Source organism: Electrophorus electricus, unplaced genomic scaffold, assembly GCF_041902795.1.
Source record: "Electrophorus electricus isolate QZ-2024a unplaced genomic scaffold, ASM4190279v1 Scaffold71, whole genome shotgun sequence".
In the NCBI taxonomy this organism is placed as follows: domain Eukaryota; kingdom Metazoa; phylum Chordata; class Actinopteri; order Gymnotiformes; family Gymnotidae; genus Electrophorus; species Electrophorus electricus.
The window spans coordinates 225,846-370,024 of record NW_027658788.1 but is presented as its reverse complement, the minus strand read 5'-3'; the positions used below and the strand labels follow the sequence as shown (position 1 = coordinate 370,024).

The following is a 144,179-nucleotide window of genomic DNA, read 5'->3' as shown; positions in this document are numbered from 1 at the left end:
AAGGAGTGTGATTGGTGATCTCTTTGTAGAGATCAAAAGGGGGAATTGTGGGGTTTCAGAAATTAAATGAATGCTAAGCTTACACTAATAGAGAATAATGCGCAGAATGGAATAGGACTAATCCTTGAATAAATAAAATAATTACTGTATGTCCAGACATAACAGGAAATGCCCTAGACGTGCATATGTGTGATTATGCAAGAAGACACGTGTACGAGACGGTCAAACAGAGGTGACGGCTGAGATGGAAAAACACAAAAGCAGAAGTGTCACAAGGCGAGAGAAATATAAGTCTGTCTGTTGCAAAGTTATGCTTTAGGTCTCACTCGCACTGTGTTGTGAAGTGACATCTCCAGAGCTCTGCATTAATAAAAGGTCACAGGGTAACGCACTGGTTCCTGTCTCTTCTTTCCTGCGTCAACGGACACGACATTAACTAATGATATAACAGAATCTGGCCCTTAGCTATTTTATTAGCTTTTTATCAGGGCACGCTTAGTAGAACGTCACATCACTACATCAACCTTTTAAAAAAATTAACAGGCAATCAAATTATTTTGGCTATACTAAAACCTGTCCTGGAGCAATGCCTAGCTAGCTGGATAGCTAACACTAACATGCAAGACTGAGTTTGTTTTGCAGAAGTAGCAGACGCTAAATAGCTGCCTTGTAAAAGAGGTTTGCATTGGGGACTGTTTGTATTTGATGTATGCACGTTAGGTATTATTGCATAACGCTATTTGTGATGTATTTTTGTTTTTCAATCAGTCACATTCTGAGCCAAACTTCTCTTAGCTATCTTGTATCAGTGGAGAACTACTTTTGATGGCATTGTTACTAGCTAACTGTTAGCTAGCAAGGTAACAAGGTAACTCTTTTCAAACAACAAAAAGAAAAAACACTTTACTGTGATTAACAACTATGAATTTACTAAGTTGTGATTGTTTCATAGAAGGTCTGAGTAGCTAGCCTAGCTAAAGCTATGTTTGATACGTTTTGATATGTCTAACGACACTGGCATTTTTGGACAAGAGTAGCTTTATAGTTGCTTAGCTAATGTCACAGAATTAAAAGTAGAATCAGAAGGAAATGTTGAATATTGTGTCATTGCACCAGCCATGAGCCATTAAAGTGTCTGGGCAAGAACATAGCTAGCTAGCTAACTGGCTTAGATCAGTACTGCAGCTCCCACACCTCGGTTTATTACATCATAATAGGTAATGTGGACTTTTTAAGGACCATTGTTGTGTGTGATAACCCGTTCAGAAAAGGTGTTCTTGATGAACCGATACTGAAACGAACACTAAAGAGATCATCCAACATTGAACATATTTCACTAGACACACTAGTGGAAGAGCTGCTGAGGTTCCTGAGCCATGAATGTCCGGCCTCCAGCATCTACTCTGGACAGGTATGTCACCGCCTTGCAGCAGGACGCAGAGATCCATGAGCATGACTGAGATGTAATTATAACTATATACACCTCATTAGTCTGATGCTAATGAGCACACATGCACACCTGCTGTCCAGTTCTTTAACATCCATATCCATCACCTTGATTTATCTTAGTTAGTTGCTGCTGAAGCTCTGTCTCTCTTTCTCTCTTTCCCCATGCCTCCTTCCCTTCCTGTAGGAGTGTGGATACACCACTGGCGTTGTTGGCTGATGCACCTCCTTTGGAAGAGGACACGGTCCACTGTCAGAACTGGCAGGAGACAGTGGAGCCGCACACACTCGCCTCTCTCGGCTCCCGGGAGATCGAACGGCAGGCTGTCATATATGGTAAAACAGCAAATGTGGTGCACAGCAACTGACTATAAAAGACAACTCCCAGTACACAGTTAATATGTAAAATGAAAAAAAATTATTTACTGATCTAACTTAAACTAAATAGCTACTAAATCTTTTGAACATGCAGTATTCTATTTATTATGCACATATGGTAATTCTATCCTGACTCATGAACATGTGGAATTCTGAATTGTGTAACGTTTGTAAGAAATTGTAGTGACTTTGCTATATCCTCTTCCTCAGAGCTGTTCACAACGGAAGCGTCTCACCTGCGGACTCTCAGGGTTCTCGATCAGGTGTTCTTCCAGAAGATGAGGAACCTTTTGACCGTCGAAGAACTTTCCTGTGTCTTCCCCAACCTGCCCCAGGTCTACAGTCTTCATGGTCAGTCTCTCTGTGTGCGCGCGTGTGTGCGTGCGTGCAAATCCCCTCCATTTGTCTTAGTGTGTTTTCAAACCTAAATTTCTGAAGCCTACTTGGTGTCTAAATCATAATCAAGATTAAAGAAGTGTAAAACCCACCCAACCTGGGAATTTAATGACAGAACAATATCAGCTATTGGCACCATGCCATTACTGTGAGCAGGTATGGACTGGAGGCTGTACATGTTGTTTCTGCGGTGGCCTTCATGACACAAGTAGAGTTTTGTTGCCCACTGACACAACTTTCTAACAAACCACATACACACTGGCTCGCTTAAACAGATTCTGTTTTGTGGTGTTGCATTTGTGTTTCAGCGAATCTGTGTGAGTCCATGAAGAGGCTGAGGGACTCTCCTATAGTTCAAGGCATAGGAGACATCATGGTGTCTAGAGTGAGAGCTGGCTAGTGTTACTCCCTTTCTAGTTCACATCATCTTTTGGTGCTGTCTAAAATGAAGTGGTTGTTCTGTGTAGTGTGGGATATACTTGTTGCTTTACTTGATATGTCAGTAGCTCATGTGTTTGTGTGTGTGCGTGTTAGTTTGAAGACGCTGCAGGAGAGGAGTTCCAGGAGCAGGTGTCTCACCTGTGCAGTCAGCAGAGTCAGGCACTGGAGCTCATTAAAAATAAACGCAAAGACCCGCGTTTCGCGCACCTTATACAGGTAACACTTTTTAGAGGTATAAAGCCTTTGGACAAACCTACAAACACTAGAGCTTCTGCCATATTTGTTAGTGGGCTGGGTTGTGAATTGGTTGACCCATATTTTGAATTGGAGACTATCCAGTCTTTTAGATTTGACTTTTATTGCAGCACATAACTTCTAGTGATGCTGTTTTAGGTATTAATTGGTGTTGCAGTCAACAGAATCCACATTTGGACTTAGATGTCCTTGGCTCATTCGTGTGTGTGTGTGTGTGTGTGTTAGGAATGTGAAGCCAGCCCTCACTGCCGCCGACTACAATTAAAGGACCTTCTAGTGTCTGAGATGCAGAGACTCACCAAATACCCCTTGCTGCTGGATAACATCATCAGACACACAGAAGGCATGTATAGAAACACTCACATACAATGTATTGAACCATGAAAACACTTCAGTATACACACACATACCAGCTTACCAAGGAGGCAAGCACACACACCCTTTCTCCTGGATTAACACTAGTATGTGCCCCCACAACAGCTGGTTCTCCAGACCTGCAGCCATTGCTGAGGGCACAGGCGTGCTGCCGTGGGATACTACGAGCTGTCAATGAGGTCGTCAGGGAGACGGAGCACCGGCGACAGCTCAGCCGTTATCAGCGCAGGCTAGACTTGTCCCCTCTGGAGAGGCAGGCCAGTCCTGTCGCTGCTCAGTTCAAGGTACGGCCTTACTATGTATCCACCATCTGCCTTCCAAACAGCTTCTCTGGTCTTGGAGCACCTGATCCAGAGTATGAATTATTAACTATATTCTTTTTCTATGTAGAATCTGGACCTGACCACTAAAAAACTGATCCACGAAGGACCGTTGACTTGGAAAGTTAACAAAGATAAAGCTATAGGTAAGAGATCATCACAGCTGAACAAATCACTGTTAACTCTGGGGAATGCAGCTATTGAGAGCATGGTGCTATGCTGACTTGGAGTTATTTGGTTCCCTGCTACCTCACACATGACATGGTCTGAATAACTGTGTGTGTGTGTGTGTGTGTGTGTGTGTGTGTGTGTGTACATCTGCATCTGCCTGTATGTTCATACGTGTGTATACACATGTTTCAAGGACTTTTAATGTGAATGGATGCTTTCAGTGATCTGTGTGCAAGCTTGCATACATTTTTGTTTTTCCTCTTGCAAATGATTACTTGACAGGTCCATTCTCACTCTGTGTGTGTGTGTGTGTTCCAGACATTCATGCTCTGCTTCTCTCAGACATGTTGGTGCTACTCCAAAGGGGTTCAGGTGACCGTTTGATCTTGCGATGTCCAGCGCGCTCACTGGGTGGGGTTTGGGGTAGGAACACGGACCTCAAAACCCCCTTTTGCCCCGTTGTTCGCTTGGATTCATCTCTTGTCAGATCTGTGGCTACAGGTATATTTGTAGTTATTCTTACAGCTATGAATAGCCAGAATAGATGAATGGGTCTGGAATAACTATGTCTTTATTTTATTTTTAAAAAATTAAGAAGCCAGTTAGAAATTGCATGTGGGTTAGTTTGAATACATTGTTTGACAACCTGCTCTTCTCTATCAGATAACAAGGCCTTGTATGTGATCAGTACATCAGAGAGACAGATATACGAGCTGGTGGCTGGGACTTCCTCTGAGAAAAACACGTGAGTTTGTTTTTTTGTCTCTCTCTGACCCACCATCTTCTCATCAAGGTCAACCAGTCAGCACTGCTGTGTCTGTTTTGTGATAACATTTATGGTGTCAGGCCATTTATGTTCAGATGATTTTAACAACATTGTGCTGTTGTAGAAATTGGGACCTGATGGCTTTAGCGATGTTTCCACAGATGGAAGAACCTGTTAGAAAAGACCATCTCCTCGGCCTCTGGAGGCAGTGAAGCCACCAAGCAAGGATCAACAGCTATCCCAACTGACCAATCAGAAGCCTACATGCATACTGGTGGGCAGGGTTATGTGGGAGGACGAGCTAAAATGGCTGATGCTGCTCTTCAAGATGGTAAGAATTTGTTACACTCCGTTACACAGTCATTGTTGCACTATGATAGTTAAACAGTATATTTCTGGTGGTGGTGGTGGTGTTTTTATAAATAGAATTTTAGCAGGCTCAGATATTTACCAACTTTTTTGCACCCTTTGTGTTCTGCCAGTCAGGACACTAAGACTGTTGATCCTTGGATCCTTGGATCCTTTAGAGGCTGCCAGTCAGAAGCAGAAAGTGACATCATTGTCCTCACAGCAAGAAGGGCAGGAGATGCCTTGCCAGTCACCAAAAGGCCGTTCACACCTGGAGATGCTGAGGCATGAAACGAGGCCCTGCCAATCACGAGCAAGCATACGGCAGCGCATGATAAAAAATGTGGATGGAATCTTTCAAAGAATGGAGGGACTGATGAAAAAGCTGCATCAGCTTAGGGTAAAGTGGATATATTACTCACTCTCTCTCAAACACACACACACACACACACACACATACACACACACACACACACACACTATCATTGCAGCTAACTAGCACTTTTATGTTATGTTTTAAAAGTATGGCTTTGTGCACTTGTGAGATCCTGGTTAACTCCTTGTTTTCATTTTCATAGGAGATTGAAGCACTGTAGACTGCTCACAATGGTGAGAAAAAAGTCACCTGTCAGTCAGTTCAGATGACACCATCCATGCGTCTTCCTCCATTATCAGGACACCATCTATTTATCTTGGGTCGAGCGATGGTAAGTGTGTCAAAGAAGCAATTTATAAATACTGGGGCTAAATCTGTTTAATGCTGTACCACAATTCTTTTTGATTGTACCAAAAAAAAAGCTCTAGTCTGGAATCACTGGGATTATTTTGGGTTGAGTTTAAATGGAGCCCACTGTTATCACTCATAATCCGGTTTCAGTTGTGAACTGTCTTTTGTGATGTTTCTTTAACCCAGTCCCCCACTGCGAGTAAGCCTGAAAGGCTGGGCCAGGCCAGCACTGAATGCGTAGACTGCTCATGCAGTCCTCCACCAACGAGCTGCTCACATGCCTGGGTGTGTTCTTGTGCCGGCGTTGCTGCCTGCTGAAGGACCTGACTGCTGACGAGCCTGTGCAGTGGCTGCGCATTGTGGACCGCTACGTGACACTGACAGAATGGCAGGAGCAAAGCTTCCTCATTCCAAGCACCGTGGTCTTTCTCTACATGCTGTGCCGCGACATCATTTCAGCTGAGGTGGCCACCAAGGAGGAGCTGCAGGCCGTCCTGCTCACATGCTTGTATGTGTCTTGCTCCTACATGTGTGAGGAGATCAGCTACCCAGCCAAAGCTTTCCTGGTGGAGGAAAACAAAGGGGCCTTCTGGGCCCGATCCCTGGACATTGCTAACCGCATGAGTGGCAAGATGCTGCAGATTAACAATGACCCGCAGTATTTTTGGCAGGTCTTCACTGACCTGAAGAACAAGATGGTTCATTAAAGGATTAAATAATAAAATATTTTATTAATTAAACATTTTGTTAAAAATTAATTTTAGTTAAAAAAAAAAAAAACCCACATAACTGCAAAGTCAGTTGTTATAATGTGTGATGTAATTTCTCCCCACCTAGTGTTATTACATCTCCTAATCTTACCAAAAATGTGCCACTTGATTATAGTTATGTTAACTTGATATCAAAGATGTCAAAAGCAGCTTTTAATGTCAGCTGATGCTTGTTGGCATAAGCATTTATAAATGTTCAAGTATGTTTATGTCAATTGTCATTAAGGGCTTATGTTGGAGTCATCTAGCACTCTGAACAGTGCCCTTCAGTAATGTTAGCCAAATTTCTTATCTGTACCATCAAATGAGCTCCACTAGACCTAATCTGCCATACGACAGCACTCAAACACTGCCAGTTTGAAGTGGTTCTGCTGTGCCCCACAACTTTAGATATGTCTCCCTATTCTGAGGGAAAACATTTATTTTCAGAAAATGAATTCTATACTCAGCTCAGCAGTGAGAATACTGTGAAGTAAGAACTGAAGCCTGAACCAGGCCTAAAAGCTATTTAACTTTGTGGCTCAAGGTGAAGATGCTCTGACATGCAAAACAGCTCTCTGATGTATTGTGGTTTGGTGGAATGAGTCTTTGATAACTAAGATTGTAACTAAGATTGAAACTGCTCACTGCACTACAACAAGTACACAAGGTGTAATGAACTTGCTATGAGAATGATCTCAGTAAGTAACTCAAAAAGGATAGGCTCATCATAATGCATTAGCTAACATTCGGCACTAACGTTAGAAACATTAGAAAACGTTAGAAAACGTTTTTTTTGTAACGTTAGAAAAAAGATGTACAGTTCTAACAATTTAGACATTTAAAGTTATTGTTATTTACAGTAAATTTATTATAATGCAAAATAATTTTAAATGTTATTACAATGACCTCATGAACTATTGCACAATTATTTTACAAGGGACAGACTGATTGAGTAAATTTAAAATTAAGAAAAGCTTAAACAAATTTTAAACAATACAGAAACTATACATATAGAATATAAAAAGTTAATAACAACAATCACAATAATAATAAGAATAAGAAGAATAATAGTAATAATACAAACAAGGATGACAATAACAATCACAATAATAATAATAAAGTCAGTGTCTTCGGCTTTTCTTCTTAGGCTGTTCAGGCATGGGTTCTCCACTCATGTCCACTTCAAAGTGCAGCACGAAGCTGTTGAAAATTGGAGTAGAGAAGGTCTCAGTCACGTTGAACTGTCCATCAGGCTTCACTTCCTCTCGCAGAGTCGGACAGAAGAGTGCTTCCCACAGGCGCTGCTTGATCCTGCAGCCCAGTTCTAGGCTGTAGGGCTTGGCCTGTCCGGAGGGACTTCAAGTTCAAGTTCAAGTTCAAGAGGTTTTATTGTCATTTCAGCTATATACAAGTACACAAAAAAAACACGACAATGTTCCTCCAGGACCATGGTGCAACATAAAAACAACAGTGCAACAGACAACATGCTACACAAGTGCAAACAGTCCAATATACTGCAAAATGTCATTAAATAAACATTAAATAAACAATAATAAATACAGGACAGGACAAATACAAAATACAAAATGAGTAGACAGTGCAATTTAGTACAGTACACAGTACTGGGCATATGTAAAGCGAGTTGTGCATAGCAATCAGTGATATGCTACCCTGAACATAGCAGTCACCGGTAGCAGCCAGAACAGTTCAGAGTACAGTGCTGGTTTAGTACAGTACTCTAGCAGCAAGTAGGATAATGTGCAAGACTGCAACAGGAGTGCATAGTTTATTTGTGTGACGTTTGACTTCAGCACTAGTCCGATGCAAAACAATGTGTGAGTGTCTGTATAGATATGTATGTATGTATGTAGGTACGTATGTGTGTGTGTGTGTGTGTGTGTGTGTGTGTGTGTGTGTGTGTGTGTGTGTGTGTGTGTGTGTGTGTGTGTGTGTGTGTGTGTGTGTGTGTGTGTGTGTGTGACTGTCTATAAGCATGTATAAAAGTGCCCATTTTGGAATCTGAATTGGAATTGGAGTTAGCCAGAGTTCAGGAGTCTAATGGCTTTAGGAACGACACTAGCGTTGATTTTGATTCTAGCCACAGTTCTAGTAATAAGCAGAATTACAACTCTGCATGCAAAGTCACTGAACGTTTGACTGTTAATTCTGTAGCAAGCATAATTGAAAAAATTACATGTCCTAAATGCATGTGTCGTAAATACATTGACATTAGTATTTTTAATTAATTTCTAACATTCGGAGACATTCAGAGGTGTTTCTATTAGGCCCAGAGTTAGCTAGGTCCCCACTGTCTAATTACTCAATGAACCTCAATGGTCTCCCAATCACATCTTATCTAACGGTTAAAGATCTTGGAGTTATGGATCCCACTCTCTCGTTCAAAGCTCATGTAAATAAATAATGTTTCTAGGACCGCCTTTCTCCATTTTTAAATTGACTTTATTAAGAAAATTCAATTCAATTCAATACAAACCCTCCATCACAAAAACCTCACAAACAATATCTACCAGAGGACACAGACTACCTTCACTCTATACATTAATAATTAACAATACAATTTACATCTGTAAATTAGGTATACATCCATTTATATGTCAAAGAGTCCAGGGAATTTTTCCTCTCATATCAAACGTCTTCAACCTTTTTAACTCACACACAATCTGTTTAAAAACTATTTCTGCAGGTATTATACATTGCTCAATAATCATCTTACATCGTGTTTTCCAAATCTTCGAATTTGGCACACAAACAATCATCCAACAAAGGTCCTTCACATTCTCAGTCAAATTCTCATTAAACACTCCATACATAATACTTTTCCTGTTATGATCCCATTTAAACCCAATACCTTTCATTTTCTCCCAAATTTCAATAGTCCTTGTGCACTGCAGTAATATATGTTCTATCATTTCATCGGCTATGCAATTTTACATCGTACAGGCAATCTTCCAACAGATATAAGCCATGCAGTATCTCAAACATTTTCCGAGATACTTTTAGACTGTACATTTTTAACACAGGTTTCACATTCTGTCACTGTCAGACCCTTATAATTGACATTCCCCCAAAATCACAGTCTTGTATTGTTTTATATATCATTTTATTTGGGGACTTATTCCAATCAATATTAAGCTGCCTATATTTAAACAAAAAATCTCCATATAGTAATTTAAAATAAGGAGCATGTTTCCTTGACTTGCCTCTTTTCTTTCCACTGATTTACATCTCCTACCCAAATTGCTTTCCGAAATATAGCTTTCGTTACATTTTTGCAAAAGGCATTTTCTAATTTCTGAGCTAACTCAACTCCCCCTAATCCGCCTTTATCTTTTGACTTGTACATAATTTCCCTTTTTGTCACTTCTGTTATTTCCCCAAATAAAACGAACACACATTTTATTCAACCTCTTAATACATTTCTCATCCGGAGGGAAAACCATAGCCAAAAACAACAATTTCGAAAAAATAAAGGTCTTAACCTCCTGTATTCTAGTCTTATAGTTTGACACCCTCCATTTTCCCAATTCTAGTTTAATTTCACACTCGTTTTTCTCCCAATTCCATTCGCTACATCTACCATTTACTACCATCAAACCTAATATTTTAATTTCATTTTTTATTTCTACATCTATTGGTACAGGTTGCCCATCTCCTATCCATACCCCTTCACTTTTACTTTCATTTAATTTTGCTCCAGCCACAACTTCATACATTTCAAAGTGCCTTTTAACTATATGAAACTCATTTTGATTCTTGACATAAGCCGTCACATCATCTGCGTACGCAGATATTTTCCATCTTTCCATACCTAACATGTGAACACCTTGTAATTGCTGATCATTTTTAATTTTATATAATAGTGGGCTAATAGCGATGACATATAATGCAGCACTCAATGGGCATCCTTGTTTAACCCCTCTATGTATTTCAAAATCTTCAGTTAACACACCATTAACATTCATTTGTACTTTTGATTTACTATACAATAATTTAATCATATTTACAAACCTCTCTGGAAATCCATAATGTTCCAATGTACACCATAAGTAGTCTCTAGAAATATAATCAAAGGCCTTTTTCTGATCCAGTCCTATTATATAAAAATCCCTCTCAGACCCTTCAATAACCAAACTCCTTATTACTCCTAAACTATCCCACATGTATCTTACTCTTATCGCACATATCTGTTCCAACTCTATGATATCATTCAATATTTCTGACATCCTATTAACAATTATTTTTGCACAAATTTTGTACTCCAAGTTTAATAGGCTGACCTGTCTCCAATTATCCAACTTACAAGGATCTCCTTTTTTTATATATTAATGATATCACACTATGATAAAATGAATCATGCAATTGCCCCCCATCTAATGCTTCATTAAAAACATCAGCTAGAAGATCAGCAATTTCACTAACGCACACCTTATGAAATTCAGCAGGTAAACCATCGGCTCTAGGATTCTTGCGTGGGTTTCATTCCTCTATTGCTCTGATAACTTCTTTTTTCCTAATTAATTCTTCCAACTCCTGCAGCTCCTCCCCTTGAATTCTAAAATAATCACCTGGAATGTAAACCTAGCCGAGGTGCAATTTGTAAAAGGACATTTTTTTTCTCTCAGAGTTAGAAATCTGGAGAAATAAATATATTAATTTATTACCCCCCATCAGAGGACCTTTAGAGCTTTATTATTAAAAAAAGACAGACAGATGAACAGAAAAACGCAAAATGTATATAGAATATTTTTAAGTATTCGCCATCTGCACCATTACAGGAATGATGTGTGTGTGTGTGTGTGTGTGTGTGTGTGTGTGTGTGTGTGTGTGTGTATGTATGTATGTATGTATGTATATATATATATATGGTTATGTGCGAGTACATGTATGTTGGATTGTATATGTACACGTATTAGAGTGTGATATTTATCGTTTATGGATTGGCTCTGTATGGATTTTATCAATGGTGTCCAGTCTAGATGATCGGTTCTGTTATTGATTAATAATTAATAGAATTATTCTATTGATACATAGTCTATCAATAGATTTTTCTATTGGGTGACACTAATATTATTTTTTGTTTTCCAGTTCATGAGTATGTTTTTTTTGTTTGTTGTTTTTTTGCAATAATATTTTTATTATATCAATATAATAATGTTATACATAGTATCCTGTCATATTGGTTGATGATATATCTCCTAGGAGAAATAAAGATGGTGTTGGATGGATATGGTTATTTAAAGCATGGGATATGTTGGTGATGATGACTTGCCAAAATTGCTTGATAGGTGTGCTCTGCCACGTGATGTGAATGTAATCGTCAGCTGTGTTTTGAGTAAAATATGTACAGATTGCTGAGCTTGTGAAACCAATTTTAAACATCCAATGTGTAGTATAATGTACTCTGTATTATTTTGTACTGAATACATTGTGGGTTAGTGTTGCTGTCATGTGGTAATTATTATTACACATTTTAATCCAAACTGTGGCATCGGGGGCTAGTAATAAATCTTCCTCCCATTGTCTCGATGGGAGAGTAACTGTGAGATTTGATTTCACTATTATTTTGTATATCTTAGATAATAGGTTTTTTGAATTAAGAATGTTTGTTTATAAAATCTGATATGGATGTAGGTATCGGAATTGATTTTTGAACACATAGGTGATCTTAGCTGATGGTATTGTAGGAACTGGGGCTTTCTATACCATATTTTGGGGCTAGTTGTGGGCGTGACATGAAAGAAGTCTTATGATAAATATGTTTAAGGTGTGTAATGCCTTTTTCTATCCAAGAGGTAAAGTTTAATATTTTTGTTCATGGTAAAGTCTGGATTGTTCCAAATGGGAGAATGACTAGTTTGTGTGAGTGTGGAGTTTGATATCTTGTGGAATTTCCACCAGACTGTTCGTGTCATGGCCTCCTTCAAACTGTTGAAACATGGATATTTTTGAATATGAGTCTGGGCACATTTGAAACACCTGCCGCAAACATTACTGACATTATTTCTTGTTTATGTGGTTGGCTGTGTTTCTCTAGTCACAAGTACTTCTGAATGCTCCTCCAGAGCACCCAGAAACCCTCATAGTGGGTTTCTCAACTTGCTCAGACTCAAATCTGAATATCGGCGTCTGAAACATCTTGGAGAGGAACAAAAAACACAACACATTTGATTAAATTGTTCTGGTCACCGGGACCGGAGCTCAACCCAGTGGAGCAGGTCTTGAGCTCAGCTCTGGTAAAGGCTACCAGTGCACTGAAGGGGTCCATGCTCTAAACTCTGGGGTCCCGTCGGACTGACGCGTTGGGAAAGCGGTTTCTCTGTATGCCCACTCATGATGAAAAGATTGTGAATCTTTTATGTGAATGTTTACGTAAATATGAGATTTTACACTCAGAATGTAAATAAAGGTAAGGAAATAAACACATTGTAGTTGATGGTGTTAACAATACCCAGCGTTAGCCTACTTGATCGAATAAACTAATATTATTAACCTATTAATAATACAAAAAAAAAATCTGTATTAACAATTTACTATTTGCCATACAGCTCTGCCTTGAGATCTGAAGTAAATGACTTTATGTAATATAGAATGTAATGTGAAAAAATAAATTCGGTAAATTCTGGCTTTAAAAAAGTTCTTTCAGTGTTACTACCACCTGTTGTAGATCGACAGTCACACACCCCCTCTGACAGCCGTGCTGGGCGGTTGAATGGGGTTTGTGTGTATAGGATATACTAATACTGGACGCTGCAAGCAAACGTGCGGCCACATGCTCTACGTCGGCACTGCAACGAGTTGGGGAGTATACGGCAGGAGGAGAGAGAAAGCTTCGACTAAGTGCATCCTCACCTGGGCACACTCCACATCATTTCCCCTTATGGAACATCCATACCTCCAGGGCACTACGCTCCATCACTCATGCCCAGCACAGCACATACTCACCTGGACACACTCCTCACCATGTCCCATGCTACATTCCGGAGCTCCAGACCTCCAGGAATGCAGCGCACCAGCCGACCCTTTAGGGACCACACTTAAGCCCCCCTCCTCGGGCTAAACCTCTTAGATTGGATCAAGGGCTAATTTTCAATGGATCGCAGCAACGTAGCTGCTCTGCCACTCACAAGAACCTGGCCCAGAATCAGGTCATTTAAGGTCAATTAGCACCAGGTTCTCCACAAACATGCTTTGCAACTGAATCCCTGGTCCGTTCACACGTGTCTTTGCTCACTGGGGTCCGGGAGGATTCTGATTTGGAGGCGTTCAGTCATAATCCCACACGCACCAAATGTCTGAACCTGCGGTTCCTCTCATACTGAGCAGGATTACTGTTGCAACATCACATCATCAGTAGGGTAAAACTAACCTGTCTCATGACGGTCTAAACCCACCTCACGTTCCCTGTTAGTGAGTGAACAACCCAACGCTTGGTGAATTCTGCTTCGCAATCATGGGAAGAGCCGACATCGAAGGATCAAAAAGCGACGTCGCTATGAACGCTTGGCCGCCACAAGTCAGTTATCCCTGTGGTAACTTTTCTGACACTTCCTGCTTAAAACCCAAAAAGCCAGAAGCCCCATTTTCACGGTCTGTATACCTACTGAAAATGAAAATTAAACGAGCTTTTGCTGTTCTGCTCCATGGGAGGTTTCTGTCCTGCCCAAGCTCACATTAGGACACTTGCATTACGCTTTGACAGGTGTAAACCCCCCCCCCCCAGTCAATGAAAACATTTTTAATATCTGTGGGAAAAGAGGGAGAAATGTATCCAACAACTTTCTTTTTTAATGTGCAACACAGTCAAAATTGTGAACTCATCTACATGCAAAAACCACAAAAAGCCTTTACAAACTGGAAACTCTTACTGCATAATTAAAACATTATACAACTTAAGAAAAAACATAACATAAAACATCGGTAAACATGAGAATTCAAACAACAAAATGAACCAAGCTTATTCAAACTGAGAAGTAACAGCAGTAACTCTAGGCATGACCCATGGCCTTGCGGTGTGGTGGGCCTCCTCCTCCATGTTGTTGTTGTTGGGGCAGGGGAGAACTTCGGCAGCACCGCAGAACGGTTCGGATAACCCTGGTACCAGCACGCTGTAGTTGACACAGAGTAAGCCATTGGTGTTGGTATGATAGCGCACGTTGTAGAGTGGCACGCCGAACCCATACATTTGACACAGGAAGTGCACAGCATTGCACGTCCGCGAGAAGTGCTGTGGGCGGGGGTCGTGGGAGGCCGCCCCCACTGACTGGAAGCGCGTGGGTGTGAGAAGAGCCTGGCGGACAGGTGTAGGACCCGGAGAGGCGAAGGCGCCCACTTCTTCACGCTCGTCATGTCTGCGCTTGGAGCTGCCAGAGAACCAGTGGGCAGTGATGAAGATTACTCATATAAACCTTACTCATATAAACACCACCTGGATTGGCTTTGACATATTCAGGTGGATTTGGGCATGTCATCCAAAGCACACAGAAGCAATAATCTGTTAATACACCATAATTCTATAATCCCAACCCATCAATAAGAACCCTTAACGGCAATTGAATAGAGAAGGCAGCATACCGTACTGAGTCTGCATTGTCTAGGGTGTTGGAAATTCAGGTTACTGGCCATCATAAATACATTCCAGGTTTACAGTTAATGAGAGGGAGTTTGGTACTCCATCACTACACCTACAAGACAGTCTATAAGGAGGCCACACTCTAAGTGATGTGAAGGCGTTTACTCCAGACCTTTTTGTGTATTAAATGGGTTTGTTCTAGACCTTTGCTAGCTCTCTAGTGCAGGATCTAATAACGTAATGACAAACAGCTGGCTGAGAAACAAGCAGCCATGGGGCCAGTTACTCATGGTCCCGTTAAATAAGAGGATTCAGAACAAACTGAGCAGTTATTATTGTATAGTTCATCCATTATTGATGTTAATTTCTCAAATTAAAGATGTGGTTTTGCAGCTTAATCTCAATGGAATTTTTTAAATTTAAAATGCTCTGAGTTAGACTACAGAGTCAGTACAGCATATGTGTGTGTGTGTACACATGTGCATGTGTGTGTGTGTGTGCGCGCGCGAGTGTGTGCGTGTGAGCACGAGTGTGTGTGCGTGTTTGTGCGTGCGTGCGTGCGTGCGTGTCTAATTGCGCACAAACGTTTCTTGTGCAATGTGAAAAAACAAAGAGCTAGATAGAAAAAGAGAGGGAGATTGATCAAACAAGGAGGGAGGACCTAGCTAAGCTAGGACTGAGGGGAATGACTTCAGGGCAGAGGTGGGTAGATGAATGGCTAAGATGATGGACTGTTGGATGGACTGATGGTGTTCAGTGTAGACCCAAAACAGGGCCTTAAAATCCAGCCTTAGGGGAAACCCACTTAAAGACAGACAGGTGAAGGTTGTAGGTCACATACCTACAATGGGCTTCCCTCACTGTCTATCCATCGGTACGTTACCGATACATACCTGTAGATGGATAAACAGATACATACATAACAATACATACCTATAGAGAGATAGATACATACAAACATACATGCACACAGAAAGACATAAAGAAGAATTTTAGGTCTACCTTTGATATCGAAGAAATCAAGAGTTGTCCTAACTATCACACACACAGGCACTAGGTTAGCTAGCTAACTATTCGACGAAACTGAGTACACAAACGCTATGGTAAAAACCTGTGTAAAAAGACCAAAACCTGAAGTAAATTGTTAACTGGAGATGGTAAATGTCATTAATGCATTATGAGCAAAAGATAAACTCGTATGTCAAATGCACCACGAAAGAGCTTAAACGTACCGCTTGTCTAAACAGACTTTTGGGGGATATGAATAAGCATAAAACAGGCAAGTAAGACACATGAAAATGACCATTGCCGGATTGAAGGAAAACTGATATTCAAGTAAATTATATTCAAAGGTATTTCAACTCGGACATCACCCCCGTGTGGTGATCTGTGTTAACTCTGAGTGAGCATGTTAATAGAGTTATGGTCAGTGCACAATATTTTCTTTTTTAACCTATCTTCCCTCCTTTTTTAAGCAAAGTAAAAGCCAATGTGTGGTGTGTGGTGTGTGTGTGTGTGTGTGTGTGTGTGTGTGTGTGTGTGTAGGCTCATAAAAAGAATAACTGGAGTAAAATATACTGGATGTGGAAGCATGTTCTGGTTCTCCGGCAGCACTAATTGCCAGGAAAGCCCTGCATGCCGCCAAGTCCAGGTCTCTACACCTCTGCACTGTTTCACTCACACATCAGCATGTGGGATGAGCAGGACTAAGACCTTTGAGGGATTTAACCTTTAAGAGATAATCTGTTCAGAACATCCTAAAAAATTTTAGGAAAGTTCTTAAGGGCTATGGTAGTGTTATTCAAAGGGCTATGGTAGTGTTATTCAAATGAGTTCATGAAAGTTTGTAAGGGTTACATTAGGGTTGATCGAAAGAGATCATTCCAAATGACCTCTATAAGGCTTCATATAATAAGCGCTTTTAGCCTCACAGATGTACTATATCTGTAGCCTTTAACAGCAGGCTAAGCTTCACACCACGTCTCTTCTGCCCTCAGGCGGTTGGCAGATGAGATGCCTAAACTGCAGGACTACCTGGAGAAAGAGGACATTGAAAAGAAGCTTCTGAGCCAAACCAATGAGGAGCTGCTCTGTAAGTAAAATATAAATATCTGTAAATATCTGTATAATATGTAAATAAAAGGAAGATGTGGTTGCATAGTGTAGTCATTTGATTATAAATAATCTCATAATAATCTTATCTACAAATTCTGCAGGAGTACCTGGAGAAAGAGGACATCAAAAAGAAGCTTCTGAGCTGAACCAATGAGGAGCTGCTCTGTAAATAAAATATCTGTATTATATGTAAATAAAAGGAAGATGTGGTTGTATAATGTAGTCGTTTGATTATAAATAATCTCATAATAATCTTATCCACAAATTCTTACACATTTACATAGTAACATTCACTCATATACTCAAATTCCATATCATACATAGAAAACGTCCACCTCATCTATTTCAGTTTTTTCCTGATCAATAATACAAAAAGAAAAAAGAAAAAAAGTGAACAGCACCCTCTAGCGATGAACCTCAATTATTTCAAGCGAACTAAAACATGGCTAGGTTAAGTCGGCGTTATCTTACAGCTAGAACAAAAAAAAAATGCTCAGATTAACTTGTGTCTCATGGCACGCAGCTGAGTTTAAAATTAAACACAATTAAATCAAATTAAATTGACCCAGCTGCAACAAGCTCAGCAGCCACATTTAATTTCACTGATTGGTCAGTTAGCCAGGCTATACAAAACAGGCTATTGTTAGAAATTCTGCACATGTGATTCGCTTAGCTTCACATCTCACACTGCTTATAATTATAAGATGACGTATCCACGTTCGTAATAACGTGGTGAAATCTGCCAAAAATGCTGAGACTGAGCATAATAAATAATAAGACAATCTGAGCACTTAGTGAACATATTTCTAAATGAGAAGAAAAAGTTCCTCCAAACAATATAAAGCACACAATTCTATATGAGAAAAGTTACATTTGTCATTAAGAGAAGCACTACTTATTACACAAATGTCAATAACTGTCGTAATATTAATAGTTCAACAGTCTTCCTCTGTCTATTATACGCACTGTACACATGTTAAATATCTGCCTTGAAGTTACAATGAAATGACTTCCGGGCGCACAGAAAATTGTTATATACACACAGACATCCCCATACCAACATAAGCATAGTGCAACTCTATGTTTACGCACCAGGGATTGAGTGGGCAAGTGCGTGTATATGCAAGTTTAAATTATTATACACAAATGTAAGTAGTAGGCTATTTATGTGAAAATGTTTCATATGTATGTACAAGTCGTGTTTCCCTGATTTCTCCCTAAAGGGCCCCTCATAGTTCAGCAGTAATGAGGCTAGTTAGATTTTGCTCAGAATGAAGTACACTTTGGGATGTTATATGTATCACAGTCTCCGGTGAGCCGTACATGGTTAATCAATCCAGGTTGAGGTAGAGTCACTGCATTAATGACACGTCTGTTTGCATTGCCAGTTGTTGCTATGGCAGCAATGAAATTAGGAAATTCAAAGAAAAACAACTCATCTACACTCTTGGAACTTTAGAACCCCATATGTCCTGTGGCCTGATGTCACATGTGAGGGGAATCCCATGAACACCTTTACAAATCAGTCTGTGGAAAGTCACTGAAGAGGACAGAGGAAAAATGAGGCGTTTCTGGAGATGGTGTACTGGACGCATCGAGGACGAATATACAGACACAAAGGATGTGGAGGGTAAATGTAAATATAATGCCACTCACACCTGCGATTGCTGGTGCTGCCACTCATAACTGCGGTTAAAATTGCTTTTTTGTCTTTAGCGCTGCATTGTCGCCTCTATCTCCCAATATTTCATAATCCAGGCTTTAGAAATCTATTTTTTAACAGTTAACAATTTACTTAAGGTTTTGGTCTTTTTACCACAGGTTTTTACCATTGCGTTTGTATACTCAGTTTCGTCGAATAGTTAGCTAGCTAGCTAACCTAGCTGATTTAGCTAACCTAGCTAGTCAAAGCAAAAGATCCGTAACAGTCCTGTGAGTAGCCTATTTTAATCACGCTAAAACGACACAGTGGTGTATATGACGTCACTGTGTGTGTGTGTGTGTGTGTGTGTGTGTGTGTGTGTGTGTGTGTGTGTGTGAGACAGAATAGAACAAGTTATTTTATAAAGGTCCGACTGCACGCGGTGTTGACATTACGGTCAGAGCGCAAACCGACACTGCAAAATAACGATTGCGTGCCTTTTCCTCATATTGGATAGTTAGGACAATTCTTGATTTCTTCGATATCAAAGGTAGACCTAAAATTCTTCTTTGTCTTCCTACGTGTATCTAATTACTTTTGTATGTTTGTATGTATCTATGTATGTATGTATGCATCTGTGTATCTGTAATTATGTATCTGTGTGTGTATGTATGTATGTATGTATCTATCTATCTATCTATCTGTAACTATGTATCTATTTATGTACGTATCTATCTGTATCTATGTATGTATGTATCTATCTGTGTATCTATGTATCTGTATCTGTATCTGTGTATGTATGTAAGTATCTGTACTGTATCTGTGTATGTATGTATCTATCTATCTATCTATCTATCTATCTATCTATCTATCTGCGTATGTATGTACGTACGTATCTGTATGTATGTATGTATCTATGTACGTATGTAACTATGTATCTGTGTATGTATGTATGTATCTATCTAACTATGTATTTGTATGTATGTATGTATGTATGTATCCATCTGTAACTATGTATCTATGTATGCTTGTTTGTATTTATGTATGTATCTATCTATCTATGTACGTATGTATGTTTGTATCTGTATGTATGTATCTATGTATCTGTAACTATGTATCTGTATCTATCTATCTATCTGTAAATATGTATCTGTGTATGATTGTATGTATGTATCCATCTGTAACTATGTATCTGTATGTATGTATGTATATATGTATGTATGTATCTATGTACGTATGTATGTTTGGATGTATCTATGTATGTATGTATGTATGTATCTGTATGTAAGTGTCTATCTATCTATCTGTGTATGTACGTATGTATGTATGCATCTATCTGTATCTATGTGTCTGTATGTATGTATGTATCTATCGCTCTATCTATCTATATCGGTAGGTATGTAACTATATCTATCTGCAGGTATGTATTGGTAGGTAAGCATCTGTCCATCTGTAGGTATGTATTGGTAGGTATCTATCTCTCTCACTGTAAGTATCTATCTATACATATGTATCAGTAGGTATATATGTATCTATCTGTAGGTATGTATTGGTAGGTATGTATCTGTCTATCCATCTACAGGTATGTATCAGTAAGTATGGATCTAGCTATTTGTCTGCAGGTATGTATCTATAGGTATGTATCTATCCATCTGCAGGTATGCATTGGTAAGTATGTATATGTTTTTATCTATCAGCATGTATGTATCGGTAGGTATGTATCTATCTATCTCTCTATTGATATGTATAGTTATGTATGTATCTGCCTATCCATCTATAGGTATGTATATATGTAATCTATCTGTAAGTATGTATCGGTAGGTATGTATCTATCTATCTCTCTATAGGTATGTGTTGTTTTGTATGTATCTGTCTATCCATCTGCAGGTATGTATTGATAAGTATGTAGCTATGTATTTATGTATCTGCAGGTATGTATCGATAGGTATCTCTAGATAGGTCTATCTCTCTTTAGGTATGTATAGTTGTTTATGTATCTGTCTATCCATCTATAGGTACGTATCGGTAGGTATGTATCTATCTACCTCTCTATTGATACATACATAACCATACATATCTGTCTATCCATCTATAGGTATGTATCGGTAAGTATGTATCTATGTATTTATCTATCTGCACGTATGTATCGGTAGGTGTGTATCTATCTATCTCTCTATAGGTATGTATTGTTATGTATGTATCTGTCTATCCTTCTGCAGGTATGTATTGGTAAGTAGGTGTCTATGTATTTTTCTATCTGCAGGTATGTATCAGTAGGTATGTATCTATCTATCTCTCTTTAGGTATGTATAGTTGTTTATGTATCTGTCTATCCATCTATAGGTACGTATCGGTAGGTATGTATCTATCTACCTCTCTATTGATACATACATAACCATACATATCTGTCTATCCATCTATAGGTATGTATCGGTAAGTATGTATCTATGTATTTATCTATCTGCACGTATGTATCGGTAGGTGTGTATCTATCTATCTCTCTATAGGTATGTATTGTTATGTATGTATCTGTCTATCCTTCTGCAGGTATGTATTGGTAAGTAGGTGTCTATGTATTTTTCTATCTGCAGGTATGTATCAGTAGGTATGTATCTATCTATCTCTCTTTAGGTATGTATAGTTGTTTATGTATCTGTCTATACATCTATAGGTACGTATCGGTAGGTATGTATCTATCTATCTATCTATCTATCTATCTATCTATCTATCTATCTATCTATCTATCTATCTATCTATAGGTATGTATAGTTCTGTCTATATCTGTCTGTCCATCTGCAGGTATGTATCTATGTATTTATATATCTGCATGTATGTATCGGTAGGTATGTATCTATCTATCTGTCTGTCGGTATGTATAGTTATGTATATATCTGTCTATCCACCTACAGGTATGTATCGGTAAGTATGTATCTATGCATTTATCTATCTGCACGTATGTATCGGTAAGTATGTATCTATCTATCTCTCTTTAGGTATGTATAGTTGTTTATGGATCTGTCTATCCATCTATGGGTATGTAACTAGGTATTTATCTATCTCTCTCTCTATACAGGTATGTATAGTTATGTATATATCTCTGTCCATCTGCAGGTATGTATCGGTAAGTGTATATCTATGTATTTATCTATCTGCAGGTATGTATCGATAGGTATGTATCTGTCTGTCTCTCTTTAGGTATGTATAGTTGTTTATGTATTTGTCTATCCATCTATAGGTACGTATCGGTAGGTATGTATCTATCTATCTGTCTATAGGTATGTATAGTTCTGTCTATATCTGTCTGTCCATCTGCAGGTATGTATCTATGTATTTATATATCTGCATGTATGTATCGGTAGGTATGTATCTATCTATCTGTCTGTCGGTATGTATAGTTATGTATATATCTGTCTATCCACCTACAGGTATGTATCGGTAAGTATGTATCTATGCATTTATCTATCTGCACGTATGTATCGGTAAGTATGTATCTATCTATCTCTCTTTAGGTATGTATAGTTGTTTATGGATCTGTCTATCCATCTATGGGTATGTAACTGTAGGTATTTATCTATCTCTCTCTCTATACAGGTATGTATAGTTATGTATATATCTCTGTCCATCTGCAGGTATGTATCGGTAAGTGTATATCTATGTATTTATCTATCTGCAGGTATGTATCGATAGGTATGTATCTGTCTGTCTCTCTTTAGGTATGTATAGTTGTTTATGTATTTGTCTGTCCATCTATAGGTACGTATCGGTAGGTATGTATCTATCTATCTGTCTATAGGTATGTATAGTTCTGTCTATATCTGTCTGTCCATCTGCAGGTATGTATCGGTAAGTGTATATATTTATCTGTCTGCAGTTATGTATCGCTAGGTATGTATCTATGTATTTATCTATCTGCATGTAGGTATCGGTAGGTATGTATCTATATATCTCTCTGTAGGTATGTATAGTTATGTATGTATCCGCAGGTACGTATCGGTAGGTATGTATCTATCTATCTGTCTATAGTTATGTATTGTTATGTATGTATCTGTCTGGCCACCTACAGGTATGTATCGGTAAGTATGTATCTATGTATTTATCTATCTGCACGTATGTATCGGTAGGTATGTATCTATCTATCTCTCTATTGATATGTAAAGTTATGTATGTACCTGTGTATCCACCTACAGGTATGTATCGGTAAGTATCTATCTATGTATTTATCTATCTGCACGTATGTATCAGTAGGTATGTATCTATCTATCTGTCTATAGGTATGTATAGTTATGTATGTATCTGTCTTTCCATCTGCAGGTATGTATCGGTAAGTGTATATCTATGTGTTTATCTATCTGCAGGTATGTATCGGTAAGTATGTATCTCTATCTCTCTTTAGGTATGTATAGTTGTTTATGTATCTGTCTTTCCATCTATGGGTATGTAATTGTAGGTATTTATCTATCTCTCTCTCTCTCTACAGGTATGTATAGTTATGTATGATTCTGTCTGTCCATCTGCACGCATGTATCGCTACGTATGTATCTATTTCTCTATCTGCATGTATGTATCGGTAGGTATGTATCTGTCTATCTCTCTATAGGTATGTATTGTTATGTATGTATCGGTAGATATGTATCTATCTATCTGTCTATAGGTATGTATAGTTATGTATATATCTGTCTGTCCATCTGCACGTATGTATCGGTAAGTGTATATCTATATATCTATCTGCAGGTATGTATCGATAGGTATATATCTGTCTGTCTCTTTAGGTATGTATAGTTGTTTATGTATCTGTCTGTCCATCTATACGTACGTACGTATCTGTAGGTATTTATCTATCTCTCTCTCTATAGGTATGTATAGTTATGTATGAATCTGTCTGTCCATCTGCAGGCATGTATCAGTAAGTATGTATCTATGTATTTATCTATCTGCAGGTATGTATCGGTAGGTATGTATCTGTCTATCTCTCTATAGGTATGTATTGTTATGTATGTATCCGCAGGTACGTATCGGTAGGTATATATCTATCTATCTGTCTGTAGGTATGTATAGTTTTGTATGTATCTGTCTATCCACCTACAGGTATGTATCGGTAAGTATGTATCTATGTATTTATCTAAAGGTATGTATTGTAATGCATGTATCTGTCTATCCATCTACAGGTATGTATCGGTAAGTATGTATCTATGTATTATCTGTCTGCATGTATGTATCTGTAGGTATTTATCTATCTCTCTCTCTATAGGTATGTATAGCTATGTATGAATCTGTCTATCCATCTGCAGGTCTGTATTGGTAAGTATGTATCTATGTATTTATCTATCTTCATGTATGTATCGGTAAGTATGTATCTATCTATCTCTCTTTAGGTATGTATAGTTATTTATGTATCTGTATAGACAAATAGATAGATAGATACATACCTACCGATACGTACCTATAGATAGATATCTATAGGTACGTATCGGTAGGTATGTATCTATCTATTTGTCTATAGGTATGTATAGTTATGTATGTATTTGTCTATCCATCTACAGGTATGTATCAGAAAGTATGTATCTATGTATTTATCTATCTGCACGTATGTATTGGTAGGTATGTACCTATCTATCTCTCTCTATAGTTATGTATTGTTATGTATGTATATGTCTATCCATCTGCAGGTATGTATCTATGTTTTTATCTATCTGCAGGTATGTATTGATAGGTATGTATCTATCTATCGCTCTTTAGGTATGTATAGTTGTTTATGTATCTGTCTATCCATCTATAGGTACGTATCGGTAGGTATGTGTCTATCTATCTATCTATAGGTATGTATATTTATGTATGTATCTGTCCATCCATCTGCAGGTATTTATCGGTAGGTTTGTGTCTATCTGTCTCTCTGTAGGTATATATATTTATGTATCTATCCATAGTCCATGCCACAGGGATCTAGAGCCACTCTGCTGGAACTGTGACTCTAGTTTCCTCCCATAGCGCTGATTCAGCTCTCTCACCGCCCTGTGCTTTCCGTATGCCACAGACTTGTACTTGTTCATGTTCCTGATGAGCCCCACGTTGTAGGCAGTAGTGTGAGAGTTCAGAGGCTTGCAGATGGTTTTTTTCTCACCCTGGTTGGGAAATGTCTTTATGGTGGCTCTTGGAATCATTTCGTCCACCAGTTTTCCAATAAACCCTCCTACTGCCTCCGTAAACTCGGTTAGGCACCATCAGCAGGTTTAGGGACCATCAGTAGGGTTAGGGACCCTCAACAGGGTTAGACACCATCAGTAGTGGGGTTTCTGTCCACAAAGTTTTTGCAGAATTGGAAAAAGCCCAAACACCCAAATATCACAAAAAGATTTTTACGCTAGGATGAGATGGAAAAGTCAGAATATTGCTAAAGTCAAAATGTGAAAAAGAGTTATGGAAAAAGGTTTTTTGAATAAACAATGATGTATCAAGCCAAAAAACTGAGCCATTTTGCTTGTTGAAATGCCAGCCCAAATCACGGTAGCCTATGTCATTTATACAGGGAGTGGGAGGTAAATCAGGAGTATGTAAAAATGATAGCTGAGTTGTAGAAGTATATTCATTTTTATCCCAGAGATGTTCTCAGTGAGCTCCACCTATATAAATCATCTCAATTTTTTGCAGCAAGGTGTGAAAATTGTCCATTGCCATCACTGATAAAGAAGAAAGAATCAAACCCCGGGTATTTAAATGAATCATTAACAGGAAATAAGGAGGGTAGTTGAATTGAACTGGCCATGTTGTTCAAAGATGTAAGAGCTGACCAGTTGGAAAAGTTGGACCAGTTAATCTCGTATCCTGAAAAGGACCTAAATGTGTCAAACAACTGCAGAAGGTGCACACTAACTCTCTAACTCTCCCCCTCTGTGATTTCTAGGTGTTTGCCATCAGCATGTACCTGAATGTCAACCTCAAAATTAAATTTATTTATTAATACAAATTTTTATTACTACTTCTTTTCCCACCAATTGCTTTACATCAGACACTGGACAAGTAATTTAAACCAATCATGATTAGACATTGAGGAGCTTAATTCAAGAAGTAGGCATCAATAGCATTCCATTCATAAACAAAATTATTAAAAAATTGAAATGTTATGAATACAATACAATAAGTACTACCTTGAATACTTGGTAGATTTCAAACAAAATTCTTAATTGCATCTATTCTCCCTATGATCAAACTTTATGGAACAATCCCATGTTTTTAATCAATAACAAACCCTTTGTATTTTGCACATGGAGGCAGAGAGGTATAATCAGCCGGGCACAGTTATTCTCTGGTATTTTCTTTGACGTCAGAAAAATACAACATACCAGATAACTGTCACTTTCAATTTGTACAAAGATGTTTTAAAGAAAACAGTCAATATCAGACACTTTTGTAACCATACTCCCCCTAGCCATATATATAACTACACTAAATTAAACCTCAGAAAATGTTAACACAAATACATAAACTCATAGCATCAAATAAATACAATATCTCACTCCTAGTTGAAAAATTGACCTCAGATATAAAAGAGGTGCTATCTCATCAGCTCTGACCCTACTGATGGTCCCTAACCCTGCTGTTACAGGCTTTGCTGAGCCTGCCCACCATTTAGTAGCGTTCCTGCTTGTTTTTAATTTTATTTTATTTTCATTTATTTTCTTTTGCTTCTATTTGAAGCTGCTTTGTTTTCTTTGTGTGTTTCATTAATAAATCGTCACTTAATGAGTACTGTTAATCGCGCCTTGTTCCTGATGATGTCACATTCAGCTTTTGTCCTTTCAGCGTCACTCTAGCATCTCCCACCATTCAGTGCAACCTGTTCCACATTCCAGGTCCATCAGCTCTGTGAATTTGCACCCATGTTTTGCCCCACAATCCCTTTACAACATCTTACTGCTGTTTGCACATTATACTGAGTCTACTGGATAAAGGCTGATATTAGTAAAAAATATTGTGATATTGTCGTTCCTAAATCCCCAGTCAGCTAGTTGTAAAACTGAACCTTCAAATATAAAATCCTGTAGAGGTCTGCATACAAACAATGACGTATGTGACATCACTAATGAAAATTGAAAAATAAAATCAATGTCCCCCTAAAGTGCAGCCAAAGAATACTGGCCAGGGCATTAAAAAAATAAAATAAATAAAATGACATTTTTAGACTACTTTCAAGTTATTCTAACAAAATAGGGCTACTTCACATTAATTATGTAGTAAATGGTGACTTGTCATTTCTATCGTAACACTACACCTGCTGACCTGCTGGTTGGTTGAATGCAAGGAGAGTGACTGAACACACACACACAAGCAGAAGAACCAGGAGGTGTAGGATGGAGAGACACATGGAGGATGTTGTAAGGAAAAATAGGACCCAAAGATGTAGTTTTTAAAGTTTATCACTCTTTTACCATCATCATATACAAACTTAGAAGACAGATACTGCTCATTTTGGAGAACAGATTAAGTGACTATTTTTGCAGTGTAGACGTCACAACGTGTGGTTCTAGTACTACCACTGTGAACTACTCTGACAGCTAATTACTAAATGTGTCTAGAAATGCACATTTCACACCAAAAAACTCTTAATAACTTTGTTTATGTCTAAATCATTGAATGATAAAGAAAATTAGTCAAATCCATGAAGTTCCCCTTTAACTTTAGGAGCATGCTCATAGCTAGCTATGAGGTCACTGAGGTCCACACCTTGGTCATTTTCAGAGCTAAAAATTAAATTTTACCGAGAAGAGTGCATTCTTAACTTGGTTTAGACCTGTTATTTAGTGCCAGCTATGTGTGCGAGAACACAGCAGCCCCTGATGGCATCAGCACCTCCACTGACAGAATTCTAATTGACATACATTGACAGCAACACTGCAACAGGTGGCTTGTGTGAACTGGCAGACAGCGTAGCATTTAGTAAGACCAAGCAATGATTCATTAGACCATTATCTACAAGAAACATTCAGAACAGTACCCTGTGTAATATGGAACAGTAACAGTATAATATGTGTACTCTGGCTATGAAGACAAGCCTATTTTTTGCATATTAGTAGGTTAGCTAATGTTTCATAAATTGTTACTGATTAAAAAACAGCTTATAAAAGGAAAGGGTTAAGGTAGTAAAATGACAAGAAGGCTACAAAATAATTGTTTTACAACAATGGCTAAGTAATGCCTCGCTGTAAATGTCTCCTTTTACATCTGCCTCATCTAGGAAATGATGCAATTGTTCATGATAGTCACAGATACATGACTCACATGGTAGAAATATTTACAAAGTGGAAGTGATATTAATTAAACACTGGAATAGTTTTCATAATGTTCATTTTTCTACTTTTTACAATAATGTTTGCATGGAACGTAGGTGTGAGCTAACAGTAGCTAGTTTACGGAGAAGATAGCTAGCTAGTTGGTATATAGCATTTTTTACAACAGCTATTGTCACAAATATAGTGTTATGATCACCTCAATAAATTGGCAATCAAAAATGATAAGATTACTTGGGGCACCTGTAAGGTGCGGCGGCCCGAGTGCCGTAGGGCGAGGGGCAGGATGCACAGACTCTACCGACTGGGACGAACATTTATTAACAAACGACACAATGGCACGCTTATCACAAACAAGGAACATGAAATGGTTAAAGTTAAACAAACACGATACACAAGAATACATCTAACAAACACATTACATTCAGACATTACGCCAACAATAACCAACATCCTGCACACTTTAACACGCGTTTATATACATTAAGGTGCAGGTGTATATACGAGGTGCAGGTGTGGTTACAGACAAGACAGTCCTCCCACTGCACATGGCGGGTCGAACCACGTGAATCGCGGGAGGCGAGCGTTCCGTGACAGAACCCCCTCCCAAGGGGCGCGGATCCCGACGCATCCGTCCAATGAACGTGAACCTCCAGGTACCGTGTACACGTACACACAAACACAGCATGGCAGTGCCCGGCGCCCAGGCGGGCCAGGTGCCGCCAGCAAGAGAGACCTCGCGGGGAGAGAGAGAAAGGCAGCTTCCCTGCCTCTCTCGGGGCAGTCCGGTACACTCCACCACACGTTGCGCCTGTAAACACAAAAGGCGCAAACAGAAACACACAATAGCACCAACACACAAACACAAGGCGCTGTGACGTGGCGCCCGCCGTCCCCGCAGGCTCCTTGTCGTGTCCGAGGCCTCAGCGGACACGCGGGGGTGCACGTCCGCCCCGGTTCCAGACATCCCTAAACGGTCCTCCTCTTTCCCGCCGCTCTAAGAGCGTCCCAGAGGCGGGTTGCCTCTGAGGCTTTGGGCAGACCTTTCCAGTTTCGCTGGCGAGTCAGCTGAGGAGAAGGGTCTTGGGAGATCCCGCTGGCTCCACGCAACCGCCCTCTTTCTGGTGGTTGTGGTGCCCCTCGGTCCTCCCTGGCCCGGGCTCAACCGCCTGAGGCCCCCCCCAAGAAATTCCTGGGGCTGTTCCCCTCTACCTCCGGAGAAGACGCAGACAACGGTCCTCTCCCCAATATCCTGGGATCCAGGCAGAGGTGCAGAGGATGTTCATGCACCCCCCGCTAGGAATTACTTTTTTTGTCGAGGGAGAGTGCGTGCTGTAGCGGTTGGTTATTCTGTAACGTGTGCTGTAACATAGTCAATGTTCACTGTATTAGTGTTCACCGTATGTGTTTAATGTTAATCGTTTCTTGTTTGTATCAGTCGTGAGTGATTCTTGTGAGTGCCGTTAGTGTTTCATGTTAAATGTGAATAAATGTTCGTCCCAGTCGGAGGAGTCTGTGCGTCCTGCCGCTCCCCCTACGGCACTCGGGCCACCGCACGTTACCGCACCACTCTGATTAGCAGGGAAAATTAATGAATTAATTATTATTTAAGGACTATGTTAAATCAGTCTTGACTCATAAAGTCACAAGTTCAACAATGTGATTATTACTTCTGAAACCCTAACTAAATAAATAAATATGGCAGTGTCTTTACTTAAAATTCAAAAAAATCCATCAACCCATTGTATAGAGTACATTGTATTAACAGAAAACTTTTTATCCATCCAATTTGTGTTTGCAGATGTCAAAACAATATGGATCCATATTCACTGTGTATTTTGGTCCAAAGAAAGTAGTTGTCCTGACAGGATATCAAACTGTCAAACAAGCACTGGTGAATCATGCAGAAGAATTTGGAGACAAGAGACATCAGTCCCATATTCTATGACTTCAGCCAAGGATTCAGAAAACCTTATTCAGCCAATTTAGATGATGGAATGTGTGTGTGAGTTGATCATGGTACTATTTAAATTTTAATTAGGTAAATTATTTGTTTTTCATTCATTATTTATTTACTTTTTTGTTTTGATTTTTTTCAGAATAGATGGTGACTAGACTTCAGAAGAGTCCTAATAAGGAGCCTCCTGCTATTGAATATATTAGCCCAGGGTAATCTGTAGATAAACTACACCCTGTATGTTAATAGTGACTATGTGGAAATGTTCAAGTAGTGGTGTGCTGCCAAGAACTAATACTAAGGACTAACTGTTTCACATCCTGTTTAAGAGCCTTATAGGAGGGTAGAAACTGTTCATCAGCACAGAATGAGGTAGACTTCAGGAAACTAACTAGGAAGTAACAGAGACAATGACAGCAACAGCAACACCAAATCTAAACACAACTGGCAAACCAAAATAACCGACAAACTGGAAAGCAAAACAGGGCTTAAATAACCAAGACTGATGAAGATCCAGATAAACATTACCAGACACGGGTGAACATAATTACAGCTGGGGATACAGGCTCGGGGGTGGAACAGAACGAAACCAAAACAAGAGCTTGACAAAACCGAGCCAAGTATACCAGGGACAGAAACCAAACCAAGCACGTAAATATGTCGCCGTGGGAACTGCGATGCCTGTGACACACAGTGAGCAGGCTGTGTGCTGGGTGGCTACTGTCTAGCTGCATCATTTTCATTTTCCTCAAGCAGCAGGACTGATGGCTATCCTGTAAGGCTGGAGGTTTGTGGCCTATGATGGATTCTGCAGTCCTCACTACTCTCTGGAGGACCTTCAGTCACTTGCAGTGCAGCTGCAGTACCAGACAGTGATGCAACCTGTGGGTTTGCTCTCTGTTTTAGATCTATAAAAGGTGGTGAAAATGTCAGGCGGCAGGCCAAACCTCCTGAACCTTCACAGAAAGAAGAGGTGCTGTTGGGCTGATCTCACCAGTGTGTTGGTGTGGTTGAACCAGGTGAGGTCATCTGTGAGGTGTATACCGAAAAACTCAACCGACTCTTTCCCCTTGGGATACGTTGATGTATAGGCGAGAGTGACCACCCAAATGCAGCTTCCTGTAGTCCACAATCATCTCCTTCATTTTACTGACATTGAGCTGGAGGATGTTGTCGTAGCAACACTTTGATAGAGCACTAACCTTGTCTCTGTAGGTTGACTTGTCTCCCCTTGTGATGAGGCCTAGGATGGTTGTGCTATCAGCAAACTTGAAGATGATGTTAGATGTGTGTTTGGCTACACAGTCATGTGTAAATGGGGAGTACAGGAGGGGGCTGAGCACACAACCCTGTGGAGCCCCTGTGCTCAGAGTCAGTGTTGAAGAGAAGCTGTTTTCTACTTTCCCCACCTTGGGTCTGCATATCAGGTAGTCCAGTATCCAATTGTGGACCAGGTACCTTGCGTGGGTTAACTGCCTTAAAGGATCTGACCTCCTCAGACACAAAGCTCTCCTGATCTACTGGGAGTTTTGCAGCAAGGGGGATGTTTTCCTCAAACCGAGCATAATGAGCATTTAGCTTCTCTGCAAGTGAGGAGGTCAACCCCCCTATCACAGTACCAACTTCCTTTGTAGTCAGTGATCATGCAAAGTCTATTCCACATATGTCTGAGAATTCATTGATGTTAGTGCCAGCTGTGTCACAAAATATCCACCAGTCTGTGGTTTCAAAGCAGTCCTGAAGTGTGAAGGTGGCCTCTGCACTCCATTGATAGACTGATCAGAAAACCTTTTTTCCTGTTTGAGTTTTGTCTGTATGCAGGCAGGATAAGGATGGAGGTGTGATCAGATTTTCCAAAAGAAGGGCAGGGGAGGTGTTTATATCCTGAAGGAGAAGTCACCCAGAGTGACACCAACAAGGGAAACATTAATAAAACAAGATTCATGGTGAAAGAGCATGACTAAAGTGTAAGAGAAGAATTAGGAGAAAAGGGGAAACCGTTGTGAAACAGCCAGAGGGAAGCCAGGCCAGCAATGTTCTTCATAAAAGGCCATTTTCTGAAGACAATTATTATTTTATGTTATTTTCCTTATTAATCATGGTTATAATTTGGTTTTGCACTGGAATAGATCATAAGCAGTTTCCCAATGTGTGTTTCATCATGAATACCTGTTTTATATAAATATTGTAAAAACATGCAGTTGTCTCACAGTTAAGATGAAAAACCATTCTGCATTTTGTGTTTACATTTACATTTATGGCATTTCGCTGACATTTAGCTGTTTAACAACAAAGGTTTAATGATTTCTGTTTATGATCAAGGAATTCTGTTTTCTAATGGTGAGAACTGGAAAGAGATGAGGCGCTTTGCCCTTAGCACCCTGCAGGACTTTGGGCAGGGCAAGAGAGGGAGTGAAGAGAGAATCATAGAAGAGATGTGGAATTTGAGGGAAGTGGTGGAGAACTTTAAGGGTAAGAGACATAAGTATATATTTTCTATTTTACTCTTACCAGAAGTAACTATTTTTTGTAGTTGAGCCAAAAATGTAATTATCCAAATTATCCATAATGTAATTATCCATTTATCCAAAATGTAATATATGGGAACATTTAACATCCTGTTATTGGTTATTGTATAAATGCCTCAAATATCACCTCAGCCATTGTATATGGAAGCAGGTTTGAATACAGTGATCCTCGGTTCCAAAACATGGTAAACCGAAGCAATGAGAATATCAGGATCACTGGTTCAGCTTCTATACAGGTACCCTGCTATGTTTTTGAATAAGCAAGAGACACAAAGATAGGATGATGTATGGATAAATGTAGGAGGCACATAACAAAATGTTAATCTGTGTGTTTGTAGCTTTACAATATGTTCCCCTGGCTTCGGCTCTGGCTAAAGGACTGGAAAATTATCATGGCAAACTGTGAAAAAACTCTGAAGGATATAATGCAGCTTGTGCACAGCCTCCAGGAGACCCTGAACCCTCAGGAGTGCAGAGGCTTTATTGACTGTTTTCTAGCATGCAAACAAAACGTGGTATGTCCTTCTTGTGCTGTATACAGAAATGCTTAATGTGTCAAGTTTTATCTTGTACATAGTGCATATACAACCACTCATATTTTGGAGTATCCATATGACCTCTGTAGTGGTATGAACTCCTAATTTATAATTCTGCACTCATCAAATTTGTTATAGTTATAGTAAATTAATGGGGCACCATCGCATATGGAAATATTTTAATCAGTCTCAACTGGAAGTCGCAAGTTGTCTAACTCGTGATCATCCACCACAGGTTAGAAATGCCACCAGTGAAGCCACAAACTTGACAGCTAATGGAACGTTGAACTAATCAGCAATCGCATAGTGTATAATACATTGAAGAATAGAGGGAATAAAGAGAGAAACCAGATAAAACAAATGAGAATATTTGTTTAGAAAACAAAAGTAATCTACAGGACTAACTAGAAGACGACTCAATCTGACCTTTAATCAATAGGCAACTTAAGTTAATTTATATAGCACTTTTCATATACTGTGGCAATTCAAAGTGCTTCAGTAGCACTATCTGGCTGCCAAATGGTGAAACAGAAAACTCTCGTTTGCATCTCAGTGGGAGATTTTGAGTTTGATCAACAATCGATAGGATGTTTAGCAACTAATCACCAATTCTAAAGGAATTAATGTATTGATTCATATAGGTAATATCATTTTTAAAAACAGACAGGATAAATGAGAATAAAGGTCATACAGGGATCCCTAATAACTGATAGCATTACCTAGAGAACTACTAGATGTGAAGTTTAATTGCTAGTACTACAGTAAGTGGAAGCAGTAGTGGAAAGACTAACAAAATTAACATGTTTTGCTTAATTGACTATACTTGCACAAGGAGCTCTATGAGTGTGGGAAGCCTGATTGTCACACTGTGTAAAGGAATTCCCTGTTCGCTATGTCACAAGAATGACAACATCAAAGTTGGCTTTCAAAAGGCCGTTATCACTTCTTATTATGGGGCATTTGGACAGTTCCAGCAGCCTGGAACATTGTCCATGTGTGCGTGATGCTCTGTGTGGGACAAAAACAAGCACACAAAAATCACACAATTCACAATACAGATAGGGGCAATATTCATGGGAGACAGGAATGTCTTTCCCTTGCTCCAAAGCAAGTTCAGTCATGAACTGTCAAACACCTGTTTCAAGCTTGGTATACACCTCTTTAACTGGTGTTTAAACATTGATAATAGCAGTATTTATACACATTGCGTTTACAATTGGCAGAGTGTCCTTGATTGACTCTCTTAATTCAGTGGAAAGTTAAATGTAACACTGTTCAGATTGCAGAAAATAAAATTAAAAATAACACAAATGTACGATGAATGTGAAGACCCACTGTGCTGCAAATGAAACGTGATGCAAATTCAAAAAACGCATGCAACTTCAGAAACCCTGCAAATAACAGCTACAACACGACGGACATGTTTCTGAGGACACGGAGAGGGAATGGACTCCTATGAGACCAGTGGTGACCGAGTAGCTAATGAAAAATATTTATATTTGTGATTACCATGGTTATATCGTTTGTTATGGATTATGTTGATACAGAATGAACAACTGATCTATTCATGCTCAGCAGTTTTGCATATTTAATTCTGCTAGGTTGTAATGCAGCTTTAAAGAACGCTGATGAAAAAAAAAATCCCATTTAACGCGACTATGTTTCTGGCTTAATACGTAGTTAGTTAGCTAGCTAGCTAGCTACCTTCAGAGTGTGTTACTAATTTACAGGATACACTATGTTTTTGTTCAGGTTTGATAGTTTAACTGGTCTGCTACAGTGACCATCTTGTCAATTGTCTTATTCTTACTAGTTAATCTCAAGTGTGTTGTTTTTACATACATACAAAATATGGTTTGAAATCAATAACGCTCTAAAAGTAGGTATATGGACAGAAACCTAGTTGTATTCGACAGAATCTCTTTAGGCTGAACTGGAGTTTAAAATAGTAACACACTCTGAATGCATCTAGCTAGTTATTAACTGGCAGGATCAGGTTTATATTTCTGTTAGTTGGGATTTTGTTTTATCAGTGTTCTTTAAGGCTGCATTCTTTACAACCAAACATGTGCAAGAATGCAAAGCACAAATAGGCCAATTGTTCATTCTGTACCACCAGTGACAAAACTTTGGAAATCACAAATATAAATTACTTTTCACTGGCTGTTTGGTTGAATAACCCCTTTTTGTGTCCCCCTGAAACAACACTTTCATTGTGTTGTGACTGGATTTGTAGCATTTCTGAAGTTGCATGTGTTTTTTGAATTTGCACTGCATTTCTGAAATGTAGCATATGTTGTCATTTTGAATAAAATGTTTTTGGAATTTGTATAACATTCATGAATTTGCATTGCATTTCTGAAATGTAGCACATGTGTTTTGATGAATGTGTTTAATGTAGTTGCAGCATGTTGGGTCTTCCTGGCCACCATACAAATGAACATGGATGAAACAATGGCTTAAGTTGGCAAGCATAAATGGAACCTTATGATTTTAAGCTTCTTTATAGGTTTTAGCACAGCAAAACTGGTTCCTTAAAAATATAAATAAAATGGGACTTCTTAAGAAAACCTTTTCCTGCTTGTTGAATTGGTTCACTGTTAGGCCAGCTGATTAGGCTTGGTATGGAAAAAGCCAGTGGTTTGATGGTTTTCAAACATCTCTCTATATGATCCCTGGTATTACTCAGTTGTACTCTGATGGAAGAAAGTGGTCTCTTATGTTGGCTGACTAATTGATCCCTTCTGATTATTGGTTAGGAGGCTGGAAAAAAGAACTCATTGTTCCATGCACAGAATCTCCTTCAAACTGTTTCCAACCTGTTTGCTGCTGGTACTGAGACAACCAGCACAACGCTCCACTGGGGCATTCTGCTTAATGGCCAAGTACCCCCACATACAAGGTAAGAATTCCAACTGCAATGTGAATATCCAGTGTCCAAGACATTTCTCCAATGAGGAAGACAAAGAGGTGCTTGATGGTGTTTGAGGGTTTACCATGGTTGCTTCTTGTATTTGTTTATATTGTAATATTGAAAGAGTTGATTGCTTTTGTCTTCTTAAAAACACGAGACAATATCTTCTGTTGTGCTCCAGATCAGGTACAACAGGAGATTGACAGGGTGGTTGGAGGCCGCCAGCCAGTGCTGGATGACCACAAGAACCTGCCTTACACAGATGCAGTCATCCATGAGACACAGAGACTGGCAGACATAGTACCCATGAGTCTCCCTCACACCACTACCTGTGATATTAACTTCCAAGGCTTCTTCATCAAGAAGGTCAGGCTGTTAGATTAACTGAGAAGAGTCTAAAAGCAATACAACAAAAGCATGCATAGGATAAAATTATTAAATGTATGTAGGAGACTGAGAGCTGAAACTGGCTGGTTTATAAATATAACAAAGACATGACAAAATGGCTGCGTAAATTTAAATTTTGCACTGTTGTCATACCAGAGAAAGCTGTCACTAGCTTCCTGCTTAAGCTAAAACTGTGATTCTTTGCAGGGAACCTGTGTATTTGCTCTTTTGACATCCGTGTTGAAGGATGAGAATGAGTGGGAGAGCCCTTACACTTTTAATCCAGGACACTTCCTCGATGAGTAGGGACACTTCATTAAGAGAGATGCCTTCATGCCCTTCTGTGGAGGTGCACTGAAATCATTTTCTGTCATTGATCTGGTGCTCCAGATTTCATGTTGTACTTTAAATGTCTGTCTGTGTGTCTGTTAAGGGCGTAGGGTGTGTCTGGGAGAGAGTCTGGCCAGGATGGAGCTGTTCCTCTTCTTCGCCACTCTTCTGCAGCACTTTCGTTTCACTCCTCCACCTGGCGTGTCTGAGGAACAGTTGGACCTCATGCCAGCTGTGGGCTTCACGTTGACCCCTCTCCCCATAAGCTCAGCGCAGTAAACTACTTGGCATAATCCATTCACTTTTAACATGTAAGGGAAGTATTTACATTCAAGGTTGGAATAATATTGGCAAAATACTATTTAAAAATTCACAGGCACTGGTGCAACCTGGATTTCAAAGTTCATCACACGTGACCAACACATTCACATGTAACTCACTTATCTGCCCCAACACTTGGCACCTAAAATTAAACCCTCATCATTCATATTGCTGAGTAACATTCAGTTTTATAATAAATGTATGATTTCTTATATGTGAATGAACCTTAATAATTTACAGTAAATATTAACAGTGCTTTTAGTTTTTCATGCCAAGTCAAGTTCATAGTCATCCCTCAGTATAATTCGTATATACATTATTACAAATGTTTCATCTGACAGTAGTGTGACACATATGAACAACATGGGAAGTCTGCCTCTGTTTTGCCATAATCTTCAAATAAAGTCTAATATTTCTACTGCACAAGGTATGATGCATTTCACTGTAAACACTCTCATCATCTGGAAACATTTGATAGAAATTGTTGCATCTTGTCCTCCCTAAGATGATCAAGTTTTTTGTTAGTGGATTGAAATAGTAGCAATGTATGTTTTAAATTTGTCAAAATACCTTTAACCAGGGCACCATGCTAAATGTAGGGAAATATGTTAATTATAATTGAAGTGTAATTACTTTAAAAAAAGCTTTATATTAATTCAGTCTCACTCAGGTTATGGTTAGTCAGAGTCCTAATCACGTATGCAGGGATTATAAAAATGAAAGTGAATCCTGCATTATATGGTAAATTAAATGTTAATAAACATATATAGTAAATAAACAGGGCTTGAGTATATGGAACCAACTAAAATGAAGCTATAGGTATAGTAATTGTTGTAGAAAAACCACAAATAACATTTGCAGATGCTTCTATCCAAAGCAACTTACAATTATGACTGAGTACAACTTGAGCAACTGAAGGTTAAGGGTCTTGCTCAGGGGCCCATCAGTGGCAACCTGGCAGCAGTGGTGCTTGAAACCACAATCTTCTGATTACAAGTCAACTACCTTAACCACCAAGCTACCACAAAACTAGAAAGAGAAAAAAAAATTGATTAACAACTAAATAGAGCCAAAAGGGAAATGCCATGGATTTTGGAACACTAAACTGGGACTCCTGAAAGGGAAGTGTGTCCTAAATAATCATTGAACTAGACTGGATTTGCCTAAATGTCATTCTGTGGTCAGGTAGTATGATAACACACAGCGAACTGGCATCAAAGTAGACCATGCTGACCCCGTTACCTGTTTGTTGAGTTGAGTTCAGGATCAGGTCACAGTTCACCCTTGAACTGGATCATTTTAGGAGCTCTATGAGAGCTCACTCACTCATAATCCCAAGATTTTCAATAGCACTGCGATGACACATTGTATATGTTGTTGGGGTTAGGTTTTGAGAATGTAAAATGACTTCCCCACTGCTGTCCATCAGATGGCATGGTTGAATAGCAAGGTCAAAGGCACTTGTTAAGCATTGCCACTGGTTTTGGAGTTTCTCATTTTAGACTCAACCGGAATCGATTTTGTGTTAGGGTATCTCGAGTCAGAATTTAAGGGCTGGGGTCGCTCATCACATGATTTCAGGGTGGCTTTTAGGTTTGCCTGTCGGGTAGGTGAGCAGAAAGTTCCCAATCCTCCCTACTCTCATTTGGCAAGCTAGAAGGTGGAACAGGTGTGGGGTTGTGTGTAAGTGAAGGAATGTAGAGCCGAACGAAGAGCCTTTCTAAAGAACATACATAAAGTGCAAGAGAGAAAATGTTTTATTTACATTTTCATTTTAGCAAAGTTGGAGCTTGATTCACACTCCACACCCACTACGGTTGCAGGGAAGACCCATCGTGCTGCAAATACATAAAGCACATTCATCAAAATGACAACACTTGCGATACATTTCACAAACGCAATGCAAATACATAAAGCACATTCATCAAAATGACAACACAACCCGGTTCAAATTCAGAAAACACATGCAACTTCAAAAATGCTTCAAATCCATTCCCAACACAACAGAAGTGCTGTTTCCAGAGGACACAGAGGCGATTGGACTTCAATGAGACCAGCGGGAAGCAACAACAACCAAGTGAAAAGTACGTTTTTAGGTTACCATGATTTTATCATGGCTGGCTATTCGTGCTATACATTCTAGCGTATTTATTTATGCTAGGTTGTACATATCGCAGCCTTACAAACGCTGATATAAATCCCATTTAACACAATTCAGGTTCTGTCTAAATACCTGCCTACTATTTTACAGAATAGTATTCAATCTAAAGAGATGCTGCATAATACAACTCTGGTTTCTGGATAAATACCTACAATTAAGAGTGTTTTGTATGTATCTATAAGCATTACACTTCAGATAAGATAAGAACAAGATAGTTGGCCAGCATAACCAATGACCAAACTGGTTGCCCAGTATAATCAGATTGAGATTTGACCAGTATGACCCAACTGCTCAATCATACTGGTTGAATAGCTTGGTCAAGTTGTTTATGCTGCTGGACCTGCTGTCCAGTTGGAAATTGTGGCTAAACCATCAAACCTGAAACAAAACGTAGCTTTTGCTAGTCTACCAGTTTAATCAGATGATTTAATAGCATAAAGTACATCTATTGCCTGGATGTCCAGCTTTTCAACTATCTTGACCATCATTGACCAGATTAGATCATCTGACACCAGAAAATTATCTAGATTTTGTAGCTAGGGCTGTAGCATGCCTATTACGGAGGTCCACAGTTTATCATAGATATATACAGATCTATTCTAACAGTGCAAAAGTAATGATAGAAAAGTAATAACAATTTAGGTATTTAAAAAAAACCATTAGAATTCATGAAACAGAATGTCCCCACAATCTGCACATCCTAAAGGCATCACCTGTTCATTGCAGCATGTTTGGTCAGCGCACTCTCATATTAAATGCTACATACACTTACAGAGCATTATATTTCCATTTTCTTCTGTTTTCAGCTCATATTGTTTTGTCCTTTCTGTTGTTTCAGATACTAGAGTATACTACTTGCTCAAAGACTAAAGCTAACAGTATGTGTGTGAAAAATAGGTGGTGTTGAGGTAACTAAAAGAATGTTTACAGGAAAAGAGGCTTAACTAAACTTTAATTTTACTAAATCTAGGCCTATATTCTTAAAGCTTCTCAAAGCATGAGTGCTAACCTAAGGTGATATTTTTGTCTCATCTACAACACTGACAAACAAATCCTAGATAAGCATTGAGAAGCTTTATGTACATGCACCCCAATTAAAGCATATTTAAATGCTTATTGTAAAATTATTAATGAAAATTGTGACAACATTTAAGGCTCCAGGTCGTAAGAGGAAATGTGATAAAAACCACAAATCAAGTGGAATGGTGGAAATGAAGTCAGACAGCGACAAACCAAAACAGTTCAATGATATACAGTGTATTGTACAATAGACAGTATGATATTTATATATATATATATATATATATAAGAGACAGTGTAACACTGGATTATAACGTCAGGAGTGACACAGGCCAAAATAACTCACTAAACCTAAACAGACAAAAGAAAAATACACATACAACTACACTACGTGGAAAACACAGAGCAAACCCACCCCCCAAACAAAATGGCAGTCACTTCCTACTTACCAGTGAAACACAACAAAGGGAACAAAGTGGAACATATACAAATACACAACGGCAAAAACAAACTGCTAGTGCAAAGTCAACATGGGAAGCAAAGTCATACACTAAGCCAACCATCAACACTGCTAACAAACAACTCAAGAGAACATCTCTCTCTTCCTCTAGCTTCTTCCCTCTTTTATTTCTCCTCAGGGTGGGCAGAGTCTTGTCTCCTGATTTTCTGCAAACATGAAACTCTGTAATGGAATCTAGAAGTGGATCTAGAATGGAACACACACACACACACACACATTTACATTTACGGCATTTAGCAGACGCTCTTATCCAGAGCAACTTACAAAAGTGCTTTGTCATTTACTCATAGAATATATCCAAGTACAGTACAGTAGTTTAGAATCAGACATACCAATGAACTAGAATACTGTAGAATACAGGGATGAATGCTAATAACTAGAAGTACAAAATACATAAGGTCTATCTTAAACAATGATAAGTGCTATAAACAATAAGTGCTAGAGTTTGTTAAACAACATAAACAATACCCTACAAAAAGTATTAATTTAGTCAGTCAATATGGGAGCAGTGTCAGTTGTCCTTTAAATATTCTGCAAATAGATGGGTCTTCAGTCTGCATTTGAAGACTGCAAGGGACTCTGCTGTCCGGACAGGAAGTGGGAGTTCATGCCACCATCTTGGAGCCAAGACAGAAAATAGTCTCGATGCTTGTCATCCATGAGACCTGAAGCAAGGTATTTCAAGCCGAGCCGTACTTGAGGTTCGAATTACTCGAGGTATAGATTGGGCTTTGACCATTGACCTCATGTATGAAGGGGCTGGTCGATTTTTGGCTTTGTAGGCAAGCATCAAGGTTTTAAATCTGATGCGTGCAGCTACAGGAAGCCAGTGAAGAAAGCGCAGCAGTGGCGTAATGTGTGAACTTCGGAAGATTGAAGACCAGTCGTGCTGCTGCATTCTGGACAACTTGTAGAGCTTTGATGGCTCTTAGAGGAAGACCAGCAAGTAGCAAGTTGCAGTAGTCTGGCTTTGAGATCACAAGAGACTGCACAAGCACCTGGGTAGCTTCCTGTGAGAGAAAGGGTCGAATCCATCATATGTTACAAAGGAGGAATCTCCAAGACCGGGTTAGATTAGAAACGAGTTCAAAACGACAACTGGTTGTCCAAAGTTACGCCCAGGCTACAGGCAGCTTCGAATGGTGATACTAGGGAGTTCTCAAAGAAAACAGTGAGGTCATGGTAAGGGTTGGGAGTACCTGGGATGAACAGAAGCTCGGTTTTACTGGGGTTGAGCTTCAAGTGGTGGGCTATCATCCATGACGCAATGTCAGTCAAACATGCTGAGATACATCTGGAGACCTGCATGTCAGAGGGTGGAAAAGAAAGAAATAATTGAGTGTTATCAGCATAGCAGTGGTAGGAGAAACCATGAGAAGATGTTACATCACCAAGATAATGAGTATACAAAGAGAAGAGAAGGGGGCCTAATACTGAGCCTTGTGGAACACCAGTGGAGAGTCTACATGGTTTGGATGTGGATCCTCTCCATGTCACCTGTGCCGGTTTGTAGCCAGACTGGTTGGGATCATGCAGCTGGTTCTGGGTGAAAAAAAGAATTGATTATAAACTGCTTTAAAGGGCTTTTGAGAGAAAAGAGAGAAGTGATACCAGTCTGTAGTTGGTAACACTGAAGCTGTCAAGTGTGGCCTTCTTGAGGATTGGTACCACCCTGGCGGTTTTGAATGCAGTAGGCACGCATCCAGAAGATAAGGAGTTGTTGATGATGAAAGAGATGAAAGGAAGCAGATCTCTTGCGATTGTCTGGAACAGAGGATCCAGCAGACATGTAGTCAGATTGCAGGAAGTGAGGAGTTGAAGAATTTAATCTGAGGAAAGAGGAGAAAAATAGGTCAGAGAGTTGGATGTTGGGGAATATATGTTGGTTGGAAGAGTGGGCACAGAGGAAAAGGACTGGCGGATTGCTGCAACCTTCTCCTCAAAGAAGGTGATAAAATCCTCCAGAGTAAGAGTAAGAGGAAGGAGGGGGAGGGGGAGGATTAAGGAGAGAAGAAAAAATAGTGAAGAGCTTGCGTGGATCAGATGCTGATGATTTGAAATTCTCTCTGTAGTAGGATGACTTTGCAGATGTTACTTCCAGTGAGAACTTGGAAAGGAGAGACTTGTATGAGCTGAGGTCTGAATCTACGTGAGATTTCCTCCACCGCCTCTCTGCAGTCCTTCGTTCTCTCCTGTGGCAGCGAAGTTTTTCTGTTAGCCAGCGGGCAGGTGGGGAGGACTTAGCAAGTCTAGAGGAGAGAGGGCACAGAAGATTCATTAACGAGGAGAGTGTAGAAATGAAAGAATTTGTAACTGTATCCAAAGAGAGAGAAGACAGAGAGTCAGGGTGAGGAAGGGTGGACAAAACAGTAGAAGTAAGGGAAGAGGGAGTTATGGAGTGCAGATTGTGATGGAGGAAGGAGGAACATGTTGGAGAGGACAGGATGGAAAGAGAAGGAAGGGAGAGAGAGAAGGATAGAAAGTGATGGTCCGAGAGGTGGAGGGGGGTGACTGATGTCCGATGTTGTGGTGGTACAGGTGAAGATCAGGTCCAGAACATTGGCCGCTTTGTGGGTCGGAGGAGAGTGGTTGAGGGTGAGGTCAAATGCTGTCAACAGTGGAAGCTTGTCTTATGGATACACACACACACACACACACACACACACACACACCAAACGAACACAGGACACAACAATTGAAAAAAATATGCTTTTTTCTCTTATGGTTAGTGTTTTTCAGTAATACTCACACGAATGCTTTATTGTCCAAGACAGGAGAGATTATGCTCTCCTGTCAGTCAAGAAATGCAAAGTAAACATTCACTGAGCCTCCTAAAGCTAGGTTGCCTTCATATTACTGGGCTTTCCAGAAAAAAGATTGATTAATACTTTGGTTCCACAGCCAATATAATTTATATATATAAAGTAGAAAGCATATGTAGATTTTTCATATGCGCTTTTACTTTGTTTAAAAAAGAAGGACGATAGGTTAAAAAGATAAAATATTGTGCAGTAACCATAACTCTATTAACACGGTCACTCAGGGTTAACACAGTTCGCCACACAGGGGCGACGTCTGCGTTGAAATACCTTTAAATATAATTGACTTGAATATCAGTTGTCCTTCACTCTGGCAATGGTCATTTTCATGTGTCTTACTTGTCCGTTTTATGCTTATTCATATCCCCCAAAAGTCTGTTTAGACAAGCGGTACGTTTAAGCTCTTTCGTATCTTTACGCACCGCATGTCTTGTCTTAAACTGGTTGTTTTTCCACAGCCAATAGTTTGACGCTTTATCGTGGACGTTGAGCCAAAGCCATCATTTAGGGCCAGCCGACGTTTATCTGTCTAAAACGGTATCTGGAGAGAGAGTCTAGCTAACTGGAATATGTCCACTCTTTTGAAGAAAAATCATGGACAACAAGAAGATGGAAACAGATGGCGGAAAAGAAATCATATCTGCTTATATACACGCAGTGTCCCCGATAAAAAAAAAAAATGTCAACGTGAAACAACAAGTAGTTAAATGCAATAATTCAGATGGGCAGAGATGAACACCACCACTGGAGAAACATGAGGGTCGTGGCTGACAGAAACTCCACCAGTTAAATTAATAAAAACAACAAAAGTATTAAGTAAGTACCGATATTAAATCACTGTTAGAAATGTAACTGTTCGGGCAACCAATGGACCGCAATGAGTTTCCTAGTTGTACCTGGTTTTGTGATCGCTAATGGCGAACGTTTTCTGCTAGCTAGCTATTTCTATTAGCTCGCTAGTTAGCTCTATATTGGCTAGCAAAAGTCAATCTATACCATCAAACCTGTACGTTTAAGCAACACCACATAAGTAGCCATCTATATCACTATAAATGGCACCTTTCCAAAGAATGAAACAAAGTAGCTAATTAATCTTCGCTATCTTGTTAATAGCGACATAATTGTATGGAAATGCAGAGTTTCAGTAGCTAGTTGGCGCTATAGCTTGCTAGCTACGAAGCCGCCGTCTTAGGATGTCAAACCCAGACTTGCTAGTGGGTTGCTTTTTCCAGAGCACCATGTCACAAGGCCAAAATGATGATAACCAAGTGGCTCGGTGAACAAAACATTGACATTTTTGGTCCATGGCCAGGAAACTCCCCAGATCTTAGTCCCATTGAGAACCTGTGGTCTCTCCTCAAAAGTGCAGGGGACATGTAGAGTATGTCAACAGTACAATCCCAAACCTGCAATTAAGGTGGCACCCGGTAAGTATCCGTTGTCATTAACACCAGGGGAAGAGATAGTAATTGACTACACAGACATGGTGGACTCAGCACAGGGGTACACGTACGTGGCCAAAATCTGTGCACAGACAAAATTAAATTTGGTTGACGCCTTCCCTTTGGCATTAATGCAAATGAGATGTTCAGTAAATGCAACAACTGGTTTTACCCCTTTTGAATTGCAGACAGGTCGAGGACTTCCAGGACCCCAGGGACCCTTAACAATAAATGAGAAAACAAAGACATCTCACACACACATCATACTTTAATGAATTGCAAAGTATCGTTTCAGCTTTCTCCACGCAGGAGGGGGACCGGACAGGGAGCAGACAAACCCAGACGATACCCGTTAGGGACTGGGTGCTGCTGAGAGTCATCAAGAGAAAATGGAGTGAGCCGAGGTGGACAGGTCCATTCCAGGTGACAGAAAGAACCAGCCACGCCGTACGCCTGAAGGGTAAAGGGGAAACGTGGTTTCATCTGAGCCAGTGCGCCGCCGCAGAGTCACCGCAGAGGAGTCTGCAAGAGACAGCGAGGGACCTTGCTGAAACATCACCTAACTCATGAGTGTCATTTTACTGGTAGCTTTAGGGGTCCACCTTAAGACTCAGGTGTCCATTACATGGTATAGTAAACTATGGTTAGAAAAGCATGTTTAAATGACGGTGGGAGTGATTTATCACACTGTAACCTGACTTAACCTACACATGTAGGTTCCTCAGCATCCATTCATATTTCAAATAAAAATGATGACACCCCTCTATGGGTTCATAATATTTCTTTATAGCAATTCATCAAAAGCTAATATCAGTTCCACATATCACAACAGAAAACAGATCTCCAAACAAATCTTGGTGTAAACTACCATATGAAAATTTACTGGGTCCCTTTGCTTTCGTGTCTACCTACACTTGATACAGCATGATTAGGATCTCAGAGAGCGTTACAGTTAGTAATGGAACTACAGGAGCCACAGGAAGTATGCTATTATTGGAGTGAGAGAGAGGGCAGGAGAGAGAGAGAATGTGAAAGAGAAATGGGACAGCACAGGACGCTTGCAGTCTGGAGAGATGGGAACAGAAACTAGCCAAAGGAAAAAATATGTAATAATACTTTTGGCATAGCAGGAATCACACTCTGATATGCCACTGGAAAAAAGATTTTTAAAAGGCATTAAAAGGGATAAAAGGCTCTTGGATATGATACATGGACTATACATCATACATTTTGCACATCTCTTATTATGTATGTGTCTGTATAAGAAAAGATGATTAAAAGACTAAATGAATAAAAAAGATGATTAAATACAGGCTGAGTTTGTAATAATAACAATGCTTGCTAGGATTAGCAATACAAAGACAAATAATCTGGAGAAATGCAAACATTCTAGGGAAACTGAATATAGGTGAATATAGGTCCTTGAGTGGTCCAAACACAGTTTTGAGAAAGGAAAGCATGTTGCTGGAAACCATTTCTGGCATAATAATAATAAAAAAAAACCAATCATTTTAATGAAGAGGGAAATTGCATTTGTTCCAGGGTATGTGCTGTCTGTACTCTCTGGACAACTGAAGAGCAACTGACAAAAACATTCTCTTCCCAGCTGCTGCATCCATGTATAAAATATTAAGGCCAGCAGACTTAAAATGACATGTTTCTCAATATGGACATGTGTAAAAGAGCTGTAATAAAAGAACTGCATCTTTCATCGAATTTTGCTGTGGTATATTCTGTTCAATTAGAAGGATTTAGTTAAACCACTCTGGTTTTTTTGTCCCCTGCCACCAACATCCCTTGCTGTGGGGGAGTGGCTGGTGTGGAGAAGCATGACGAAGCATTGTTTACTTTGAATCATGTGTCCAGAGTTACACATCACTTCACCCAGCATATTTTTTTAAATTGCAAAAAATTGTAGGGGGAATTGTGATGTTCATGGTAACGTAGAGTGTGCTTCACACTGCATATTAGAAAATTACTGCACCTTTTTTTGTCCTGTATCATATGACTTGCTATGTGGGGTGTGTGTGTGTGTGTGTGTGTGTGTGTGTGTGTGTGTGTGTGTGTGTGTGTGTGTGTGTGTGTGTGTGAGTGAGTGAGTGAGTGAGTGTGTGAGTGAGTGAGTGTGTGAGAGAGAGATTTATCATAGTCTGGCTCCACATGAATAAGTACATAAAGGCTAAATTACTGTGCTGGAAAATGGAATCAGTCCACCAACATTTTAATTGCTTTAATATAGAAGACAATATGAACATCAAAAAATTCTGATTATTTGAGTGCTTTGTATCCTCAGAAATAATTGCACATAAAGCACAGTTTAATCAGTCTAGTGGTTAACAAATCTTGCTACCAAATGATGCCAAGTTACCTCTTACTTTTATTCACTTTAAATGTGGCCTGGTACAAAAGAGGGTAAGAGATTGTGAAGTTGAACTGACCTGAGAATGGTTATCTCTGTTCTAGCTGTACTCTGCTGTGATCACCTTTTCTTTCCAGAGGTCAGTTAGCTGAATGAAGCTTGGTTTGAATGAATTTCATTGGGCAACTGTGCTTATGACTGCAAGGAGCACTGTAGGGCATCCCAGGTGACAAATATCTGGAAATCAGCAGTGAATAATGAAATGCTTAGGTAAGACTGGTCATCACTGCAAAGAACACCAGACATGGCATGAAATGTCTTCCAAATTTGGATCTACTGACAAATTGGTTTCTTAGCTGCAATATTCAGAATTTCTTCTTGCTTTCTGGGCTTAAGGAGGATGCAGTGGCCACTGTTTGTCATCCATTTCCAAATGCTTTTTGGGACTATGCACTAGTATGAAAGCATGCATTAAAGCTTGAATGTATGATTTCCTCAACCTGGGCTTTCTTGAAAGCTATAACAATGAATGATGCAACATTGCACAGCCAGTGCTATGGCTTCTCCTGTTTCCAAGGCAACAGCTTACAATGCACATGGTGGTGATGCACCACCTTACATGAGTCCTAAAAATAAAAGCACTACAAAAGGCTGCAGACCCCCAGTGTAGCCTTGCGTCTGCTGTGCTCATTAAAGTCTATGAAACCTTGTTTGATCAGGACCAATAGTAATTTTTCATCAGCTTACACTAATGGTCTTTGTAATGATGAGCGTTAATGATTAGAGGGGGTATCTCCCTCAATTATAGAGTGGATGAACTCTTGTTATGCAATTGATTAATTGACAGAGGTGCTGCAAGTTCAGGAGCCTCTCAGTTGGAAAGGTGTAGGAAATACTGCAGTCAGCAAGGTATCAGCAAGCACTTAGAGTGCCAGAGAGTCTAAGAATAGAAGCTGTTTTTTTCTTGGCCTTCTGTTTTTCAGTGTGGCAGCATCGCTGAAAGGTCAAGATGTTGTTTTAGCACACAGAACCACCTTTGAGTAACACAAGACAAAGAACGTGTCTTTTCTGAGAAGCGTGTAAAGAGACAGCAATCACTTGCTAAAGCCTGCCCAAAAAACAATAGCATCGATCAGGGCTCTGCTCTGCTTCAGACAGGACTAGGGGAAAATGCTCTGACAGATGTGGTGATCATAGAGGGGAGACAATTGCATAACTATAAAGCAGTTAATGGATTGAATATTTAAATTACTGCTTTCATGTGCAAGTGGGTCCACCCAAAGTAGCTGATTAAAGCTTTTGGTGGACCTACGGTCTTTCCATTGTCTCTGCATAGCCATGAAAGCCACTAACCATTCACATTATATAAAATGATTCTTGGGAAGTTGAAGGTTCTGGGTGGTTGTATTTCTACAAGCCTTATTAAGTGTCACTATAAAATATCACAGGAGAAATGCTGATGAAATGCCAGGATCAGATTTAGCCTTGGCCTAAATGAACCAATCTTGTCATGGCATATTTGTTGTCATGTTGTGGCAAATCTTGGCCTAAATGTGTCTGCTAAACATTAAGGCTATATATCCAAAATCTGGGCAAGCAGCCAGATCTCTCTACATCTCTCTCTTGCGATCTCTCTCTCATACAAAACACATGTACACATGCATTCTATCACTGGCTGTTTCATAAACCCCCAGACAGTTTCTATCCTCTTACAGGTCAATTCGGAAGCATCTCCAGCAGAATATCAAGAAAGAGGTTGAATGAGACTCCAGGTACACTCTGTCACTTCCAGCGCAATCACATATTTTTTATGACTTTGGAATGTGTGTTGCGGTCATTTTTAGACATCTTTTATTGTGCAAAAATGGAAGGGTTGGCACAATGAAATTGGAGTTCCATGTAAATGGTTGTGTGTATTATTGTGAAAATTAAGTAAATGTAACAAGAACAAGACAGACCAAAACTCAGCTCAACATTAAAATCCAATGATATTGTTTATTATAGAACAGTTAGTTCTTTGATTAGACGATAGAGATTTCATGAGTGCTGATATAGAGTATAATGGTACTCTGCTTTACAAGTGCATTTTATTAACCCTTAATTACAATTGTTATCTATCTTAGATTGTAACATTTGCTGTTATCTCATCAGAGTCACGTCATCAAATGATTTGTCAAAAGACTCATATTTTTCTGTTTGCACAATAAATGGGAACATGCAGATAAATGTACATTATAAAAGTAGCCGGCCTGTGGTAACATAAACCTCCACAAAGTAGCAACCTATGGGAAAATGTTTGTGTTGTTTGGTGACAGTTCAGTACCAGTCCATTTGCGGAGCTATTTGTGTTGACAGAACCAAATAAATTAGTAAATAAACAAACAAATCATAACATATTGTAGATTATTAGTGTTAACTAATAAATGGCACTTGTGGAACTGTTGTATAAAAGCAATATCACATGTGATATTGTTTGATTTAATCTCTGGCAGAACTGGCAGAACAATAAAGGCTAAGTAAAACAATCCACACCCACCTCTTGTAACTTCTAACAAAACTCAGCCTCTTCCCAGTGAGTGACTAAAATGACAATGCAGGGATTTCCAGGATTACAAGGCTTATCAGGGGAGCAAATCAAATACTATAGGCACAACTATATAACATAATCTACCACAGGCACCACCCCTCATCGTATGGATACTGTATAGCAGAATATGGATATGATTATAAGTGTTAATAGAAGTGCCATATGGTAGACTCAGAAGATCCTAATTATTCATCACACTCTCCAGTATATATTTCACTTTTCCCAGTCCTTTTACACAGGGATTCAACTTGACTTATAATTGTGCGTTGCACATGCTTTTCATACATGTGCCCAAAAAGGTAACACCTTGTGTTTCTGTTTGTCAGGGCTCCTTTATCACATAAAACCAGGTTGCGCTGGGTTATCTTATTTCAGCCAATGGGCTGCGTGCTGCTAAGGCTTTTTCATGAGATTAAAGGCACTAATGCTTCAGATTGCAGTCATAATTCACAGAGGCCCTTGCGGTTGTGAGTTACAGCTCAACAGAAGTCACTGTGCCACTTTTGCCAGTTACTGAGCCCTTTTGGAAGTGTATGCTGGAGGTTTCTTGCTTCTTGGGGAGGTTACTGTTTCTTTGTTCTGAGCATGATGTCAAGACAACATTATCTTATCCATTGTACAACTTTCAAGTTCTAAAATGTCAGATTGACCCCTTTTTTGTTTCAGTTCATGACAGATATCAGCTGTAAGCATTTATAAACATAGGCAATTTCCTGAGATAGTGAAAAATAAAAATAGAAAAATAGATAGACTGTTTGTAAATGAGAATGTCCTAAAATCTAATCTGAGCTCCCCAGAGTATGAGCAATAATTCTTTTCAAATAGCATTTTGTTTCAGTTCATTCCTTTTAAGAATGAAAGTCTGTGCATTCAGGTAGTGGAAATCAGGGGTAAAATCAGTGGCAGTTTGATCTGCAGTGATAGAGGTGCCTCAATGATCTACAGTGATCATCTTCACACATTTTCAAACAGAAGAATGTGTAGCTGCAGTAGTCTTGACAGTTTGCCAGTTACACTCTGATGTGAATTGACAATGTTTAGGGACAGCTGCCATCATCCACATTTTTAGAATGAATTCTCTTGTTTAGCAAGGGAATTTTGTTGAAGAAATTTTGTACCACAATGATGTGATTATTTTTTATTGAAAGGAACACAGAAATAAATGTCACACTGGAGTAGTGTGTATAAAGCAAAATAATTTATCAGTCATTGCACAGCTTATACTGTGGGTGTCAATACATATAAGGACCTAAAGGTTAAGGCTGAATCTAAGGATATTGTGCTGGGTGGCGTGTCAAAGAAAAGGGTTACACAAGGGAGTATGCCATACTAACAATGACCAATTTTCTATATGATCTAACAGGAATATATATATAAGAAGTGAAAATAAGAATCAGTAACTACAACAGATAGCACCCTTTTACAAAATATTTTTCATATCACAGAAAGGAACTACTAGATTGTATCTCATAAAATTAATACATTTTGGATATATAAATTAAATTTGTTGTATAATCATGTTGTGATTATCCTGTTCCATGTATTTAATTTTTTTAATTAATTCCAGTATTTAATTTTTTACCATACTGATGTCATGACCAAAATAGACTTCTATATCATTAATTTTTTAAACAATAAACCATAAAACATCACATGAAGCGTGTTATTCTTGAAAACATTTACATTTTTTTATTCCAGTTAAAGAAAAAATACTTGGTCAGTTCAGTGCATGGCCCAGCTGACAGCCAAATGTATACACAACATCTTAGCAAAGTCTGCACAGGCTCAACTCCATTATCCTTGTTGATAATATGGCTACAACCATATTTACTTGCTAAACTCCACCTGTCCTCCAGCACTAATGCACCTCAAATGACAGCAGCTTGTGGGCATCATAACTCTAAGCATAACTCATAACACATCAAACAGAATTGGCAAAGCACTTCTCAGCATCTCTGCAGACAGCAAGTGTTGAATATATCAGATTGGCTTCCTAGAGTGCTGCTGAGGTCATTCTGTTCTGATTCTGAGTTCAGCTTCATGCCATAAGTCAGTGACCCCTTGTGTGCTCACAGTCTGTTTAAATAGCACCTTGGCAATAAGTGTCACAGAACGCTCATCTCCCGCGAGTCATGTGGTTTGGCCCGCCACGTACAGTTGGGAGGATCCCACACCTGGACCTTGTCCTGTCTGTGTATTTAAGCTGTTTGATGTACTTGGTCTTGTCTGCAATGCTGTGGACCTGTGCTTTGCTGGCATCTTTGCTGAACACACACAACAAGAGAGAAAATGTAAGGATTGGTTTATTGTAATAAAAAGAAATTTAATGTGGTTATAATAAATTTAAAACAACAACAACAACAACAATAACAACAACATAATCACCATCAAAAAGTAGAAAGATTAAAGCAGTTTCAATAGGAACTCATGTTTTTTGCTTGGATTGTTTAAAAATTCACCTGCTGACAATCTGAGGTTGACGGTTTATAGAGGAGGCATACCTCATTCCACCGCAAGGGATATAGCGCCTGCCTCGAGCTGAAGGGGTATCCTGAGGCTTCTCACCCGGGACCTAAATCCACATCAGCATCACTGGGTGATGACTCTCCAGATAATGAAGACCAAATGTTCTTTCATACTTTGTTTCTAACTACTGGGTCTGGGACTGCACTGTGCAATATCTATACCTTACTGTAAATACAATATTTGAACTATTATAATGGGAGATCACAAACTATTTACTAGGAGACAACTGTATTGCCTCATCTTTTTGTACACTGACATCTTTAATATATGATTTTGGCTTAATATATTTGCTGTATATACATACTGCTGTGTACAATGTGTGGTGCCTTGCACTGCTCTGTACTTTAGTATTTGTTTAAAACATTTGTCTACCTTGTCAGCTCTGAGGTGGGTTTCACTAATACTGTGAATAAGTTTAGTGAATAAGCTTTGTTTAGTCAGTAAGCTTACAGCATAGTGGCTGAATGGAATTAAAAATCCTAATCATATATACAAATATATGTGCTGAATTGTCACCTTGGATTTCAGAGTGAGGACAGTGGCCCTGATGGTGGGCAGGTCTTTGGTAGGGATGTACTTTTCCACCATCTTATCAAAGTCGTGATGAGACGAAAGGAACAGTAGCATGCGGCGACCAAAGTACCTGAGACAAATAACAGCCCCGTTCCCATGAGAGAACCATGAGGGAGGAACTTAAGGGTGACTCACAGCACACCAACAAATTGTACCAGTCTACTACATTTACTACAATTAAGCAGAGTCCAATATTTATTAGTATATTTATTTTACCAGGACACAATTCCAGTTGCCAAGACACTCTGTGTCTAAAAAACTTCTATTACTCTACAATTTAGCTGCATTTGCTGACTTCAGAGTGTCATAGTTGGGAGACTAAAAGAATAAACCAAAAGATTACTATCTGGGCATGTGAAAAGCTTTGATAGTTTTCCATCTGATCCTGGTACCAACCTGGTTTCTTGGGAAGAGTCTTGCGCCAATTTGGAGACTGCAGGTAGAATTCGATTAGTCACACCTTTTGTCCCAGACAATAAGCGGTCAGCGCCAATCTTTTCTATCAAAGTAGCCAAATGCTGAGAAGTGCACTTTCTTACTGCAGCATTCAAATGACTTTTGAGGAGAACACAAACGAGAAAAGAGAAGGAAATATTTAAAGGCACTCAAAAAAGTATGACATAATAACAAATATGTAGTAATCTAGTCAATGTATACAGTGCAATGTTTAACTCTTTCATCTTTAAAGTAACTTAATACACTTATCTATGAACTAAAGGCATAATCAAATTATCCTATTCTATTTGATGGCTTTAAAAAAAATCTTTAAGAGGATAAATCAACAAAAATACTGTCCAATGCCAAAAAACATTTCGAAACACCAAAGGATAAGTGAAAATAATAGCAAACAGCAGCCAAAGCGCTCTCATTTGTTGGCCTCTTGACTGCTGCAGCTAGATGAAAGCTATAGCTGAAAGCTAACTGCAAGTTAACTGACCCGAGTCCTCCAGCGAGAAGAGCGTTCATGCTTCGGGTGGGGGTGCAGTTCTGCACCATGCAGTCCAGGGCTGTGTCCACATCCTGCCTAATAAAAGCATTGGACTCTCCTGCTTTGTGGAGGAGGACCTTGGCTGTAGCTTCCACCTCCTGGTCCATACTTTTCTGCAGGCCAGAGTACAACTCTCCCAAGGTCACCACCGCCACGCGTGACACTCCAGAGCGTAGGTTCTGAACCTGGGGGAAGGAAGACATTCCAGCTTGTGTTATGCCAAGAAATGGCTTCATCACTCATTATTACAGTTAGATATGGCATCTAAAATGCCCTTAGATGAAAATTATTTTTATAATAATTTCAAGCATTATACTAACTTTACTGAAAGATCTGTGTAGTTTTTGGCAGCAATGTCTCAATAACATAGGCTGATGGTGTATGACAAAAAATTTAATGGTATTATAGGTTAATTTTAGGAATCAGACAGATTCACAGGAAGTTACAAGGAGTCAGACGCAATAGTGAGCAGATATAGTCACTTACCTCTTGATTAAGAACAAGGCAGACATCATGAAGCCTACTACTAAGCACATCAGAGTGATACCGTGCTAAACTACGCATGAGTATCAGGCCATCAATCTTCTTCTCCCTGTATGAAAATATTGGACAAACACAAACTGTAAAAGTAGGTTATCATAACTGAAAAAAGATTATGAAAGAGGGGACAAAAGGAAAAAAGTGATAGTGATAAAATCACTTTACTAATTTCTAAGCATATGTATCATATATGCAGAAAATCATAAATTACTAAACTGTTTTACTTGACCCTAGCCAAATGCGTCATAATTTTACAGGTATGAGATTTACCAGTCATCAGAGCTAAGCAGTCTGAAGCTCTGAGTGACAGCAAGGTCCGGTTTAGAGAACGGCCGCAAAGCCAGCTGCTCATGGGGATTCTTCCTGGGGGTTCCTGGTGTGAGTTCATCTAAAGAGGAATACCGCACCACAAACAAACTGACTACTTATTTTAGGGCTACCAGTTCAACTTTGTTTCAAATCAACTTGACTGCAAAACATAACATTATTCAAGATGGCCAACTACATTTAATGGCCTTGCACAGTATTTTTTCTCCTTACTCAAAATGTTGTATTAGCTGGAAGTATGTGATTATCTTCATACTTCTGCTTCAGTTCAGTAGTTATTGGGCATTGTAGAGTGCATAAAACAACCTCTAATTGTTTTATTTTTTCTATACCGCCTAACTTCTATTTAGGACTTACACTTTATGTGGTGTTATCTTTGATGTCACAGATAACACTAATTGACTATAGGGAATCATAAGCTATGTAATATTGCATATACATGAACTGTGAAATCAACTGACCCTACTACACTTCAATCACTGCACATAGCTCTTTTCAAGGAACAGAGATGACATGTACATACAAATGCTCAGTTTTTGTATACAAACGGGAAAAGGGTTACTCTACATTTTATTCCAGAAAACAAGACCAAATCAAGGTTGCTCAAATTTCTTTCTGGGGTCTAAGTGACACCCAATACAAGAGTTTGTAGCAAGCATTTTACTGTGAAATAATTTGCAAACTGAGCTCAATACAGCTCTAGATTTGCCTGCCGACTATAACTGAAACACAACACCTTTCCCCACACTTACTGGAGGTAATATTGATAAGTTAGTAAGTCTTTGATATTAATTAACAGCCATTGTTTTCATTCGACACTTTATTCAATACCGTAGCAAGTAATGGAAAATATAACAAAACGTTAGTACATGCAAACGTTTGCTAATTTTGTGCAATTTGGGTCAACAAATGTATTTTTTATAACGTTATGATACACCAACACTATTTGAAATTGCCACCAGTCTCTGCCTGTCCCATGTTTAGCTCTCTCCATGCGTAGTCAAAGCCTGTTAGCTAGACCTGATTAACCAGCCGAATATACGCTAGTTAGCTAACGTTCCTTAATAGCTTTAATGTAAACATGATCAATATGTAATAAATGCACAGATGATATTGCTATAAATGTATTCTTAAAATACGAACTGTGGTGTCCTCTAATTGATTAGTCTATTTAAACACAGCAAGGATTCTGCTGTTGACCAAAATCCCTAATAGCTTTTCACACAGAGGCTGTCAATGAATCCTCTGAGGTCCACGCCCAAACAGCAGAATGGTAAAAGGACAACACTCTTTTTAATGTCGTTTTATGGTTTAAAAAAATGATAGTAGGAAGGTGACTGGAATATTTAACATTCTTTGGAATATATATGGTTGGGTTTTTTTTTGTTTTTTTGCATTTTTAAACAAACAACTGTGCAGGGCCTTTAAAACACAATTGTGTGATACAGCGTTTAGAGCAAATCTATTTACTCAAGAGCAGTGACCATGCATGAAGCGCAGAATAACAGGTGACACTCACCAGAGCAGTTTGAAAGGGGTGGACATGCTCTGTTCAGACTGGGGGCTTGTTGGCGTCGTGGCAGCATGCGTCTGGAAGGAGCCGTGGGAGGGCTGGGATGAATGAAACTTTTGACCAGGCTTCTGGGTGCGTGTGTGCTGTTGGGGCTCGAGGGCAAATCATCCAGGAGTTCAGCCTTCGTGGATGCTAGAACACTACCGTTGCGCTGCAAATCTGATGGGAAGGAGATTAACAGGCTATGGTGACTACAGAGCTTCCATGAGTCTCAGTAAGCACGAGGAGGAGCATTCATTGAGGTCAACCGTTACCTTTCAGAGATGCCGTGTCGTCTGAGCCCACGTCAAATGCCATGTGTCTAAAGTTCTGCTTCAATCGTTGCATGTTCTGCCACTCCCCCTGTATAGGCGGAACTTCTTGCTGCTCCAGACGATGTTGATGCATCTTAACCCTTGCAAACCTAAACGGCTTTACCCTCTCCAACAAATACACATACATGAATAACCACATAGCATCTCTATTCAAGACTGTCAATCAGAACCTGGAGGACCGGACTGAAATTATGCAACGTAGGAGTCAATTTGCATTAAAATCTTATCAAATCGTTATTTTATCAAAATTTTACTGTCAAACTGGCAACAAAGTCATTCCATATCAACAGCACATTCAAAAACCACTGCTGAAGTTAGGAAAGATTAAAGTAAAGGGAATCAATAAATATTAGCAGATTGTTCAATAAAACAAAATAAACATTGTCTCACCGCTGCTTTTTCTGGCTCAGTGCTTTCTTCCGAATCCATATGGCCAGCTGAAACAGCATGGCCATACACCCCAATCAGTGGCTCCCTGGGGGGTTTTCTTACCAACTCCTCCTGTTCTGGGGACAGAGTCACTCCAGGGTAGCAGGGAGCACCAGTGAAGCCAAAAACTCCTGTCATGGTGGTAAAAAAGTGTCAGTTTAAGGCAAAGCCACATCAACCTCTGTGTACTTCACATATGGAGAAACACACCAGTCAAAAGTGAAGGCAGCTGCATTACAATCACAGTAAACAGTTTACATTTTCATCCTGTAATTGGCATCCTTGTTACCAACTATCAAGTTCTTACTCAAAATGTGATTAGATATCACAAAGATATAACAAAGAATAACTGAAAGCAAGACATCCATTCCAGATTAAGTAGAGCTCATGTAAATGTGTGACCCAACAATGATTCAGTTTCTTTTTTTTTTTAAATTGAATCCTGAAATCTTACATTTCAATACAATTTGATATTTCAGTATGATTCATTTTTAATTCTGACACTGCTAAATACTGAAGAGCCAAAAATGCTTTGGCAGTTTCCCACTGAACAAAGACACATTTTCTAAGCAATGTAGCTATGCCCTCACCTGTTTTATCCCCCCATGAGCTGGGGTCCCTGTGACGAGGGATCGTATCTCGCTTGTTGGGCCATGTATTGGACATGGACAGTGAGGAGTTTGCATGGCATCTACGAGGCAGGGTGGGAGTCAGCTGCACTCCCGGAAGAGTGGCCAGAGGGTAGGAGGGCAGCAGAAAAGACCCGGGGGGGGGTGGATTGGAAGGAACTGAAAAGGTGCGCTCTACACTGGGGTTACCAGACAGCAAGCGGTTGGCTTTGGGCAAACCTGTATGGAAAAGAGCATCTATTCTCAAGAGAATCTTCCATGACTATTCATTTGGCAGCAAATAATGTTCAGTAGCTCCTTTCATTTGACACTCAGTGAGTGAAGTTTATGGTCAAGTGATGCCTTGATTCCAATTATTCTATTTAGCAATATTTTACAACAAAACAAATCTATTGCAAAAATTATGCAAATGTGCTATTTTCTACATTTTGTATATATAAATAAAGTAAAATCAACATCAACAAGTCACCTCTGTCAGAATCACTGAGATTAGCTGCTTTTAAAATATCTGGGTCCGCACCAAGGCTACCGCTTCGACAAAGTCTACCCACTGTCTCTCTTTTCCATCCTGGAGCATCGGGCTGGAAAGGCTCTACTGAATCTGGAGAATGAAACAGAAACAGGAAACTTGAGGACAATTTGAAGCATCAGCTCAGCATATGTAACTAATAGGCACACATCAGACTACAAATGCATACCAAAAAACAACTAAGCGGTAAACAAAAAGTGAGCAATAGCAATTTAGATTTTATAACTAAAGACTTTAACATAATTTTAAGAAAACTTAATCATATGGTTACATTGTTTACAGGAGACCTCTGTAGGCTCTTCTTGGATTTGAACAGTGCAGGTGGGATCTTTTATCAACAGACTGCAATAAAAGATTCAAGTCTAGTCTTGCCTGCAGTCTTATATTGTCAATGCCAACTAAAATAGGACTTGGTAAAAATCACAAATTCCTTACATCACACAGACCGCTGCAGCACACCAGAGCTCAACACTGGCCTTGTTTCACCCAGCATATTAAAGAAGCCATGTTATATAGATGATTGCGTTTGCAGCCATCTAGATGTGGTATCAGAAGCCAGCAAAGCAACATGACAATGTTTTGTTTGTTTGTTGGGGCGGGTTAAAATAATGACAAAGTGACAACTATAATCAATATACATGTATAGCCAGTATTATACTAAGCTTCTATATCAATGGTAGGAAGCATTATCATCCTAGGCTAAACAAAACTGCCCAACAAATAATGTGTTTCACCGTAAACCCACCCTGCATGTGGGTGGTCATGGTGCCCACTCTAGTGTGCTCTACTCAGTCATCTACAAACATATCACTGCTAAAATTAGTACTGGAGCATGAAATACACTCAAATTCAGACTTCCTCTAGTGTTTCTAATAAATACTACTCCCATGTTTCATAATCCACACACTGCTACATTGTGTTAATGCTTCGGTGTGGATTTTAGGATATTTTTCATGATGCCAAATTTTTTTTCCATAAAGTACAGGAATATTGAAAAGTACTGAAGAACGCCCATATTAATAGCAGCAGTCCGAATACTGATAGAAACCCACTTCAATGTATTCCATGTACTCATACACATTTAAAACTTAACAATGAGTTAACATTTTCATTTCATGTCTTGACCTACATGTTACAAGTCTGGGTGGCATGTTCAAGGACAAATGTCCAGATAAATTAACACACACACACACACGCACGCACGCGCACGCACACACACACACACACACACTAATTAGCTAGATAATTAGCTGCTAATTTAAGGTGTGAAAATGAAAGCATGAGTAAAGGCAGAAACAGTAAAAGACACAAGAGACATGGGAATACAAATCAACATGTATTTATAGGTTGTATGTTGAAAACCTAGTAAGAAAATAGGACAAATCTAAAATAGAGGACACAAAGAGAAAACAAAGAGACATTTACTTACCAGAGTTTGTGCCACAGTTTTTCTGATTCAGCCTCAAGGAGGTAGTGAGATCTTCCACACTAAACTAAAGCAGCAACAACAAAAAACAGTCCCTTATTATTGAACATTTATAAGTAAGCATGTAGCAAACCATGATATTCCTTTTTTTAAATAGACATCTGTTCTGTTGTAGCTCAGTACACAATGCTTTCTTAACAAAAATGTACAGGACATTGTGCAATTTTATGCAACTAAATTACAATGAAAATAGTACTGAAACAGTTCAACATGAAAAATAATGGGGGTCATGTTATAAAAATGAAGTGACTCAAAACTTACACATTAGGCAAAACAGTTCAGGTCTGCAGAAGGGCAGTAATGTAAGAAGTAATGTTGATGGAAATTGGAATATGGAATAGAAAACAACTTGTAGCCTAACACAAATAAATAAGATTCACAGCTACATAAAGGAAAAAAAAGGTAAAGTAGCTTGTTGAGTTTGGAGCTGCATTCAAAATAGTACATTCTCTCATTTTTAACCTTATTTTTCCTTTTTTGTAATTCTGTGTGTGCATGTAAAATTAACTTCATGAGGTAATCACCCACCTTATCAGATAACTTTGCATTTGATGCACTGCAAGGCTGCTTGTTTACTAAACATGGGAGGAAAGACCTCTCCCAGGGTAGCTTGTTTTTCGCCTTCCTAGCGCTAACTACTCTCTTGTGTGACTGGAGGCCATCTGTAAGAGAACCAAAGCTGCCGTAGCCACTCAGTCGATCCGAATCTGGTTCTGTGTGGTGGCTCTGTGCACTGTTAACTTTCCCTCCATTAATAACCCAGTTCAGGTCAGCTCCAGAGCCAAACTGAGGTATTCGCCGTTGACCAGGCTTGGGGATGACCAGTGCGTATTCCACCATACCATCTGCAGACAATCGGGGGAGAATATGTCTGGCTCTTCGTGCCTGTACTGCAGCCATAAGTCCCTCCACATCTCCAGTGAAGTCCAACCTGTCAATGGCCTTCATGAGTAGCTGTTTTTTTCCTGTGTCAAGACAGCAGTCAAAAACAGCAAAGAGCTCCAGAGCAGCATGTCGGACCCTCTTTTTATTGTCTGCAAGATAAGGAGCCACTACAGAACACAGATTAGGGATATTGAAGTCTTTTCTGGGGTGTGTGAGCATAGCAGCTGTGATGATGTTGATGACATCTTCTCTGACTCTGGAATTTTTGTGCCTTAGCTGTCCTATTACAAGTTCCAAAACTTTCTGTGGACCTACAATCCTCATGAGGTGACGAAAAATATTCATGTACTCATTCCGGGGAACAGTCCGTGCGTCCCCCAAAGTTTTGAGGGCCACACATACAATCTGTTTATAATGTCTGTCCACGGCGTAGTCCAGGTTTTGAACCAGGAGGCTGATAACCTGTAAAGTGCCATACAAGACTTTGAAGTTTGTATCATCCAGAAGTCTACGTAAAAAATTGATGAATTCCACAATACTGTCAGAGGAAACGGTTTTCAAGTCCAGCTCTGAAATAATGTTCTTCAGCTCTTCTACCCCATTTGTTCGGCTCTGGTAGTTCTCGTGATCAAGGAGTTGTTCGTGTAACTCCGGCGATATTAGCGCATAAATCATCATTGATCAGACTCATTGATCCAATCACTGATTTGGAAAAGCAATATAGCCAGTTGGCTAGCTAGCGCACTTCAGCAGCGTGTTGGATAGGTGCTATATCACCAAGTCAGTTTGTCAGGAGCTCAACTTGGAAAGAATCCGTTAGCTAACTAGCTAAGCTAGTTAACCTAGGTTAGCAATCGCAATCGCAGTAACGCTACAGTTCAAGCAACACTGTCCAGTATTGTTGACAATTAGGATATTTACAAAGACTGTGTTCTCCAACAAGAATAAAAAGCACTTTCCTCTTTTGAATTCCAGTACGATCTTGAAAGTTGGGTATATGTAAACACATAGACTTGCTCGGAATTTTCTTCTCAGACCATCGTTCATCACAGTTCATCGTCTGGAATCAAAAAAACACTATGTCAAAAAACAACTGCTTCCATGGTGACGCGAGTTCTCGTAACCGCGAAGATTCGACCTCGCGCGTGAAAATATGGGAATTGTGACCAAATATGCTTGACCGTATTGGACCATAAATTATGTTCATTCAAATGGCCTATAACGATACAACAACTCTTCTTATGTGTAGCTGTTCACAATAACGTTATTCTGCGTCCATATCTCTGTTTAAGGACATTTACATGGTATAAAATCCCAATGGATGTCTGTACTCTAAAAAAAAGCTCAGCAGGTTTTCTAAATTTCACCCGTATGTCCGTGGTTTGTGGGTAATTTCAAATCTTTTGCATCTTTTGCATCCACACTAAAACAATGTTATGTTCCAGGGTGTATGGAACCCTCCAGATTCCAAACTATGTTTGGTATTAAATAGAGTTATTTTGTAATTCTGAACTGTAGCTTTTTTGTAGACACCAGATGCATACATTAGTTCTGGGTCTACATAGATTCAGAGAATCCCAAGTGAAGTTAAAGAAATATATATTTTAGTTTTAGAATTAAGCCTAGAGTGAGCCAATAGTGAACTTTCCCAGATATACCTAATTTAGTGTGTCTGTGTCTTAAACAACCTGGATCTCAACACCACCAAGATGTGGAAATTATAATGTACTTCAGGAAGCATCCTCTTGCACCCTCCTCATTAGTCATTAAGAAACTGGTCAATGCAGTGGAATCCTGCAAATTCATTTCAGATGCAGGATTCTACTATTACAAAGAAAGTACAGAAGCGCAGGTATGTCTTAATCAAAAGCTTAATTACATTTTAGGCTCCACTAATGCACAGTCCAGAAACCAGCTGCAGCATATCATTGAGTGCGCTCAGAAAGTCATCTTTCTCTTTCTCTCTTTTCTCTTTCTCATTCCTTGCTGAGCTTCATCACTCTAGAAACTCCAAAAGTTCTGCAAATCCCTTCACCTGGATGTCACTTATTTCAGAAACTCCCCAATGGAAAACACTTTAAAGCATTCAAAACCAATACTAACCAGCATCTGACCTGTTTCTTTCCCAATGGCATATCTTTGCTGAACCACAATCCTCTGCAGTCCTGATGAAAACCAGTTCAATTGAATTCAAATTTATTTCTGTAGCACCTTTTACTACATTCATTGTAACAAAACAGCTTTACTGATGTCAGAGTCTGGACCCCCCACTGAGCAAGCCAAAGGTGACATTGGCAAGGTAAAACTATGGGTGTAACAAAGAATCCTCAAGAGGAATCAAGACTTGAAGGAGGTATCTGTCCTTAAATGGTCAACACCAGACAGCACAACAACAAAATAAGCAATGAGATCAAAATATCAGTAAGAAAGGAGTCATTTAGGAGCAAATAGTGATTAGGAATTAGGAAAAACTTAGAAATGTAATTACTGCTGAAGCAATTCACACAGCCTAGTGAACTGTCATGTTTACAAAACTGTACCTTACATGTCACAAATTTTAATTCATTTTGCAAATAGAATTGTATACTGTAAAATGTTTCATTTACTTCTACATATTGTATACGTCTACATCTTGATATTTATCCCCAGTGAAATGTATATACTGCCATTTATACTGTAGTGTGCATGTTGTATTTGGGTTAGCTATTTTCTAGTCTTTCATCAATACGCTTTTGATAACAGGGCTGCTTCTAGCTGGATTTTTTGGTGGCCCATTCCCAAGTAATTAGTGACAATGACGTGTAACTCATGCAACATGGCTGTGTGTTTAACTTCTGCCCTCACTAACAAATGCACACATTTCGTCACACTACAATTTATGAAACAGCATGTTGGATAGACTAATCATGCTTTCTCATTCATGCCATGCCAAACTGGAATCTAGCATAAATATGCTCCAGTCTGATGTGCGATCAGTATAGGATAAAAATTGTACCACTCAGTTAACAGAACAGTTATGTAAATATGCTAGGCGATTGAAATATATTACATTTCTAGTTTCCAGCAGCAGTTATCATATGCCAAAGACTGTATATACATGAAAAAGATCAATAACAAAAACAAATCTTGTCTCAACATCCACAAAGAAGCTCTTACAGCCTACCACAACTAATCACACCACTACCTTATTGTGTAGTGGAACAGAGATTAAAGAGAAAGAGGCGCGTGGTATAAAGCAAATTGAATTATAAACACATACTATATAGGGAAAATGACATTTGTGACATGCACATTTTGAAATGGTAATGTGATTGGGTTGTTGTTTTTTTCTGGAGTGCTATTTAGTGCACCCTTCTCCCGGAAGTTACGCAGACAGAACCTCTTTTGTGTTTGTTTTTCCTGACAAACGCTCAAGGCTTCTGTCACTAGCGTGTTGATCTCCGCTACTGCGATACATTAGACCTCGTTGGCACATCCAAAAGGTTGAATACAGGTAATTAACATCAGTTTCGTAATATTTTCACACTGCTTGATTGTAGTAGAGCGCGCTGGACTAGTTTGTTGCTAACGTTACATAGACAGTCGGCACATCCTGGCAAAGTTTATTTTTAGCAGCAACTGTAGTTAGCTAGCGAGCTTGCGAACATTAACCACAATAGCGAGCCGTTAGCATGTCATCAAGCTAATGGTACCCGTCTAGCTAGCTACCTAGCTAGCATCATCAGGATTCAGACAGGTGATTTGATCTCGGCCATGAGCAGCTACTGTGAATGACCTTCTGATTTTTAACATTTGACTTAAGTATTATTAGATAGCTTTGTGAAGGTCAATAGCTAGGTTGAGCAAAGAACTAAGAAGTAAACGTTTTTAGCAAGATACTTAGAATGTTTATGGTTTTCTTAAAGTGCTGGTAGCTTAACAATTATTTATGGTCTCCTTGCTGTATAATCGCGTTAACTTGGTTCTATCTAGCTAACCTAGCTACGGCGGTAATAAACATTACTGTTAGCTAGCTACTTAGCTATTTTAGCCAGCTCACTCAATGTGTTAACGTTTCATCAGAAGCCAATGCGTTCTAACCGAGTAGGTACGATATTTCCGCTTGTATTTAACTTTAACGTATTAGTCGTTTTTAAAGTTGTTGGCTAACTAACTGATTCAGCCTCAAGGAGGTAGTGAGATCTTCCACACTAAACTAAAGCAGCAACAACAAAAAACAGTCCCTTATTATTGAACATTTATAAGTAAGCATGTAGCTAACCATGATATTCCTTTATTTTAATTGGACATCTGTTCTGTTGTAGCTCAGTACACAATGCTTTCTTAACAAAAATGTACAGGACATTGTGCAATTTTATGCAACTAAATTACAATGAAAATAGTACTGAAACAGTTCAACATGAAAAATAATGGGGGGGGGTCATGTTATAAAAATGAAGTGACTCAAAACTTACACATTAGGCAAAACAGTTCAGGTCTGCAGAAGGGCAGTAATGTAAGAAATGTAAGGCTGTAACTTTCATCTTTGGTTATATCTTAAATTTTGTCTATAAAATTTCTAGATTCCTTTGATCAGAACTTCTCAGGGGTCATTTTTTTTCACCAAGAGGTATAAAAACAAGACGGGTGTCTAATTCCACAGTGATAACATTACCCAAGACTTCATAATCTTCTCCCTTCATTAAACATTCGACACACTGTCTAACTGCCTGGTTTCCATAAGCAAAACCACACGGCCCTATTATTAGAGACATTAGAGAGATAGATTGGATAGAATTCAGTTTGAATATATTTTTCACTAAAATGCTTGTGAAACAACTCTAGAAAAGCACACACTGACCCCAGATTATTAAAAACAGTTACATATGTTTTGCACAAAACCCCACCTTTTTACTGTTTGCGTGCTTACAAAGGAGAAATAAGTCAACAGGATGCCATTGCCTCGCTGAGCTTGAAGTAAACACGCAAGGTGATTTTCAGTGGCAAGGAAGAAACAGTTCCCTAAGGTTTCAACAGCTTAATTAAGACAAACTTCACATGCAGGCACAGGGAACAGTGAGACCTTTATCACAATATCTGCTTTGGGAATATGATAAATTATCTCTTAACGCCAAACAACAGACAACCTTTCTAACAATGGAAACTAAATGTTGTAGATATGTTGCCAAGAAACATGTAGTGTTACAAACACTTTGTAGATATTTTAAAGATCATTTTAGTGTGAGTCAATGTTATAATGTTAGCTACACCATGCAAGAAAATTAATCTAAGATAGATACCTAGCTTTACCAATTCAGCTGTATGTAAAATATATTTTAAACATCTTGCACTAATGCTTGGAACATTAGGCGTTTGATTACATCTGTGTCTGCGATTTTGAAAGTGTTTTTATCTTCCCTGTTATATCTACTATAATGCCCCATGTTGTGCAGTTTACCAAAGAGTTTTGGGGTCAGCACATGTCATGAATTACTTTCAGGTGAACAAGATATGTCATACCCTTTTAACCCACTGGTCCCTTTCTGCTTCGTGGGAGGTTGTAACCAGAACAGCACACTGTCTCTCTTTTCTCTGACAACCGACCCTCTCTAGTGAATCCTTTCTATTTGTTAGGTCCTACTCTCTGACCAGTCTGTTAAATCAGGGGGGAATCTGGATATGGTGAAGACTTGAGTTTGAAGATAAAACACCTGACAGTACATTAATCCTGTCTAAAAGAATACAAAGTTTAGGTTAGGTTATTTTATTCAACTGCAATTTAGTATTTCAGGTTCTTTCATTTTTAAATCCTTCCAATACAGCTATGGGAGAAGACAGTAGGCTATTCCAAGATTTATCAATTTGGTGGTTTCACACAAATACTACAATATATTGATGGAAATTGGAATATGGAATAGAAAACAACTTGTAGCCTAACACAAATAAATAAGATTCACAGCTACATAAAGAAAAAAAAGGTAAAGTAGCTTGTTGAGTTTGGAGCTGCATTCAAAATAGTACGTTCTCTAATTTTTAACCTTATTTTTCCTTTTTTGTAATTCTGTGTGTGCATGTAAAATTAACTTCATGAGGCAATCATTCACATTATCAGATACCTTTGCATTTGATGCACTGCAAGGCTGCTTGTTTACTAAACATGGGAGGCAAGACCTCTCCCAGGGTAGCTTGTTTTTCGCCTTCCCAGCGCTAACTACTCTCTTGTGTGACTGTTCCATGCTATTACCGTCAAAGTAATAAAGTATTTGAAGGTATATTAGGTCTACGTATACAATTCTGAGATTACTTTTTGTTACGGAGTAGCTACAATAATAAAACCTAGACAGTCAGATCCAGTGCAACTGTAAGTAGCTAGTTAGCTAGCGTTAACCTAATGAACCAGGATAGATAGGTTAGCTAACGTTAGACGGTGTAAAGCCAAACACGCCATCAGTGCTGAGTGTATTTGCCTTAGCTAGCGAGCTAACTACACAGCGGCAAAAGTCATTTGCTGGCTGTAGTGTTTGTAAGTAACACAGTAGCATTTACAATGTAATATTTAAAATTATATCTTGGCTACAAAACACAGCCAGGATCCCCGTTTCGTTGATTTGGTTGGGCTGCCAAGACAACAAAATAGTCCGCTGATGCTTTCGTTAAAGCTACAGTACTCCATCTCATGTCAGTGTCTATTTAGCTGCTATTTTTTTATTAGTTTCTGATAGGATCTTTAGACTACGTCCGATGCTTTTCTTTTGTTTTCGATGCTTTTGAAATTATCTTAAATTACCAGTTCTCTTCTTTTCTATAAGTATGTTTTACATCAAATTCGGAAACGTACAGCCTTGGTGGAAAAAAAACAACAACTATCGATTATATTTTTGACGAAGATGCTACCTATGAAACTACATTCACAACGGAGCTAGTTATGTAATGTAATGCAATAAATGTAGACCTGTTTTATATAGTCCATGCAACAAAGTTACACAGAATCCTACAATTAGTCTACCTTAAGCAAATCCAAACATTGCTGTGAAAAATCACTTCAGGGATATATTAAATACGTGCCACCACCTATGGTAGACATTTGACGGTTAATAACGCCTAATAAAAATAAACATGTTTTCTTCCAGTAAATTTACATTTACGGCATTTAGCAGACGCTCTTATCCAGAGCGACTTACAAAAGTGCTTTGTCATTTTCTCATAGAATACGTCCTAGTATTCCCAGTACAGTAGGTTAGAGTCCAATATACCAATGATCTAGACTACTGTAGAAATACAGGGATCACTGTAGTAGGAAATCAAGAAACGTGTGTTGGAGCCTTTCGTGAAAAAAAACATATAGCTAGGTAGAAGCATGATGCAAAGTTGACTTTGGTATTGACACCAAGAGTTATATATGCAACCAGGTAACTCGGGTTTACTCCTTTGTGCTCTATTGGCCTGTTGTTTCCATTAGGAATTACTTGACGTTTTTGTTGTAGGGTGCTATTCTCTGCTTATCCACTAGAGGGCAATAAAACGCATTTATTCTGAATGAGCCACACTTGACCAATTCGTCAACTAAATGAAATGTGGGTCATGCAAATTTCGCACGTCTGCCTTTCTTGACTTTACACTGGGCGTTTCTGAAATGGCTGTCAAACACAATAGACTTCCTCCGCAACTAGTATTTAATAAGTTATTAAGAGCATGCAGCAGATAGAAGATTTCAGTAAATAGAGGATATTGGTAAAATAAAACCTAAATAAGAGAAAAAAGGAATAGACCAGTGCCAAACCCCAAAAGCCTGTTTTATTTAGCAATCAGAGTAGTTAGAATTTTTTAGGTGCTTTTGTCAAATGCTTGGTTTTAGAGTTAAAGAGTTAATTAATAATTATGCCCTGTGGAAGTTTGTGAGAAGCAGTTTATTTGGGCCTTTCTGAAACTATAAAATCAAGCATTGTACAAGAACCACCTATACCTCAGTTGAATTTCTATCAGTTTACATACTCTCTCTCAGACATATCAAACATCATTTCAAACTGGACTTCCATCGCTAAGCCCAGATCTTTCTCAGGACCAAATCAGTTACATCTACCACTCAATCACTTAGAAGCATATCTTTCAGAAATTAAACTCTGGATGAAACACAACTTTCTTATGTTAAATAGCAACAAGACCGAGCTTATCATAGGCTCAAAATCAATCCTGAGTAAAACTGGTTCTTTCACTCTAACCACTGATGATATAGCTATGTCCCCTTCCCCTGGTTAGAAACCTGGGTGTTATCCTCAGTGCAATTCTTTCATTTGTACATTGTACATTGTGTATATAATCATAATATACATATATTGTACATACATTGTTAATATATTTTGTACATACATAGAAAATATATATTTATCTGTATATATATTTTTTTTCTCTATGCACCCCTGGTTCTCTTCCTCAGTTTGGACAGAGCACTCTCCACCATTTCACTGCGTGTTATACTGTGTATGACTATGTATGTGACGAATAAACCGAACTTGAACTTGAACTTGGCACCCATGTTCATGCTACTGTTAAGATGTACTTCTTTCACCTGTAATATTACTAAAATCCAAAATCCGTCTGCTAATAAATCTCTCATTCATGCTTTCATCTCTAGCCTCTCAGACTACTGAAACACTGTCCTTGCAGGCATTAGCCCTTCTCTCCTTCACAAGCTTCAGATGGGTCAGAAATCTGCTGCCTGTCTTCTCATTCAATCCCAGGTACACCAGCACATTACACCCATCCTCCAGGATTTTCACTGGCTTCCTGTTAAGTACCACATTCATTTCAAATCTTCCTTTTCAAATACAAAGCTCTCCATCGTCCAACACCTAAACTATCTGATCTTTTTGACTACAAACCCAATCGCTCTATCAGATCTTCTTCTGCCGGGCTCCTTACTGTTCTACACCCAACCTTCATAGCTTTGTTGATCAGGCATTATTATTATTATTATTATTATTATTATTATTATTATTATTATTATTATTATTATTTTAACATCATCATCATTACCATCACCATTGGAGCATTACCTTATGTCTTAGCAGTGTCTCAAGAAAGCAGAGATGCTTAAACGCATGCAGAGGAATAAGGATAAAAGGCACAAATAAAGTGAAAACCAGAAACAGACTTAGTTCATTATTTCCATTTACTCAGAAATAATGAAATAAGAAATAATGTACAATTGTACTGTAAAAAAGGTAAAGTAGCTTGTTGAGTTTGGAGCTGCATTCAAAATAGTACATTCTCTCATTTTTAACCTTATTTTTCCTTTTTTGTAATTCTGTGTGTGCATGTAAAATTAACTTCATGAGGTAATCACCCACCTTATCAGATAACTTTGCATTTGATGCACTGCAAGGCTGCTTGTTTACTAAACATGGGAGGAAAGACCTCTCCCAGGGTAGCTTGTTTTTCGCCTTCCTAGCGCTAACTACTCTCTTGTGTGACTGGAGGCCATCTGTAAGAGAACCAAAGCTGCCGTAGCCACTCAGTCGATCCGAATCTGGTTCTGTGTGGTGGCTCTGTGCACTGTTAACTTTCCCTCCATTAATAACCCAGTTCAGGTCAGCTCCAGAGCCAAACTGAGGTATTCGCCGTTGACCAGGCTTGGGGATGACCAGTGCGTATTCCACCATACCATCTGCAGACAATCGGGGGAGAATATGTCTGGCTCTTCGTGCCTGTACTGCAGCCATAAGTCCCTCCACATCTCCAGTGAAGTCCAACCTGTCAATGGCCTTCATGAGTAGCTGTTTTTTTCCTGTGTCAAGACAGCAGTCAAAAACAGCAAAGAGCTCCAGAGCAGCATGTCGGACCCTCTTTTTATTGTCTGCAAGATAAGGAGCCACTACAGAACACAGATTAGGGATATTGAAGTCTTTTCTGGGGTGTGTGAGCATAGCAGCTGTGATGATGTTGATGACATCTTCTCTGACTCTGGAATTTTTGTGCCTTAGCTGTCCTATTACAAGTTCCAAAACTTTCTGTGGACCTACAATCCTCATGAGGTGACGAAAAATATTCATGTACTCATTCCGGGGAACAGTCCGTGCGTCCCCCAAAGTTTTGAGGGCCACACATACAATCTGTTTATAATGTCTGTCCACGGCGTAGTCCAGGTTTTGAACCAGGAGGCTGATAACCTGTAAAGTGCCATACAAGACTTTGAAGTTTGTATCATCCAGAAGTCTACGTAAAAAATTGATGAATTCCACAATACTGTCAGAGGAAACGGTTTTCAAGTCCAGCTCTGAAATAATGTTCTTCAGCTCTTCTACCCCATTTGTTCGGCTCTGGTAGTTCTCGTGATCAAGGAGTTGTTCGTGTAACTCCGGCGATATTAGCGCATAAATCATCATTGATCAGACTCATTGATCCAATCACTGATTTGGAAAAGCAATATAGCCAGTTGGCTAGCTAGCGCACTTCAGCAGCGTGTTGGATAGGTGCTATATCACCAAGTCAGTTTGTCAGGAGCTCAACTTGGAAAGAATCCGTTAGCTAACTAGCTAAGCTAGTTAACCTAGGTTAGCAATCGCAATCGCAGTAACGCTACAGTTCAAGCAACACTGTCCAGTATTGTTGACAATTAGGATATTTACAAAGACTGTGTTCTCCAACAAGAATAAAAAGCACTTTCCTCTTTTGAATTCCAGTACGATCTTGAAAGTTGGGTATATGTAAACACATAGACTTGCTCGGAATTTTCTTCTCAGACCATCTGTTGTAGCTCAGTACACAATGCTTTCTTAACAAAAATGTACAGGACATTGTGCAATTTTATGCAACTAAATTACAATGAAAATAGTACTGAAACAGTTCAACATGAAAAATAATGGGGGGGGTCATGTTATAAAAATGAAGTGACTCAAAACTTACACATTAGGCAAAACAGTTCAGGTCTGCAGAAGGGCAGTAATGTAAGAAATGTAAGGCTGTAACTTTCATCTTTGGTTATATCTTAAATTTTGTCTATAAAATTTCTAGATTCCTTTGATCAGAACTTCTCAGGGGTCATTTTTTTTCACCAAGAGGTATAAAAACAAGACGGGTGTCTAATTCCACAGTGATAACATTACCCAAGACTTCATAATCTTCTCCCTTCATTAAACATTCGACACACTGTCTAACTGCCTGGTTTCCATAAGCAAAACCACACGGCCCTATTATTAGAGACATTAGAGAGATAGATTGGATAGAATTCAGTTTGAATATATTTTTCACTAAAATGCTTGTGAAACAACTCTAGAAAAGCACACACTGACCCCAGATTATTAAAAACAGTTACATATGTTTTGCACAAAACCCCACCTTTTTACTGTTTGCGTGCTTACAAAGGAGAAATAAGTCAACAGGATGCCATTGCCTCGCTGAGCTTGAAGTAAACACGCAAGGTGATTTTCAGTGGCAAGGAAGAAACAGTTCCCTAAGGTTTCAACAGCTTAATTAAGACAAACTTCACATGCAGGCACAGGGAACAGTGAGACCTTTATCACAATATCTGCTTTGGGAATATGATAAATTATCTCTTAACGCCAAACAACAGACAACCTTTCTAACAATGGAAACTAAATGTTGTAGATATGTTGCCAAGAAACATGTAGTGTTACAAACACTTTGTAGATATTTTAAAGATCATTTTAGTGTGAGTCAATGTTATAATGTTAGCTACACCATGCAAGAAAATTAATCTAAGATAGATACCTAGCTTTACCAATTCAGCTGTATGTAAAATATATTTTAAACATCTTGCACTAATGCTTGGAACATTAGGCGTTTGATTACATCTGTGTCTGCGATTTTGAAAGTGTTTTTATCTTCCCTGTTATATCTACTATAATGCCCCATGTTGTGCAGTTTACCAAAGAGTTTTGGGGTCAGCACATGTCATGAATTACTTTCAGGTGAACAAGATATGTCATACCCTTTTAACCCACTGGTCCCTTTCTGCTTCGTGGGAGGTTGTAACCAGAACAGCACACTGTCTCTCTTTTCTCTGACAACCGACCCTCTCTAGTGAATCCTTTCTATTTGTTAGGTCCTACTCTCTGACCAGTCTGTTAAATCAGGGGGGAATCTGGATATGGTGAAGACTTGAGTTTGAAGATAAAACACCTGACAGTACATTAATCCTGTCTAAAAGAATACAAAGTTTAGGTTAGGTTATTTTATTCAACTGCAATTTAGTATTTCAGGTTCTTTCATTTTTAAATCCTTCCAATACAGCTATGGGAGAAGACAGTAGGCTATTCCAAGATTTATCAATTTGGTGGTTTCACACAAATACTACAATATATTGATGGAAATTGGAATATGGAATAGAAAACAACTTGTAGCCTAACACAAATAAATAAGATTCACAGCTACATAAAGAAAAAAAAAGGTAAAGTAGCTTGTTGAGTTTGGAGCTGCATTCAAAATAGTACATTCTCTAATTTTTAACCTTATTTTTCCTTTTTTGTAATTCTGTGTGTGCATGTAAAATTAACTTCATGAGGCAATCATTCACATTATCAGATACCTTTGCATTTGATGCACTGCAAGGCTGCTTGTTTACTAAACATGGGAGGCAAGACCTCTCCCAGGGTAGCTTGTTTTTCGCCTTCCCAGCGCTAACTACTCTCTTGTGTGACTGTTCCATGCTATTACCGTCAAAGTAATAAAGTATTTGAAGGTATATTAGGTCTACGTATACAATTCTGAGATTACTTTTTGTTACGGAGTAGCTACAATAATAAAACCTAGACAGTCAGATCCAGTGCAACTGTAAGTAGCTAGTTAGCTAGCGTTAACCTAATGAACCAGGATAGATAGGTTAGCTAACGTTAGACGGTGTAAAGCCAAACACACTCAGCACTGATGGCGTATTTGCCTTAGCTAGCGAGCTAACTACACAGCGGCAAAAGTCATTTGCTGGCTGTAGTGTTTGTAAGTAACACAGTAGCATTTACAATGTAATATTTAAAATTATATCTTGGCTACAAAACACAGCCAGGATCCCCGTTTCGTTGATTTGGTTGGGCTGCCAAGACAACAAAATAGTCCGCTGATGCTTTCGTTAAAGCTACAGTACTCCATCTCATGTCAGTGTCTATTTAGCTGCTATTTTTTTATTAGTTTCTGATAGGATCTTTAGACTACGTCCGATGCTTTTCTTTTGTTTTCGATGCTTTTGAAATTATCTTAAATTACCAGTTCTCTTCTTTTCTATAAGTATGTTTTACATCAAATTCGGAAACGTACAGCCTTGGTGGAAAAAAAACAACAACTATCGATTATATTTTTGACGAAGATGCTACCTATGAAACTACATTCACAACGGAGCTAGTTATGTAATGTAATGCAATAAATGTAGACCTGTTTTATATAGTCCATGCAACAAAGTTACACAGAATCCTACAATTAGTCTACCTTAAGCAAATCCAAACATTGCTGTGAAAAATCACTTCAGGGATATATTAAATACGTGCCACCACCTATGGTAGACATTTGACGGTTAATAACGCCTAATAAAAATAAACATGTTTTCTTCCAGTAAATTTACATTTACGGCATTTAGCAGACGCTCTTATCCAGAGCGACTTACAAAAGTGCTTTGTCATTTTCTCATAGAATACGTCCTAGTATTCCCAGTACAGTAGGTTAGAGTCCAATATACCAATGATCTAGACTACTGTAGAAATACAGGGATCACTGTAGTAGGAAATCAAGAAACGTGTGTTGGAGCCTTTCGTGAAAAAAAACATATAGCTAGGTAGAAGCATGATGCAAAGTTGACTTTGGTATTGACACCAAGAGTTATATATGCAACCAGGTAACTCGGGTTTACTCCTTTGTGCTCTATTGGCCTGTTGTTTCCATTAGGAATTACTTGACGTTTTTGTTGTAGGGTGCTATTCTCTGCTTATCCACTAGAGGGCAATAAAACGCATTTATTCTGAATGAGCCACACTTGACCAATTCGTCAACTAAATGAAATGTGGGTCATGCAAATTTCGCACGTCTGCCTTTCTTGACTTTACACTGGGCGTTTCTGAAATGGCTGTCAAACACAATAGACTTCCTCCGCAACTAGTATTTAATAAGTTATTAAGAGCATGCAGCAGATAGAAGATTTCAGTAAATAGAGGATATTGGTAAAATAAAACCTAAATAAGAGAAAAAAGGAATAGACCAGTGCCAAACCCCAAAAGCCTGTTTTATTTAGCAATCAGAGTAGTTAGAATTTTTTAGGTGCTTTTGTCAAATGCTTGGTTTTAGAGTTAAAGAGTTAATTAATAATTATGCCCTGTGGAAGTTTGTGAGAAGCAGTTTATTTGGGCCTTTCTGAAACTATAAAATCAAGCATTGTACAAGAACCACCTATACCTCAGTTGAATTTCTATCAGTTTACATACTCTCTCTCAGACATATCAAACATCATTTCAAACTGGACTTCCATCGCTAAGCCCAGATCTTTCTCAGGACCAAATCAGTTACATCTACCACTCAATCACTTAGAAGCATATCTTTCAGAAATTAAACTCTGGATGAAACACAACTTTCTTATGTTAAATAGCAACAAGACCGAGCTTATCATAGGCTCAAAATCAATCCTGAGTAAAACTGGTTCTTTCACTCTAACCACTGATGATATAGCTATGTCCCCTTCCCCTGGTTAGAAACCTGGGTGTTATCCTCAGTGCAATTCTTTCATTTGTACATTGTACATTGTGTATATAATCATAATATACATATATTGTACATACATTGTTAATATATTTTGTACATACATAGAAAATATATATTTATCTGTATATATATTTTTTTTCTCTATGCACCCCTGGTTCTCTTCCTCAGTTTGGACAGAGCACTCTCCACCATTTCACTGCGTGTTATACTGTGTATGACTATGTATGTGACGAATAAACCGAACTTGAACTTGAACTTGGCACCCATGTTCATGCTACTGTTAAGATGTACTTCTTTCACCTGTAATATTACTAAAATCCAAAATCCGTCTGCTAATAAATCTCTCATTCATGCTTTCATCTCTAGCCTCTCAGACTACTGAAACACTGTCCTTGCAGGCATTAGCCCTTCTCTCCTTCACAAGCTTCAGATGGGTCAGAAATCTGCTGCCTGTCTTCTCATTCAATCCCAGGTACACCAGCACATTACACCCATCCTCCAGGATTTTCACTGGCTTCCTGTTAAGTACCACATTCATTTCAAATCTTCCTTTTCAAATACAAAGCTCTCCATCGTCCAACACCTAAACTATCTGATCTTTTTGACTACAAACCCAATCGCTCTATCAGATCTTCTTCTGCCGGGCTCCTTACTGTTCTACACCCAACCTTCATAGCTTTGTTGATCAGGCATTATTATTATTATTATTATTATTATTATTATTATTATTATTATTATTATTATTATTATTATTATTATTATTTTAACATCATCATCATTACCATCACCATTGGAGCATTACCTTATGTCTTAGCAGTGTCTCAAGAAAGCAGAGATGCTTAAACGCATGCAGAGGAATAAGGATAAAAGGCACAAATAAAGTGAAAACCAGAAACAGACTTAGTTCATTATTTCCATTTACTCAGAAATAATGAAATAAGAAATAATGTACAATTGTACTGATTGCAATCCCACAGTTGTTTACCAACAATTATGTACATACTGTACTTTATACTGGTGTGATTCCTTCATTCACACTGTATTTGGGCAGAGAGCTAATGAAACATAATAAAGTGAGGAACACTAGCAAACACTGAGTCAAGTATAAAAAAAAAATGGTATGTTAAAAAAAATTCCTAGTTATGATTTCACTTTATTTTTTTATGGTTGATGCATCTTCATAAGTGCATTACTGACAAGCTTTAGTCAGAGAGGACATAAATATCTTGGTGACTTTGTCCAAGTCTTGGTGTGTTTCATAGAGAAAGCTTTGTTTTCAACATGGCTACATGTTGGCTACTATACTGAAAAAGCTTACAATGCCTCCAGAATACATGGCTCCAGTATTCATTTGAATGTTATAGCAAAGGGGATATTAAATTAGAGAAAATGTATAACTGAATATTACTGTTTTGGATTATATAATTATTTAACGTTTGAACCCTGAATACAACATAAATTATACAGCAGTTACAAAAAAAGTCAAATGGGCTAGTTGATGTCCTGTGGAGACAAGAGCTGAATAAACATGAATTAAGTGATCATTTCCTGAAGTCATCCAGCACTACTTACTTGCATGCATTGCTCCTCCCTTACAAACACAGAGCTGAAAGGCAAAATCTGGATGTAAAAACCTGTTTCTGGTGCCTGTATAAAATGTTTGGGAAATGTCTGTGTGCGTTTGCATGGCCTTAATTTTGCCTATTAGAAATGCTACACTATAATGGCCTATAATGCTATTAATCAATGTCAGACTATATAAATGTATTGTTCCATTAGTGCAATTCTTAAGCAATGTCATAACTATAAATACTTCATTGTATGTAGTAGGCAAATGAATAAATGAAGTACATCATTGGTGAGTAGTTATTGTGGAAACCAAATTTGTATTTTTATGTGATTAATGAGCAGCCCTTTTATTTTTATATATATATATATATATATATATATATATATATATATATATATATATATATATATATATATATATATATATAATATATATATATATATAATTGTATAGTGTGCATTGTCTTTAACATTCCTAACATATCCTCATTAAAACTGCATTTTGAAGTTAGTATCAAATAAATGCTTGAAATTAACTACTATTAATGTATATTGTACACATTCAAAGTTACTCATTTAAGTGTGTTCTGATAAATAAAAAATCATGATGACTATAAATAATATTTTATAATGAGATGATGCACCATCATGATTGCACACTTTGGATAGCAGAGTGGTGCAAAGAATACTGTTTTTCATATTTGTATGATACCTGTGGACTAGTTAGAAAGAACTACTTTGATCACTGAGTAAAGAATTATTTAAAAATGTCTTGTACACCACATATCTGTTTGCCACTATAAATGATTTAATTCCATATTCTAGCCTCCCCCTCTTGTCCCAGTGGAGTTATAATGTTTCATAATAAGTTACAATGGGAGCAGACTCTGACAACAGCACACTCTGAGCATGTATACATCTACAAGATCCTGATTACTGGTAAAAATCAGTTTGTCAATAAGTGAACTGAAGTGTTCACATGCACAATAATAATAATGTGATTATGTAAAAAAGGACAAAAAAGCATATGAAAAACAAACAAACAAACAAACAAATTGCTATATGGGATCAGTGAAATCGGGGGAATTCTCTACAATGGACCTGATCTTAAAACCTTGTCCTCTTTGCCCGGCTGCAGAACAAGAGAGCCCATATTCCACTTACACTGACATAAAAAAAAAAAAATAGAAATCTGATAAAGCTGTTCATTTGCCCAGATTAATTAATTAATTAATCTGGGTTTTGCTTTGTGCGATGTAGAGCCGAACACTGATAAACGTTTACGTGACATTTTACATAGGAGTCTTATTTCCCTTTGCAGGGGTAAATGCACTCAGTGGCATTTGCAGTAAAGCACTGAATTACATTCAAAATAGACATGATTTATAGAAGCAAGCATTTCAGTTTGCTCAGAAAGTCCCCTGGATCCAGTCAAATGTTGTGCTCCAGCGGAGTACCAGGACAGAAGTGATCTTTGTCTAGTCTCTCACTCATCTGTGTGTCGATCGGAGGAGCCTCCTTACAGCAGAAGTATTGCTTCCAGAGCCGCTGGAACGCCGTGCGGAACTTCTTGATGCGGAATGCATACACGATGGGGTTGACGGCGGAGTTGCCGTGGGTGAGCAGGATGGCGATGTAGAGAAGGAACATGGGCTTCTCGCAACCAGGGCTGAAGAGTGTGATGCAGTTCAGGATGTGCAGTGGGAGCCAGCTGGCGGCAAACAACACAAGCACAAGCGCAAGCGACTTGGCTAGCTTCAGCTCCTTGTTGTAGTACTTGCTGGGGTCGCCATGGCCCACACCGACCTTCTTGTTCAGTTGCTTGTGTGATGGAAAATATTATTTGATCATGTATTATCATGTGATTCATATGTAATGATTCATATATAATCATGTTAATCCTTTCCATCATATAATCCTATATGAATGGTTTAGTCTGCAACTGACTATAAAAGACAACTCCCAGTACACAGTTAACATGTAAAATGAAAAGTTATTTACTGATCTAACTTAAGCTAAATAGCAACTAAATCTTTTGAACATACAGTATTCTATTTATTATGCACATATGGTAATTCTATCCTGACTCATGAAAATGTGGAATTCTGAATTGTGTAACGTTTGTAAGAAATTGTAGTGACTTTGCTATATCCTCTTCCTCAGAGCTGTTCACAACGGAAGCATCTCACCTGCGGACTCTCGGGGTTCTCGATCAGGTGTTCTTCCAGAAGAGGAGGAACCTTTTGACCGTAGAAGAACTTTCCGGTATCTTCCCCAACCTGCCCCAGGTCTACAGTCTTCATGGTCAGTCTCTCTGTGTGCGAGCGTATGTGTGTGCCTGCAAATCCGCTCCATTTGTCTTAGTGTGTTTTCAAACCTACATTTCTGAAGCCTACTTGGTGTCTAAATCATAATCAAGATTAAAGAAGTGTAAAACCCACCCAAACTGGGAATTTAATGACAGAACAATATCAGCTATCGGCACCATGCCATTACTGTGAGCAGGTATGGACTGGAGGCTGTACATGTTGTTTCTGCGGTGGCCTTCATGACACAAGTAGAGTTCTGTTGCCCACTGACACAACTTTCTAACAAACCACATATACACTGGCTCGCTTAAACAGATTCTGTTTTGTGGCGTTGCATTTGTGTTTCAGTGAATCTATGTGAGTCCATGAAGAGGCTGAGGGACTCTTCTATAGTTCAAGGCATCGGAGACATCATGGTGTCTAGAGTGAGCTGGCTAGTGTTACTCCCTTTCTAGTTCACATCATCTTTTGGTGCTGTCTAAAATGAAGGGGTTGTTCTGTGTAGTGTGGGATATACTTGTTGCTTTACTTGATATGTCAGTAGCTCATGTGTTTGTGTGTGTGCGTGTTAGTTTGAAGACGCTGCAGGAGAGGAGTTCCAGGAGCAGGTGTCTCACCTGTGCAGTCAGCAGAGTCAGGCACTGGAGCTCATTAAAAATAAACGCAAAGACCCACGTTTCACGCACCTTATACAGGTAACACTTTTTAGAGGTATAAAGCCTTTGGACAAACCTACAAACACTAGAGCTTCTGCCATATTTGTTAGTGGGCTGGGTTGTGAATTGGTTGACCCATATTTTGAATTGGAGACTATCCAGTCTTTTATATTTGACTTTTATTGCAGCACATAACTTCTAGTGATGCTGTTTTAGGTATAAATTGGTGTTGCAGTCAACAGAATCCACATTTGGACTTAGATGTCCTTGGCTCATTCGTGTGTGTGTGTGTGTGTGTGTGTTAGGAATGTGAAGCCAGCCCTCACTGCCGCCGACTACAATTAAAGGACCTTCTAGTGTCTGAGATGCAGAGACTCACCAAATACCCCTTGCTGCTGGATAACATCATCAGACACAGAAGGCATGTATAGAAACCCTCACATACAATGTATTGAACCATGAAAACACTTCAGTATACACACACATACCAGCTTACCAAGGAGGCAAGCACACACACCCTTTCTCCTGGATTAACACTAGTATGTGCCCCCACAACAGCTGGTTCTCCAGACCTGCAGCCATTGCTGAGGGCACAGGCGTGCTGCCGTGGGATACTACGAGCTGTCAATGAGGTCGTCAGGGAGACGGAGCACCGGCGACTGCTCAGCCGTTATCAGCGCAGGCTAGACTTGTCCCCTCTGGAGAGGCAGGCCAGTCCTGTCGCTGCTCAGTTCAAGGTACGGCCTTACTATGTATCCACCATCTGCCTTCCAAACAGCTTCTCTGGTCTTGGAGCACCTGATCCAGAGTATGAATTATTAACTATATTCTTTTTCTATGTAGAATCTGGACCTGACCACTAAGAAAATGATCCACGAAGGACCGTTGACTTGGAAAGTTAGTAAAGATAAAGCTATCGGTAAGAGATCATCACAGCTGAACAAATCACTGTTAACTCTGGGGAATGCAGCTATTGAGAGCATGGTGCTATGCTGACTTGGAGTTATTTGGTTCCCTGCTACCTCACACATGACATGGTCTGAATAACTGTGTGTGTGTGTGTGTGTGTGTGTGTGTGTGTGTGTACACCTGCATCTGCCTGTATGTTCATACGTGTGTATACACATGTTTCAAGGACTTTTAATGTGAATGGATGCTTTCAGTGATCTGTGTGCAAGCTTGCATACATTTTTGTTTTTCCTCTTGCAAATGATTACTTGACAGGTCCATTCTCACTCTGTGTGTGTGTGTGTGTGTGTGTGTGTGTGTGTGTGTGTGTGTGTGTTCCAGACATTCATGCTCTGCTTCTCTCAGACATGTTGGTGCTACTCCAAAGGGGTTCAGGTGACCGTTTGATCTTGCGATGTCCAGTGCGCTCACTGGGTGGGGTTTGGGGTAGGAACACGGACCTCAAAACCCCCTTTTGCCCCGTTGTTCGCTTGGATTCATCTCTTGTCAGATCTGTGGCTACAGGTATATTTGTAGTTATTCTTACAGCTATGAATAGCCAGAATAGATGAATGGGTCTGGAATAACTATGTCTTTATTTTATTTTTAAAAAATTAAGAAGCCAGTTAGAAATTGCATTTGGGTTAGTTTGAATACATTGTTTGACAACCTGCTCTTCTCTATCAGATAACAAGGCCTTGTATGTGATCAGTACATCAGAGAGACAGATATACGAGCTGGTGGCTGGGACTTCCTCTGAGAAAAACACGTGAGTTTGTTTTTTTGTCTCTCTCTGACCCACCATCTTCTCATCAAGGTCAACCAGTCAGCACTGCTGTGTCTGTTTTGTGATAACATTTATGGTGTCAGGCCATTTATGTTCAGATGATTTTAACAACATTGTGCTGTTGTAGAAATTGGGACCTGATGGCTTTAGCGATGTTTCCACAGATGGAAGAACCTGTTAGAAAAGACCATCTCCTCGGCCTCTGGAGGCAGTGAAGCCACCAAGCAAGGATCAACAGCTATCCCAACTGACCAATCAGAAGCCTACATGCATACTGGTGGGCAGGGTTATGTGGGAGGACGAGCTAAAATGGCTGATGCTGCTCTTCAAGATGGTAAGAATTTGTTACACTCCGTTACACAGTCATTGTTGCACTATGATAGTTAAACAGTATATTTCTGGTGGTGGTGGTGGTGGTGGTGTTTTTATAAATAGAATTTTAGCAGGCTCAGATATTTACCAACTTTTTTGCACCCTTTGTGTTCTGCCAGTCAGGACACTAAGACTGTTGATCCTTGGATCCTTGGATCCTTTAGAGGCTGCCAGTCAGAAGCAGAAAGTGACATCATTGTCCTCACAGCAAGAAGGGCAGGAGATGCCTTGCCAGTCACCAAAAGGCCGTTCACACCTGGAGATGCTGAGGCATGAAACGAGGCCCTGCCAATCACGAGCAAGCATACGGCAGCGCATGATAAAAAATGTGGATGGAATCTTTCAATCAATGAAGGGGCTGATGAAAAACCTGCATCAGCTTAGGGTAAAGTGGATATATTACTCACGCTCTCTCAAACACACACACACACACACACACACACACACACACACACACACACACACACACACACACACACACACACACTATCATTGCAGCTAGCTAGCACTTTCATGTTATGTTTTAAAAGAATGGCTTTGTGCACTTGTGAGATCCTGGTTAACTCCTTGTTTTCATTTTCATAGGAGATTGAAGCAGACCACTGTAGACTGCTCACAATGGTGAGAAAAAAGTCACCTGTCAGTCAGTTCAGATGACACCATCCATGGGTCTTCCTCCATTATCAGGACACCATCTATTTATCTTGGGTCGAGCGATGGTAAGTGTGTCAAAGAAGCCATTTATAAATACTGGGGCTAAACCTGTTTAATGCTGTACCACAATTCTTTTTGATTGTACCAAACAAAAAGATCTAGTCTGGAATCACTATAATAATTTGGGGTTGAGTTTAAATGGAGCACACAGTTGAATATTAAAACATCACCGCAGATCTTGGGTCTTGCTATTGCCAGACTGAAAACTGGCCTTCAAACCTGTAGCAATTCCCAATTTTAACTTTAAGAATTTTATGTATTTATTTGAATAATGTTTAGTATTGATTTTGGAGTTGATGTAATTATGTTGCTTATGGTGTACTACCCCTGCAGACTGTGGCAATTGTATGGTCATCTTTCCAACCTGTTTAGGTAACGAAGAAGGGCCAACAGAACCAGTTCAGCCCAAGATCCATTCTACAGGATTTTGATTTATTACACGAGACATTGTAAAGAGTTTTACTTACACATTTGAAACATGAACACACACATACTAAGGGTGTGGCATTCCTGCCATTTCATACATCCTGTGTAGCTCTTTACTAGAATCCCAGCATGCCTTTCTCCTGGGAGAAACCTGCAAATATTGTATTGTCTGCAACTGAGAAGAGAGACAGGACAGACGAACCTTCAGCTCATGCACCGAGTTGGAATAAAAAGCATTCAAATGAAAGTCCAGATATGTGAGGTGTTTTTTTTTTTATTAGGTAAAGCTAAAGTTGGAACAAGGGAACTGAGGTGACAGTTTAAAAAAAAAATTAGTCAATGAAGATGAAGAAATGGAACTAAAATGAGACTGAAAATGTATGGCTGAGGAAATGAATCTGCCCATTAAAGGGACCCCCCCCCAAGCACTTTACCCAATACATGTATGTTAATACTCACTCACGTCATCAGTGACAAACTGGCAACCCAACAGGTGCCATTTTGCTCGAGGACCCATAATCAGCCCATGTCAACTTGACCCAAGATTGTGGCTCTCTTCGCCTTATGGAATGTGTGGATGGGTGACTTAAACAAATTCAGGTTCTTTTTCACTGGGACCCCTGCAAGACACATGGGCTCCAAGAGAGTATTTTGCATTAATATCATCATATGTCTATGTTGTATCCTTTATTTTATAAATTAACACTATGCGAGAGCAAAGAATAAAGAGTGTGGAAGGAGTTTATTTTATTTCTTTAAGCGTTCTACAGAATAGAAAATAAAGGTTTGGCCTCTCTTTACGCACAATGGATAAGGCAGGGCGTACTGGGATTGCCATTGTGTTGTGGCAAGACATCATCTTCACTGCTCATTACTGTATACTTATTTGTGCAGCCCTGTTCTGGACTGACTCCTGTCAACATTGCAGGGAACAAAAAGGAACATATTTGTTGTCTGATATCATGTCATTACCTATGAAGGGGCACCTTCTGTGTAGTGTAAATACTGTGAAGCTCGTCCCTCACCTCTTGAAATGGCTCAGTGATGCCAGGGTTGGTTTTTGACACATATGAAAGGATTTATACTTTGATCTGTTAAGATGTTGGTAGAAGTGGCTCCTTTACACTGACTCCAGTTTGGCCTTTGTTGTATAATGGCTAATGTTATGGTTCAAAAAAGAATGAAACTGTCCAAGATCAGTGTTAAGGACCAGGTTCTACCTTAATCTAGCTGCATCTGGATGCTAATAGCCTAATGCTAGATTATGCCATCACATTTCCCTTTTATAAACTAACCTGTGAAAGGGAGAAGGAAGAATGGCCCTCTATCCTGTGTGGCTTTCCCACTCCCATGTGTTGGGACTGTTTTGAGGGTCGTTGGTGTAATTGGATTTTGGGGTGAATGTGGACCGGGCTTTGACAATTGACAAAATGTATAGAGCGGCTGGTCCATTTTTGGCTTTGTATGCAAGCATCAAGATTTCAAATCTGATGTGGTCAGTTACTTCATACTGCCAATGAAGTGAGCGCAGCAGTGGAGTGACATATGAATTTAGGAAGATTGAAGACCAGTGATGCAGCTGCATTATGGACAAGTTGTAGAGGGCTGATGGCTCTTAGAGGAAGACCAGCAAGTAGCGAGTTGCAGTAGTTTAGCTTTGAGATTACAAAAGACTGCACAATTACCTGGGCAGCTTCCTGTGAAAGAAAGGGCCGAATCCTTCGTATGCTACAAAGGAGAAATCTGCAAGACCAGGTCAGATTTGAAATATGAGTAGAGAATGACAACTGGTTGTCCAAAGTTATGCCCAGGCTACGAGCAGCTTCAGATAGTGATACCAGGGAGTTCTCGATGTACATAAGCTTGGCTTTACTGGGGTTGAGCCTCAAGTGGTGGCTGTCATCCATGACACAATGTCAGTCAAGCATGCTGAGATAAGTCTGGAGACCTGCGTATCGGAGGGTGGGAAAGAAAGAAATAATTGGGTGTCATCAGCATAGCAGTGGTAGGAAAAGCCATGAGAAGATATTACATCACCAAGAGAACAGGTATACAAAGAGAAGAGGGCCTAATACTGAGCCCTGGGGGACACCAGAGGAGAGTCTACATGGATTGGAAGTGGATCCTTTCCATGTTACCTAAATGGACTGAAAACATTTCCATGCAGAGGCAGTCACACCAAGGCTGGAGAGAACAGAGAGGAGAATGTTGTGGTTTACTGTGTCAAAGGCTGCTGAAAGGTCCAGAAGAATCAGGACAGAAGACAGTTTGGCAGCTTTAGCAGCATAAAGATTCGCAGTCACTGCTATGAGGGCTGTTGAATGTGCTGGATTGTAGCCAGACTGATGGGGATCATGCAGCTACTTCTGTGTGAGGAAACCAGATAATGAATTGTAAACTTCTCGTTCAAGGGCTTTTGAGAGGAAAGAGAGAAGTGATACTGGTCTGTAACTGGTTATGTTGGTGCTGTTGAGTGTGGCATTCTTGAGGATTGGTACCACCCTGGTGGTTCTGAATGCAGAATGCAGATCTCTTGAGATCGTCTAGAACAGAGTGGAGGCAATGGGATCCAGCGGACATGTCGGATTGCTGGAAGTCAGGAGTTGAAGAGTTTTTCTGAGCAGAGAGGGGAAAAAGAAGCCAGAGAGTTGGATGTACAGGAATGAACACTGGCTGAAAGAATGGGAACAGAGGAAAAGGACCGGCGGATTGCTGCAACCTTCTCCTCAAAGAAGAGGATCAGACAAGGTTCAGACAAGAAGCCTTGAATTAACAGAATCTAAGGCAAAAATAATTAAACTCAGAGCCTACCATACCCAATCAGAGAATGATCCCGGAGAAAAACCCAAAGGACTACAGGCCATCTTTTGCGCCATGCAGTTTACGTTAGCTGTCCTAATTCTCTAGGATCGCTTTCTAAATACAACGCTGCTGTATTGAAGGTGGCCCGCAACCCAGATAACAGTCGGTCAACGATCAATAAAGAATCAAATCTACAAAAAAAAAAAAAAAAATGAAGCTGAAGCAGGCGGTTAAATAATGACCTAAACTATGATCTGAAGTAGTATGGTAGAATAGGGTGAACAACGATTGAAAGCTGTATATTCGGTGAGTGATAACCTGTAGAATATTGAGGAAAGGGATCGGGAGTTTGGGACGGCGGGGCGACACAAGGAACATGGGGGAGGAGAAGTGTTGGCATGGGGCGTAGTCGGTGTAGTAGCCACGGTTTGAATGAAGGAGACGGAAATATGTGTTTCTGTGAATAACAGATGAGTAGCTGTTCCCGCAGGCAAAACAGGGGAAAACGGAGTGGAATTGTTTGGTTTAGGGAAGGTGCACGGCCAAAGGAACAGACAAGAAAGTGCGACGAGTACGCCTGTTGTCTAATAGTGAGTGTAAAGAAACGTGGCGTTAAAACTGCTCAAGCGTATAAGAGTGAGGATAAATTATATGCTTAGGTGAAACAATATTATGCATGCCGTAATGGAAAGTAAAGCATACGTTTTATGCTCTCTCCATGATCCTTAACGCTCTTCATTTGGATGGTTTTCCAGCCGAATAGCTCTGATTCGCAAGTGTCTGGGTGATGAATGATAGTATTCACACACGCAGCGGGGCTCAAGGCATTGAACCAACGCATAGTGGAAGAGTTGGGAACGGATCATGGATTTTACATTGCACTGATCTTAAGATGTAACGTATTGCCTTTAAGGATTACTTTCTTTATTTCCATAGAACTGGGCAGTGTTTTGCAAAATTTCACGACGTGGATGTTGAAAAGTGCATTTTATTCCAGTCTGGAAAACCCCTGCGCTTGGATTTTCTTTGTGCCGCAAGGTCCTTAGCATTCGGATGTAGCCCCTCGCAAAGAAAGGCAAGTCGCCTAATTTTTGTAGTCTTTTTTCCCCTCACAGCGAATTGAGGGAACGACGCCTGTCTTCGCTTTGTGTTTTTCACCTTTTAACTTTTGGAGCCAAGTAAAACTCATTTTAAGCGTCGCATTGTCCTGTCCGCGTCGCTGTGCTCTAAGCCTGCAGTAATTTAATAGTTCTTGGCGTATTGGTGGATAGGGTTATTGGAATATGGTGAACTCGGTGCTGACATGCAAACAAAATGGAACCGGATTGATGAACCCTGCTGGGTATTCTTTCATTTCCTTTGTGTGGAGTCTCGTCAAATTGTTTCTTAAACCCAAATACTTGATTTCAATAAAATAATTCTTAATGTTTCCACTCATTTCACTTGTTTATTGTTTTGGTGGCTTGAAGTGCATGTTTTAATGTATGCTTACAGCAGTAATCTTTGTAGCAGTAGACGCAAACTGTTTCCACCATACCTTATTGCAGTCTTCATTGGAAAATGGGTTTGGCTACGATTTAATCCTTAGCTCGCCTAACTCCAGTAAACGCGAGAGAGAACCGATACTGTGTGTCAAGCAGCGACTTAAGTTGTTGCAAAAGCTGGGATGTAGATAGTCCTGGTTATGTATTTACAATCGAACACCAACTTAAACTTTTCTTAAATGTAGGTGCGGCGTAAACTGCCTTAGATTCATGGATATTTTGATTACTGTACCAAACTTGGTCCAGTCCCAGCATTCGAGCTTTTCAATGAAGGCCTCTAAGCCTCGGCCTGTCTTTGCGTGGGTGTTGGGGGCGCCCTGAGTACCTCCCCTGCAATTCTTGTCCACTGTTACTCTGAGGCATTTAGGCCTTACCCTGTGCAGACAATGATCCGCTGAGCTGGTTACGTCGCTTGGCGACAAGTAATTTGAGATCACTGTTGATGGTTTACACCTACCTACAAAATGACAATGGGTCAAAAAAAAAAATGCATTGTTTCCAAACCACAGAATAATGCAAAGAAAACACATTCATGGTACTAATGTTTTAACTTAGGATTAGTTAAGAAATCAGTATTTGGTGGAATATCTCAGATTTTGATTGCAGCTTGTTCATGCATCTTCAGGTGTTCTCCACCAGTCTTTCACACTGCTTGTTAAATAAGCTTTGATTACCTAATCAGAATCTCATTAAATACAAAGAGCTGTACATGTGGTGGAATTCAACAGACTGTGGAATTGAAATCATTGCCAAATGCAGAGATACTGATTGGGACTGATCTCTTAATTTTCTTCGAGAGTTATGTTTTTATATATGAGTTTTTATTCTAACCTTTATTATAAAATGCATGGGGTTATGGTCCCATTCTATTCTGTTCAAACGTAGGCCTACTGTTTTTACAATTCCTGTGAGAAGCGTGTGTGTGTGAGAGAATCCAAGAGCCCCTATTTGAGATTGATGCGTGGCATGTGTTGGGAGTCTGCCCTCGACAAATGGTATCCTTGACTGTATTACCAGTTTTGTAAACAATCCCTGACAAGTGGGTGAGTAAGAAGTGCATGCACACAGACACAGCAGAAAGAGGAGGTCTGTGTTTTTGGCTTCCTAATCAGGAAAGCTTGCGTTCCCTTCATATACAGCCAATCAGAGAGAAGGGGACAGACATTTAGAAATAGAAAGTGAGGAAAGTTGTGGTTCTTCATTAAAGGAATTGGATTAAGAGTCACTATTCTTAAGAATGTGTTTAGTACCTACTCAGGCACACACAGCAGCTTCTTCAATGACAGTTGCTGCTGTTATTTTAGAGCTGACCACACACACAGACCCAGGTAAACATATGAACAGCTCACTGACATATTTTTGCTCTCCCCAGAAATAGGGTTGTGTGGTTAAAGGTCATGTAACCATAGAAACCTAGCCCCCACACTGTTCACTGCTCCTGTACCCTCTTATTCATTCCTTTGGTAAGAGCCAAGCTTGGTAACCCTGGAGATGATGGGAGATGGCTGGTGTGTGTGTGTGTGTGTGTGTGTGTGTGTGTGTGTGTGTGTGAGAGTGATGAGACCTTGTGGTGAGTGTGAGAATTGTGAAAGTACCGATTCACAAAGTTGTTGAACGATGAGCCTGTTTTTGTAAATTGCTTCCTTAGGGTGAAAAACATTTAATACCTTGAAGGTGAAGTGGTGTGTAATGCTATTTTCTGGTTTGTTCATTATTCTTGCACAGTTCAATTAATAGATGAAGACTACAACCTTTGTTTCAATTTTCAGTGTGTATTCAAGATGTTCATTTTCAAAATGTGACTCAATTTTATACTATCACTGTTCTGGGACATTAATGGATTCATTGAAATATATAAAAACAGATCTTTATAGATCTCTACATATTATGGTGTTGCTCTGATTTTATATGCACTTGTTCATTCTGAATGAGAACAGATTGTAGTGAAATTGTGGGCACTTGTAGCTCACCTTTAAGAGCAGATAGAGCTTTGTGCTGACACCACCAGTCTTTGGTTTGATTAACAGGGAGCGTGTTCACTCTGAGATGTGTTGCTCTGGATTATGGTATTTGCTTTAAAGGTATACTTATTACTCTTCCTCCCTCAGGTTAGTCCTCCTCCTCCTCTTCAGCCTTCAAAATAGATTCTCTCAGGAGTAAGGTTGAACTGCTGCAGCTGCCGCTGGCTCTATCCTCTAAATCTATCTCAGAGCGCAAAACTCAACTGGGCATAGCAACAAAATGTTCCAGGAGGCGGAGCTGGGGTCCACAAACCCCGCCCACTGGCCCCAGACATGGACAACGAGTCACAGTACTCGGGCTACTCCTACAAGTCCTCCCATTCCCGTAGCTCTCGCAAGCACAGGTGCGTATGCCATTTCCCGACATTCTTCCCTTTTGCCTAAATGTGGGTGGGCATTGATGTTTTGTCTAGAACATACAAATGTGAATGTACACTACTGCAAACACTGAGGGTACCACCGTATCGTTATTTAACGATTATCCATTTTATGTTGCTTTATGTACCAACTTGGAGTATACTGTGTATATAAATGTTTATATACATCTGTGTGCGCATGCGTGTGTGGTGGTGTTTCAGGGATCGGAGAGACAGGCACCGCTCTAAGAGCAGGGACAGCAGAGGGGACAAATCGGTCACTATCCAGGCTCCTGGAGAGGCCCTGCTGGACACAGAGTCCACACGTGGAGATGATCGAGTCCATGTTTTCACTTCATACCTCCTCCAGCCTGGAAAACCATTCCACTATAGCTTCAGACCATAAAAAGTCTATAGTGCTTCAAAATATGAATGATTGACTTTTTTTTTTTTTTTTACTGAAATGTTGGACTGGGCATCTCATGTCTCCTCATGCAGTGTCAGAAATTTTGCTCTAAAATCTCGCAGTACACATATACGCAACACGCGTATAAAAACAACCAATAGGGAACAGCCTGCCATAGCTCACATGCCAACTACAAATAACAGTGGTATAGCAAAATGAGCATGAAGTATGTGGGACACAAAAATATTTTGTGCAGTTGTGGCAGCAGATAGAATGCCTTTTTGATGTCACATTTTTGTGACAAAAGCACAATATCTTAATGATCTAGCATGATAGTTTCCAGAAAATCTGTATCATGTAGTCCGATATTGAGAACAACTATCGATGGAGCACTGTGCCATGGAGTTTGGTCAAGGTTTCAGATGCATCGTCTTGTACAGTTTGAAATGCAAAACAATGTTTAAGACTGCTGGAATTGCACAGTGCAAAGGCAGGTTGGGGTGAGTACCAATGTTAGCTGGCATGCTTTTGTTGTAGACTTGATGGCCGATTCATTGTCTTTTTTCCAAGTCAAGCTTCCACACATTCACACTTGACACTGTAACCTCATCAGCATGGTATGTTACTCTACAAGTCAAGTTTTCAGAACCAACTGATGGTGAATGACATCTCAAAACTATTCTTGAACGTACTTTTTCAGATTTGAATTCCTTACTGAGAAGTTTGAAAGAACTTAGGAGTCGTTGTTGAGTTAAAAAAAAATGTGTCTGGAGTGTGAATGGCCATCATAACTTGCATTTTTCATCGGAGCCTTGCTCACTAAAGCTGTTATTTTAACTAAGCCTACTCGCTGGTTGAGTTAGCTAGACAGGCAAGCTTGTTAAGGTTTAATTCCCGAAGTTTGGGCCCTGCTGTCGGCTTGAATGTCAACACGTAGCCCCCAGGAGAGAGAGTTTCGCCTGTGAGCTAAGAAAGGGGGAGAGAGACAAGTACTCATGCATGTGAGCACACAGCTAGACAACATGGAAAAAAGACACCCAACATGCAGCAGGAGTGGCTAAAGCCATACAGAAAACATGAGTACATGAGAAAGTGTTTTTCATGAATATAGTGGAGTGTTCTGATAACAATTTGGTTTGTTTATTTCATAGAGCTTCAAATATTGCATTGATGGAACCAAATAGACATTTAGGAGGAATTTGCCATACTTGCCATACGTCCTTCGCCATATGCATTCTTGCATTTTTCTCTTTGCTGTTTTCTGTTATAGTCATAAATTCTACATATATTTATTGAGAAAATCCTTTAAAGAGGCGCATGTCCATCATCACGTTTTATTTGTTTGGCTTTTTTTTTGGTGTTAGATTCACTATTGTAAACAAAATTACTTTTTTTGCATTTGATGTTGATATCATTATGGCAGGATTTAGTGGAGGTACTGGTGTCTATATTAGATGATTAAATACACCGCACCAGCAGTTCTGAATCTTTGTGTTAAATAATCTATGCTGATTGTCACGATCAGTCCCTTCCATGTTCCGTGTTTTCCATGTCTTGTGTTTTGTTCCGTTCCATGGTTTCATTTTGTCCTCACACTGATTGCGTACACCTGTCCCTCGTTTCTAGTTCATGTATTTAAACCCTGCTGTGTGCCTTGGTCGTGGCTGCCTGTACACGGGCATCTCGTCGTTCCCGGAAGAAGCAGGGTCACGTTTATTTTGATAACGACGAGATCCCAGGTAAGCGTCTACCCGTCTTGACCAACGCTGCAGGGGGGAGCAGCCTGCAGCGCAAGACGTGAAACCACGGAAACAGGGAGTCCAGGAGGGTGGCCAATCGTGACATTATTACACTCAGGAATTAAAAAAAATATATTGTAGCATCCCATGAAATGTGATCTTTCACACATAATGAGAGCAGTTGGCAATGAACTAAAACTCAATTAAATATATCAACTTCCCCTTAAGCCTCTCATATACTCCACATTTAGGAACAAGCCTACTCCTACACAATAAGCAGTGCGGTATATGAAAAGAGCAGGCGTATCAAATAAACAGAGCAACATGGTTAAGGTCCAGCCAGATATGTAAATGTCTGCCAGAACATCCAGTGTGTGTCTGCCGTTCGGTCAAAACTGGATCAGTCCAGAGGCCGCCCCGTCAGATCTCTCTTGAACAAAACAGTGGTCGAAATGCTGTTGAGAACAGTTTTACAGTTACAACAACAGAAAAAAGACTCAAATATATGCTGGATGGTTTATTCATTAAGGGAGAAAGCTGTCTCTCTTGTGAAGGATTTGCCACAGAGACCTGGGCATGTGGTATGGTCTCTGCACGGTGCCGTCGTTACGCTCCAGACCCTCCACTAGAGGAGACAGAAACATCACAGTGGAAATAAAAACAATATAGTCCTGATGATTGGCATATGTGTAGTAGCTTGAGAGTGAAATGTGTGTGTGAGTGTGTGTGAAGGATTACTCCATAGATCCCTTTATGTGCTCGACTGTTTCATAAACGGAAGCGAATCCAGGGAGAGAGAAGTCTGGAGGAACGTCCTGCCAGTCAAAGCTAGGCAGACATCTCCCTAGTTCTGGGTGGAGGGAGAGACAGAAAATAATATGACTAACAATTAAACCTGCTGACTTATCACTGCAGGTATAAGTACTTTCCTGGTGGTTTGGTTATGTTTTGGTACATAGCATAGTCAAACTGTTACAAAACAGAATGGACAAATAGACAGGTAGTTGTGTAATCCTGCTGTCTGTACCTGGTTTACTTGGGGTGTAGAAATATGGACAAAGCTCTTGATTGAGGATGTCTTGGACACTCTGTAGTGGAAATGCATGTGAAAATCTCATTAACATGCAGAATGCTATGTATGCACAAATGCTATGTATGCGTGAGTGGCTAAGCCAATGCATGAATTACATGTACAAAGAGTTGCATATTGCAAAGACTTTTGATACGACAAATTCTGTTCTGTCAAGAGTGAGGTGAAGGTTTATTTCTCAGAGATGAAGCTGGTTACATTGCTTATTTGCAGTGTGAGGTTTTACCAATGTGGTTTGGGCGAGGTCAAGTCTAGGGTCACAATACTGCTGCTGAAAGAAGTCTTTAGGCAGGGCATTTGGGGCATACGCCTCTGGGGGCAACTTCCAGAACTCTGAAGGGCATTTTTTAACACAGACCTGCAAACCAACGCACAAACACACAGAGTGAAGGAGATCTTATTTGAGTAGCTAAACACAGTGTTGCTTTTTTTAATTTCTATCTACACTATTTACACATTGTTCATTGCATGATACAGCAAAAGGCTCCCAAACCAAGCAGCGAAAAGAGACCCAAGCCCCCAGAATTACAAACTGGCATTCACATATTACATGCTAAACTGTTTTGTAATAAATGAGTCTCATGTGCATATTTCTAAAAGGCTACTGACATACGTGTTTGGTTTCTGTACAATGTCAACAGGACATTTGTATGGAAATCTCACTTGAGTGGTTGGACACTGGAGACCCTCTAGAGTGGCGTCCATTTCTGTCGTTGCTCTGGCACACTTCAGAAGGTCAAAGTAGAGGACGTTTGGTTTGTCACTGAAACACGAGAGGATGCAGGAAACAAATGCAGCTTGACACATGAATATTAGCCAATTAAATAAACAATTTTTATTCAATTTTTTGAGTATGTGTATCAGGATTCAGTGCTGAAGAGTCACAACACTACCCAGCTAAGTGTTCTTTCTTCGAGGGTGAATTTGACAGGGGTAACCAATAAACTCTGCAGTGTTGTGACACTCCTAGACATGAGTTTGGACCCCTTGGTTTAGAGACAATCATTAAACACAAGTGATTTGATTGGTTCCACTTGTTGCTGTGCAGTGCCAATCATGAAAATCTTAAAGCTAAAGTCTAACCCATCTTGTCTTGTTGATGTTTCATGTTTCCACATGATTTGCACCTGCACAGCTCCATTGTAACCCTAGTCCGACTCACTAAAGTCCATTCGAAAGAATACTGACGGTGTTCCTTACATACTGGGTGTGCTGTTTTGGTATTCCTGTGAAGATATAAATACCAATCCAGTATGTGAGGGACTTACACATTGACTCCAGCTCCACAAAACATCCCAGTGGAGTTCTGGGGCAACACGACATGACGAGAGTCTCCAAGCAGCCACGCTGTGTTAGAACCTCCGTTAGAAGGATATCTCACAAGCCATACATGGGTAAAACACCTTCCGCTTGAGCCCACAATAATAATGATTTTTTTCCCCAATGAAAGTGTAGTTGGAAATGTTTCTTACCCAGGGAGCGAATAAGAATATAGGTGACAATGGCAGCCACAAAAATAATACAGCAGATAATGTCTGCACATCTTCTGAACAAAAACAAGAAATATTATTACACATTGGGCAGCTTCCTGTGAAAGAAAGGGCCGAATCCTTCGTATGCTACAAAGGAGAAATCTGCAAGACCAGGTCAGATTTGAAATATGAGTAGAGAATGACAACTGGTTGTCCAAAGTTATGCCCAGGCTACGAGCAGCTTCAGATAGTGATACCAGGGAGTTCTCGATGTACATAAGCTCGGCTTTACTGGGGTTGAGCCTCAAGTGGTGGCTGTCATCCATGACACAATGTCAGTCAAGCATGCTGAGATAAGTCTGGAGACCTGCGTATCGGAGGGTGGGAAAGAAAGAAATAATTGGGTGTCATCAGCATAGCAGTGGTAGGAAAAGCCATGAGAAGATATTACATCACCAAGAGAACAGGTATACAAAGAGAAGAGGGCCTAATACTGAGCCCTGGGGGACACCAGAGGAGAGTCTACATGGATTGGAAGTGGATCCTTTCCATGTTACCTGATAGGACTGAAAAAACTGGAATCAGATTGTGAGCTAAGAAAGGGAGAGAGAGACAAGTACTCATGCATGTGAGCACACAGCTAGACAACATGGAAAAAAGACACCCAACATGCACCCAACATGCAGCAGGAGTGGCTAAAGCCATACAGAAAACAGCGCATCTGGTAATGGGACATCCAATCACGGTACTAACCACACACAGTGTAATAGCATACATGAACTCACAAGCCTTCGCCTTGACAGCACTAAGGCAACAGAGGATCAGCAAAATTTTGGAAGCACCACACATCACGTACACGCATGAACGAATCAACATGGCAGACATGATGGGAGGAGAAGAGCCTCATCAGTGCGAACAGGAAGTCAAAAAGCAGGAGAAGGTGAGACCAGACCTAGAAGGAGAACCAATTCCAGGAGCAGGGAACATGTTCACCGATGGATGTGGATTTAGAGGACCATACGGGGATATAAAAGCAGGGTGTGCAGTGGTGGCAGAAACACAGGGAGAAGTAGATGAATTTTGGACGGTGAAAGCAGAAAGGCTGAAAGGTTAGCAATCAGCACAGCGAGCTGAGGTAATGGCAGTAGTGGAGGCCTTGAAGTTAGCAAAGGGCAAGGAAGTGAATATTTATACTGACTCTGCTTACACGGTAGGGGCAGCACATGTGGAGCTAAGACAATGGATGAGAGCAGGGTTTAGGACAGCGGGAAACAAACCAATTAAACATGAGGCAGAAATGAGGGAGCTGGCAAAGGCCTTGCAGGGACCAGAAAGAGTAGCTATCATAAAGTGCAGGGGACATGTAGAGTATGTCAACAGTACAATCCCAAACCTACAATTAAGGTGGCACCCTGTAAGTATCCGTTGTCATTAACACCAGGGGAAGAGATAGTAAATGACTACACAGACATGGTGGACTCAGCACAGGGGTACACGTACGTATTGATGCGCGTAGACAACTACACAGGGTGGACGGAAGCGTGGCCAACAAAACGGGAAGACAGTGCTTCAGTGGTAAAGTTCCTGGTGAACCAGTACATTCCTCACCATGGGTTTCCGAGAAAGGTGAGATCAGATAATGGCACTCATTTTACAGCGCGCAATTTGCAGGAGTTAGAGAAAATGCTGGGTCTGAAACATTCATTTGGGGCAGTGTATCATCCTCAGTCTCAAGGTAAGGTGGAAAGGATGAATCTAAATGTGAAAAACAAAGTGGCCAAAATCTGTGCACAGACAAAATTAAATTGGGTTGACGCCTTCCCTTTGGCATTAATGCAAATGAGATGTTCAGTAAATGCAACAACTGGTTTTACCCCTTTTGAATTGCAGACAGGTCGAGGATTTCCAGGACCCCACGGACCCTTAACAATAAATGAGAAAACAAAAACATCTCACACACACATCATACTTTAATGAATTGCAAAGTATCGTTTCAGCTTTCTCCACGCAGGAGGGGGACCGGACGGGGAGCAGACAGAGAAAATGGAGTGAGCCGAGGTGGACAGGTCCATTCCAGGTGACAGAAAGAACCAGCCACGCCGTAGGCCTGAAGGGTAAAGGGGAAACATGGTTTCATCTGAGCCAGTGCGCCGCCACAGTGTCACGGCAGAGGAGTCTGCAAGAGACAGCAAGGGACCTTTCTGAAACATCACCTAACTCACCTGACCCGGACGGGTCAGGTGTTCACTCCCACACAGAAGGGGCAGAATAATCCCCGGGAGCAAAAGGGTGAAGGTAGTCCACCCTTAGACCCCGAAGTAAGAAGAACAGAACACCAGTGATGACTTCTGGACAATTGTGTTGTTTGATTATTTGTTGGTGTATTGTGTTGTGTGTTTCCATTTACAGTTTGGTCACGCTTGGGTTAAATAATAGCATGGCAGTAGGAAAGGATTAAAACATTAAGAACAAGACGGTGAAGCAGAATGGGGGTAGAGATTGGTGGATGTGTAGCATGTGCAGCCACAAGACCCAGACTTATAACAACCCCGGCACCCCTATTCCCACAAAAAGACCCCAAGGGTTATGTGTGCATGATTGGCCTGACTAAGGAAAGAAACCCTAAGAATTGTGACACTTTGAGCGTTATTTTCCCCCCCATCAGTAACAGAACCAGAACAGGACTATTTTCACCCAAAAAGGGGGAGGGGAACTACACTTGCTTCGTTAGAAGTTCAAGCACACCTCAAGTACGCTTGGGGCACATCCCGGCGGTGTAACCGCACAGTCACTGGGAACGAGTCTGTGGGTTCATGGGCACGAGCAGGATTGTATGATTATTGTGGAAGGATGACTTTGGTTGTTAACATGCCAGAGAACTCGGAGGGGACATGCGCCATGGTCAGGTTAGCAGCTCCTTTATTACTGATAGGCAAAAAACTACACAGGGACCCGGTAACTGATGCAGCAAGACAGAAGCGAAAGGCAAACCATTTTGATTTAACAAGGAATACCCCCACATACATAGATGCAATAGAAATACCTCGTGGAGTTCCGGACAGGTATAAGTTAGCAGACCAGATAGCAGGGGGATTTGAGAATATTCCGATACTTTCCGCATTATTCCCCATTACTCCAAATAAAAATGTGGATCGGATTAACTATGTACATTATAATGTCCTCAGGCTAGCCAACCTGACTAGGGATGCAGTGCAAGGACTTAGAGATCAGCTGGGACCAACCTCACTGATAGCGGTGCAAAATTGTATGGCATTAGATATGTTGTTGGCGGAAAAGGGGGGCGTCTGCGCTATGCTTGAGGATATGTGTTGTACATTCATTCCTAATAATACCGCTCCGGATGGGTCAGTTAGTAGAGCATTGGATGGTTTGAAGACCCTATCAGAGGAAATGCATGAGAATTCAGGCATAAACAACCAGTTGGAATCCTGGATGGTGAGCCGGTTCGGTCAGTGGAAAGACTTAATTGTGTCATTGATGGTTTCATTAGCCACATTCACGGGAATTGCTGTGACATGCGGGTGCTGCTGTATTCCATGTATTAGGGCGTTAATGGTTAGACTAATCTCAGCTATGATAGAAAGGAAAGATGTGCATGAGGGTACCACGATGATGCCACTGATACAGGGGGAAAGGGACGTAGAGACAGGAGATGCCAGAATAAAGGAGTGTGATTGGTGATCTCTTTGTAGAGATCAAAAGGGGGAATTGTGGGGTTTCAGAAATTAAATGAATGCTAAGCTTACACTAGTAGAGAATAATGCGCAGAATGGAATAGGACTAATCCTTGAATAAATAAAATAATTACTGTATGTCCAGACATAACAGGAAATGCCCTAGACGTGCATATGTGTGATTATGCAAGAAGACACGTGTACGAGACGGTCAAACAGAGGTGACGGCTGAGATGGAAAAACACAAAAGCAGAAGTGTCACAAGGCGAGAGAAATATAAGTCTGTCTGTTGCAAAGTTATGCTTTAGATCTCACTCGCACTGTGTTGTGAAGTGACATCTCCAGAGCTCTGCATTAATAAAAGGCCACAGGGTAACGCATTGGTTCCTGTCTCTTCTTTCCTGCATCAACGGACACGACATTAACTAATGATATAACAGAATCTGGCCCTTAGCTATTTTATTAGCTTTTTATCAGGGCACGCTTAGTAAAACGTCACATCACTACATCAACCTTTTAAAAAAATTAACAGGCAATCAAATTATTTTGGCTATACTAAAACCTGTCCTGGAGCAATGCCTAGCTAGCTGGATAGCTAACACTAACATGCAAGACTGAGTTTGTTTTGCAGAAGTAGCAGACGCTAAATAGCTGCCTTGTAAAAGAGGTTTGCATTGGGGACTGTTTGTATTTGATGTATGCACGTTAGGTATTATTGCATAACGCTATTTGTGATGTATTTTTGTTTTTCAATCAGTCACATTCCGAGCCAAACTTCTCTTAGCTATCTTGTATCAGTGGAGAACTACTTTTGATGGCATTGTTACTAGCTAACTGTTAGCTAGCAAGGTAACAAGGTAACTCTTTTCAAACAACAAAAAGAAAAAACACTTTACTGTGATTAACAACTATGAATTTACTAAGTTGTGATTGTTTCATAGAAGGTCTGATTAGCTAGCCTAGCTAAAGCTATGTTTGATACGTTTTGATACGTCTAACGACACTGGCATTTTTGGACGAGTAGCTTTATAGTTGCTTAGCTAATGTCACAGAATTAAAAGTAGAATCAGAAGGAAATGTTGAATATTGTGTCATTGCACCAGCCATGAGGCATTAAAGTGTCTGGACAAGAACATAGCTAGCTAGCTAACTGGCTTAGATCACTACTGCAGCTCTCACACCTCCGTTTATTACATCATAATAGGTAATGTGGACTTTTTAAGGACCATTGTTGCGTCTGATAACCCGTTCAGAAAAGGTGTTCTTCAGCTGAATGAACAGATACTGAAACGAACACTAAGGAGATCATCCAACATTGAACATATTTCACTAGACACACTAGTGGAAGAGCTGCTGAGGTTCCTGAGCCATGAATTTCCGGCCTACAGCATCTACTCTGGACAGGTATGTCACCGCCTTGCACCAGGATGCAGAGATCCATGAGCATGACTGAGATGTAATTATAACTATATACACCTCATTAGTCTGATGCTAATGAGCACACATGCACACCTGCTGTCCAGTTCTTTAACATCCATATCCATCACCTTGATTTATCTTAGTTAGTTGCTGCTGAAGCTCTGTCTCTCTTTCTCTCTTTCCCCATGCCTCCTTCTCTTCCTGTAGGAGTGTGGATACACCACTGGCGTTGTTGCCTGATGCACCTCCTTTGGAAGAGGACACGGTCCACTGTCAGAACTGGCAGGAGACAGTGGAGCCGCACACACTCGCCTCTCTCGGCTCCCGGGAGATCGAACGGCAGGCTGTCATATATGGTAAAACAGCAAATGTGGTGCACAGCAACTGACTATAAAAGACAACTCCCAGTACACAGTTAACATGCAAAATGAAAAAAAATTATTTACTGATCTAACTTAAACTAAATAGCTACTAAATCTTTTGAACATACAGTATTCTATTTATTATGCACATATGGTAATTCTATCCTGACTCATGAACATGTGGAATTCTGAATTGTGTAACGTTTGTAAGAAATTGTAGTGACTTTGCTATATCCTCTTCCTCAGAGCTGTTCACAACGGAAGCGTCTCACCTGCGGACTCTCAGGGTTCTCGATCAGGTGTTCTTCCAGAAGATGAGGAACCTTTTGACCGTCGAAGAACTTTCCTGTATCTTCCCCAACCTGCCCCAGGTCTACAGTCTTCATGGTCAGTCTCTCTGTGTGCGCGTGTGTGTGCGTGCGTGCAAATCCGCTCCATTTGTCTTAGTGTGTTTTCAAACCTAAATTTCTGAAGCCTACTTGGTGTCTAAATCATAATCAAGATTAAAGAAGTGTAAAAGCCACCCAAACTGGGAATTTAATGACAGAACAATATCAGCTATTGGCACCATGCCATTACTGTGAGCAGGTATGGACTGGAGGCTGTACATGTTGTTTCTGTGGTGGCCTTCATGACACAAGTAGAGTTTTGTTGCCCACTGACACAACTTTCTAACAAACCACATACACACTGGCTCGCTTAAACAGATTCTGTTTTGTGGTGTTGCATTTGTGTTTCAGCGAATCTGTGTGAGTCCATGAAGAGGCTGAGGGACTCTCCTATAGTTCAAGGCATAGGAGACATCATGGTGTCTAGAGTGAGAGCTGGCTAGTGTTACTCCCTTTCTAGTTCACATCATCTTTTGGTGCTGTCTAAAATGAAGTGGTTGTTCTGTGTAGTGTGGGATATACTTGTTGCTTTACTTGATATGTCAGTAGCTAATGTGTTTGTGTGTGTGCGTGTTAGTTTGAAGACGCTGCAGGAGAGGAGTTCCAGGAGCAGGTGTCTCACCTGTGCAGTCAGCAGAGTCAGGCACTGGAGCTCATTAAAAATAAACGCAAAGACCCGCGTTTCGCGCACCTTATACAGGTAACACTTTTTAGAGGTATAAAGCCTTTGGACAAACCTACAAACACTAGAGCTTCTGCCATATTTGTTAGTGGGCTGGGTTGTGAATTGGTTGACCCATATTTTGAATTGGAGACTATCCAGTCTTTTAGATTTGACTTTTATTGCAGCACATAACTTCTAGTGATGCTGTTTTAGGTATAAATTGGTGTTGCAGTCAACAGAATCCACATTTGGACTTAGATGTCCTTGGCTCATTCGTGTGTGTGTGTGTGTTAGGAATGTGAAGCCAGCCCTCACTGCCGCCGACTACAGTTAAAGGACCTTCTAGTGTCTGAGATGCAGAGACTCACCAAATACCCCTTGCTGCTGGATAACATCATCAGACACACAGAAGGCATGTATAGAAACACTCACATACAATGTATTGAACCATGAAAACACTTCAGTATACACACACATACCAGCTTACCAAGGAGGCAAGCACACACACCCTTTCTCCTGGATTAACACTAGTATGTGCCCCCACAACAGCTGGTTCTCCAGACCTGCAGCCATTGCTGAGGGCACAGGCGTGCTGCCGTGGGATACTACGAGCTGTCAATGAGGTCGTCAGGGAGACGGAGCACCGGCGACAGCTCAGCCGTTATCAGCGCAGGCTAGACTTGTCCCCTCTGGAGAGGCAGGCCAGTCCTGTCGCTGCTCAGTTCAAGGTATGGCCTTACTATGTATCCACCATCTGCCTTCCAAACAGCTTCTCTGGTCTTGGAGCACCTGATCCAGAGTATGAATTATTAACTATATTCTTTTTCTATGTAGAATCTGGACCTGACCACTAAAAAACTGATCCACGAAGGACCGTTGACTTGGAAAGTTAACAAAGATAAAGCTATAGGTAAGAGATCATCACAGCTGAACAAATCACTGTTAACTCTGGGGAATGCAGCTATTGAGAGCATGGTGCTATGCTGACTTGGAGTTATTTGGTTCCCTGCTACCTCACACATGACATGGTCTGAATAACTGTGTGTGTGTGTGTGTGTGTGTGTGTGTGTGTACACCTGCATCTGCCTGTATGTTCATACGTGTGTATACACATGTTTCAAGGACTTTTAATGTGAATGGATGCTTTCAGTGATCTGTGTGCAAGCTTGCATACATTTTTGTTTTTCCTCTTGCAAATGATTACTTGACAGGTCCATTCTCACTCTGTGTGTGTGTGTGTGTGTGTGTGTGTGTGTGTGTGTGTGTGTGTGTTCCAGACATTCATGCTCTGCTTCTCTCAGACATGTTGGTGCTGCTCCAAAGGGGTTCAGGTGACCGTTTGATCTTGCGATGTCCAGCGCGCTCACTGGGTGGGGTTTGGGGTAGGAACACGGACCTCAAAACCCCCTTTTGCCCCGTTGTTCGCTTGGATTCATCTCTTGTCAGATCTGTGGCTACAGGTATATTTGTAGTTATTCTTACAGCTATGAATAGCCAGAATAGATGAATGGGTCTGGAATAACTATGTCTTTATTTTATTTTTAAAAAATTAAGAAGCCAGTTAGAAATTGCATGTGGGTTAGTTTGAATACATTGTTTGACAACCTGCTCTTCTCTATCAGATAACAAGGCCTTGTATGTGATCAGTACATCAGAGAGACAGATATACGAGCTGGTGGCTGGGACTTCCTCTGAGAAAAACACGTGAGTTTGTTTTTTTGTCTCTCTCTGACCCACCATCTTCTCATCAAGGTCAACCAGTCAGCACTGCTGTGTCTGTTTTGTGATAACATTTATGGTGTCAGGCCATTTATGTTCAGATGATTTTAACAACATTGTGCTGTTGTAGAAATTGGGACCTGATGGCTTTAGCGATGTTTCCACAGATGGAAGAACCTGTTAGAAAAGACCATCTCCTCGGCCTCTGGAGGCAGTGAAGCCACCAAGCAAGGATCAACAGCTATCCCAACTGACCAATCAGAAGCCTACATGCATACTGGTGGGCAGGGTTATGTGGGAGGACGAGCTAAAATGGCTGATGCTGCTCTTCAAGATGGTAAGAATTTGTTACACTCCGTTACACAGTCATTGTTGCACTATGATAGTTAAACAGTATATTTCTGGTGGTGGTGGTGGTGGTGTTTTTATAAATAGAATTTTAGCAGGCTCAGATATTTACCAACTTTTTTGCACCCTTTGTGTTCTGCCAGTCAGGACACTAAGACTGTTGATCCTTGGATCCTTGGATCCTTTAGAGGCTGCCAGTCAGAAGCAGAAAGTGACATCATTGTCCTCACAGCAAGAAGGGCAGGAGATGCCTTGCCAGTCACCAAAAGGCCGTTCACACCTGGAGATGCTGAGGCATGAAACGAGGCCCTGCCAATCACGAGCAAGCATACGGCAGCGCATGATAAAAAATGTGGATGGAATCTTTCAATCAATGAAGGGGCTGATGAAAAACCTGCATCAGCTTAGGGTAAAGTGGATATATTACTCACGCTCTCTCAAACACACACACACACACACACACACACACTATCATTGCAGCTAGCTAGCACTTTCATGTTATGTTTTAAAAGAATGGCTTTGTGCACTTGTGAGATCCTGGTTAACTCCTTGTTTTCATTTTCATAGGAGATTGAAGCACTGTAGACTGCTCACAATGGTGAGAAAAAAGTCACCTGTCAGTCAGTTCAGATGACACCATCCATGGGTCTTCCTCCATTATCAGGACACCATCTATTTATCTTGGGTCGAGCGATGGTAAGTGTGTCAAAGAAGCCATTTATAAATACTGGGGCTAAACCTGTTTAATGCTGTACCACAATTCTTTTTGATTGTACCAAACAAAAAGATCTAGTCTGGAATCACTAGAATAATTTGGGGTTGAGTTTAAATGGAGCACACAGTTGAATATTAAAACATCACCGCAGATCTTGGGTCTTGCTATTGCCAGACTGAAAACTGGCCTTCAAACCTGTAGCAATTCCCAATTTTAACTTTAAGAATTTTATGTATTTATTTGAATAATGTTTAGTATTGATTTTGGAGTTGATGTAATTATGTTGCTTATGGTGTACTACCCCTGCAGACTGTGGCAATTGTATGGTCATCTTTCCAACCTGTTTAGGTAACGAAGAAGGGCCAACAGAACCAGTTCAGCCCAAGATCCATTCTACAGGATTTTGATTTATTACACGAGACATTGTAAAGAGTTTTACTTACACATTTGAAACATGAACACACACATACTAAGGGTGTGGCATTCCTGCATTTCATACATCCTGTGTAGCTCTTTACTAGAATCCCAGCATGCCTTTCTCCTGGGAGAAACCTGCAAATATTGTATTGTCTGCAACTGAGAAGAGAGACAGGACAGACGAACCTTCAGCTCATGCACCGAGTTGGAATAAAAAGCATTCAAATGAAAGTCCAGATATGTGAGGTGTTTTTTTTTTTATTAGGTAAAGCTAAAGTTGGAACAAGGGAACTGAGGTGACAGTTTAAAAAAAAAATTAGTCAATGAAGATGAAGAAATGGAACTAAAATGAGACTGAAAATGTATGGCTGAGGAAATGAATCTGCCCATTAAAGGGACCCCCCCCCAAGCACTTTACCCAATACATGTATGTTAATACTCACTCACGTCATCAGTGACAAACTGGCAACCCAACAGGTGCCATTTTGCTCGAGGACCCATAATCAGCCCATGTCAACTTGACCCAAGATTGTGGCTCTCTTCGCCTTATGGAATGTGTGGATGGGTGACTTAAACAAATTCAGGTTCTTTTTCACTGGGACCCCTGCAAGACACATGGGCTCCAAGAGAGTATTTTGCATTAATATCATCATATGTCTATGTTGTATCCTTTATTTTATAAATTAACACTATGCGAGAGCAAAGAATAAAGAGTGTGGAAGGAGTTTATTTTATTTCTTTAAGCGTTCTACAGAATAGAAAATAAAGGTTTGGCCTCTCTTTACGCACAATGGATAAGGCAGGGCGTACTGGGATTGCCATTGTGTTGTGGCAAGACATCATCTTCACTGCTCATTACTGTATACTTATTTGTGCAGCCCTGTTCTGGACTGACTCCTGTCAACATTGCAGGGAACAAAAAGGAACATATTTGTTGTCTGATATCATGTCATTACCTATGAAGGGGCACCTTCTGTGTAGTGTAAATACTGTGAAGCTCGTCCCTCACCTCTTGAAATGGCTCAGTGATGCCAGGGTTGGTTTTTGACACATATGAAAGGATTTATACTTTGATCTGTTAAGATGTTGGTAGAAGTGGCTCCTTTACACTGACTCCAGTTTGGCCTTTGTTGTATAATGGCTAATGTTATGGTTCAAAAAAGAATGAAATTGTCCAAGATCAGTGTTAAGGACCAGGTTCTACCTTAATCTAGCTGCATCTGGATGCTAATAGCCTAATGCTAGATTATGCCATCACATTTCCCTTTTATAAACTAACCTGTGAAAGGGAGAAGGAAGAATGGCCCTCTATCCTGTGTGGCTTTCCCACTCCCATGTGTTGGGACTGTTTTGAGGGTCGTTGGTGTAATTGGATTTTGGGGTGAATGTGGACCGGGCTTTGACAATTGACAAAATGTATAGAGCGGCTGGTCCATTTTTGGCTTTGTATGCAAGCATCAAGATTTCAAATCTGATGTGGTCAGTTACTTCATACTGCCAATGAAGTGAGCGCAGCAGTGGAGTGACATATGAATTTAGGAAGATTGAAGACCAGTGATGCAGCTGCATTATGGACAAGCTGTAGAGGGCTGATGGCTCTTAGAGGAAGACCAGCAAGTAGCGAGTTGCAGTAGCTTAGCTTTGAGATTACAAAAGACTGCACAATTACCTGGGCAGCTTCCTGTGAAAGAAAGGGCCGAATCCTTCGTATGCTACAAAGGAGAAATCTGCAAGACCAGGTCAGATTTGAAATATGAGTAGAGAATGACAACTGGTTGTCCAAAGTTATGCCCAGGCTACGAGCAGCTTCAGATAGTGATACCAGGGAGTTCTCGATGTACATAAGCTCGGCTTTACTGGGGTTGAGCCTCAAGTGGTGGCTGTCATCCATGACACAATGTCAGTCAAGCATGCTGAGATAAGTCTGGAGACCTGCGTATCGGAGGGTGGGAAAGAAAGAAATAATTGGGTGTCATCAGCATAGCAGTGGTAGGAAAAGCCATGAGAAGATATTACATCACCAAGAGAACAGGTATACAAAGAGAAGAGGGCCTAATACTGAGCCCTGGGGGACACCAGAGGAGAGTCTACATGGATTGGAAGTGGATCCTTTCCATGTTACCTGATAGGACTGAAAAAACTGGAATCAGATTGTGAGCTAAGAAAGGGAGAGAGAGACAAGTACTCATGCATGTGAGCACACAGCTAGACAACATGGAAAAAAGACACCCAACATGCACCCAACATGCAGCAGGAGTGGCTAAAGCCATACAGAAAACAGCGCATCTGGTAATGGGACATCCAATCACGGTACTAACCACACACAGTGTAATAGCATACGTGAACTCACAAGCCTTCGCCTTGACAGCACTAAGGCAACAGAGGATCAGCAAAATTTTGGAAGCACCACACATCACGTACACGCATGAACGAATCAACATGGCAGACATGATGGGAGGAGAAGAGCCTCATCAGTGCGAACAGGAAGTCAAAAAGCAGGAGAAGGTGAGACCAGACCTAGAAGGAGAACCAATTCCAGGAGCAGGGAACATGTTCACCGATGGATGTGGATTTAGAGGACCATACGGGGATATAAAAGCAGGGTGTGCAGTGGTGGCAGAAACACAGGGAGAAGTAGATGAATTTTGGACGGTGAAAGCAGAAAGGCTGAAAGGTTAGCAATCAGCACAGCGAGCTGAGGTAATGGCAGTAGTGGAGGCCTTGAAGTTAGCAAAGGGCAAGGAAGTGAATATTTATACTGACTCTGCTTACACGGTAGGGGCAGCACATGTGGAGCTAAGACAATGGATGAGAGCAGGGTTTAGGACAGCGGGAAACAAACCAATTAAACATGAGGCAGAAATGAGGGAGCTGGCAAAGGCCTTGCAGGGACCAGAAAGAGTAGCTATCATAAAGTGCAGGGGACATGTAGAGTATGTCAACAGTACAATCCCAAACCTACAATTAAGGTGGCACCCTGTAAGTATCCGTTGTCATTAACACCAGGGGAAGAGATAGTAAATGACTACACAGACATGGTGGACTCAGCACAGGGGTACACGTACGTATTGATGCGCGTAGACAACTACACAGGGTGGACGGAAGCGTGGCCAACAAAACGGGAAGACAGTGCTTCAGTGGTAAAGTTCCTGGTGAACCAGTACATTCCTCACCATGGGTTTCCGAGAAAGGTGAGATCAGATAATGGCACTCATTTTACAGCGCGCAATTTGCAGGAGTTAGAGAAAATGCTGGGTCTGAAACATTCATTTGGGGCAGTGTATCATCCTCAGTCTCAAGGTAAGGTGGAAAGGATGAATCTAAATGTGAAAAACAAAGTGGCCAAAATCTGTGCACAGACAAAATTAAATTGGGTTGACGCCTTCCCTTTGGCATTAATGCAAATGAGATGTTCAGTAAATGCAACAACTGGTTTTACCCCTTTTGAATTGCAGACAGGTCGAGGATTTCCAGGACCCCACGGACCCTTAACAATAAATGAGAAAACAAAAACATCTCACACACACATCATACTTTAATGAATTGCAAAGTATCGTTTCAGCTTTCTCCACGCAGGAGGGGGACCGGACGGGGAGCAGACAGAGAAAATGGAGTGAGCCGAGGTGGACAGGTCCATTCCAGGTGACAGAAAGAACCAGCCACGCCGTAGGCCTGAAGGGTAAAGGGGAAACATGGTTTCATCTGAGCCAGTGCGCCGCCACAGTGTCACGGCAGAGGAGTCTGCAAGAGACAGCAAGGGACCTTTCTGAAACATCACCTAACTCACCTGACCCGGACGGGTCAGGTGTTCACTCCCACACAGAAGGGGCAGAATAATCCCCGGGAGCAAAAGGGTGAAGGTAGTCCACCCTTAGACCCCGAAGTAAGAAGAACAGAACACCAGTGATGACTTCTGGACAATTGTGTTGTTTGATTATTTGTTGGTGTATTGTGTTGTGTGTTTCCATTTACAGTTTGGTCACGCTTGGGTTAAATAATAGCATGGCAGTAGGAAAGGATTAAAACATTAAGAACAAGACGGTGAAGCAGAATGGGGGTAGAGATTGGTGGATGTGTAGCATGTGCAGCCACAAGACCCAGACTTATAACAACCCCGGCACCCCTATTCCCACAAAAAGACCCCAAGGGTTATGTGTGCATGATTGGCCTGACTAAGGAAAGAAACCCTAAGAATTGTGACACTTTGAGCATTATTTTCCCCCCCATCAGTAACAGAACCAGAACAGGACTATTTTCACCCAAAAAGGGGGAGGGGAACTACACTTGCTTCGTTAGAAGTTCAAGCACACCTCAAGTACGCTTGGGGCACATCCCGGCGGTGTAACCGCACAGTCACTGGGAACGAGTCTGTGGGTTCATGGGCACGAGCAGGATTGTATGATTATTGTGGAAGGATGACTTTGGTTGTTAACATGCCAGAGAACTCGGAGGGGACATGCGCCATGGTCAGGTTAGCAGCTCCTTTATTACTGATAGGCAAAAAACTACACAGGGACCCGGTAACTGATGCAGCAAGACAGAAGCGAAAGGCAAACCATTTTGATTTAACAAGGAATACCCCCACATACATAGATGCAATAGAAATACCTCGTGGAGTTCCGGACAGGTATAAGTTAGCAGACCAGATAGCAGGGGGATTTGAGAATATTCCGATACTTTCCGCATTATTCCCCATTACTCCAAATAAAAATGTGGATCGGATTAACTATGTACATTATAATGTCCTCAGGCTAGCCAACCTGACTAGGGATGCAGTGCAAGGACTTAGAGATCAGCTGGGACCAACCTCACTGATAGCGGTGCAAAATTGTATGGCATTAGATATGTTGTTGGCGGAAAAGGGGGGCGTCTGCGCTATGCTTGAGGATATGTGTTGTACATTCATTCCTAATAATACCGCTCCGGATGGGTCAGTTAGTAGAGCATTGGATGGTTTGAAGACCCTATCAGAGGAAATGCATGAGAATTCAGGCATAAACAACCAGTTGGAATCCTGGATGGTGAGCCGGTTCGGTCAGTGGAAAGACTTAATTGTGTCATTGATGGTTTCATTAGCCACATTCACGGGAATTGCTGTGACATGCGGGTGCTGCTGTATTCCATGTATTAGGGCGTTAATGGTTAGACTAATCTCAGCTATGATAGAAAGGAAAGATGTGCATGAGGGTACCACGATGATGCCACTGATACAGGGGGAAAGGGACGTAGAGACAGGAGATGCCAGAATAAAGGAGTGTGATTGGTGATCTCTTTGTAGAGATCAAAAGGGGGAATTGTGGGGTTTCAGAAATTAAATGAATGCTAAGCTTACACTAGTAGAGAATAATGCGCAGAATGGAATAGGACTAATCCTTGAATAAATAAAATAATTACTGTATGTCCAGACATAACAGGAAATGCCCTAGACGTGCATATGTGTGATTATGCAAGAAGACACGTGTACGAGACGGTCAAACAGAGGTGACGGCTGAGATGGAAAAACACAAAAGCAGAAGTGTCACAAGGCGAGAGAAATATAAGTCTGTCTGTTGCAAAGTTATGCTTTAGATCTCACTCGCACTGTGTTGTGAAGTGACATCTCCAGAGCTCTGCATTAATAAAAGGCCACAGGGTAACGCATTGGTTCCTGTCTCTTCTTTCCTGCATCAACGGACACGACATTAACTAATGATATAACAGAATCTGGCCCTTAGCTATTTTATTAGCTTTTTATCAGGGCACGCTTAGTAAAACGTCACATCACTACATCAACCTTTTAAAAAAATTAACAGGCAATCAAATTATTTTGGCTATACTAAAACCTGTCCTGGAGCAATGCCTAGCTAGCTGGATAGCTAACACTAACATGCAAGACTGAGTTTGTTTTGCAGAAGTAGCAGACGCTAAATAGCTGCCTTGTAAAAGAGGTTTGCATTGGGGACTGTTTGTATTTGATGTATGCACGTTAGGTATTATTGCATAACGCTATTTGTGATGTATTTTTGTTTTTCAATCAGTCACATTCCGAGCCAAACTTCTCTTAGCTATCTTGTATCAGTGGAGAACTACTTTTGATGGCATTGTTACTAGCTAACTGTTAGCTAGCAAGGTAACAAGGTAACTCTTTTCAAACAACAAAAAGAAAAAACACTTTACTGTGATTAACAACTATGAATTTACTAAGTTGTGATTGTTTCATAGAAGGTCTGATTAGCTAGCCTAGCTAAAGCTATGTTTGATACGTTTTGATACGTCTAACGACACTGGCATTTTTGGACGAGTAGCTTTATAGTTGCTTAGCTAATGTCACAGAATTAAAAGTAGAATCAGAAGGAAATGTTGAATATTGTGTCATTGCACCAGCCATGAGGCATTAAAGTGTCTGGACAAGAACATAGCTAGCTAGCTAACTGGCTTAGATCACTACTGCAGCTCTCACACCTCCGTTTATTACATCATAATAGGTAATGTGGACTTTTTAAGGACCATTGTTGCGTCTGATAACCCGTTCAGAAAAGGTGTTCTTCAGCTGAATGAACAGATACTGAAACGAACACTAAGGAGATCATCCAACATTGAACATATTTCACTAGACACACTAGTGGAAGAGCTGCTGAGGTTCCTGAGCCATGAATTTCCGGCCTACAGCATCTACTCTGGACAGGTATGTCACCGCCTTGCACCAGGATGCAGAGATCCATGAGCATGACTGAGATGTAATTATAACTATATACACCTCATTAGTCTGATGCTAATGAGCACACATGCACACCTGCTGTCCAGTTCTTTAACATCCATATCCATCACCTTGATTTATCTTAGTTAGTTGCTGCTGAAGCTCTGTCTCTCTTTCTCTCTTTCCCCATGCCTCCTTCTCTTCCTGTAGGAGTGTGGATACACCACTGGCGTTGTTGCCTGATGCACCTCCTTTGGAAGAGGACACGGTCCACTGTCAGAACTGGCAGGAGACAGTGGAGCCGCACACACTCGCCTCTCTCGGCTCCCGGGAGATCGAACGGCAGGCTGTCATATATGGTAAAACAGCAAATGTGGTGCACAGCAACTGACTATAAAAGACAACTCCCAGTACACAGTTAATATGTAAAATGAAAAAAAATTATTTACTGATCTAACTTAAACTAAATAGCTACTAAATCTTTTGAACATGCAGTATTCTATTTATTATGCACATATGGTAATTCTATCCTGACTCATGAACATGTGGAATTCTGAATTGTGTAACGTTTGTAAGAAATTGTAGTGACTTTGCTATATCCTCTTCCTCAGAGCTGTTCACAACGGAAGCGTCTCACCTGCGGACTCTCAGGGTTCTCGATCAGGTGTTCTTCCAGAAGATGAGGAACCTTTTGACCGTCGAAGAACTTTCCTGTATCTTCCCCAACCTGCCCCAGGTCTACAGTCTTCATGGTCAGTCTCTCTGTGTGCGCGTGTGTGTGCGTGCGTGCAAATCCGCTCCATTTGTCTTAGTGTGTTTTCAAACCTAAATTTCTGAAGCCTACTTGGTGTCTAAATCATAATCAAGATTAAAGAAGTGTAAAAGCCACCCAAACTGGGAATTTAATGACAGAACAATATCAGCTATTGGCACCATGCCATTACTGTGAGCAGGTATGGACTGGAGGCTGTACATGTTGTTTCTGCGGTGGCCTTCATGACACAAGTAGAGTTTTGTTGCCCACTGACACAACTTTCTAACAAACCACATACACACTGGCTCGCTTAAACAGATTCTGTTTTGTGGTGTTGCATTTGTGTTTCAGCGAATCTGTGTGAGTCCATGAAGAGGCTGAGGGACTCTCCTATAGTTCAAGGCATAGGAGACATCATGGTGTCTAGAGTGAGAGCTGGCTAGTGTTACTCCCTTTCTAGTTCACATCATCTTTTGGTGCTGTCTAAAATGAAGTGGTTGTTCTGTGTAGTGTGGGATATACTTGTTGCTTTACTTGATATGTCAGTAGCTAATGTGTTTGTGTGTGTGCGTGTTAGTTTGAAGACGCTGCAGGAGAGGAGTTCCAGGAGCAGGTGTCTCACCTGTGCAGTCAGCAGAGTCAGGCACTGGAGCTCATTAAAAATAAACGCAAAGACCCGCGTTTCGCGCACCTTATACAGGTAACACTTTTTAGAGGTATAAAGCCTTTGGACAAACCTACAAACACTAGAGCTTCTGCCATATTTGTTAGTGGGCTGGGTTGTGAATTGGTTGACCCATATTTTGAATTGGAGACTATCCAGTCTTTTAGATTTGACTTTTATTGCAGCACATAACTTCTAGTGATGCTGTTTTAGGTATAAATTGGTGTTGCAGTCAACAGAATCCACATTTGGACTTAGATGTCCTTGGCTCATTCGTGTGTGTGTGTGTGTGTGTGTTAGGAATGTGAAGCCAGCCCTCACTGCCGCCGACTACAGTTAAAGGACCTTCTAGTGTCTGAGATGCAGAGACTCACCAAATACCCCTTGCTGCTGGATAACATCATCAGACACACAGAAGGCATGTATAGAAACACTCACATACAATGTATTGAACCATGAAAACACTTCAGTATACACACACATACCAGCTTACCAAGGAGGCAAGCACACACACCCTTTCTCCTGGATTAACACTAGTATGTGCCCCCACAACAGCTGGTTCTCCAGACCTGCAGCCATTGCTGAGGGCACAGGCGTGCTGCCGTGGGATACTACGAGCTGTCAATGAGGTCGTCAGGGAGACGGAGCACCGGCGACAGCTCAGCCGTTATCAGCGCAGGCTAGACTTGTCCCCTCTGGAGAGGCAGGCCAGTCCTGTCGCTGCTCAGTTCAAGGTACGGCCTTACTATGTATCCACCATCTGCCTTCCAAACAGCTTCTCTGGTCTTGGAGCACCTGATCCAGAGTATGAATTATTAACTATATTCTTTTTCTATGTAGAATCTGGACCTGACCACTAAAAAACTGATCCACGAAGGACCGTTGACTTGGAAAGTTAACAAAGATAAAGCTATAGGTAAGAGATCATCACAGCTGAACAAATCACTGTTAACTCTGGGGAATGCAGCTATTGAGAGCATGGTGCTATGCTGACTTGGAGTTATTTGGTTCCCTGCTACCTCACACATGACATGGTCTGAATAACTGTGTGTGTGTGTGTGTGTGTGTGTGTGTACACCTGCATCTGCCTGTATGTTCATACGTGTGTATACACATGTTTCAAGGACTTTTAATGTGAATGGATGCTTTCAATGATCTGTGTGCAAGCTTGCATACATTTTTGTTTTTCCTCTTGCAAATGATTACTTGACAGGTCCATTCTCACTCTGTGTGTGTGTGTGTGTGTGTGTGTGTGTGTGTGTGTGTGTGTGTGTGTGTGTGTGTGTGTGTTCCAGACATTCATGCTCTGCTTCTCTCAGACATGTTGGTGCTGCTCCAAAGGGGTTCAGGTGACCGTTTGATCTTGCGATGTCCAGCGCGCTCACTGGGTGGGGTTTGGGGTAGGAACACGGACCTCAAAACCCCCTTTTGCCCCGTTGTTCGCTTGGATTCATCTCTTGTCAGATCTGTGGCTACAGGTATATTTGTAGTTATTCTTACAGCTATGAATAGCCAGAATAGATGAATGGGTCTGGAATAACTATGTCTTTATTTTATTTTTAAAAAATTAAGAAGCCAGTTAGAAATTGCATGTGGGTTAGTTTGAATACATTGTTTGACAACCTGCTCTTCTCTATCAGATAACAAGGCCTTGTATGTGATCAGTACATCAGAGAGACAGATATACGAGCTGGTGGCTGGGACTTCCTCTGAGAAAAACACGTGAGTTTGTTTTTTTGTCTCTCTCTGACCCACCATCTTCTCATCAAGGTCAACCAGTCAGCACTGCTGTGTCTGTTTTGTGATAACATTTATGGTGTCAGGCCATTTATGTTCAGATGATTTTAACAACATTGTGCTGTTGTAGAAATTGGGACCTGATGGCTTTAGCGATGTTTCCACAGATGGAAGAACCTGTTAGAAAAGACCATCTCCTCGGCCTCTGGAGGCAGTGAAGCCACCAAGCAAGGATCAACAGCTATCCCAACTGACCAATCAGAAGCCTACATGCATACTGGTGGGCAGGGTTATGTGGGAGGACGAGCTAAAATGGCTGATGCTGCTCTTCAAGATGGTAAGAATTTGTTACACTCCGTTACACAGTCATTGTTGCACTATGATAGTTAAACAGTATATTTCTGGTGGTGGTGGTGGTGGTGGTGTTTTTATAAATAGAATTTTAGCAGGCTCAGATATTTACCAACTTTTTTGCACCCTTTGTGTTCTGCCAGTCAGGACACTAAGACTGTTGATCCTTGGATCCTTGGATCCTTTAGAGGCTGCCAGTCAGAAGCAGAAAGTGACATCATTGTCCTCACAGCAAGAAGGGCAGGAGATGCCTTGCCAGTCACCAAAAGGCCGTTCACACCTGGAGATGCTGAGGCATGAAACGAGGCCCTGCCAATCACGAGCAAGCATACGGCAGCGCATGATAAAAAATGTGGATGGAATCTTTCAATCAATGAAGGGGCTGATGAAAAACCTGCATCAGCTTAGGGTAAAGTGGATATATTACTCACGCTCTCTCAAACACACACACACACACACACACACACTATCATTGCAGCTAGCTAGCACTTTCATGTTATGTTTTAAAAGAATGGCTTTGTGCACTTGTGAGATCCTGGTTAACTCCTTGTTTTCATTTTCATAGGAGATTGAAGCACTGTAGACTGCTCACAATGGTGAGAAAAAAGTCACCTGTCAGTCAGTTCAGATGACACCATCCATGGGTCTTCCTCCATTATCAGGACACCATCTATTTATCTTGGGTCAAGCGATGGTAAGTGTGTCAAAGAAGCCATTTATAAATACTGGGGCTAAACCTGTTTAATGCTGTACCACAATTCTTTTTGATTGTACCAAACAAAAAGATCTAGTCTGGAATCACTAGAATAATTTGGGGTTGAGTTTAAATGGAGCACACAGTTGAATATTAAAACATCACCGCAGATCTTGGGTCTTGCTATTGCCAGACTGAAAACTGGCCTTCAAACCTGTAGCAATTCCCAATTTTAACTTTAAGAATTTTATGTATTTATTTGAATAATGTTTAGTATTGATTTTGGAGTTGATGTAATTATGTTGCTTATGGTGTACTACCCCTGCAGACTGTGGCAATTGTATGGTCATCTTTCCAACCTGTTTAGGTAACGAAGAAGGGCCAACAGAACCAGTTCAGCCCAAGATCCATTCTACAGGATTTTGATTTATTACACGAGACATTGTAAAGAGTTTTACTTACACATTTGAAACATGAACACACACATACTAAGGGTGTGGCATTCCTGCCATTTCATACATCCTGTGTAGCTCTTTACTAGAATCCCAGCATGCCTTTCTCCTGGGAGAAACCTGCAAATATTGTATTGTCTGCAACTGAGAAGAGAGACAGGACAGACGAACCTTCAGCTCATGCACCGAGTTGGAATAAAAAGCATTCAAATGAAAGTCCAGATATGTGAGGTGTTTTTTTTTTATTAGGTAAAGCTAAAGTTGGAACAAGGGAACTGAGGTGACAGTTTAAAAAAAAAATTAGTCAATGAAGATGAAGAAATGGAACTAAAATGAGACTGAAAATGTATGGCTGAGGAAATGAATCTGCCCATTAAAGGGACCCCCCCCCAAGCACTTTACCCAATACATGTATGTTAATACTCACTCACGTCATCAGTGACAAACTGGCAACCCAACAGGTGCCATTTTGCTCGAGGACCCATAATCAGCCCATGTCAACTTGACCCAAGATTGTGGCTCTCTTCGCCTTATGGAATGTGTGGATGGGTGACTTAAACAAATTCAGGTTCTTTTTCACTGGGACCCCTGCAAGACACATGGGCTCCAAGAGAGTATTTTGCATTAATATCATCATATGTCTATGTTGTATCCTTTATTTTATAAATTAACACTATGCGAGAGCAAAGAATAAAGAGTGTGGAAGGAGTTTATTTTATTTCTTTAAGCGTTCTACAGAATAGAAAATAAAGGTTTGGCCTCTCTTTACGCACAATGGATAAGGCAGGGCGTACTGGGATTGCCATTGTGTTGTGGCAAGACATCATCTTCACTGCTCATTACTGTATACTTATTTGTGCAGCCCTGTTCTGGACTGACTCCTGTCAACATTGCAGGGAACAAAAAGGAACATATTTGTTGTCTGATATCATGTCATTACCTATGAAGGGGCACCTTCTGTGTAGTGTAAATACTGTGAAGCTCGTCCCTCACCTCTTGAAATGGCTCAGTGATGCCAGGGTTGGTTTTTGACACATATGAAAGGATTTATACTTTGATCTGTTAAGATGTTGGTAGAAGTGGCTCCTTTACACTGACTCCAGTTTGGCCTTTGTTGTATAATGGCTAATGTTATGGTTCAAAAAAGAATGAAATTGTCCAAGATCAGTGTTAAGGACCAGGTTCTACCTTAATCTAGCTGCATCTGGATGCTAATAGCCTAATGCTAGATTATGCCATCACATTTCCCTTTTATAAACTAACCTGTGAAAGGGAGAAGGAAGAATGGCCCTCTATCCTGTGTGGCTTTCCCACTCCCATGTGTTGGGACTGTTTTGAGGGTCGTTGGTGTAATTGGATTTTGGGGTGAATGTGGACCGGGCTTTGACAATTGACAAAATGTATAGAGCGGCTGGTCCATTTTTGGCTTTGTATGCAAGCATCAAGATTTCAAATCTGATGTGGTCAGTTACTTCATACTGCCAATGAAGTGAGCGCAGCAGTGGAGTGACATATGAATTTAGGAAGATTGAAGACCAGTGATGCAGCTGCATTATGGACAAGCTGTAGAGGGCTGATGGCTCTTAGAGGAAGACCAGCAAGTAGCGAGTTGCAGTAGCTTAGCTTTGAGATTACAAAAGACTGCACAATTACCTGGGCAGCTTCCTGTGAAAGAAAGGGCCGAATCCTTCGTATGCTACAAAGGAGAAATCTGCAAGACCAGGTCAGATTTGAAATATGAGTAGAGAATGACAACTGGTTGTCCAAAGTTATGCCCAGGCTACGAGCAGCTTCAGATAGTGATACCAGGGAGTTCTCGATGTACATAAGCTCGGCTTTACTGGGGTTGAGCCTCAAGTGGTGGCTGTCATCCATGACACAATGTCAGTCAAGCATGCTGAGATAAGTCTGGAGACCTGCGTATCGGAGGGTGGGAAAGAAAGAAATAATTGGGTGTCATCAGCATAGCAGTGGTAGGAAAAGCCATGAGAAGATATTACATCACCAAGAGAACAGGTATACAAAGAGAAGAGGGCCTAATACTGAGCCCTGGGGGACACCAGAGGAGAGTCTACATGGATTGGAAGTGGATCCTTTCCATGTTACCTGATAGGACTGAAAAAACTGGAATCAGATTGTGAGCTAAGAAAGGGAGAGAGAGACAAGTACTCATGCATGTGAGCACACAGCTAGACAACATGGAAAAAAGACACCCAACATGCACCCAACATGCAGCAGGAGTGGCTAAAGCCATACAGAAAACAGCGCATCTGGTAATGGGACATCCAATCACGGTACTAACCACACACAGTGTAATAGCATACGTGAACTCACAAGCCTTCGCCTTGACAGCACTAAGGCAACAGAGGATCAGCAAAATTTTGGAAGCACCACACATCACGTACATGCATGAACGAATCAACATGGCAGACATGATGGGAGGAGAAGAGCCTCATCAGTGCGAACAGGAAGTCAAAAAGCAGGAGAAGGTGAGACCAGACCTAGAAGGAGAACCAATTCCAGGAGCAGGGAACATGTTCACCGATGGATGTGGATTTAGAGGACCATACGGGGATATAAAAGCAGGGTGTGCAGTGGTGGCAGAAACACAGGGAGAAGTAGATGAATTTTGGACGGTGAAAGCAGAAAGGCTGAAAGGTTAGCAATCAGCACAGCGAGCTGAGGTAATGGCAGTAGTGGAGGCCTTGAAGTTAGCAAAGGGCAAGGAAGTGAATATTTATACTGACTCTGCTTACACGGTAGGGGCAGCACATGTGGAGCTAAGACAATGGATGAGAGCAGGGTTTAGGACAGCGGGAAACAAACCAATTAAACATGAGGCAGAAATGAGGGAGCTGGCAAAGGCCTTGCAGGGACCAGAAAGAGTAGCTATCATAAAGTGCAGGGGACATGTAGAGTATGTCAACAGTACAATCCCAAACCTACAATTAAGGTGGCACCCTGTAAGTATCCGTTGTCATTAACACCAGGGGAAGAGATAGTAAATGACTACACAGACATGGTGGACTCAGCACAGGGGTACACGTACGTATTGATGCGCGTAGACAACTACACAGGGTGGACGGAAGCGTGGCCAACAAAACGGGAAGACAGTGCTTCAGTGGTAAAGTTCCTGGTGAACCAGTACATTCCTCACCATGGGTTTCCGAGAAAGGTGAGATCAGATAATGGCACTCATTTTACAGCGCGCAATTTGCAGGAGTTAGAGAAAATGCTGGGTCTGAAACATTCATTTGGGGCAGTGTATCATCCTCAGTCTCAAGGTAAGGTGGAAAGGATGAATCTAAATGTGAAAAACAAAGTGGCCAAAATCTGTGCACAGACAAAATTAAATTGGGTTGACGCCTTCCCTTTGGCATTAATGCAAATGAGATGTTCAGTAAATGCAACAACTGGTTTTACCCCTTTTGAATTGCAGACAGGTCGAGGATTTCCAGGACCCCACGGACCCTTAACAATAAATGAGAAAACAAAAACATCTCACACACACATCATACTTTAATGAATTGCAAAGTATCGTTTCAGCTTTCTTCACGCAGGAGGGGGACCGGACGGGGAGCAGACAGAGAAAATGGAGTGAGCCGAGGTGGACAGGTCCATTCCAGGTGACAGAAAGAACCAGCCACGCCGTAGGCCTGAAGGGTAAAGGGGAAACATGGTTTCATCTGAGCCAGTGCGCCGCCACAGTGTCACGGCAGAGGAGTCTGCAAGAGACAGCAAGGTACCTTTCTGAAACATCACCTAACTCACCTGACCCGGACGGGTCAGGTGTTCACTCCCACACAGAAGGGGCAGAATAATCCCTGGGAGCAAAAGGGTGAAGGTAGTCCACCCTTAGACCCCAAAGTAAGAAGAACAGAACACCAGTGATGACTTCTGGACAATTGTGTTGTTTGATTATTTGTTGGTGTATTGTGTTGTGTGTTTCCATTTACAGTTTGGTCACGCTTGGGTTAAATAATAGCATGGCAGTAGGAAAGGATTAAAACATTAAGAACAAGACGGTGAAGCAGAATGGGGGTAGAGATTGGTGGATGTGTAGCATGTGCAGCCACAAGACCCAGACTTATAACAACCCCGGCACCCCTATTCCCACAAAAAGACCCCAAGGGTTATGTGTGCATGATTGGCCTGACTAAGGAAAGAAACCCTAAGAATTGTGACACTTTGAGCGTTATTTTCCCCCCCATCAGTAACAGAACCAGAACAGGACTATTTTCACCCAAAAAGGGGGAGGGGAACTACACTTGCTTCGTTAGAAGTTCAAGCACACCTCAAGTACGCTTGGGGCACATCCCGGCGGTGTAACCGCACAGTCACTGGGAACGAGTCTGTGGGTTCATGGGCACGAGCAGGATTGTATGATTATTGTGGAAGGATGACTTTGGTTGTTAACATGCCAGAGAACTCGGAGGGGACATGCGCCATGGTCAGGTTAGCAGCTCCTTTATTACTGATAGGCAAAAAACTACACAGGGACCCGGTAACTGATGCAGCAAGACAGAAGCGAAAGGCAAACCATTTTGATTTAACAAGGAATACCCCCACATACATAGATGCAATAGAAATACCTCGTGGAGTTCCGGACAGGTATAAGTTAGCAGACCAGATAGCAGGGGGATTTGAGAATATCCCGATACTTTCCGCATTATTCCCCATTACTCCAAATAAAAATGTGGATCGGATTAACTATGTACATTATAATGTCCTCAGGCTAGCCAACCTGACTAGGGATGCAGTGCAAGGACTTAGAGATCAGCTGGGACCAACCTCACTGATAGCGGTGCAAAATTGTATGGCATTAGATATGTTGTTGGCGGAAAAGGGGGGCGTCTGCGCTATGCTTGAGGATATGTGTTGTACATTCATTCCTAATAATACCGCTCCGGATGGGTCAGTTAGTAGAGCATTGGATGGTTTGAAGACCCTATCAGAGGAAATGCATGAGAATTCAGGCATAAACAACCAGTTGGAATCCTGGATGGTGAGCCGGTTCGGTCAGTGGAAAGACTTAATTGTGTCATTGATGGTTTCATTAGCCACATTCACGGGAATTGCTGTGACATGCGGGTGCTGCTGTATTCCATGTATTAGGGCGTTAATGGTTAGACTAATCTCAGCTATGATAGAAAGGAAAGATGTGCATGAGGGTACCACGATGATGCCACTGATACAGGGGGAAAGGGACGTAGAGACAGGAGATGCCAGAATAAAGGAGTGTGATTGGTGATCTCTTTGTAGAGATCAAAAGGGGGAATTGTGGGGTTTCAGAAATTAAATGAATGCTAAGCTTACACTAGTAGAGAATAATGCGCAGAATGGAATAGGACTAATCCTTGAATAAATAAAATAATTACTGTATGTCCAGACATAACAGGAAATGCCCTAGACGTGCATATGTGTGATTATGCAAGAAGACACGTGTACGAGACGGTCAAACAGAGGTGACGGCTGAGATGGAAAAACACAAAAGCAGAAGTGTCACAAGGCGAGAGAAATATAAGTCTGTCTGTTGCAAAGTTATGCTTTAGATCTCACTCGCACTGTGTTGTGAAGTGACATCTCCAGAGCTCTGCATTAATAAAAGGCCACAGGGTAACGCATTGGTTCCTGTCTCTTCTTTCCTGCATCAACGGACACGACATTAACTAATGATATAACAGAATCTGGCCCTTAGCTATTTTATTAGCTTTTTATCAGGGCACGCTTAGTAAAACGTCACATCACTACATCAACCTTTTAAAAAAATTAACAGGCAATCAAATTATTTTGGCTATACTAAAACCTGTCCTGGAGCAATGCCTAGCTAGCTGGATAGCTAACACTAACATGCAAGACTGAGTTTGTTTTGCAGAAGTAGCAGACGCTAAATAGCTGCCTTGTAAAAGAGGTTTGCATTGGGGACTGTTTGTATTTGATGTATGCACGTTAGGTATTATTGCATAACGCTATTTGTGATGTATTTTTGTTTTTCAATCAGTCACATTCCGAGCCAAACTTCTCTTAGCTATCTTGTATCAGTGGAGAACTACTTTTGATGGCATTGTTACTAGCTAACTGTTAGCTAGCAAGGTAACAAGGTAACTCTTTTCAAACAACAAAAAGAAAAAACACTTTACTGTGATTAACAACTATGAATTTACTAAGTTGTGATTGTTTCATAGAAGGTCTGATTAGCTAGCCTAGCTAAAGCTATGTTTGATACGTTTTGATACGTCTAACGACACTGGCATTTTTGGACGAGTAGCTTTATAGTTGCTTAGCTAATGTCACAGAATTAAAAGTAGAATCAGAAGGAAATGTTGAATATTGTGTCATTGCACCAGCCATGAGGCATTAAAGTGTCTGGACAAGAACATAGCTAGCTAGCTAACTGGCTTAGATCACTACTGCAGCTCTCACACCTCCGTTTATTACATCATAATAGGTAATGTGGACTTTTTAAGGACCATTGTTGCGTCTGATAACCCGTTCAGAAAAGGTGTTCTTCAGCTGAATGAACAGATACTGAAACGAACACTAAGGAGATCATCCAACATTGAACATATTTCACTAGACACACTAGTGGAAGAGCTGCTGAGGTTCCTGAGCCATGAATTTCCGGCTTACAGCATCTACTCTGGACAGGTATGTCACCGCCTTGCACCAGGATGCAGAGATCCATGAGCATGACTGAGATGTAATTATAACTATATACACCTCATTAGTCTGATGCTAATGAGCACACATGCACACCTGCTGTCCAGTTCTTTAACATCCATATCCATCACCTTGATTTATCTTAGTTAGTTGCTGCTGAAGCTCTGTCTCTCTTTCTCTCTTTCCCCATGCCTCCTTCTCTTCCTGTAGGAGTGTGGATACACCACTGGCGTTGTTGCCTGATGCACCTCCTTTGGAAGAGGACACGGTCCACTGTCAGAATTGGCAGGAGACAGTGGAGCCGCACACACTCGCCTCTCTCGGCTCCCGGGAGATCGAACGGCAGGCTGTCATATATGGTAAAACAGCAAATGTGGTGCACAGCAACTGACTATAAAAGACAACTCCCAGTACACAGTTAACATGTAAAATGAAAAAAAATTATTTACTGATCTAACTTAAACTAAATAGCTACTAAATCTTTTGAACATACAGTATTCTATTTATTATGCACATATGGTAATTCTATCCTGACTCATGAACATGTGGAATTCTGAATTGTGTAACGTTTGTAAGAAATTGTAGTGACTTTGCTATATCCTCTTCCTCAGAGCTGTTCACAACGGAAGCGTCTCACCTGCGGACTCTCAGGGTTCTCGATCAGGTGTTCTTCCAGAAGATGAGGAACCTTTTGACCGTCGAAGAACTTTCCTGTATCTTCCCCAACCTGCCCCAGGTCTACAGTCTTCATGGTCAGTCTCTCTGTGTGCGCGTGTGTGTGCGTGCGTGCAAATCCGCTCCATTTGTCTTAGTGTGTTTTCAAACCTAAATTTCTGAAGCCTACTTGGTGTCTAAATCATAATCAAGATTAAAGAAGTGTAAAAGCCACCCAAACTGGGAATTTAATGACAGAACAATATCAGCTATTGGCACCATGCCATTACTGTGAGCAGGTATGGACTGGAGGCTGTACATGTTGTTTCTGCGGTGGCCTTCATGACACAAGTAGAGTTTTGTTGCCCACTGACACAACTTTCTAACAAACCACATACACACTGGCTCGCTTAAACAGATTCTGTTTTGTGGTGTTGCATTTGTGTTTCAGCGAATCTGTGTGAGTCCATGAAGAGGCTGAGGGACTCTCCTATAGTTCAAGGCATAGGAGACATCATGGTGTCTAGAGTGAGAGCTGGCTAGTGTTACTCCCTTTCTAGTTCACATCATCTTTTGGTGCTGTCTAAAATGAAGTGGTTGTTCTGTGTAGTGTGGGATATACTTGTTGCTTTACTTGATATGTCAGTAGCTAATGTGTTTGTGTGTGTGCGTGTTAGTTTGAAGACGCTGCAGGAGAGGAGTTCCAGGAGCAGGTGTCTCACCTGTGCAGTCAGCAGAGTCAGGCACTGGAGCTCATTAAAAATAAACGCAAAGACCCGCGTTTCGCGCACCTTATACAGGTAACACTTTTTAGGGGTATAAAGCCTTTGGACAAACCTACAAACACTAGAGCTTCTGCCATATTTGTTAGTGGGCTGGGTTGTGAATTGGTTGACCCATATTTTGAATTGGAGACTATCCAGTCTTTTAGATTTGACTTTTATTGCAGCACATAACTTCTAGTGATGCTGTTTTAGGTATAAATTGGTGTTGCAGTCAACAGAATCCACATTTGGACTTAGATGTCCTTGGCTCATTCGTGTGTGTGTGTGTGTGTGTGTTAGGAATGTGAAGCCAGCCCTCACTGCCGCCGACTACAGTTAAAGGACCTTCTAGTGTCTGAGATGCAGAGACTCACCAAATACCCCTTGCTGCTGGATAACATCATCAGACACACAGAAGGCATGTATAGAAACACTCACATACAATGTATTGAACCATGAAAACACTTCAGTATACACACACATACCAGCTTACCAAGGAGGCAAGCACACACACCCTTTCTCCTGGATTAACACTAGTATGTGCCCCCACAACAGCTGGTTCTCCAGACCTGCAGCCATTGCTGAGGGCACAGGCGTGCTGCCGTGGGATACTACGAGCTGTCAATGAGGTCGTCAGGGAGACGGAGCACCGGCGACAGCTCAGCCGTTATCAGCGCAGGCTAGACTTGTCCCCTCTGGAGAGGCAGGCCAGTCCTGTCGCTGCTCAGTTCAAGGTACGGCCTTACTATGTATCCACCATCTGCCTTCCAAACAGCTTCTCTGGTCTTGGAGCACCTGATCCAGAGTATGAATTATTAACTATATTCTTTTTCTATGTAGAATCTGGACCTGACCACTAAAAAACTGATCCACGAAGGACCGTTGACTTGGAAAGTTAACAAAGATAAAGCTATAGGTAAGAGATCATCACAGCTGAACAAATCACTGTTAACTCTGGGGAATGCAGCTATTGAGAGCATGGTGCTATGCTGACTTGGAGTTATTTGGTTCCCTGCTACCTCACACATGACATGGTCTGAATAACTGTGTGTGTGTGTGTGTGTGTGTGTGTGTACACCTGCATCTGCCTGTATGTTCATACGTGTGTATACACATGTTTCAAGGACTTTTAATGTGAATGGATGCTTTCAATGATCTGTGTGCAAGCTTGCATACATTTTTGTTTTTCCTCTTGCAAATGATTACTTGACAGGTCCATTCTCACTCTGTGTGTGTGTGTGTGTGTGTGTGTGTGTGTGTGTTCCAGACATTCATGCTCTGCTTCTCTCAGACATGTTGGTGCTACTCCAAAGGGGTTCAGGTGACCGTTTGATCTTGCGATGTCCAGCGCGCTCACTGGGTGGGGTTTGGGGTAGGAACACGGACCTCAAAACCCCCTTTTGCCCCGTTGTTCGCTTGGATTCATCTCTTGTCAGATCTGTGGCTACAGGTATATTTGTAGTTATTCTTACAGCTATGAATAGCCAGAATAGATGAATGGGTCTGGAATAACTATGTCTTTATTTTATTTTTAAAAAATTAAGAAGCCAGTTAGAAATTGCATGTGGGTTAGTTTGAATACATTGTTTGACAACCTGCTCTTCTCTATCAGATAACAAGGCCTTGTATGTGATCAGTACATCAGAGAGACAGATATACGAGCTGGTGGCTGGGACTTCCTCTGAGAAAAACACGTGAGTTTGTTTTTTTGTCTCTCTCTGACCCACCATCTTCTCATCAAGGTCAACCAGTCAGCACTGCTGTGTCTGTTTTGTGATAACATTTATGGTGTCAGGCCATTTATGTTCAGATGATTTTAACAACATTGTGCTGTTGTAGAAATTGGGACCTGATGGCTTTAGCGATGTTTCCACAGATGGAAGAACCTGTTAGAAAAGACCATCTCCTCGGCCTCTGGAGGCAGTGAAGCCACCAAGCAAGGATCAACAGCTATCCCAACTGACCAATCAGAAGCCTACATGCATACTGGTGGGCAGGGTTATGTGGGAGGACGAGCTAAAATGGCTGATGCTGCTCTTCAAGATGGTAAGAATTTGTTACACTCCGTTACACAGTCATTGTTGCACTATGATAGTTAAACAGTATATTTCTGGTGGTGGTGGTGGTGGTGTTTTTATAAATAGAATTTTAGCAGGCTCAGATATTTACCAACTTTTTTGCACCCTTTGTGTTCTGCCAGTCAGGACACTAAGACTGTTGATCCTTGGATCCTTGGATCCTTTAGAGGCTGCCAGTCAGAAGCAGAAAGTGACATCATTGTCCTCACAGCAAGAAGGGCAGGAGATGCCTTGCCAGTCACCAAAAGGCCGTTCACACCTGGAGATGCTGAGGCATGAAACGAGGCCCTGCCAATCACGAGCAAGCATACGGCAGCGCATGATAAAAAATGTGGATGGAATCTTTCAATCAATGAAGGGGCTGATGAAAAACCTGCATCAGCTTAGGGTAAAGTGGATATATTACTCACGCTCTCTCAAACACACACACACACACACACACACACACTATCATTGCAGCTAGCTAGCACTTTCATGTTATGTTTTAAAAGAATGGCTTTGTGCACTTGTGAGATCCTGGTTAACTCCTTGTTTTCATTTTCATAGGAGATTGAAGCACTGTAGACTGCTCACAATGGTGAGAAAAAAGTCACCTGTCAGTCAGTTCAGATGACACCATCCATGGGTCTTCCTCCATTATCAGGACACCATCTATTTATCTTGGGTCGAGCGATGGTAAGTGTGTCAAAGAAGCCATTTATAAATACTGGGGCTAAACCTGTTTAATGCTGTACCACAATTCTTTTTGATTGTACCAAACAAAAAGATCTAGTCTGGAATCACTAGAATAATTTGGGGTTGAGTTTAAATGGAGCACACAGTTGAATATTAAAACATCACCGCAGATCTTGGGTCTTGCTATTGCCAGACTGAAAACTGGCCTTCAAACCTGTAGCAATTCCCAATTTTAACTTTAAGAATTTTATGTATTTATTTGAATAATGTTTAGTATTGATTTTGGAGTTGATGTAATTATGTTGCTTATGGTGTACTACCCCTGCAGACTGTGGCAATTGTATGGTCATCTTTCCAACCTGTTTAGGTAACGAAGAAGGGCCAACAGAACCAGTTCAGCCCAAGATCCATTCTACAGGATTTTGATTTATTACACGAGACATTGTAAAGAGTTTTACTTACACATTTGAAACATGAACACACACATACTAAGGGTGTGGCATTCCTGCCATTTCATACATCCTGTGTAGCTCTTTACTAGAATCCCAGCATGCCTTTCTCCTGGGAGAAACCTGCAAATATTGTATTGTCTGCAACTGAGAAGAGAGACAGGACAGACGAACCTTCAGCTCATGCACCGAGTTGGAATAAAAAGCATTCAAATGAAAGTCCAGATATGTGAGGTGTTTTTTTTTTTATTAGGTAAAGCTAAAGTTGGAACAAGGGAACTGAGGTGACAGTTTAAAAAAAAAATTAGTCAATGAAGATGAAGAAATGGAACTAAAATGAGACTGAAAATGTATGGCTGAGGAAATGAATCTGCCCATTAAAGGGACCCCCCCCCAAGCACTTTACCCAATACATGTATGTTAATACTCACTCACGTCATCAGTGACAAACTGGCAACCCAACAGGTGCCATTTTGCTCGAGGACCCATAATCAGCCCATGTCAACTTGACCCAAGATTGTGGCTCTCTTCGCCTTATGGAATGTGTGGATGGGTGACTTAAACAAATTCAGGTTCTTTTTCACTGGGACCCCTGCAAGACACATGGGCTCCAAGAGAGTATTTTGCATTAATATCATCATATGTCTATGTTGTATCCTTTATTTTATAAATTAACACTATGCGAGAGCAAAGAATAAAGAGTGTGGAAGGAGTTTATTTTATTTCTTTAAGCGTTCTACAGAATAGAAAATAAAGGTTTGGCCTCTCTTTACGCACAATGGATAAGGCAGGGCGTACTGGGATTGCCATTGTGTTGTGGCAAGACATCATCTTCACTGCTCATTACTGTATACTTATTTGTGCAGCCCTGTTCTGGACTGACTCCTGTCAACATTGCAGGGAACAAAAAGGAACATATTTGTTGTCTGATATCATGTCATTACCTATGAAGGGGCACCTTCTGTGTAGTGTAAATACTGTGAAGCTCGTCCCTCACCTCTTGAAATGGCTCAGTGATGCCAGGGTTGGTTTTTGACACATATGAAAGGATTTATACTTTGATCTGTTAAGATGTTGGTAGAAGTGGCTCCTTTACACTGACTCCAGTTTGGCCTTTGTTGTATAATGGCTAATGTTATGGTTCAAAAAAGAATGAAATTGTCCAAGATCAGTGTTAAGGACCAGGTTCTACCTTAATCTAGCTGCATCTGGATGCTAATAGCCTAATGCTAGATTATGCCATCACATTTCCCTTTTATAAACTAACCTGTGAAAGGGAGAAGGAAGAATGGCCCTCTATCCTGTGTGGCTTTCCCACTCCCATGTGTTGGGACTGTTTTGAGGGTCGTTGGTGTAATTGGATTTTGGGGTGAATGTGGACCGGGCTTTGACAATTGACAAAATGTATAGAGCGGCTGGTCCATTTTTGGCTTTGTATGCAAGCATCAAGATTTCAAATCTGATGTGGTCAGTTACTTCATACTGCCAATGAAGTGAGCGCAGCAGTGGAGTGACATATGAATTTAGGAAGATTGAAGACCAGTGATGCAGCTGCATTATGGACAAGCTGTAGAGGGCTGATGGCTCTTAGAGGAAGACCAGCAAGTAGCGAGTTGCAGTAGCTTAGCTTTGAGATTACAAAAGACTGCACAATTACCTGGGCAGCTTCCTGTGAAAGAAAGGGCCGAATCCTTCGTATGCTACAAAGGAGAAATCTGCAAGACCAGGTCAGATTTGAAATATGAGTAGAGAATGACAACTGGTTGTCCAAAGTTATGCCCAGGCTACGAGCAGCTTCAGATAGTGATACCAGGGAGTTCTCGATGTACATAAGCTCGGCTTTACTGGGGTTGAGCCTCAAGTGGTGGCTGTCATCCATGACACAATGTCAGTCAAGCATGCTGAGATAAGTCTGGAGACCTGCGTATCGGAGGGTGGGAAAGAAAGAAATAATTGGGTGTCATCAGCATAGCAGTGGTAGGAAAAGCCATGAGAAGATATTACATCACCAAGAGAACAGGTATACAAAGAGAAGAGGGCCTAATACTGAGCCCTGGGGGACACCAGAGGAGAGTCTACATGGATTGGAAGTGGATCCTTTCCATGTTACCTGATAGGACTGAAAAAACTGGAATCAGATTGTGAGCTAAGAAAGGGAGAGAGAGACAAGTACTCATGCATGTGAGCACACAGCTAGACAACATGGAAAAAAGACACCCAACATGCACCCAACATGCAGCAGGAGTGGCTAAAGCCATACAGAAAACAGCGCATCTGGTAATGGGACATCCAATCACGGTACTAACCACACACAGTGTAATAGCATACGTGAACTCACAAGCCTTCGCCTTGACAGCACTAAGGCAACAGAGGATCAGCAAAATTTTGGAAGCACCACACATCACGTACACGCATGAACGAATCAACATGGCAGACATGATGGGAGGAGAAGAGCCTCATCAGTGCGAACAGGAAGTCAAAAAGCAGGAGAAGGTGAGACCAGACCTAGAAGGAGAACCAATTCCAGGAGCAGGGAACATGTTCACCGATGGATGTGGATTTAGAGGACCATACGGGGATATAAAAGCAGGGTGTGCAGTGGTGGCAGAAACACAGGGAGAAGTAGATGAATTTTGGACGGTGAAAGCAGAAAGGCTGAAAGGTTAGCAATCAGCACAGCGAGCTGAGGTAATGGCAGTAGTGGAGGCCTTGAAGTTAGCAAAGGGCAAGGAAGTGAATATTTATACTGACTCTGCTTACACGGTAGGGGCAGCACATGTGGAGCTAAGACAATGGATGAGAGCAGGGTTTAGGACAGCGGGAAACAAACCAATTAAACATGAGGCAGAAATGAGGGAGCTGGCAAAGGCCTTGCAGGGACCAGAAAGAGTAGCTATCATAAAGTGCAGGGGACATGTAGAGTATGTCAACAGTACAATCCCAAACCTACAATTAAGGTGGCACCCTGTAAGTATCCGTTGTCATTAACACCAGGGGAAGAGATAGTAAATGACTACACAGACATGGTGGACTCAGCACAGGGGTACACGTACGTATTGATGCGCGTAGACAACTACACAGGGTGGACGGAAGCGTGGCCAACAAAACGGGAAGACAGTGCTTCAGTGGTAAAGTTCCTGGTGAACCAGTACATTCCTCACCATGGGTTTCCGAGAAAGGTGAGATCAGATAATGGCACTCATTTTACAGCGCGCAATTTGCAGGAGTTAGAGAAAATGCTGGGTCTGAAACATTCATTTGGGGCAGTGTATCATCCTCAGTCTCAAGGTAAGGTGGAAAGGATGAATCTAAATGTGAAAAACAAAGTGGCCAAAATCTGTGCACAGACAAAATTAAATTGGGTTGACGCCTTCCCTTTGGCATTAATGCAAATGAGATGTTCAGTAAATGCAACAACTGGTTTTACCCCTTTTGAATTGCAGACAGGTCGAGGATTTCCAGGACCCCACGGACCCTTAACAATAAATGAGAAAACAAAAACATCTCACACACACATCATACTTTAATGAATTGCAAAGTATCGTTTCAGCTTTCTCCACGCAGGAGGGGGACCGGACGGGGAGCAGACAGAGAAAATGGAGTGAGCCGAGGTGGACAGGTCCATTCCAGGTGACAGAAAGAACCAGCCACGCCGTAGGCCTGAAGGGTAAAGGGGAAACATGGTTTCATCTGAGCCAGTGCGCCGCCACAGTGTCACGGCAGAGGAGTCTGCAAGAGACAGCAAGGGACCTTTCTGAAACATCACCTAACTCACCTGACCCGGACGGGTCAGGTGTTCACTCCCACACAGAAGGGGCAGAATAATCCCCGGGAGCAAAAGGGTGAAGGTAGTCCACCCTTAGACCCCGAAGTAAGAAGAACAGAACACCAGTGATGACTTCTGGACAATTGTGTTGTTTGATTATTTGTTGGTGTATTGTGTTGTGTGTTTCCATTTACAGTTTGGTCACGCTTGGGTTAAATAATAGCATGGCAGTAGGAAAGGATTAAAACATTAAGAACAAGACGGTGAAGCAGAATGGGGGTAGAGATTGGTGGATGTGTAGCATGTGCAGCCACAAGACCCAGACTTATAACAACCCCGGCACCCCTATTCCCACAAAAAGACCCCAAGGGTTATGTGTGCATGATTGGCCTGACTAAGGAAAGAAACCCTAAGAATTGTGACACTTTGAGCGTTATTTTCCCCCCCATCAGTAACAGAACCAGAACAGGACTATTTTCACCCAAAAAGGGGGAGGGGAACTACACTTGCTTCGTTAGAAGTTCAAGCACACCTCAAGTACGCTTGGGGCACATCCCGGCGGTGTAACCGCACAGTCACTGGGAACGAGTCTGTGGGTTCATGGGCACGAGCAGGATTGTATGATTATTGTGGAAGGATGACTTTGGTTGTTAACATGCCAGAGAACTCGGAGGGGACATGCGCCATGGTCAGGTTAGCAGCTCCTTTATTACTGATAGGCAAAAAACTACACAGGGACCCGGTAACTGATGCAGCAAGACAGAAGCGAAAGGCAAACCATTTTGATTTAACAAGGAATACCCCCACATACATAGATGCAATAGAAATACCTCGTGGAGTTCCGGACAGGTATAAGTTAGCAGACCAGATAGCAGGGGGATTTGAGAATATTCCGATACTTTCCGCATTATTCCCCATTACTCCAAATAAAAATGTGGATCGGATTAACTATGTACATTATAATGTCCTCAGGCTAGCCAACCTGACTAGGGATGCAGTGCAAGGACTTAGAGATCAGCTGGGACCAACCTCACTGATAGCGGTGCAAAATTGTATGGCATTAGATATGTTGTTGGCGGAAAAGGGGGGCGTCTGCGCTATGCTTGAGGATATGTGTTGTACATTCATTCCTAATAATACCGCTCCGGATGGGTCAGTTAGTAGAGCATTGGATGGTTTGAAGACCCTATCAGAGGAAATGCATGAGAATTCAGGCATAAACAACCAGTTGGAATCCTGGATGGTGAGCCGGTTCGGTCAGTGGAAAGACTTAATTGTGTCATTGATGGTTTCATTAGCCACATTCACGGGAATTGCTGTGACATGCGGGTGCTGCTGTATTCCATGTATTAGGGCGTTAATGGTTAGACTAATCTCAGCTATGATAGAAAGGAAAGATGTGCATGAGGGTACCACGATGATGCCACTGATACAGGGGGAAAGGGACGTAGAGACAGGAGATGCCAGAATAAAGGAGTGTGATTGGTGATCTCTTTGTAGAGATCAAAAGGGGGAATTGTGGGGTTTCAGAAATTAAATGAATGCTAAGCTTACACTAGTAGAGAATAATGCGCAGAATGGAATAGGACTAATCCTTGAATAAATAAAATAATTACTGTATGTCCAGACATAACAGGAAATGCCCTAGACGTGCATATGTGTGATTATGCAAGAAGACACGTGTACGAGACGGTCAAACAGAGGTGACGGCTGAGATGGAAAAACACAAAAGCAGAAGTGTCACAAGGCGAGAGAAATATAAGTCTGTCTGTTGCAAAGTTATGCTTTAGATCTCACTCGCACTGTGTTGTGAAGTGACATCTCCAGAGCTCTGCATTAATAAAAGGCCACAGGGTAACGCATTGGTTCCTGTCTCTTCTTTCCTGCATCAACGGACACGACATTAACTAATGATATAACAGAATCTGGCCCTTAGCTATTTTATTAGCTTTTTATCAGGGCACGCTTAGTAAAACGTCACATCACTACATCAACCTTTTAAAAAAATTAACAGGCAATCAAATTATTTTGGCTATACTAAAACCTGTCCTGGAGCAATGCCTAGCTAGCTGGATAGCTAACACTAACATGCAAGACTGAGTTTGTTTTGCAGAAGTAGCAGACGCTAAATAGCTGCCTTGTAAAAGAGGTTTGCATTGGGGACTGTTTGTATTTGATGTATGCACGTTAGGTATTATTGCATAACGCTATTTGTGATGTATTTTTGTTTTTCAATCAGTCACATTCCGAGCCAAACTTCTCTTAGCTATCTTGTATCAGTGGAGAACTACTTTTGATGGCATTGTTACTAGCTAACTGTTAGCTAGCAAGGTAACAAGGTAACTCTTTTCAAACAACAAAAAGAAAAAACACTTTACTGTGATTAACAACTATGAATTTACTAAGTTGTGATTGTTTCATAGAAGGTCTGATTAGCTAGCCTAGCTAAAGCTATGTTTGATACGTTTTGATACGTCTAACGACACTGGCATTTTTGGACGAGTAGCTTTATAGTTGCTTAGCTAATGTCACAGAATTAAAAGTAGAATCAGAAGGAAATGTTGAATATTGTGTCATTGCACCAGCCATGAGGCATTAAAGTGTCTGGACAAGAACATAGCTAGCTAGCTAACTGGCTTAGATCACTACTGCAGCTCTCACACCTCCGTTTATTACATCATAATAGGTAATGTGGACTTTTTAAGGACCATTGTTGCGTCTGATAACCCGTTCAGAAAAGGTGTTCTTCAGCTGAATGAACAGATACTGAAACGAACACTAAGGAGATCATCCAACATTGAACATATTTCACTAGACACACTAGTGGAAGAGCTGCTGAGGTTCCTGAGCCATGAATTTCCGGCCTACAGCATCTACTCTGGACAGGTATGTCACCGCCTTGCACCAGGATGCAGAGATCCATGAGCATGACTGAGATGTAATTATAACTATATACACCTCATTAGTCTGATGCTAATGAGCACACATGCACACCTGCTGTCCAGTTCTTTAACATCCATATCCATCACCTTGATTTATCTTAGTTAGTTGCTGCTGAAGCTCTGTCTCTCTTTCTCTCTTTCCCCATGCCTCCTTCTCTTCCTGTAGGAGTGTGGATACACCACTGGCGTTGTTGCCTGATGCACCTCCTTTGGAAGAGGACACGGTCCACTGTCAGAACTGGCAGGAGACAGTGGAGCCGCACACACTCGCCTCTCTCGGCTCCCGGGAGATCGAACGGCAGGCTGTCATATATGGTAAAACAGCAAATGTGGTGCACAGCAACTGACTATAAAAGACAACTCCCAGTACACAGTTAACATGTAAAATGAAAAAAAATTATTTACTGATCTAACTTAAACTAAATAGCTACTAAATCTTTTGAACATACAGTATTCTATTTATTATGCACATATGGTAATTCTATCCTGACTCATGAACATGTGGAATTCTGAATTGTGTAACGTTTGTAAGAAATTGTAGTGACTTTGCTATATCCTCTTCCTCAGAGCTGTTCACAACGGAAGCGTCTCACCTGCGGACTCTCAGGGTTCTCGATCAGGTGTTCTTCCAGAAGATGAGGAACCTTTTGACCGTCGAAGAACTTTCCTGTATCTTCCCCAACCTGCCCCAGGTCTACAGTCTTCATGGTCAGTCTCTCTGTGTGCGCGTGTGTGTGCGTGCGTGCAAATCCGCTCCATTTGTCTTAGTGTGTTTTCAAACCTAAATTTCTGAAGCCTACTTGGTGTCTAAATCATAATCAAGATTAAAGAAGTGTAAAAGCCACCCAAACTGGGAATTTAATGACAGAACAATATCAGCTATTGGCACCATGCCATTACTGTGAGCAGGTATGGACTGGAGGCTGTACATGTTGTTTCTGCGGTGGCCTTCATGACACAAGTAGAGTTTTGTTGCCCACTGACACAACTTTCTAACAAACCACATACACACTGGCTCGCTTAAACAGATTCTGTTTTGTGGTGTTGCATTTGTGTTTCAGCGAATCTGTGTGAGTCCATGAAGAGGCTGAGGGACTCTCCTATAGTTCAAGGCATAGGAGACATCATGGTGTCTAGAGTGAGAGCTGGCTAGTGTTACTCCCTTTCTAGTTCACATCATCTTTTGGTGCTGTCTAAAATGAAGTGGTTGTTCTGTGTAGTGTGGGATATACTTGTTGCTTTACTTGATATGTCAGTAGCTCATGTGTTTGTGTGTGTGCGTGTTAGTTTGAAGACGCTGCAGGAGAGGAGTTCCAGGAGCAGGTGTCTCACCTGTGCAGTCAGCAGAGTCAGGCACTGGAGCTCATTAAAAATAAACGCAAAGACCCGCGTTTCGCGCACCTTATACAGGTAACACTTTTTAGAGGTATAAAGCCTTTGGACAAACCTACAAACACTAGAGCTTCTGCCATATTTGTTAGTGGGCTGGGTTGTGAATTGGTTGACCCATATTTTGAATTGGAGACTATCCAGTCTTTTAGATTTGACTTTTATTGCAGCACATAACTTCTAGTGATGCTGTTTTAGGTATAAATTGGTGTTGCAGTCAACAGAATCCACATTTGGACTTAGATGTCCTTGGCTCATTCGTGTGTGTGTGTGTGTGTGTGTTAGGAATGTGAAGCCAGCCCTCACTGCCGCCGACTACAGTTAAAGGACCTTCTAGTGTCTGAGATGCAGAGACTCACCAAATACCCCTTGCTGCTGGATAACATCATCAGACACACAGAAGGCATGTATAGAAACACTCACATACAATGTATTGAACCATGAAAACACTTCAGTATACACACACATACCAGCTTACCAAGGAGGCAAGCACACACACCCTTTCTCCTGGATTAACACTAGTATGTGCCCCCACAACAGCTGGTTCTCCAGACCTGCAGCCATTGCTGAGGGCACAGGCGTGCTGCCGTGGGATACTACGAGCTGTCAATGAGGTCGTCAGGGAGACGGAGCACCGGCGACAGCTCAGCCGTTATCAGCGCAGGCTAGACTTGTCCCCTCTGGAGAGGCAGGCCAGTCCTGTCGCTGCTCAGTTCAAGGTACGGCCTTACTATGTATCCACCATCTGCCTTCCAAACAGCTTCTCTGGTCTTGGAGCACCTGATCCAGAGTATGAATTATTAACTATATTCTTTTTCTATGTAGAATCTGGACCTGACCACTAAAAAACTGATCCACGAAGGACCGTTGACTTGGAAAGTTAACAAAGATAAAGCTATAGGTAAGAGATCATCACAGCTGAACAAATCACTGTTAACTCTGGGGAATGCAGCTATTGAGAGCATGGTGCTATGCTGACTTGGAGTTATTTGGTTCCCTGCTACCTCACACATGACATGGTCTGAATAACTGTGTGTGTGTGTGTGTGTGTGTGTGTGTACACCTGCATCTGCCTGTATGTTCATACGTGTGTATACACATGTTTCAAGGACTTTTAATGTGAATGGATGCTTTCAATGATCTGTGTGCAAGCTTGCATACATTTTTGTTTTTCCTCTTGCAAATGATTACTTGACAGGTCCATTCTCACTCTGTGTGTGTGTGTGTGTGTGTGTGTGTGTGTGTGTTCCAGACATTCATGCTCTGCTTCTCTCAGACATGTTGGTGCTACTCCAAAGGGGTTCAGGTGACCGTTTGATCTTGCGATGTCCAGCGCGCTCACTGGGTGGGGTTTGGGGTAGGAACACGGACCTCAAAACCCCCTTTTGCCCCGTTGTTCGCTTGGATTCATCTCTTGTCAGATCTGTGGCTACAGGTATATTTGTAGTTATTCTTACAGCTATGAATAGCCAGAATAGATGAATGGGTCTGGAATAACTATGTCTTTATTTTATTTTTAAAAAATTAAGAAGCCAGTTAGAAATTGCATGTGGGTTAGTTTGAATACATTGTTTGACAACCTGCTCTTCTCTATCAGATAACAAGGCCTTGTATGTGATCAGTACATCAGAGAGACAGATATACGAGCTGGTGGCTGGGACTTCCTCTGAGAAAAACACGTGAGTTTGTTTTTTTGTCTCTCTCTGACCCACCATCTTCTCATCAAGGTCAACCAGTCAGCACTGCTGTGTCTGTTTTGTGATAACATTTATGGTGTCAGGCCATTTATGTTCAGATGATTTTAACAACATTGTGCTGTTGTAGAAATTGGGACCTGATGGCTTTAGCGATGTTTCCACAGATGGAAGAACCTGTTAGAAAAGACCATCTCCTCGGCCTCTGGAGGCAGTGAAGCCACCAAGCAAGGATCAACAGCTATCCCAACTGACCAATCAGAAGCCTACATGCATACTGGTGGGCAGGGTTATGTGGGAGGACGAGCTAAAATGGCTGATGCTGCTCTTCAAGATGGTAAGAATTTGTTACACTCCGTTACACAGTCATTGTTGCACTATGATAGTTAAACAGTATATTTCTGGTGGTGGTGGTGGTGGTGTTTTTATAAATAGAATTTTAGCAGGCTCAGATATTTACCAACTTTTTTGCACCCTTTGTGTTCTGCCAGTCAGGACACTAAGACTGTTGATCCTTGGATCCTTGGATCCTTTAGAGGCTGCCAGTCAGAAGCAGAAAGTGACATCATTGTCCTCACAGCAAGAAGGGCAGGAGATGCCTTGCCAGTCACCAAAAGGCCGTTCACACCTGGAGATGCTGAGGCATGAAACGAGGCCCTGCCAATCACGAGCAAGCATACGGCAGCGCATGATAAAAAATGTGGATGGAATCTTTCAATCAATGAAGGGGCTGATGAAAAACCTGCATCAGCTTAGGGTAAAGTGGATATATTACTCACGCTCTCTCAAACACACACACACACACACACACTATCATTGCAGCTAGCTAGCACTTTCATGTTATGTTTTAAAAGAATGGCTTTGTGCACTTGTGAGATCCTGGTTAACTCCTTGTTTTCATTTTCATAGGAGATTGAAGCACTGTAGACTGCTCACAATGGTGAGAAAAAAGTCACCTGTCAGTCAGTTCAGATGACACCATCCATGGGTCTTCCTCCATTATCAGGACACCATCTATTTATCTTGGGTCGAGCGATGGTAAGTGTGTCAAAGAAGCCATTTATAAATACTGGGGCTAAACCTGTTTAATGCTGTACCACAATTCTTTTTGATTGTACCAAACAAAAAGATCTAGTCTGGAATCACTAGAATAATTTGGGGTTGAGTTTAAATGGAGCACACAGTTGAATATTAAAACATCACCGCAGATCTTGGGTCTTGCTATTGCCAGACTGAAAACTGGCCTTCAAACCTGTAGCAATTCCCAATTTTAACTTTAAGAATTTTATGTATTTATTTGAATAATGTTTAGTATTGATTTTGGAGTTGATGTAATTATGTTGCTTATGGTGTACTACCCCTGCAGACTGTGGCAATTGTATGGTCATCTTTCCAACCTGTTTAGGTAACGAAGAAGGGCCAACAGAACCAGTTCAGCCCAAGATCCATTCTACAGGATTTTGATTTATTACACGAGACATTGTAAAGAGTTTTACTTACACATTTGAAACATGAACACACACATACTAAGGGTGTGGCATTCCTGCCATTTCATACATCCTGTGTAGCTCTTTACTAGAATCCCAGCATGCCTTTCTCCTGGGAGAAACCTGCAAATATTGTATTGTCTGCAACTGAGAAGAGAGACAGGACAGACGAACCTTCAGCTCATGCACCGAGTTGGAATAAAAAGCATTCAAATGAAAGTCCAGATATGTGAGGTGTTTTTTTTTTTATTAGGTAAAGCTAAAGTTGGAACAAGGGAACTGAGGTGACAGTTTAAAAAAAAAATTAGTCAATGAAGATGAAGAAATGGAACTAAAATGAGACTGAAAATGTATGGCTGAGGAAATGAATCTGCCCATTAAAGGGACCCCCCCCCAAGCACTTTACCCAATACATGTATGTTAATACTCACTCACGTCATCAGTGACAAACTGGCAACCCAACAGGTGCCATTTTGCTCGAGGACCCATAATCAGCCCATGTCAACTTGACCCAAGATTGTGGCTCTCTTCGCCTTATGGAATGTGTGGATGGGTGACTTAAACAAATTCAGGTTCTTTTTCACTGGGACCCCTGCAAGACACATGGGCTCCAAGAGAGTATTTTGCATTAATATCATCATATGTCTATGTTGTATCCTTTATTTTATAAATTAACACTATGCGAGAGCAAAGAATAAAGAGTGTGGAAGGAGTTTATTTTATTTCTTTAAGCGTTCTACAGAATAGAAAATAAAGGTTTGGCCTCTCTTTACGCACAATGGATAAGGCAGGGCATACTGGGATTGCCATTGTGTTGTGGCAAGACATCATCTTCACTGCTCATTACTGTATACTTATTTGTGCAGCCCTGTTCTGGACTGACTCCTGTCAACATTGCAGGGAACAAAAAGGAACATATTTGTTGTCTGATATCATGTCATTACCTATGAAGGGGCACCTTCTGTGTAGTGTAAATACTGTGAAGCTCGTCCCTCACCTCTTGAAATGGCTCAGTGATGCCAGGGTTGGTTTTTGACACATATGAAAGGATTTATACTTTGATCTGTTAAGATGTTGGTAGAAGTGGCTCCTTTACACTGACTCCAGTTTGGCCTTTGTTGTATAATGGCTAATGTTATGGTTCAAAAAAGAATGAAATTGTCCAAGATCAGTGTTAAGGACCAGGTTCTACCTTAATCTAGCTGCATCTGGATGCTAATAGCCTAATGCTAGATTATGCCATCACATTTCCCTTTTATAAACTAACCTGTGAAAGGGAGAAGGAAGAATGGCCCTCTATCCTGTGTGGCTTTCCCACTCCCATGTGTTGGGACTGTTTTGAGGGTCGTTGGTGTAATTGGATTTTGGGGTGAATGTGGACCGGGCTTTGACAATTGACAAAATGTATAGAGCGGCTGGTCCATTTTTGGCTTTGTATGCAAGCATCAAGATTTCAAATCTGATGTGGTCAGTTACTTCATACTGCCAATGAAGTGAGCGCAGCAGTGGAGTGACATATGAATTTAGGAAGATTGAAGACCAGTGATGCAGCTGCATTATGGACAAGCTGTAGAGGGCTGATGGCTCTTAGAGGAAGACCAGCAAGTAGCGAGTTGCAGTAGCTTAGCTTTGAGATTACAAAAGACTGCACAATTACCTGGGCAGCTTCCTGTGAAAGAAAGGGCTGAATCCTTCGTATGCTACAAAGGAGAAATCTGCAAGACCAGGTCAGATTTGAAATATGAGTAGAGAATGACAACTGGTTGTCCAAAGTTATGCCCAGGCTACGAGCAGCTTCAGATAGTGATACCAGGGAGTTCTCGATGTACATAAGCTCGGCTTTACTGGGGTTGAGCCTCAAGTGGTGGCTGTCATCCATGACACAATGTCAGTCAAGCATGCTGAGATAAGTCTGGAGACCTGCGTATCGGAGGGTGGGAAAGAAAGAAATAATTGGGTGTCATCAGCATAGCAGTGGTAGGAAAAGCCATGAGAAGATATTACATCACCAAGAGAACAGGTATACAAAGAGAAGAGGGCCTAATACTGAGCCCTGGGGGACACCAGAGGAGAGTCTACATGGATTGGAAGTGGATCCTTTCCATGTTACCTGATAGGACTGAAAAAACTGGAATCAGATTGTGAGCTAAGAAAGGGAGAGAGAGACAAGTACTCATGCATGTGAGCACACAGCTAGACAACATGGAAAAAAGACACCCAACATGCACCCAACATGCAGCAGGAGTGGCTAAAGCCATACAGAAAACAGCGCATCTGGTAATGGGACATCCAATCACGGTACTAACCACACACAGTGTAATAGCATACGTGAACTCACAAGCCTTTGCCTTGACAGCACTAAGGCAACAGAGGATCAGCAAAATTTTGGAAGCACCACACATCACGTACACGCATGAACGAATCAACATGGCAGACATGATGGGAGGAGAAGAGCCTCATCAGTGCGAACAGGAAGTCAAAAAGCAGGAGAAGGTGAGACCAGACCTAGAAGGAGAACCAATTCCAGGAGCAGGGAACATGTTCACCGATGGATGTGGATTTAGAGGACCATACGGGGATATAAAAGCAGGGTGTGCAGTGGTGGCAGAAACACAGGGAGAAGTAGATGAATTTTGGACGGTGAAAGCAGAAAGGCTGAAAGGTTAGCAATCAGCACAGCGAGCTGAGGTAATGGCAGTAGTGGAGGCCTTGAAGTTAGCAAAGGGCAAGGAAGTGAATATTTATACTGACTCTGCTTACACGGTAGGGGCAGCACATGTGGAGCTAAGACAATGGATGAGAGCAGGGTTTAGGACAGCGGGAAACAAACCAATTAAACATGAGGCAGAAATGAGGGAGCTGGCAAAGGCCTTGCAGGGACCAGAAAGAGTAGCTATCATAAAGTGCAGGGGACATGTAGAGTATGTCAACAGTACAATCCCAAACCTACAATTAAGGTGGCACCCTGTAAGTATCCGTTGTCATTAACACCAGGGGAAGAGATAGTAAATGACTACACAGACATGGTGGACTCAGCACAGGGGTACACGTACGTATTGATGCGCGTAGACAACTACACAGGGTGGACGGAAGCGTGGCCAACAAAACGGGAAGACAGTGCTTCAGTGGTAAAGTTCCTGGTGAACCAGTACATTCCTCACCATGGGTTTCCGAGAAAGGTGAGATCAGATAATGGCACTCATTTTACAGCGCGCAATTTGCAGGAGTTAGAGAAAATGCTGGGTCTGAAACATTCATTTGGGGCAGTGTATCATCCTCAGTCTCAAGGTAAGGTGGAAAGGATGAATCTAAATGTGAAAAACAAAGTGGCCAAAATCTGTGCACAGACAAAATTAAATTGGGTTGACGCCTTCCCTTTGGCATTAATGCAAATGAGATGTTCAGTAAATGCAACAACTGGTTTTACCCCTTTTGAATTGCAGACAGGTCGAGGATTTCCAGGACCCCACGGACCCTTAACAATAAATGAGAAAACAAAAACATCTCACACACACATCATACTTTAATGAATTGCAAAGTATCGTTTCAGCTTTCTCCACGCAGGAGGGGGACCGGACGGGGAGCAGACAGAGAAAATGGAGTGAGCCGAGGTGGACAGGTCCATTCCAGGTGACAGAAAGAACCAGCCACGCCGTAGGCCTGAAGGGTAAAGGGGAAACATGGTTTCATCTGAGCCAGTGCGCCGCCACAGTGTCACGGCAGAGGAGTCTGCAAGAGACAGCAAGGGACCTTTCTGAAACATCACCTAACTCACCTGACCCGGACGGGTCAGGTGTTCACTCCCACACAGAAGGGGCAGAATAATCCCCGGGAGCAAAAGGGTGAAGGTAGTCCACCCTTAGACCCCGAAGTAAGAAGAACAGAACACCAGTGATGACTTCTGGACAATTGTGTTGTTTGATTATTTGTTGGTGTATTGTGTTGTGTGTTTCCATTTACAGTTTGGTCACGCTTGGGTTAAATAATAGCATGGCAGTAGGAAAGGATTAAAACATTAAGAACAAGACGGTGAAGCAGAATGGGGGTAGAGATTGGTGGATGTGTAGCATGTGCAGCCACAAGACCCAGACTTATAACAACCCCGGCACCCCTATTCCCACAAAAAGACCCCAAGGGTTATGTGTGCATGATTGGCCTGACTAAGGAAAGAAACCCTAAGAATTGTGACACTTTGAGCGTTATTTTCCCCCCCATCAGTAACAGAACCAGAACAGGACTATTTTCACCCAAAAAGGGGGAGGGGAACTACACTTGCTTCGTTAGAAGTTCAAGCACACCTCAAGTACGCTTGGGGCACATCCCGGCGGTGTAACCGCACAGTCACTGGGAACGAGTCTGTGGGTTCATGGGCACGAGCAGGATTGTATGATTATTGTGGAAGGATGACTTTGGTTGTTAACATGCCAGAGAACTCGGAGGGGACATGCGCCATGGTCAGGTTAGCAGCTCCTTTATTACTGATAGGCAAAAAACTACACAGGGACCCGGTAACTGATGCAGCAAGACAGAAGCGAAAGGCAAACCATTTTGATTTAACAAGGAATACCCCCACATACATAGGTGCAATAGAAATACCTCGTGGAGTTCCGGACAGGTATAAGTTAGCAGACCAGATAGCAGGGGGATTTGAGAATATTCCGATACTTTCCGCATTATTCCCCATTACTCCAAATAAAAATGTGGATCGGATTAACTATGTACATTATAATGTCCTCAGGCTAGCCAACCTGACTAGGGATGCAGTGCAAGGACTTAGAGATCAGCTGGGACCAACCTCACTGATAGCGGTGCAAAATCGTATGGCATTAGATATGTTGTTGGCGGAAAAGGGGGGCGTCTGCGCTATGCTTGAGGATATGTGTTGTACATTCATTCCTAATAATACCGCTCCGGATGGGTCAGTTAGTAGAGCATTGGATGGTTTGAAGACCCTATCAGAGGAAATGCATGAGAATTCAGGCATAAACAACCAGTTGGAATCCTGGATGGTGAGCCGGTTCGGTCAGTGGAAAGACTTAATTGTGTCATTGATGGTTTCATTAGCCACATTCACGGGAATTGCTGTGACATGCGGGTGCTGCTGTATTCCATGTATTAGGGCGTTAATGGTTAGACTAATCTCAGCTATGATAGAAAGGAAAGATGTGCATGAGGGTACCACGATGATGCCACTGATACAGGGGGAAAGGGACGTAGAGACAGGAGATGCCAGAATAAAGGAGTGTGATTGGTGATCTCTTTGTAGAGATCAAAAGGGGGAATTGTGGGGTTTCAGAAATTAAATGAATGCTAAGCTTACACTAGTAGAGAATAATGCGCAGAATGGAATAGGACTAATCCTTGAATAAATAAAATAATTACTGTATGTCCAGACATAACAGGAAATGCCCTAGACGTGCATATGTGTGATTATGCAAGAAGACACGTGTACGAGACGGTCAAACAGAGGTGACGGCTGAGATGGAAAAACACAAAAGCAGAAGTGTCACAAGGCGAGAGAAATATAAGTCTGTCTGTTGCAAAGTTATGCTTTAGATCTCACTCGCACTGTGTTGTGAAGTGACATCTCCAGAGCTCTGCATTAATAAAAGGCCACAGGGTAACGCATTGGTTCCTGTCTCTTCTTTCCTGCATCAACGGACACGACATTAACTAATGATATAACAGAATCTGGCCCTTAGCTATTTTATTAGCTTTTTATCAGGGCACGCTTAGTAAAACGTCACATCACTACATCAACCTTTTAAAAAAATTAACAGGCAATCAAATTATTTTGGCTATACTAAAACCTGTCCTGGAGCAATGCCTAGCTAGCTGGATAGCTAACACTAACATGCAAGACTGAGTTTGTTTTGCAGAAGTAGCAGACGCTAAATAGCTGCCTTGTAAAAGAGGTTTGCATTGGGGACTGTTTGTATTTGATGTATGCACGTTAGGTATTATTGCATAACGCTATTTGTGATGTATTTTTGTTTTT

General features: G+C 40.9%; 3 protein-coding genes, 1 long non-coding RNA gene and 1 pseudogene across 4 annotated transcripts; 3 read left to right on the top strand and 2 right to left on the bottom strand.

The window, feature by feature from the left end:
- Window positions 1-28,641: 28,641 nt before the first annotated feature.
- LOC145656510 (cytochrome P450 2K1-like) lies at window positions 28,642-36,948 on the top strand (annotated as a pseudogene).
- Window positions 36,949-52,000: 15,052 nt separating this feature from the next.
- LOC145656509 (TOG array regulator of axonemal microtubules protein 1-like) lies at window positions 52,001-61,420 on the bottom strand. The gene is made up of 15 exons (XM_081709699.1): window positions 60,327-61,420; window positions 59,742-59,805; window positions 58,253-58,384; window positions 57,668-58,002; window positions 57,444-57,456; window positions 57,118-57,285; window positions 56,666-56,836; window positions 56,358-56,570; window positions 54,782-54,899; window positions 54,458-54,563; window positions 53,921-54,156; window positions 53,380-53,538; window positions 52,927-53,053; window positions 52,344-52,456; window positions 52,001-52,148 (listed from the first exon to the last, which is right to left on the bottom strand). The coding sequence occupies exons 1-15, from the start codon at window positions 61,359-61,361 to the stop codon at window positions 52,001-52,003; spliced, it is 3,138 nt and encodes a 1,045-aa protein (XP_081565825.1). The 5' UTR covers window positions 61,362-61,420.
- Window positions 61,421-68,161: 6,741 nt separating this feature from the next.
- Window positions 68,162-71,103, bottom strand: LOC145656508 (TOG array regulator of axonemal microtubules protein 1-like). Its single transcript, XM_081709698.1, has 2 exons — window positions 70,077-71,103; window positions 68,162-68,168 (listed from the first exon to the last, which is right to left on the bottom strand). Exons 1-2 carry the CDS (start codon window positions 71,042-71,044, stop codon window positions 68,162-68,164), a joined length of 975 nt encoding a protein of 324 aa, XP_081565824.1. The 5' UTR covers window positions 71,045-71,103.
- A 6,847-nt stretch (window positions 71,104-77,950) lies between these two features.
- Window positions 77,951-79,924, top strand: LOC145656515 (uncharacterized). Its single transcript, XR_014122170.1, has 3 exons — window positions 77,951-79,229; window positions 79,583-79,659; window positions 79,807-79,924. It is a non-coding gene; the product is annotated as an uncharacterized LOC145656515 (long non-coding RNA).
- Window positions 79,925-85,676: 5,752 nt separating this feature from the next.
- Window positions 85,677-90,428, top strand: LOC145656514 (vang-like protein 2). Its single transcript, XM_081709702.1, has 3 exons — window positions 85,677-86,529; window positions 89,592-89,848; window positions 90,083-90,428. The coding sequence occupies exons 2-3, from the start codon at window positions 89,778-89,780 to the stop codon at window positions 90,264-90,266; spliced, it is 255 nt and encodes an 84-aa protein (XP_081565828.1). The 5' UTR covers window positions 85,677-86,529; window positions 89,592-89,777; the 3' UTR covers window positions 90,267-90,428.
- Window positions 90,429-144,179: the final 53,751 nt, after the last annotated feature.

Bases quoted from the DNA above. Each gene is read 5' to 3' on its own strand.
- LOC145656509 (XM_081709699.1), bottom strand. From the start codon at position 61,361: ATGATGATTTATGCGCTAATATCGCCGGAGTTACACGAACAACTCCTT. The intron at 56,837-57,117 runs CGGTGAGACAAT...ATGTGTATTTGT, and splicing joins CACTGAGCCAGAAAAAGCAG to TGGAGAGGGTAAAGCCGTTT. The intron at 52,457-52,926 runs GTGACAATTCAG...ATGTGGATTTAG, and splicing joins TCCTCACTCTGAAATCCAAG to GTCCCGGGTGAGAAGCCTCA.
- LOC145656508 (XM_081709698.1), bottom strand. From the start codon at position 71,044: ATGATGATTTATGCGCTAATATCGCCGGAGTTACACGAACAACTCCTT.
- LOC145656514 (XM_081709702.1), top strand. From the start codon at position 89,778: ATGGACAACGAGTCACAGTACTCGGGCTACTCCTACAAGTCCTCCCAT. The intron at 89,849-90,082 runs GTGCGTATGCCA...GTGGTGTTTCAG, and splicing joins CGTAGCTCTCGCAAGCACAG to GGATCGGAGAGACAGGCACC.